We start from the raw sequence: 143,752 nt of genomic DNA, 5'->3' as shown, positions 1-143,752 counted from the left end.
CCATGTGATCTGTCATGCATTTTTAATTATATTCAGATGTTTAAAAACATTTTTATTATAGCTTAAATAGTCACAAAGGATATCATTTCTGATGTAAACAATAGACTTTCTATTTATTTTTAATTTTTGGAGAAATGGTCTCATTCTATCACTCACGTTGGAGTGCAGTGGTATGATCATAGCTCACTGTGGTCTTGACTTCCTGGGCTCAAGCAATTCTTCTGCCTTAGCTTCCCAAGTATCTAGGACTACAGGTGTGCGCCATCACACCTGGCTAATTTTTAATTTTTTTTTTTTTTTTTTTGTATAGTCAGGGCCTCACAATGTTGCCCAGGTTGGTCTCAAACTCCTGGCTTCAAGTGATCCTCCCACCTTGACCTCCCAAAGCACTAGAATTACAGGTACAATAGACTTTTAGTAAAACATTACATCACTTTCTAAAATATCTTCAGAAATTAAATACCATATCATTTGATATCCATAATTGTTCTTGGAGAAAAGGTATACAGGCAAGCTCTTTTTGACAATTGGGAATTTCATACCACTTCTTTTCTTCCTTTACATTGTATTCCCATTTTGGTATCTGCACAGATTTTTTTCACATTGTGAGATATTTTTCACTTTTGAAAAGAAATACAATATGATACTTCTGCCAAATGCAAGTTCTCAAGCAGATCAACTCTAGGAAGGAGGACTACTAATGCTGAGGATCTGGACTGTCCGTACCCACATACCCTTAGAAAGTCTTGCTCCACCTCTGGGACATACACACTCAAATGTAAAGACTGCTGCTTCATTCTGTGTTGCTCTTTCTGCTTTTCAACCACATTTTGTCTCATTAATTCACAATTATTACTTTACCTGTCTTCGTATCCCCTGGACAATGCAAGTGTGCAAAATTTTGTTTCTCTCTCTATCTCTAGCACAAAGCAGACATTTCATACTGGTTTGCTGATCCAAGGAGCTAATTAGTGTTCTGTCCTGTTCTTTTATTTCTTATTGTAGTTTCTTTCTTTTTCTCTCTTTTTCTTCCCTCCCTCCCTCCTTTCCTCCCTTACTCCCTCCCTCCTTTCCTCCTTTCTTTCTTTCTTTCTTCTTTCTTTCTTTCTTTCTTTCTTTCTTTCTTTCTTTCTTTCTTTCTCTTTCTTTCTCTCTATCTCTCTCCCTCCCCTCCCCTCCCTTCCTCCCTCCTTCCCTCCCTCCCTTCTTTCCTTCCTTCCTTCCTTCCTCTCTCTTCTCCCTTTCTCTCTTTCTTTTCTTTCTTTTTTTTTTCTTTCAAGATGGGGCCACACTTTGTTGCCCAGGCTGGTCTCGAACCCCTGGGCTCAAGTGATTCTCCCACCTCGGCCTCCCAAAGTGCTTGGATTGCAGGCATGAGCCACCGCACCCAGCCATAGTTTCTTTTTCAGACTGTGTTATTTTGAGCACTCCAGGTGAGGTCCATTTAACAGTAAACATAAGGGGAATTTTTAGCAGGTGGGTACAAAGAGTTCACTTCCTCACTTATAGAAGAGAAAGAAATAATATTAATAACATAGCCCAGGCCATGCCTTTGAAGCCTAGAAGCTCCAGCTGCCCAGGATGTGATCCTTGCTCCAAAAGAGCTAACCAGTTAGCACAGGGTGCATAGACATGGAAAACATATGCTAATAAAACGTTATGGGGCAGGAAAGGCAGGAGTAGCCATTGCCATTTTTATTGTAGAGCAGGGCCTGCTACAGAGTTGGGCAAGATTGCCATGAAATATTGTATTCATTAGACAAGAACGCCATGCTTTGGTCCCTTGTCATAGACATAGAAGAAGTGCATGTGTTATTAAGTATTTGAGGTGGAGAAAGAGCCCAACTACTTCTTGGGTGTGGCTAAAACTATCCTTTTCAAGAGGCAACAGATGGGACAGGGGCTTTGGAGTCTGACAGATTTGAGTTTGAGATCTACCCTTTACTAACTGTGGCAACTTGAGGTGCTGAATCTTTTGAGTTTTGGTTTCCTCATCTATAGAATGAGAATAATGTTATGTGCCTCAATGTGTTGAGTAAAGACATAATGTGATTATATGTGTAGAGTGCCTGACATCTGGCAGATATCCAATAAATATTAATTTTTTTCTTTTCTTCCTGTGTGGCTCATAATACTTTGCACATACTTTGATGTTATTTCTCACTAGTTTGATTTATTGTGAATTTCTTTTTCTCTCCCTTACTAGAGTCTTCAGAGGTCCCATTTAATCCATCTTTGTTTCACTGAACATGTCATAGTGCCTTCTCCATGAAGAGTGATCAGGAGTGTTAAATTCAATTAAATAGGTGAAGAACCTCTATCATAGATAGGAAAAAGAACATCTTTTTCCAGCCCTAAATCTTGATCTTGGCTTTGAAATTCTCTTTATTTAATGTTCTTTGGGCAATGCAATAGAAATAGACTCTGGTTAACTGGTTAACTTAAGCTAAAAAGGACTTATAGGAAGAGCTCTTCAACAGTCTTTAAAAAATTTTTTTTCAGATGGTGTCTCGATCTGTCACCCAGGCTGGAGTGCAGTGGTGTGATCTTGGCTCACTGCAACCTCAGCCTCCCAGGTTCAAGTGATTCTCCTGTCTCAGCCTCCACAGTAGCAGGGACTATAGGCATGCACCAGCACATCCAGCTAATTTTTTTTATTTTTAGTAGAGACAGGGTTTCGCCATGTTGGCCAGGCTGGTCTTGAACTCCTGGCCTCATGTGATTCACCCACCTTGGCCTCCCAAAGTGCTGGGATTACAGGTGTGAGCCACTGCGCCCGGCCTCAGCAGTCTTATAGGAGAACTCAACAAGCAGCCCTCGGGAGCACGGAAGCAGGGGAGCTCCAGCACCTGCAATGCGGGAGCCTTGCTCTAGGCGCCACCATCAGACCTGCAGCTCCAAATTTATCCATTACTGGGATTACCTCTAGAAGTTCAAATTCCCAGAAGAAAGCCCAACTTGTATCAGGTGCCCTTCTTATAGCTAGAGCACCAAGATTGCAGAGGGAAGCAATAGTTGCTCCACATCGCAGATCCTGGGACCCTTCTAGGCATGCCTCATTGCCAGCTTCTGGTCAAGCATGAGAACTTTAAGCTGCCGCCTATTTATACCATCTGTGTCAGGTGTTATCTCACATCTAATTCCCTCCCACCCAGCCATAAAATGAAAGCAAGTCAAGGGAAGCCTCAAGCAAAGAACAACTGGCCGGGTGTGGGGGCTCATGCCTGTAATGTCAGCACTTTGGGAGGCTGAGGCAGGTGGATCACTTGAGGTCAGAAGTTCGGGACCAGCCTGGCCTACATGGCAAAACCTTGTCTCTATTAAAAATACAAAAATTAACTGGGTGTGGTGGCACACACCTGTAATCCCAGCTACTCGGGAGGCTGAGGCAGAAGAATTGCTTGAACCCGGGACGCAGAGGTTGCAGTGAGCTGAGATTGTGCCACTGTATTCCAGCCTGGGTAACAGACGAGACTCTGTCTAAAAAAAAAAAAAAAAAAGAAAAGGCAAAAAGAAAAACTCACTGAAGAGCAAGTCCTAAAGCTAGCAAAAAGCCCCTCCCTCCTTCCCTCCCTTCCATCCTCCTTTCCATCCTCCGTACCTTCCATCCTACCACAAAGATCTCTTTGGTGTCTATTATGTAGCAGCCCCTAGGGACCACTAAGAAACACACCACATGATCCTTTCTCTAAAGGAAGTAACTTCCTAGCAGAGGTACACAGACACAGAAAAATAATTTGTTAAAATGTAATGAAATGAAAGTCGGGGGATGGAGTGTCCAGTTGAAGAAGACAGTATGATGCTGGGGAAAAAGCACAGATTAGATCATAACGAAGCTAGGATCCAATTCAGGAAGGCTGATGAAGTGTCATTACCATCCATGTGGGGATGGACATTTGTTTCCAGGTGTCTTCCCCCTGCCTTAAGCCACAACAAATGCCCAGGTAGTCCTTTAGCAATTATTCTAGGCTAGTCTTATTTATAGACAGATGTTCACTGTGCATTTGAAGAGTGTCAAACGGCCCCTTGCCCTAGCATCTTTTTCTTAACTCACTGCTCTGATACCTGAAGTTTCCAGACTGATTAGAATGATTGCCATGGGTAAGGCAGTATGTGTCCAGAAAGCCCCCTTAGAATGCTAAGAAGTAACATCCACAGTTACAAATATGTTATCAAGGACTAGCTCATCTATCATACAGGCTGGCTTTCAATTAGCTATGAGTTGGATCCACTGAGAACTAGTCTCAAGACAAGTACAATTTATTTGAAATGAGGGGCAAGACAACATTGAGGCTTGAAACACTGAGTACTTCACAAGAAAGGCTAGATCACAGAAGGAAAAATGTGAGGGCCAAGAGATGGAAGGGAGGGGCAGAGAAAGAAGGAGAGGCAGTGGCCTGGAGGGAGACAGACTCTTCTTATTTTTGATTTAAGAGAGGGTGGTGTCTTTGAAGTGTTCTAAGAAGTACTGAAAAGGCATTCTCTGGTCACAGAAATTTGGGCAAAGGTGGATTGAACAAAGTAAAATTTCTATTCTTAAAATTCTCAGATTCTTAATTATGCCAACATACCTGTAAATCTTAATAAAAACACCCATAATATCAATAATAATATTGATAATAACTATTACCTGTTAAAGACTTGCTTCTTTTCAAGTACTACACAGTTTGTGCTTTATATGTTATAGTTACTGAATTCTCACAACCTTACAAGTAAGTGCTATTGTTACAGATAATGTTTTACAGATTAAAAAAAAAAAAAACAAAGATTTAGAAGAGGTTAAGAAACTTGGATAACGGCACAGCCAATGAAGTTATGGCACTGAATTCTAGTTGGAATTTTTGCTCTGACTTCACCATTAAAATTCTTAACTACTAGAGTAGGGTCATGTATTTTAGGGAATAAAGTTCTAAAGCAGAGGTTGGCAAAGTTTTTTGGTAAAGGGCCAAACAGAAATAGTTTTGGCTTTGTAGGCCATATGGTATCTGTCCCAACTACTAACACTGTTGTTGTAGTGTGAAAGCAGCCATGGGTGATACATAGACAAAGTTGGTTGTGGCTATGTTCCCATAAAACTACACATACAAAAAAAAAAAAAAAAAAAAAAAAAAAAAAAAAGAATGGCCTGTTCTAAATACACTAAAAAGGCAAAAATAGTAGATAGTCAAAATGACCCTTCAAGTAACAGTAGTTGCTTACAAGAACTACCGTTAGCAATATAGCTGGGCCTATCAAAGCACAACAGCAAAAACTAATGTTTTTGTGTCTCTTTGAATTTCAGGGTTCTCTCTTTCTTTGATGAAGGAGAACAAGTTTGGTTTGAAATGAGAGAAGATAAATAGAGGATATATTAGCCTGTTCTTGTACTGCTATAAAGAAATACCTGAGACTGGGTAATCTATAAAGAAAAAAGGTTTAATTGGCTCACAATTCCACAGCCTCTACAGGAAGCATGGCTAGGGAGGCCTCAGGAAATTTACAATCATGGTGGAGGTGAAGGGGAAGCAGGCATGTCTTACATGGCTGGAGCAGGAGGAAGGTGGGGAGGAGGTGCCACACACTTTTAAACAACTAGATCTTGTGAGAACTCTCATGAGAACCGCACCAAAGTGGGGAATCCACCTCCATGATCCAGTCACCTCACAACAGGCCCCAACTCCAATATTGGGGATTATAATTTGACATAAAATTTGAGTGGGGATGCAAATCCAGACCATATAAAAGGACATAAAGTATTTCCCCACCACCTCCCTTTTTTCTTTTTTTTGCAGGGTAAGTATAGCTGAATTCTAGTAAAATAAAAATGTCCCCTGGTGGCCATTCCACTAAATATTCTTTCTCAAATGATTTAACTCCCTCCTGCTTTGGGGAGGGAGCAGAACATTTTATGAACTTAAAGAATCATGTAAAATTCTTGACAAAATGTTTGCCTGGGATTATTTCAACATCCCCTTCCTGACTGACAAGGAAAACTACCTTCAGAAAGTTAGAGCTGGAAGAAATACTTTGAGGCTGAAAAAGATGAATAGCTAGCTCTGGAAGTTACCTGCTAACCAGGTACTATGGAGGGGTAACTTGTCTGGATTGCGAATATGATTTCTTTGGACACATTTAACAGTGAAACTCTTGAGACCTAAAAGGAAAGAAAGTTTTATTTTGGTTCACTGTAGGAACATGACTTAGGTCTGATTTTGGGGAAACTGAGACTAGCCCAACAGAAAGTATGCATATTTGAAATACCCGAAGAAGTACTAAGAAGACCCCTTTGTGTGTCATAATATCTCCCAGTTGGAGGCTAGAAAGTCTCTAGTACAGATTTATTTTTTGTGATTAAAGCTGTGCTTTCTGAAACTATAATCCTTAGTTACAAGTGCCTTTGGAGGTACAAATGAGGGATGCAGGGTTGTATTATGACTGCGTACCAGGCTTGTGTGTGCTGCCTGGCTCCATCCAGCATCTACCACCTTCCTAACTTACCTGAGAACATCCAACTCTTTAAGACTAACTGACCTCTTAAAATGAGGATAATAATAATGCCTATTTCCTAAAAATGTGGTAAAGGTAAAAATATTGCATAAATATAGCCTTTTGCTCAGTGCCTAGTATGTGAGTGCTCAATAAACCTTAGATATTATGACAGCTATTAGTAAGTCTTTGTTAGCCACTATCACTAGAGTGCATTTAGTTAATCAGATTGATTTCCACAGTAATAGTTCCCTAAGAACATTGGACAGGCAAGAGAGAGAAATCTTTCTTGATCTGTGAGGGGGAACTGAAGATAGTATAATTGTGGATCGAGGAGAAGAGGAGGGCTTAGGCACGACATATACCTGGATTTCAAATCTGATTTTATTACTTGCAGTACTTGGGATATTAACTTGGGTATTTACATAATTCTCTTGGCCTCACTTTCTTTTTACATAAAAAAGTGGAGGCTGGGCATGGTGGCTCATGCGTGTAATCCCAGCACTTTGGGAGGCCGAGGTGGGTGGATCATTAGGTCAAGAGATTGAGACCATCCTGGCCAACATGGTGAAATGCTGTCTTTACTAAAAATACAAAAATTAGCCGGGTGTGGTGAAGGGCGCCTGTAGTCCCAGCTACTCAGAAGGCTGAGGTAGGAGAAGAGCTTGAACCCGGGAGGCAGATGTTGCAGTGAGCCTAGATTGCAACACTGTACTCCAGCCTGGTGACAGAGTGAGACTCCATCTAAAAAAAAAAAAAAAAAAAAGTAGAAAGCAATACCTGCCTGTTTTGTAAAGCAGTATCTGGAATAGGGTAAGGTGAGGATAAATGAGTACATGATAAGTAACAGCTACCGTAGGTGGGACTCCAACACTTTGGAGCTCTTTTTATTAATTGTTTATTTTTCCACATCAGCCTAACATATGTATGTTTTTATTAGGATCATGCTACATTTAAAAGTTATTGAGACTTAAAGAGGAAGGAAATTATGACACATGTTACAACATGGAAGAACGTTGAGGTCACTATGCTAAGTGAAATAAGCCAGTTGCAAAAGGACAAATACTGTATGATTCCACTTAGATGAGGTGCCCAGACTGGTCAGATTCACAGAGACACAATGTAGAATGGTGGTTGCCAGGAGCTAGGAGGAGGAGAACAGGAAATTATTGTTCAATGGGGATGGAGTTTCAGTTTTACAAGATGGAAGAAGGCCAGAGATGGAGAGTAGTGATGGTTGCACAACATTGACAATGTATTTGATCCCACTGAACTGTCCACTTAAAATGGTTAAGATAGTAAATGTTATGCTGTATGTATTTTATCACAAGGGAAAGATCACCTAGGGAGAATTGACACCTTCTTATGATTGAGTTTTCTATCCTTGATATTGAACAAATATCTTCATATTCATTCAGCTTTGTAATTGTATTCTTCAGGAGCACTTTTACATTTTCCTTATATACATTTGCACATTTCTTATTAAATTTTTTATCTGGGTATTTTCTGTTTTTAGAGGCCACTGTAAATATGAGCTTCTATCCCATATTTCTTCAGACTAGCAGTCATTTAAAATATAAAACATTAAGAAGCACCATGAAAAAAACCATATATTGCAATAAGTAACTTATAAGGTCAATTCAGGAAATGCAGAATGAATTAGCTTCAGAACCATTTCAGTAAACAAAATTCGTACAGACATTTGTTCCTACCATTAAGTTACTGTAATACATGCTACTTATGTAGTTTCTGAAATCTTAACCACAAAGAGAGATGGCTGTTATTAGAAATAATAAAACAGCAAAGCACAATTGGAGATACAGTTGGAAAGGATACAGTTTGTTCACATTTATAACTCCTTACTGTCTTCTAATGGGTGACCTTAGTCTCTGGAGGGCCCTCTGCTTTGCTGATGGTCTAGCTGTGAGAAATACAAATTAAGAGGATGTTGGGCTGAGTGGGAATAAATGGTTTGGGTAAGAAAGACAAGAGAGGCCTAGACTTCTAGGGAAAGATCCGGGACTGTGAAAGCCTGGAATGAACTGGGCTGGACATTGGAGGGTAAAGGAGTGAGAAGCAAGCCCTCTAGCTGGATGGAAAGTTTGGGAGTGGAAGAAAATGCTGCCCTGTGATACTTTAATTTGTGTGTTGAGAGCAGGGCCATGTCAACCTTTTCTCAGGAGAAATGGTCCTTACAGGTTGAGAAATCAATCCTTAAGAAAATTTGCACCTATTTTTTTTTAAAAAGCAATCCATAAACATTGTTATTTTTCCAGAATTGGGTTACTTTTCCCATCATGACTCCCCTCCTGACTGCATAGTGTTACAGTCAATTCCTATTTGTGAAATTTTGTGAGGAACCATTTTAGAAACATAGTTTCTCTTTCATTTCCAGCAATTGACTCTAATAAGCCTGATTCTTGTTGCATTTTGGATAAAGAGAAGGGCCTTGCTGAGGTCATTTGCATTTGCTATGGCCTCCACTCTTGCTCCTCCGGATGACCTCCACATTGCTGGCTTCTTGTTGGGTAAGTTCTCGGCTCTCAGGTCACCATGTCTTAGCTTCTTTCTGGGATACACCCATATCTAAAATTACTTCTATTTTTGTTTATTTCTTTATTGCGGCTTCTCTTCCTAAAAAGCTTTGGTGGAGAGATGAACATGGATCTTGTCCACTTTGTTAACTGCTAGATTCCTTGTGGTCAGAATAGTGCACATGATAAGCCCTTAATAAATATTTGTTGAATGAACAAATTAATAAGATACGGTCAAGCCTCTATATTTCTTTTGCTGTTTCTTAAGTTGCAATTTGTATTTACAGCATTGGCTGAAGTATAGGTTCAGTTTACATGGGTTCATCCTCATTGCAATAATTAAGAAATGTATGACAGTAATGAATTAAGAAAATGACTTTCGAGTTTCCTCTCTACTCATAGCTATTTAATATTAAATAACCTTGTGTTCTCACAGAATAATGATAATGATAAAAAATACATAAAAAATAGAGTAAAGCCAAAAACCTCAAACAGTTCCAGATGTTAAACATTTAGCAGCACAGAGAAAGAGAGGAAAAATTAGGGTGGAAAAGAAAGGAAAAATTAGGGTAGGAAAGAATGGGTGGGTTTGGTTTGTACCTGAGGGTAGTTTGGTTTTTTTGCTTGCTGTGAAGACCCTACTTTATATGATGTAGACTTTGATTTCTAGCAATATATTTGTTTTAGCCCAGTTATAAAATCTATTTTTAAAAGTAAACAACATCTGCAAAGTAGTAGATGGAAAACAGTTCAAAGCAGAAACATTTTTTGTTAATGAGTACAAAAATAGATACAAAGAATAGGAATCTAGTATTTGATAACACAACAGGGTGACTACAGTCTGCAATAATTCGTGTACATTTTAGAATAACTGAAGGAGTACAATTGGAATGTTCATAACACAAAGGAATGATGAATGGTTGAGGTGATGGATGCCCTGTAATTTACCAGGAGGTGATTATTATACATTGTCTGCCTGTATCAAAATATCTCATGTACCCCATAAACATATATACCTACTATGTACCCATAAAAATTAAAAATAAAAAAATTTTAAAAAGAAGGAAAGAAAAATACCTTGGTCAAAGATTTGGAGTTAAAAATACTAAATTTTAAAATAAAATTTTGTTAGGTTCGAAAATATTTGTCACCAAAGCAATAATATTAATGTAGCCCACATTTACTGCGTAAATTTTAAAAACTAAAAGATGAGCATAAAACAACTAGGCATTTAACTGAAGATTCTAGAGGAAAAAAAGCAAAAAACAATAGGAAGAAGAAATAAATAAAAATAAATGTGAAAATTAATGAATTTAAAAGCAAGTACACAAACTTGAAGGTAAAAGTTAATAAGTTTGAATACATCAAAATGAAAGATGTCTGTTAAGTAAAAGATTCTCAAAAAAGTTAAGGCATACACAATATATTAAGATATTTGCAATATTTATAACTAACAAGTAATATCTAGAAAATACAAGGAACTTCTCGGTGGCTCACGCCTGTAATCCAAGCACTTTGGGAGGCCGAGGCAGGCAGATCACGAGGTCAGGAGATCACGACCATCCTGGCTAACACGGTGAAACCCCGTCTCTACTAAAAACACAAAAAAATTAGCTGGGCCTGGTGGTCAGCGCCTGTAGTCCCAGCTACTTGGGAGGCTGAGGCAGGACAATGGCGTGAACCCGGGAGGCGGAGCTTGCAGTGAGCTGAGATCGCGCCACTGCACTCCAGCCTAAGCGAAAGAGCAAGACTCCGTCTCAAAAAAAAAAAAAAAAAGAAAAAAGAAAATACAAAGAACTTCTTCAAATGAACAACAATATCAACTATCACCACACCAAGTACCAAGTGAAACACTCTGGAAGAAAATGAGGAGCAGATTCCAAAAAGTAGGAAGCGGCATGGATAGCAAGCAAGCACATCAATAGATGGTCAACCACATAATAATCAGAGCGCTTCACAGGAAAGCGCAGGTTCTTAGACCTGGCCGGTAAGCTTTGATATGCAAATGAAGGCCATTAGAAACTGGGTCCACCCAAACATGGCGATTCCCGCCCTCTTCTTCTTGCCCTGGCCTCACACATGCCTGGCAACATGGCCACCCCCATGTATCTCCACGTGTGTAGAACAGCGTGGCACCCTGCATTGGCATATTAAAAGGCTAGGTGGGAGGTCCAGTTTTTTTCCACGGGCTATGTGAGTGACATGCCTGGTCAAACCAATCCCCTGAGCCCTATGCAAATCAGACACCACCTCCTCCAGCCACCTCATATAAGCAGCCACTTTTCCAAGGCACACAGGGTTTCCTCACTTGGCTTTGGAACTGCCCCTCCCTGGGTCTCTGTATGGGGGAGCTTCTTCCTTCTTTCTTGCCTATTAAACTCTCTGCTCCTTAAAACCACCACCAAAAACAAAAACAAAAACAAATAGTGCCTCAATGAAAATGGGAAACCATTTTATCCCCGTCATAGTAAATAATGAGAAAATCTGATATTACCATATGTTAGCAGGGTTTTGAAGAAAATTACAATCTTCTTGCACCGCAGGTGAAAAATGTAAAATGATACAGCCAATCTGGAGAGCAACCTGGGAATAATTGGAGAAATGGCACGTGTGTGCACACAACAAGCTGGCAGTAGTTCTTCCCAGTATAACCCATGGCTAGTGAGTAGAATTTTGGTTTTTAAGGGAAAATTGCTATCAAGTCCCCAAACAAGGGTGAACTTGGCAACAATCTTTACACGGGATTTGTTTTGTTATGCAGTCTAGGTAGTTGACACCCTTCCAGATGATGGGGCTTGGGAATTTGTGTCTGATTTCACCAGTCTCACATAGATGCTCAAGAGACCATGTTAGAGGATATTTACAGAAGAGATGTACATGGTAGCAGCTGTTTATTTGTAGGGCATGGATAACTAAAATATGGGGCAGGTATGCCACAGAATGCCACACAGCTGTTAGAAGAGATGGACTGGATGAGCATTGTGGTAGGCTGGATAACAGTGCTCCAAAAATGGCTACATCCACATGTCCACAACCTTTGCAGCTTCGATTAGGTTAGTGATCTTGAGATGGGGGTGGTGATCCTGGGTTCCTAGGGTGGGCCAATGTGATAACAAGGCTCCTTATCAGAGGGAGGCAGTAGGATCAACAGTCAGGAGTGGAAGATGTGATGAAGGAAGTAAAAGGTGGGAGTGAAGCAAGGAATCAGCCATGAGCCAAGGAATGCGGGTGGCCTCAGAACCTCCAGAAAGGACCAGTTCCACTGACACCTTGACTTTAGCCCAGTGAGACTGATTTTGGACTTCTGACCTCCAGAACTGTAAGAGAATAATTTATTTTTTTTGGTGGAGGCATAACTAAGAATCTCTATTGATGGACATTTACATTGTTTTCAATCTTACTCTTTTAAATAGATCACAAAATGTACATATGTCATTGTGTATGTGGTAGTTTATCTTTAGGATAAATTTCTAGAAGTGCCTGGTTAAAGCATATATAGTCTTACATTTTTGATAGATTATTGTAATTTTGCCACATTGCCCTCCAGAGGGTTTGTAACTGTTTACATTCCTGCCTGTTTTCCCACAGTCTTGACAAGACAGTCACCGAACTTCTGGATTTTTGCCCTTCTAATGAAAGAAAAGTAGTATTTCCATGTATTTTTAATTTGCATTCCTCTTGTAAGTCAACATTGATCATCTTTTCACATGTTTAAAAATCACTTGCAGTTATTTTAGTGTGAACAATCTGTTCATATTCTTTGCTCATTTTTATGCAGGGTTGATGGTCTTATTGATTTGTAGGAGCTCTTTATGTAAGAGATTAGCCCTTTATAATAGGAATTGTGAATTTTAGCAAAATATTCATGACTTCTACCCAGGTTATCATTTGTTTCTTTGCTTTGCCTACAGGGGTGTGTGTATGTGTGTGTGTTTGTGTGTGTGTGTGTTGGCATGGAGGATTTGTAGGTTTTTGTATAGTCACTGTAACAATCATTGTCATGGCTTCTGGATTTTAGGTAATAGACTTTCCCACTTGCAGGTTATAAAAGAAATGTGTTACGTTTTAGAGAATTTTTTTTGTTCTTTGAAGCCACTAAGTTTGTAATAAGTTATTATAGCAGCAATAGGAAACTAACATAAGCATACAACGTGCGTAGATGTTAAAATCAAGCAGTTGAGTAAAATAAATTTAAAAACATATTATATTTTTCCTAAGATACACACAGACCCAAGGACAGTAAGAAGTATATTCAGGAGAAGGGAATGGGAGTGAAGATGATGGTAGAGTGAAAAGACAAAATAATTAAAATAATTATACTGTCTCATCCAGAATAATTGTGATATGAGCCATAAAGAAGAGAGTATAATTAACACATCTCTGCATCTGAGATCTCCCATAACACTGCTTCTATCAAATTGAAAACAAAGAAACAAGGAAAACAATGGAATAGAATTGACATGAAAAACACAGAGCTGGTTCTATGGAAAAACTTAGGTAAACCCCTGGCTTCTGTGACCACAGAAGAAAGGGAAAGGGAACAAAGAAAGAAAGGGAAGAAAACACAGTAACATTATCATTTGTTGTAAAAAATCAGTTTGGCCACAGATATAGAAGATACTTAGAAATTAAATACTACTTACAACATTAAGCACATAAATTGAATATTTAGATGAAATAAATCTTTTTTTGGGGAGAATTGTAAATTACCAAAATTGAGCCAAGGAATAGCTTAAAAAGCCCCAATCTGGTGGAAAATCAAAGAGGAATTTAAAATGTTCTCCCAAATCGAATCCTCCAAAAGCCAGATCCAGATATTTCAAAAAAACCCAATTTCATCAATATCTTCAATAAATAGGTGAGTCCTTAATCTGTTCTGGAATGTAGAAAATGACAAAAACCATCTGTTCTACCCCTAATAGTAAGCCCAGGGAAGATTAGCAGTGTGATAAAGAGGAATTCCTATTTAAGAAGCAGGTGACCTGTTTTCTAAGCATGCACATTCCACTTGTAAACTGGATGCTCTTGAGCAGTTAACCTAATATCCCCCTGCCTTATATACTCTTCTGTCAAACAGGTGCTTAATAAATGCTGATGTCAGCTCTGCCCTGCATCTCCCAGCTGTTCTCTGATCTTCACTATTGGGTTTGCTGTTGCCTCCCCTCCCCCTTCGGAGTACATATAGACTGGGGCTATATGCAGTCAGAATTGGCTCAGACACTGGAATGGGATGAAGCCTATATCCATAGGCTACATCCGTAGGCTCCATAGGCTGGGATAGAGCTGATATCCATCCATAGGCTACATCCCAGTCTAGTGTTTGAGCCAATTCTGACTGCATATAGCCCCAGTCTACTCTTTCCCATCTCTTCAATCCAAGACAGACTTTATCTTTGTGAATTTCATAGATTCTGGATGAAGAGGAAGCAGGGCTGACCACTGAACACCAACACTGTTCCCTAGCAATCAAAGCTTCCTGCATCCTACACTGTTCACCTTATCCCCCAAATAGCTTCATTTTCATGTCAAGGATTCTTTCTTCCTGCCAATCTGTCCATTTTTAGTCCAGGGTTTCCTGACTTGGTGACTATGGACACTAGAAGGTTGCAGGTATCAGTAGCAAGGGATTTGAGAATGCTTTCTTATACCAAATGTTATCTGTAGATTGAATATCTCGTACACATAAGTGTTGCTGTTTTTCCAAATGAACTTCTATCAGTCTGAGTTCAAGCAAGAGACAGAAACCACATAGTAATGTAAAGCAAGAGAAGTTTAATATAAAAAATTATTCGACAGTGATAGAAGAATAACTATAACAATGTAAAGAGAACTTTCAAGGGTATCCGAGGATTGAGGGAGAGTACCCAAGGAAAGACAACTCGGAAAGACGGTTCTCTCCTTAAGGCTGGGGTCAGGCCTTGTTGGAGAAGGTGTGTTTGCAGTCCACTAGATGTCAGAGAAGCCTGCTGTTTTCCAGGACCAGGAGCTGGTCCATAGCTGCTGGGCAAATAGGATGCAATTTCTTGGAGCACAGGCAAACTGAGGCTGTGGCTAAGTGCACAGTCAGGCCACTGCTGGGGACGTGAGGCCTGGAGCACACAGTGCCTGTGTTGCAGGGCTGTGAGAAGGTGGCCACAGGCTCAGAATCAGGCCAAATAGTCAGTGAGGGATGTGCCTCTGGGCAGGTGGTAGGGCAGGGCACAGCGGGATGGTCTTATACATAGTACCACTGATGGATAATGCAGCTGGAGCAAGAAGAAGAAAAGTAGCACACCAAAATCAGGAAGAGAAACTCGCTTTCTTCTGCAATGCTGCTCCAGTGGCATCTGCTGACAAAGCTTAGCATTGTGCTCACTGTAAAGGAGAAATGCTTAAAGGGTCCATTGCATATTTGTAGAGCAGCTGCTGAAGAAATCTGGAACAAAGAGGTAATAAATTGAAAACTGGCATAGCACTGGTAGAATTAGTGAAATATAAATTCATGTTAAATCTCTGCTGATTCCTAGTTGATTTTTATCGTTATATATTTTTAATGAACAGATTTTTATTGTTATATATTTCTCAATTAACAGATATAAAGAAGATGACAATTAGCGTGTGGGGAGTCCCCAAGACATTTTGATGTTAAACGTGGGTCCTTCTTCTTGACAAGGTGGGAATATGCTGCTCTAGCAAGATTGCAATGATGAATCCCAGGTGATGCCCACCTGTTGGCTTGAATCTAAAATAGCCTCTTCCTGTCCAGCTGTCGGGTTTCTGTAACTTGTACTATTAACTCTAGTGTGAATCATTTGCATAAATTATGGTTGCAATTCTTGAGCTCCTGGTGTATCACTTCTGGACCTTCTGAGTCCCAGGATGCAATCAGCCCTGCAAATACCCGACCTTTTCTCTAACTACCTGTTCATTGTCTCAAAAAGCGGTCTGGCCGTTTGTCCTTCTCACAAGCTAGGACAGTTGATTGAATGAACGAGTGAATGAATGAATGCCTGTCCCCCTCCTCCATGGTTTTGAGAATTATTATTAAAAATGCATATAAAGCCTATGTGGAAATGTACCAAGCAGCATAAATCATCATAATTGCTATTACTGATAATAGCCACACTTTTAAACAAGGCTTTATTTGCCTTTCAGTAGATCTCATTTGCAAATGGTGGTTTTTTTTTTTCTTTTTTAAATAAGTGGTTTCTACTTATAACCAAGCTCAATGGTAACTAAGCAATTCAAGAATTCTGTGGCATATGCATTATCAACAAAACTCTGTTTTTAGACTCTACTCACTTGCAAACCCATGTCTAAACATTGCAGCTATAGCAACATGCAGGCCCAGGTGCTAAATCACCTGGTTGGGAAGACAGAAACCATCTCACATTGCATCTAAGAACTCTGACCTGAATGACATTTTCCAGGAAGTAGGTGAGAGTAGGGGAGAGGAAAGAAGAAGGGAGAATTAAGAGCAAAAGTTAGTTTCATTTAAACTGAAACAAGTAGGTCAGCTGACATTGTGCTAAGTGAGTCCGCTCACTTTTCAGGTTAAAGTTTTTCCTTAAACTCAGATTTTTTGGTAAAAGAAAAAAGAACAAGACAACTCCAGGATACAAATTGTGAAACTTGTAATGATGATGTGATACCTTAATTTGGTTAAAATGCATGACAATATAAGTCAGGACAACCTTTGGCTGACACAAATGAGGAGTTATGCTCAAGTGCACAAAAGCTTTCCCATGAGCCACTTGTTTTTGGTTTTAATAAGGCTTCATCTCTTTAAGTGGATTACCAGTAAATTCTTCTGATAGTTAATACTAGAAAACAAATGGGAAGCTTGAGGTTTTTCCCCACAAGATGGCTATTTCTAATATCAAGATTGTCACAGCTATTTGGGGGATGGCAGCACAAAGGCAAGAGAAAGCGTCAAAAAGTGTTTTGGGGTCGGGAAGTAACATGAAGAAACTCGTGCTTAAAGAAGAATATGTTTGCAGACTGGTGATGTACACAGCTAGGCAGCCTAATAAACCGATGTAGTAATTCAAGTATAAAAGCCCTCAGAAGTTAACTAGTCAAGCCCCTTTCTAGTACAAAGGAGGAAACTGAGCCCCAGAGATTAGAGAGGAACTTGCCTAAAATCTCTTACCTGGTTGTTGGCAGAGCTATGTCTAGTGACCAGACTAAAAAGTTTTGGCTGCTATTCTTTTCACCAAATGTCACTGAACTTTAGAGGTGACATGACATTCTCATTTTTAATATTTTATATTTTGAGGTGATCTAAGAGTTGCAGATCCCAGGGGATTATTTTTCCTTTAGGATCTTAGTTATAAATGTTCTTTTCTCTAACTGCAACCTCCTTATAGGTTTCCTCTCTCTTCCCTCCAAATCTACTCCAGTTTCTTTTCTTTTTCTTTCCTTTTTTTTTTTTTTTTGTTTGAGATGAAGTTGCCCAGGCTAGAGTGCAGAGATCTCAGTTCACTGCAACCTCTGCCTCCTGGGTTCAAGCAATTCTCGTGCCTCAGCCTCCTGAGTAGCTGGGAATACAGGTGTACATCACCACTCCCAGCTAATTTCTGTATTTTTAGTAGAGACGGGGTTTCGCCATGTTGGCCAGGCTGGTCAACCTGGGCACTTGAACTCCTGGCCTCAACTGATCCACGTGCCTTGGCCTCCAAAAGTGCTAAGATTACAGGCATGAGCCACCATACCCAGTCTACCCCAGTTGTTTTCAAACCAATCATAGCATAACAGTTTTGTAACATTAGACATATTTCTTAACTATTTTGTGTCTCAGTTTCCACTATAATATAGAGAAAACAATACCACCTACCTCATAGGGTTGTTATAAAGAACAAATTAGTTAACATATATATAATACTTAGCATCTGGCATATCAATGCTCTATAAATTTTAGCTATTTTTAGAGACAAATATAAGAGAAAGAGTTTTTGTGATACTTTGTTTATTTGTCCTATTCTGAAAAGTTCATGACACCTGAACCTGATCCTACATGAGCTGGTAAAGATTTGCTTGAAGGTGTTGAAGTTAATTCCATTCTTAAGGACTGCATAGTGAGCCTCCAAAATGCACATGGGGTGTTGCAGGGGAAGGTCTAGGATGGGAAAGATGGAAGGAAATGTCAGCTGGGGGGTTGGATGAATAAGAAGGTGAGAAATTAGAGAGAGGGAAAGGCCTATTTGAGGAGCAAAGAGCAGCAACTCTTTCGGTCCCAGAGAGAGAGAGAGAGAGAGAGAGAGAGTGTGTGTGTGTGTGTGTGTGTGTGTGTGTGTGTGTGTGTTCCAGGTATGGTATTATGATCACAACTGAGATATTATATTCATCTAATGCTCAAATCTCCAACCGCTCACCTCTCATCTGAGTAAAAGTTCTGTATGTCCGATAGTCTGTGAGGCATCTTCCCAGGAATATCCAGCTATTCACTCAGCACAACATGAGTTCATTTTTTTTAGAGTCACCTCTGTTCAAAAACCCTATTTATGCCATCAGTAACACCTTCCCTCCAATCATTCAGGCTTAAGATCTGTATTTATTTGCAACTCTTTACTCTTAAAATTTAAGCTGTAATGTATGCTAGGTAAGTGATCATGAGTAGGCTATTTATATTTATGATCTTTGTTTACTTATTTGTAAATTGTAGTTAATTTTAACTACCATATAATAGTTGTTGAAAAGAATAATACTACTACTACAGTAGTAGTATTTTTCTTTTCAAAAACCAGTATAAGGTAGTGGAAATTAACTACTAAAAACTATTACTATAGTATTAGTAGTAATGTGGTAGAATAGTATTAATATTAGTAAGACTAAGTACATAGTATTAGAAATACAATACTACTAATAATAATGTAATAATAATAATGGCTAACATTTATTAAGTTCTATTTTCTCATTTAATCCTCATAACCACTCTATAAGGCAGGTTGTATTTTTATCCTTAGGTCATAGAATAAGAAAATGAGGGTTATGGAGGCTCATTCATATGTTAAGTAAATGTTTACTGAGTGTCTAGTCTGTGCCAGGAACTCCTCTAGAAGCTTGAGATTCAACAGTACTGAAGATAAGGTCCTCACTCTTATAAAACTTACAACCTAGTGGGGAAAACCAAGTCAACAAATGAAATGATTACAAACTGTGAAGAATCCTGTGAAGTAAACAATAAAGTCTTGTGAGAGGGAGTAACAGGTGGCTTGGTCTGCTTTAGGTAGATTAATTCATGAAGGCATCTGGAGCAAGGTTACCTATAAGCTGAGACGTAGGGATGAGGAGGATTCAATCCTGAAAAGGCCTGAGGGGAGAGTGCCAAGGCCTCTGAGCAGGAAGGAGCTGGCATACTTGAGAGACTTAAAGACAAGCAGGGGCTAAAGAAAAGTAGGGGCAGGGACCTTGGGGAGGATGCGGATGGGGAGGAGGGGCATGGCCTAGAACATGGAGGTCCCCATGCACCATGGCCACCAGTTTGGAGTTTTATTCTCATGCCATGGCAAAGCTGAATACAGTGAAAGCTGAGCAGTGAGTGACTGATCTAAATTAAAATTTTAAATATCCCTTTGGCTTTATTGTGGTGAAAGGCTTATAAGGGTGTATGAGATAAACCTGGGATACTAAATAAGGCCCCTATTGCAGTAGTCGAAGCAGGAGATGACGGAGCTTGGACCAAAGGAGCAAGTGGAGATGGATACAAGGGGGTAGGTGGGGCCTATGTTTTAGCTGAGAGCTGTAGAGGAAAGCAAGGAGAAGGGAGGAGCCAGAAAGATGTTTCTAGCATAAGCAACTGGGTGAATGGCAGTGCCAATAACAGAGTTAAGAGGACCAGAGTAGTAGAAACAGGTGTTGAGAAAGAGAAATGGGACATGCAATCAAGAGTTCTATTTTGGCCATGTAAAAAAAAGATGATCCAAATCAAAAGGTCAATTAGACAGCTGAATACTTGAATCTTGATGAGGAATCTGGCTAGAGGTAAAAATATGGGATTATCTGCATATACACAGTGTTTAGAACCATTGGCCTGCAGGAGAAAATATACATAGAGAAGAGAAGGTGCCTCCGTTCTGAGCCCTGTGGAGCCCAGACGTTTCTGAGACAGGCGGAAGAGAAGAATCCAGGGACGTGAGAAGGGAAGCTTGTCCCACAGCACCCAGTTAGTAAGGAACTGAGCTGTGACTGCCGATGCAACGTTTGTGAGGAGTCCTACAGAGTGCGCTGCCCCCTGCAACCTCAATTACTGCAACAGTCCCTTCCACCTCAAGCTCCACAGTCTGACTTTCAAGGCCAGCTTTGACTCCTCCCTCCTTCTCCAACCTACTTCTGACACCGCAAATATTCCTAAACACCCTACAACTTACAAAGCTCTAGATGCCTGTAGGATGCACTTTTATGTAACAGTAACCATCGCAATGATAACATTTGTTCATCCAACACATATTGAGTGCTTGCTGTGTGTCAGGCCCCCTTCAAGCCTCCAAGGAGACTCCAGAGAACAAAGTCTCTGCTCTTGTGGGTTGACACTGGGGAGGAGGCTTCTCTAGTCTGTTTTTTTTTTTCATAGATCCCTTATTGGTCACACTCATTTCCACCTCTACAAATGTTCCCTCCTTCCTTCTCAGCCTCTTTCCTCCCCTCCACTTATCCAAATCCTCCATTTTCCATAGAAGCCAGCCAGGCTGAAAATAGCATGTTATGTTCCTACATGTGATCACTGGTATATCTAAACATAAACACTACCTTATCACCTCTACTCCCTCCCACAGGGATACACACCTACCTACCGAGAGACCTCCAAACAGAGACATCAACACAGAAACCTCCGCAGAGATAACCAGATCTCCATATGCAAACCCATGTAAAAAGAAACCTAGAGAAACAGATGCCCAGATGAAGAGGGGTATGAGTATAACCTTTTGTGAGTAAAACCAGAGTGAATTTAGGGGGAAATGGGTGCTGTAGAGAAAATGAACAGGGCTAGAGGAGATAGAGGAGAGGGTAAATAAATGGTCAACAAAGCAACTTTCAGACACAATGCTAAGTCTGGATAGCCCCTAAAGGGCTTTTGGTGGTATTCTGAGCTCCCATGCCTAGCTCATTACCTGCTGACAAGATGAAAAGGCAGGGATAGCCATGTTCAGAACTTCTCTCAGGAGCCCAACTTCAGGGAAAGGCTCTTGCAAGGAAGGTCAGTGCATCTCCATCCAGCACAGGCTATATTAGGGAAATTTCACTGGGTGTTAACCTATTTAACACTAAAGCCTTCTCAACCATGTAGATTAGTCTAATGCTCTCTGATGGGGTTACGTGGGTAATTCTCTCCTCCGCTTACCTATAGCTGACAAACAACTTCCATTAGCACAAGTGACCTGGTCAAATAGTGAATTGTGATTTAGTACATGCGAAGGCTCATCTATATGAAACAGTGGGACACTGATTAGTTTCCTTCTATTCCAGCAGGTGGAGCTACTGCCTGGAAGGACTCAATGTGCTTCAGTGGCTGATGCCCACTCCTTAAAAAACAAAACAAAACCCAAAACAACAAGTGGTATAGAGAGAAACAAGAATTACCAAAAGGGAAAATTACTTGGTCTAGAATTATTTTGTGATTGTCCAAATACCTGCACCAGCGTCTGACCAATAACGCATACTCCGTATAGTGAATGAATACATGTGACATAATCTGATGACCAGACTGTAGCTTGAGTTTAGAATAGTAATTCTGTCTGCCTTTTTCTGTTTTGTTTTTCTCTCCTGTCCCTTTGATCTTTGTATATTCCTGTCTTTGGACACCCACCTCCATCAAAATGTCATAGAAAAATTCTGTGAAACTTGACTGCAGGGTCAAAGTGATGTCAAAGGGAGGTTTGGGGAGAGGCATGTGATGAAAATAGCCCAGCTGAGGTTCCCATCTGTTTCCCATGCCGTATAGCACTATGCCCTAGGCAGTGTTTCTTGAAGTGTTTCCCCAGCGTCTGCATCAGTATCAGCTGGGTTGTTTGTCAAAAATTCCAATTCCCAGGCCACACCCCAAAGAATCTGATTCAGTGCTTCTGGGCTGGGGCACTCTTAAGTAGTTCTGCAAAACACAGCTTGAGAATCTCACTTGTAGATTAAGGAGAGTGAACAATCTTTTATCCTTAATCCTAAAATCTAAAGAGTACTGAAAACTGAAAACCGCTGGGTTTTCATAGCTCATTTTGGTGGCAAAATCTGATCCATGAAGTGACATCACACTATAAATGATCCTTATTTATTGCACATAATGTGGACATTCATACACTTTGCTGCAGAAATATTAGTGTGTTTGATTAGAAGTAGCTCTCCCTGACCCTACTGGGAATGTTAAGGGATGTAGGGTATGTACATTGTGCTGAACTGTCTTTCTAAAATCCAAAGAATTCTTTTTTTTTTTGAGACGGAGTCTCGCTCTGTCACCCAGGCTGGAGTGCAGTGGTGCGATCTCGGTTCACTGCAACCTCCGCCCCACTGGATTCAAGCGATTCTCCTGCCTCAGCCCCCTGAGTAGCTGGGACTACAGGCACATGCCACCACACCTGGCTAATTTTTTGTAATTTTTTTGTGGAGACGGGGTTTCACCATGTTAGCCAGGATAGTCTCAATCTCCTGACCTCATGATCTGCCCGCCTCGGCCTCCCAAAGTGCTGGGATTACAGGTGTGAGCCACTGCGCTTGGCCCAAAGAATTCTTGAATTCAGAAACACACTTGGCTTTAGGGGGTTCAGGTAAAGGGCACCTGTACTAAATCCTCATGTGCAGTCTATAGGTGGTATTTGGGTCCGATTTAAAAAAAAAAGCCTAATAAAAGGAATGTTAGTTTGGGAGCCAGAAGACTTCATCCTTCTGGCTTCAATTCTCTACCCTGAGAAGGAGATGGCATTTAAAGTCTTCTGTCTCTAAAATTTTGATTTCCACACCTTCTTGCTTTCTTAAGAAATGTTCAGACATTACTGCCATAAAGATGAGATTGTTGTGTATTGTTATTTGTATTAAAAATTTAGAAAGGTGAAAATCTTTTTCTTTCTCATAGGTTTCCAGACAGATTCTTGGCTGACGTTTCTGTCAGTGGTGTGAAAGGACATTTACCCAGATTCTATAGATATTTTGGTTATGCACTCAACAAACCTACAATGAAACTACCAGAATACAAAAGCAATTGTGAACTCCAGAGAGTGCTAGAAAACATTATGGAAGAGGGTATAGTTTATGTTAATTATAGAGGACTAAAGAGATGTAGAATAGGAGAGCTGAAAAAGCCTCCACTTCCAGTGGCTCTTAGAGTGTAATTAGTCCAAGGGACAGCAAGCTGCCTTCTAGCAGAATCGTTGTGATCCCAAAGCCCACATGACTGGGGCCTCTCTCTGGTCCTTTATACAGTAATTAATATTTAAAAGATCTCGCTAAAGCCCTGTCAAGTCCTGAAGCAAGATTTTGAAAAATAAAAAAACTCATAAAACACAAAATAGAACAAAACAATGAGCTCTGAGTTTGCTTTGTTGAAAGCAATGGGTTGAATTGTGTCTCCCCATAATATGTATTTTGAAGTCCTAACCTCTAGTACCTTAGGGTGTGACCTTATTTGGAGATGCAGACATTACAGAAGTAATCAAGTTAAAGTGAGGTCATTGGGATGGGCCCTAATCTGATACAACTGGTAATTTGGACACAGACACATTCAGGCAGAACACCATGTGAACATAAAGATGGTCAGGTACAAGCCAAAGGGGAGAGGCCTGGAACAGATCCTTCCTTCACAGGCCTCAGAAGGAACCAACCCTGCCAACATCTTGATCTTGGACTTCTGGCCTCCAGACCTGTGAGACAACAAATTTGTGATCTTTTGTTATGACAATCCTAGCAAAATACACTGTGACACCCAGTTTCTAATCTGATGACAAACGGAGGCATCTACAATCTCTGAGGGTGTGTGCATTTGGGCACTCATTTCACCACTGACTTCATTTATGTCCTATTCTTTGTTTTCCATTTGTTTCATTTTTCTAATTTTATCTTCCATTTTTAAAAAAGTTTACTGTACTAGACGTAACTTTTTAAGCTGCCTGAAATTCTTCTTAGGTTTACAAATGATATAAACTGGTAAATAAAGATGATCAGACCTTAAGCACATATAGCACACATGGCTGGGATGAAACAACTAAGTAGCAAAATATTAATTTATAAAACAAATTAAACAGCAAAAAAAGAAAATAGTAAAATCCAACTCTCCTGGACCATTGGAGGAGGAACTGCAAGGGATGATGAAGATTTCATAGAGCAAATGATTTCTACACTCTGGGAAAGAATTCTTCAGGCAGTACACCACTTTAAAATGGTGCTTGACTCACCAAAACATCAGAGCCGTCTTCAACTTTTCACAACGCAGAGCAGAGAAAGAGGAAGATCACTTGTAGATGGAGTGTGGCAGGAATTTTGTGAAGTGTATAAAGAAGTTAGCAAGTGTATAAAGAAGATAGCCATTTACTAAGCATCTGCTATGTAGCAGGCACTCTGCTAGACATTTGTTATGGAATGAATCATTTAATCCTTGTAATAAACTTGCAAGGATATATTTTAGCCCACCCCCTACCTAAAACCAATAAATATGTGGCTCAGAAAAGTAAATTAACTGGTCTAAGAGCAAGTAATTAGTAAAAAGTTGAGCTGGGATTTGATATAAAGAAAAATCTGATCTAAACTTGATAATATTTCTGCTTCCCCAAATTGCCTCCTTAAAGTTTACACATTGTTTGGTCTCTTCAATACACATCAAAATTATCAATACCTATAGAAATGTCAATGAAAAGTCTTCCTTTAAATTAGAATATTTAGAAACTTTAGGCCCAGAGACTAAAAAGTATGTGAAATTAGTATAAAAGTATGTAAAATGTTTGTAAAGAAATGATGATAACTTCGTAGACCAATGTGGCATGTAAAACATGTGGGCCACAGAGGGAGATTAAGAAAAAAATATATGCAATCATAATAATAAAAGTGGAGTTACTCCAGACTATGCTTTTTGCCAATTCTTTGGTGAGAAGGGATTGGTAGTTAATTATAGAACCACTTTCTATATTAATTCTAGATATTGTATTCTAATCCTTAGAAAGTAGGCTGTGGAAGAACTAATAATTGCCCTCAAGGACCCATTCTCTTCTTCTCATAAGAGAATCTATGGTTGCCCAACTAAAGCTTCTATTTCGCAGCACTCATTGCAGATAGTTATAGCTATGGACTCAGTTCTGGCCAGTGGACTCTGAATAAAGGTACTATGTACACTGTTGGCTGTGCTCTTAAAGCTAAGGGATGTGCCATCTCATCCCCTGTGCTCTCTTTGTTGGCTGGGAAGCTGGCAGGATGATAGGAGTTAAGCCAGCCATTATGGACTTTCAGATGGAAACCAGCTGTTGAGGATGAGAGAGCGACAAAAAGAAGACCGTCAAGATTGTGGGGCTAATTTACCAGCCTGAATTGCCAACCTGTGTTTTTGTATTACAGGCAAATAAAGTATGTGTTTTTAAAGTCGCTGTTATTTTGAGTCTCATTGTAACTGCAGCCAAACCAATATTCTAATGAATAAACTATATTCTAACTAATAATTAAACAGAACACTCCATTCCCCACCCAAATCTCCTGAATATGAATGTATGCAAGAATTCTCCATGTAGAACTATATCGTTTATTTTGGTATTCATATTATGGTACATTTTCTCCTAACAACTTGTTAGGACTTGTCATTTCCTTGCTTTCTGAACTCTCTTCATTGAAAAGTCTCCCAAAGGATTCTGGCTTCTCATGTTGTCTTAGGAGTGTCTTTACTGGGTCCAGAAACCTTGGGTCATTTCTTTTAAGTGCAGGATAGGTACAACTGGGAAAGTAAAGACACTATAGGATGATCTAATATTTATTAGTGATTTTGTTTATGCCCAAACACTCCAAAAAGTGTCTGGAAATTTCTGCCATAATCTGATTTATAAGAACCCTTTGAAACCTGGGCAGCATGTTGGATCAGGAGTTCTCAGACTTGTCTGAGGTTTTTAGATCCAGTACATGGGCAGCTTCCTGAAGAGGGGTACAGGGGGAAGCATGTGTGTGGAGGAGGTGTTATAACCAGAATTCCCCTATAGTTGCCTTTTCTAAAAAAGGGTTTAGAGAAGATGTGGGAGGAGTCCCCCTAAACCACTAAAATGTCTCAGTTGTAAAACTGATGACTCTCTGGTGAGCACACAAAGCCAACAGCTTCAAGTTCTATAGTCCATTTTGATGAAGACAGAAAAAGTTAAAGGGCATTTACCCAATTTTTGTGGATGATTGAACAGGCTATTGCACTACGCAAAACTAGGAAATACTAAGCAAATACCAGAAAACTTATTACAGAGTTTGAATCAGAGTTAGTTTCAGGTAGCATCAGGAATTGCACGTAGCCTCTTGAATTCTTTGTCTTCACTTTACATATCCCATAGCAGAACACAAGGGGTCAGCCTCATATAATGGATGCTAGAGTTTAGGGGGCAAGGTGGGATGGAGGAAGCAAGGAGACCACCTGGGGATGTTAGCTATATCCTGTCTTATAAGAAATGCTATAGGGGGCTGGGTGTGGTGGCTCACGCCTATAATCCCAGCACTTTGGGAGGCTGAGGCAGGCAGATCACGAGGTCAGGAGATTGAGACCAACCTGGCTAACACAGTCATCTCTACTAAAAATACAAAAAAAAATTAGCTGGACATGGTGGCGGGCACCTGTAGTCCCAGCTACCCGGGAGGCTGAGGCAGGAGAATGGCATGAACCTGGGAGGCAGAGTTTGCTCCACTGCACTCCAGCCTGGGTGACAGAGTGAGACTCTGTCTCAAAAAAAAAAAAAAAAAGAAAAAGAAAAAGAAAAAGAAATGCTATAGGGAGTTCTTCAAGTTGAAACAAACAAAAAAAAGCTAACAACGTCAAAACATAAGAAAGTATAAAACTCACTGTAAAATAAGAATGTAGTCAAATTCAGGATACTCTGATATTGTAATGTAGGTGCATAAATAACTTTTAACTCCAATGTAAAAGTTAAAAGACAAAAGTATTAAAAATAACTATAGCTATAATAATTTGTTAATATACATGATATACAATAGAGGTAAATTGTGACATCAGTAATGTAAAATATGGAGGAGGAAAGTTAAAGTGTAGAGTTTTTCTAAATTTGACTACTTACTTTTCTAGTGAGCTTTATACTTTCATATGTTTTCATGTTGTTATTTAGCATCTTTTCATTTCAACTTGCAGAACTCCCTTTAGAATTTCTTGTAAAGCAGGTCCAGTGGCAATGAACACCCACATGCAGCTGAAGTTGAGTTGTTTCCTGCTTAAAGTAGGCTGTTATAACTACAAGATACTTTATGTAAGCCTCATGGTAAGCATCCCCCCAGAAAGCTGTAATAGATACACAAAAGATAAAGAGAAAGGAAGCAAACTACCACCAAAAATCATTACATTATAAAAGAGGACAACAATAGAGGAAGAATGGAACAAAGGAACTACAAAACAGTGAGAAAACAATTAAAGTGGCTGTAATAAGTTCTTGCCTATCAATAATATACTTTAAATGTAAATGGGTCAAATTCTCAAATGTAAAGTCATAAAGTGGCTGATGGATTAAAAAAAAAAGACCTCACTATATGCTGCATACGAGAGACTCACTTTAGCTTTAAAAACACATGCAGGCTGAAAGTAAGGAGATGGGAAAAAAATATTGCATGAAAATGGTAACCAAAAAAAGAGCAGGAGTGTCTATACTTACATGAGATACAATATACTTTAAGTCAAAAACCGTCACAAGCGTCAAAGAAGGTTACTATATAATAATAAAGAGACAGATTCATCAAGAGGATATAGCAATTGTACATATATATGCACCCAACATTGGAGCACCTAAATATTCATATATTAAGCAAGTACTAAAAGAACTGAAAGGAAAAATAGACAACAATAAAATAATAGTATGGGACTTCAGTACCTGACTTTCAACTATGGATAGATCATCCAGACAGAAAATCAAAAAGAAAACAGCAGACTTGAAGAATGTTATAGGCCAAATAGACCTAATATACATGTACAGAACATTCCACCCAACAGCGGTAGAATACACGTTCAAGTGCACATAGAACAGTCTCTAGGATAAATTATATGTTAGGCCAGAAAACAAATCTAAGAAAATTAAAATCTTATCAGATATATTTTCTAACTACAATAGTATGAAACTAGAACTCAATTATAGGAAGAAAATTGGAAAATCCACAAATATATGAAAATTGAACAGCATACTCCTGAGCAACAAATGGGTCCAAGAAAATATTTTTTAAAATCTTGAGACAAATGAAAATGGAAACACAACATACCAACAGAAACAGAAAGAGCTGAAGAGAGAAGTTTATAGTAATAAATGCCTACATAAAGGAAGAAACATATCTCAAATAATCTAAACTTACACTTCAAGGAACTAGAAAAAGGAGAACAAACTAAGTCCAAAGTCAGCAGAAAGAAGAAAATAATAAAGACTAGAGCAGAAGTAAGTGAAATAGAGGCTAGAAAACCAAGAGAAAAATTCAAAGATACTTAGAGTTGGTTTTTGGAAATAATAAACAAAATTGAGAAACTAGTTGAATTAATTGAAAAGAGAAAGAAAATTCAAGTAAATTAAATTTTACATAAAAAGGAGATAGATATTACAATGATATCACAGAAATACAAAGAATCATAAGAGATTACTATTAATAATTATATGCCAACAATTGGATAATCTAGAAAAAATGGATATATTCCCAGAAACATACAATTTACCAATACTAAATTATGAGTAAATAGAAAAGCTGTACAGACAAAAAACAAGTAAGGAGATTGAATCTGTATTTGAAAACCTTTTAGTGAAGAAAAATCCAGGACCTGATGTCTTCACTGGTGAATTCTACCAAAGAATTCTTCTTAAAGAAGAATTAATGCCAATCCTTCTCAAACTCCTCCAAAAAATTAAAGAGGAGGGAACACATCTAACTAACTTTACCAAGTCAGCATTACCCTGATACTAAAGCTGGAAAAAGACATCACAAGAAAAAAATTATAAGCCAGGATGAACAATGATGTAAAAATCCTCAATAAGATACTAGCAAGCCATATTCAACAGCATATTAAAAGATCATACACCATGATCAAGTGTGATTTATTCCAAAGATACAAGGATGGCTCAACATACACAAATCAATATATGCGATACACCACATTAACAGATTGAATAATAAAAATAGCATTTTTATAATAAAAATAATATAGTCATCTCTATAGATGCAAAAAACCCACATTTGACCAAATTCAACATCCTTTCATGATTAAAACTCTTAACAATGTAGATATTGAACATAATAAATGCCATACATGACAAGTCCACAGATAACATCACACTCTTTGGTGAAAATTTGAAAGCTTTTCCTCTAAGATTAGGAATAAGATAAGGATACTTATTGTCAACACTTCTATTCAAGGTAGCATTAGAAGTCCTAGCCAGAGCTATTAGGCAAGAAAAAGAAATAGAAAACTTCAAATCATAAAGGAAAAAGTAAAATCACATGATCACATGATCTTATATATAGAAAACAGATCACATGATCTTATATATAGAAAATTTCAATGATTACACCAAAAAAAAAAATCCCAAAAACTGTTACAATAAATAAATTTGGTAAGGTTGTAGGACACAAAATCAACATACAAAAATCAGCATTTCTGCTACTAACAATGAACATCCAAAAAAATCTAGAAAACAATACCGTTTACAATAGCATAAAAATATTTAGAAATGAATTTAACCAAAGAGATAAAAGATTTGTATATTGAAAACTACAAAATGTCTATGAAAGAAATTGAAGAAAAAAATTGGAGATATCCTGTGTTCATGGATTGAAAGAATGAATATTGTTTAAATGTCCATACTACCCAAAGTGATCTATAGATTCAATGTAATCTCTATTAAAATTCCAATGATGTTTATCACAGAAATAGAAAAAAAATCCTAAATTTCATATGGAACCACAAAAGACCACAAATAGCCAAAACAGTCTTCAGCAAAAAGAACAAATCTAGAGGCATCACATTACCTCATTTCAAAATATACTACAAAGCTATTGTAATCAAAAGAGTATAGTATTGGCACAAAAACAGGCATATAGGTTCGTGGAACAGAATAGAGCCCAGAAACAAATCCACGCATTTATGGTCAATGATCTTCAACAAAGGTCCAAAAACACACAATAGGCAAATGACAGTCTCTTCAATAAATGGTGTTGGGAAAACTAGATGTCCACATGGAGAAGAATAAAATTAGGCATTTATCTCAAAATGGATTAAAGATTTACACATGAGAGCTGAAATTGTAAAACTACTAGAATAAAACACAGGAAAAAAGCTTCTTGACATTGGTGGGCTGGGCTATGATTATTTGAATATGACCCCAAAAGTATAGGCAACACAAGCAAAAACAGACAAATGCAATTGCACCAGACTAAAAAGCTTCTGCACAATGAAGAACATAATCAACAGAGAGAAGAGAAAACCCACAAAAATGGGAGAAAATATTTGCAAATAATTTATATGGTTTTGGGTTAATATCCAAAATACAAAATGAACTCAATCAACTCAATAACAAGAACACAAATAACCCAATTAAAACATAGGCAAAGGAACTTAATAGACATTTCTCAAAAGGAGACATACAAATGTCCAACATATGTAATAAAAAAAAGCTCAACATTACTAATCATCAGGGAAATGCAAACCAAAATCCCAAGGAAATCTCACCTTACACATGTTAAAATGACCATTATCATAAAGACAAAATATAACAAGTGTTGGCGAGGATGTGGAGAAGAACTCTGGTACACTGTTGATGGGAACATAAATCGTAAATTGGTATAGCCATTATGGAGGTTCCTAGAAAAATTAAATATAGAAGTATCATGTGATCCAGCAATCCCACTTCTGAGTACACCTCCAAAGGAAATGAAATCAGTATATTGAAGAGGTATTTGTTCTCCCATATTCATTGCATCATTATTCACAATAGCCAAGATATGGAATTAATGTAAGCGTTCATTGGTGAATGAATGGATAAAGAAAATGTGACACACACACACACACACACACACACACACACACACACACACAGAGGAATATTATTTAGCCCCTCAAACAAAGGGAATCCTGTTATTTGTGGTAACATGGATGAACCTGGAGGACATTATGCTGAAAGAAATAGGCCAGGCACAGAAAGACAAATACTGTATAATTTCATGTATTTATCTAAAAAAGTCAAACTCAGAGAGTAGAATGGTGGTTGCCAGGGGATGGTGGAAGGAGGAGGTATTGTTCAAAGGCTACAAAGTCTCTGGCAGGATGAATAAATTCTGGGGATCTACTATACAGCATGACAGCTATAGGTAATAATAATGTAATGTATACTTGACATTTGCTTAGAGAGTAGATCTTATACATGCTTGTCACATAGACACAAATAGTTAACTATGCAAGATGTTGGATATGTTAATTAGCTTGATAGTGATAGCCACTTCACAATGTATACATATATCAAAACATCATGTACACTGTAAACATATGCAATTTTTATTTGTCAATTGCACCTCAATAAAGCTGAGAAAAAAAGGACATTGGGAGGGAATTATTTTGTAAGGAGAGAAAAAAGCATAAATTTCATTTTTTTTGCCTAATATAAGAAGTCTGTTCATCAAATTGACAAAGTCTAAGGTCCTAGGACTGAATATTTGAATAATGTCATCACATAATATCTCTAAGTCCTAGGCAAATATTAGGTGAAAAAAATTAAACAGATAGGGCTCCTGCTTTTGACAGTAAGTTCTGACTAAACGGTCTTGTTTACTGTTTACAGATGACAGTGATCTAGTTTGAAGAAAGCTGTAATGCTATAAGCTATGAAGTTGATGTTTAGACTACAGTATTATTTTCAACATTCTTGCTACCCCACTCCCCCAACATTTCTGCTGTGGTTGTATTGAGTTAAGCTATAGTTCAGAAATATATGGGTTATGAACAGAGGTGGTGGCTTATGCTTGTAATCCCAGCTCTTTGGGAGGTCTAGGTGGGAGGATCACTTGAGGCCAGGAGTTTGAGACCAGCTTGGGCAATATAACGAGACCCCATCTCTATTTAAAAATAAAAATAAAAATAAAATTAAGAAAAGAAATAATGGCTTAAAAAATTTCCTCCAGAAGAAAAACAGGTTATGCAAGAAGAAGCCTGTTTTAATAGAAAGTAACTATAGGCACCTGAAGGCTACCTCTGCATGTGTTTATTTTTATTTTGTTGGCAGGGCATTACTGGAAGAAAAGTAGATATTCTATAACAAGTTTGAGTGAATAAGCTCCACATGTGGTCTCAAGCCAAAGTCCTATCATCACATCTGGCACGAGAAAAACACCACAGTTCTCTGAACCTTTTCCCCAGACCTCCTGAGGCTCTTTGCTCATTGGAACGAGGCAATGCTGAGGCAAGTTGGTTTCCAGACTGAGGTTGATACTCAGCCTTGCTGGCCAGCTCTCTTATTTGGCAGACCAAGGTCTTCTCATGCCTCAGGCTAAATAGCAAGGAAGTGCTCAAGGCCAGAATTATTTGAAATAAGAGGAAAGTTGGAGGTGCTGCCCAGTTCATGACTCAGTGAAACGAAACTCTGAAACACAGCAATCCAGAATTGAGAAGCCAAAATAGGAAGGCTTGAATGGAGCAGTAACCCAGCCAGGCCTTGACAGAGTATTTGGAAACAGGTGGCATAAAAGATTAAATATACCAGGACTGAACGGGATTAATTAAGAATGGCAGGGGCCAGCTGAGTCAGGAACACATGGGCAGATCTGGAATTAAGCTTGGTTAATAAAGATAGGTGAGCCCAAAGTGTTTCAGATTGTATAAATGATCCCTACTTTAAAATCTTGTACTGTAGCCCACATACAGATCACAGACACTAAAATCACAGAGAAATATTTGCGAGAAGCCTCTCTCGACCCTGCTGACTTGTATTCTATGAATTGTCAGCACTGACCTGGGGCAAGAATAAACTACAGGTAGATAGATGTCTGTCTGCTTTTGTAAGACAGGAGGAGATAGATATGATCTTAACATTTTTATTAGAACAAAAAGAATAAATACATTTTAAGGCCTAACCTGTTCAACTTAATACTCTAATATCATTTTCTTACTTTAACATTTTTGTTTATTGAAAATCTAAATAATTTAGTTAAGTAATAGAAATCCTCCATAGAAGGCAGGGGGCCTGGCTCTGTCACAGAATCAACATGGAATCCCAGTCACCAGAGTTAGCTTTTATGAACTTCTGGTTTACCTTCTGAGAAACGGTTTTGTTTTTGAGGATCAAATATGATAATATTTATAAAAGTACTTGGAAAACTATAAATTGTTATATAAATGGAATATATTATTTTATGAAATCATTATTCTTTGCTCACAGAATCATGGCTTGATTACCCTGGGGACCAATTGGGTTTTTTGTTTTACTAAAACCAAAGAAAAAGAAAAATAAACTTTGTTACTTATCACTGACTTATAAAGAATTCTGCTATAAGTCAAATTATTTAAACCTAGCCTAGCAATTATCTTTCTTTTTCCTTGTTCCTGAAAGGTAGGATTTTGTACACAACTTGCTACTAAGTACAGCTGCAATTTGATTAGGAGCCTTAACCCTTGAAAATAGTCCTTTACTGCAAAAAAGCATCATAAAGAAACACCTTTTATGTCTTCTGAATAATAAAAGGGAAAATTCATATTCTTACATTTCTTTGAACAGAAACATGTCTAAATGCTTCAAGTCACATGTTTAAAAGACAGTGGAACAAAGTATTTAGACTACATCTGATAGACAAAGTATTGGCAATTTATAAAACAGCCCCTCAAGATAAACAAAAGACAATCCAAAATAAAAGTGGCCAAATGACATAAACAGGCAATTCCTAGAAGTGAACATGCAAATGATTAATAAACATATGAAATTTAAAAAACAATGAGGTACATTTGCACCCAACAAATAGTGCACAATGAAAAAGACTGATAATATGTAATACTAATAAGAATATGGGAAAATAAGCAGGCTCATATATTGGTAGTTGGGAGTACAAATTATTGCAATCTTTTTGGAAAGACTCTGTGGGCCACAGTAATTCTAAATATTAGTGCCAGAAAGGATGGTGACTACCATCTTCATTCACTTATTCATGAAACAAATATTTACTGCACGCCTACTTTGTGCCAGGGATACAGACTTACATCTGTAAAATAAATCTCTGCTCCTGTGGAGTTCACATTTATTGCGGGACAGACAGACAATAGCCATAATAAATAAGTACAGTGCATAGAGTATAAGGAAGTGATACGTACGATGGAAAAAACACAGCAGGCCAGGGAAAACCTGTAATATTGATATGAGTGTGTGGGCAGCAACTTCAGATAGGGAGTCTGTATAGGTCTGGACTGAGAAAGTGAAATCTGAGCTAAGACTTGAAGGAAATAGGGAGTAGCTATGAGGATGCACAGGCGAATAAGGTTCCAGGCAGAGGAAACAGCCGGTATAAACATAAATAAGTAAAAATAACAAAGTGATTGAATACAAATATAAAGATGTAAGTGAAAGAAGAGTGGATGGAGACTGCTCCTTTCCCTTCCAAGGTTAACAGTTTCCTTTCTGCATATTTTCTTCATTTATTTATTCAGTTAATGGGATCTGTGTCTGTAACATCTAGGAGGGTGTGTTGATCTGTCAATTATCAAAAAGATAGTCTTACTTTTGGTCAATCAGGCACGGTCACAGAGTCCAGAGACTTTTGGCAAGCTACTTCCTTTTTTTTCCCATGAAATCGGTCATCAATCCATACAGAGTCCACCTGCAATAAGAGTAGCTTGAGTGGAATCACTGAATCTCCTCCTTATCTGGTCCCCTCTCTTGTCTCCTTGGAGCTTTTTTCTACTCATCTGCCTACCCTCAGAATCTTCTGGCAGCTTCAGAGCCTAAAGATTTTGCCAACTCCTTTAAGTCCTTCATATTGTTCAGTGAAGAACCCTTATGAGGGCAACAGACTTATCTCTTGTTAGTGTGAACTTCTGTTATAGCATTCAATTGTGGCATTAATTTTGCTAACAAAAATGCTATTACATTATTCTGTCCAATCAGAGACGTCTATAATCATATAGTGGTAATAATTACATCTGACAACATTACGATAGATTTTTCTGTATTCCTTTACCATCTCTTCTGACCATTTCTCATACTTCACAAGTTTTCTAAATTTCTTTTGAGGTATAACGTACTTTTTAGTATAGAGTTTGTTGGATTTTAAAATAAACATGCCCTATTTACCTCCCAGATTAACACTGCCAGCACCCCAGAAGCCTCTCTCTCATGCCTCCTTTCAGTCAATAACCACCCTAAGGTAGCCAATATTCTAATTTGGATCACCATATGTTAATTTTTGACTGGTCTTTAGACTTTATATAAATGGAATCGTTTTGTAAGTACTCTTTGTATAACATTATGTTTGTGAAATATATCACTTTTGTAGATAGCCATAGTTTGGCCGGGCATGGTGGCTCATACCTGTAATCCCAGCACTTTCGGAGGCCGAGGAGGGCGAATCATGAGGTCAGGAGTTCAAGACCAGCCTGGCCAACATGGTGAAACCCAATCTCTACTAAAAATGCAAAAAATTAGATGGGTGTAGTGGCGGGTGCCTGTAATCCCAGCTACTCAGGAGGCTGAGGCAGGAGAATCACTTGAACCCAGGAGGTGGAGGTGGCAGTGAGCCAAGATTGTGCCACTGCACTCCAGCCCGGGCGACAGAGTGAGACTCCATCTCAAAAAAAAAAAAAAAAAAATGCTGGGCATGGTGGCTCACGCCTATAATCACAGCACTTTGGGATCGCTTGAACTGAGGAGATGGAGGTTGCAGTGAGCTGAGATTGCGCCACTGCACTCCAGCCTGGGCAACAAGAGCGAAACTCCATCTCAAAAAAAAAAAAAAAGCAATAGTTTGTTCTTTGTCATCATTGTATAGTATTCCATTGTATAACTATACCAAGATTTATTTGTTCTACTGTTGACAGACATTTGGGTGGGTTTCAGTTTTTGGCAATTGTGTGTAAAACTGTTATAAACATTCTTTAACATACTGCTTTGTGAATATATGCATTTATCCTCCCAGGCAGAGAGAGTGGCACATTTCTACTGTAAAAGGTCAAAGAGTAAATCCTTTAGGATCTACGGGTCATATGGTTTCTGTCTGTCGCAATTATGCCATTGCAGTGCCAAAGTAGCTCTAGAGAAGACATAAACAAATGGATGTAGCTGTGTTTCAATAAAGTGCTATTTACAAAGACCAGATTTGACCTGTACACCATAGTTTGTTGAACCTTGCTCTGCTCTTAGGTATATACCAAGGATTGATAATGCTGTGTGTTGGGTAATGCTGTGTGTTATATACCAAGGAATGGTAATGCTGTGTGTTAGGATGTTCATTATGTTTTACCAGTTTTCTAAAGTGGTTGTGTCAATTTACACTCCCACCAGCAATGAATGAAAATTTCATATATTCACCAACATTTCCCAAATATTTTTAAATTCCTGAAAACATTGTATTTTCTGTCATTTGTAAATCAGTGCCATTATTGCTATAGTAGTAAAATATTATTTTTTTCTTCTCTAAGGAGTCATTATGTCAATGACCTATCATTAATGCCTCTTATTCTTGCAAAGGAATATTGAGGACCCCTACATTGTGCTTTTCTCTCCCTTTAATTTGATGTAGACAAAGAGCACTTTATTGGCAGTTGGGAGACCTAAGCTTAACCATGCTATGACTTTAGTATAGGCACTTCTGTGTCTCATTTTCTTTTTTTTCTTTTTTTCTTTTTGAGATGGAGTCACAGTCTGTCGCCAGGCTGGAGCGCAGTGGTGCAATCTTGGGTCACTGCAACCTCTGCGTCCCAAGTTCAAGCAATTCTCTTGTCTCAGCCTCCCGAGTAGCTGGGACTACAGGCATGTGCCACCATGCCCAGCTAATTTTTGTATTTTTGATAGAGATGGGGTTTCACCATGTTGGCCAGGATGATCTCGATCTCTTGACCTCTTGATCTGCCTGCCTTGGCCTCCCAAAGTGCTGAGATTACAGGTGTGATCATTTTCTTAATCTGTGAAATGGGGCTAATAACATCTGCTCTGGCTATTACTCTGGGTTTTTATAATAACAAATGAAACAAAAGATGGATCAAATTAAATGACAGAAAACTAATTACACTACACCATAACAGTGTGCTAGACATACTGTTATGAAACAGTATGTTTAACATGATCCCAACTGGAGGAGTGGGGTAGGAGAGGGGCAGGGGGTGGTGGTGATGAATATTTAAAGGCATAGAAAAAAATGCTAGAAGAATATTTCCCAAAATATTGAGGTGCAATTTTGGGGAGATGATCTAGAGCAATAATTTTTTTTTCTTAATGTTCTGCAAATTTCCCCAAAATTTCTCACGTAAACGTGAATTACCTATATAATCAGAAAAAAAGTGAATGTTTAGAAGTACACTGTAGATTGAGAGGCTGCACCTTCTCCCCCTCGCTGGGTGGCCTCACTTGCACTCTGTTGCTTGATCCTTGGCTGAACAAATCAACAACACAAACTAACAACAACACAAATACATAGACTATGACAAAGTAAGGAATTATCATGATGGGCATTAATAAGCAGCGGGAGGCCTCTGTCTTTGGTTTTGTAAAATGTGATTTTGAGTATTCTGTCAGCACTTAGGGGCTTTTGAAATATTATATTGTGTCAGGGCTTAGCAGTGGAAATAAGCCAAGAAAAGGTGCCTCAAAATTGCCTGAAAGCAGATGACAGAAGCAGTTTGCTTTGCTGGGGATCCTCAGCCTCTGTCACTTTGGGGCTGCACAGTGGAGGGAGGTGGCAGGAGCATTGCTGTGGGTGGCAGAGGCCTGTCTTAATGCCAGTTTCTGCAGTGAATGCTGCAAACATCAAGAATGCAGAAGTGGCCCAGGCAGGCTCATTGGCACTCTAAACAAAGCCCGACCCAAATTGAATGTGGAAATGAACTTTGAGGAAGAGTGTAAGGATGTGGACAAGTTTGGCTTTCTTTATAAAGTGACCGCTATCTTTCCTATATTTAAAATTTACAGAAAGAAACTGCTACATTTTTCCTTCAGGCCATGGTAAAGGTTAGAAGTATGAAGTATGAAGTATATTTTCCAAAATGCAAACCTTTCTTGTTTTTCAAAGCAAATACAAGCTGTTTTATGAAGAAGTGCTGGCAAAAGTCCAGAAACTAGCACAGAACTGAAATCAAGGTTGAAAAGAAACGATTCAAAGGAAAACATCTATTTAAGTGGGAACCACACCAACACGTGGGATTTGGCTCCCACCGGAGGCAGCCCGCAGACACCAGGTGTCACGTTTAACTGATAGTGCTTGTTGCTGACCCTGTGGGTGGCAGGAAGGAAGAGGAGTGACTGTGGCATTCGGCAGAGGATGAGCTTTGTCCTATCACTGGCACAGAAGCTGAATTCTTAGATGGCTCGACCACGGGGTTGTGTGGTGAAAAGGGGGATTTCCACTTTCAAAAATAGTATGACTTCAGTTAGGCTTGAAATTGCCTTTTTGGGAAGTTTATTATATTTAGAAACCCCCATTCTCCCCACCCCCCAGTGGCTTTTAAAGTCCATCTGCAGCATGGCACAAGTCTTCAAAAGTTTATTGACTTAATTTACCCCGGGGTTTGGAATCAAGATGTTTTCTTAAAATGTCTGAAACAACCATTGCATTGACAAAAATACATTTTAATTAAAATGCTGAAAGTAGTAAAATGGCAAGGGACCTTTTTTCCTCTTCAGAGTTCTCTCTACTTTTCAAATTGCCTATTTTGTGGTTTTCACAAAGGGTATTGATATCCCAACTCTGGGCAGTGTGCTCTGCTTGCTAGCTTCTGGGAGCCACTGCCTGGAGTCAGGCAGCCACAGGAATCTCCATGTCACCTAGGATGTCAATTACACAAACTGCAAAAGTAGAATCAACTAAAAAAATTCAATAATGAGCATTTTTGTTTAAAAAGTAAACATCAATGTATTGCATTTAGAAGAAAAAAAATCCTTGTAAAATGTAGTAGTCCCGTAAGGAAAGATGAGTTTTCAAAGATGAGCTTTTCATGGAGGCTAAGATGACAGCCCGCTTCCAGTTCAGCAGGAGCCCCTTGGTATGTTTGGCCACCCAGCACAGTGCAATGTGAGAAGGCAGGCAGATTATGTATCGTGGATTTAATTTTGGATTTAGGGAGGCACATGGTCTGCCCAATTCAGTTTCCATTTTTTTCTGTCCTCCCTGAAAACAACTTTCTGTGCAACTTCAATGTGCTGTTCCTCTCAATAACTCCAGCCTGTGGCTAATTTGGACCAGGACAAGGAGAAAAGCTCTTTCTTGCTATGAGTTGCTAAAGGATTCATAGAAGCTAATTCTTCGCCTCCATTTGAAAAGTGGAAGGAAGGTAAAGAATTCCTACTGATCTCCTGTTTCCTACCTTGGAGCAGTGATGTCAAACTCTGTAATCAGTGGTAGTAGCTTTGCATCACATTACTTCAAAATATCTCCTTTACCTGATCACCATTAACTTGAAATCGCTGATTTTTTGGGTGCAATCTCTGCCCCAAGTTTCCACAGAATGTTTTATAACAAATCTTTTGGGTTTTTTTCTTCCCAACTTATTAATCATTTGCCAGCATAAGCAGTAACATGACCAGCAGACAGTCTTTTTGGGTAAACCTCTGACTACCTTTCTCTGTTGGTGGAATTTAGGAACCATGTGTAGCAATGCAACAACTGAGCCTGCCAATCTCTAATGAGAGCTTGGGACATTTCAGGCTACTCTTTGGCCTTAAATTCCTCTCCTCTCATGGAAACTTTCCTTTCATCTATCCTATCCTTTTCCAAGGCACATTCCAAGATGTTGACCAACTGATCTATTAATGAGCTTCTGGGAGTAAGTGAAAGGGAATTTAGGTGCTTATAAATGAAGTCTTACAAGCCCAACCCCTTTGTTGACTCAGAGGGCTGTAACTACAGCTGGCACGGGGGAGGGGAACTGGTCCTGGCAGGTCAGGATAAAGAGGTGTTTTGAATAATACCCCTTCCCCTAAAAGGTGGGCTTGGTTTAGTGATGGTGATCCACCCCACACACTGTACTTGGAAGCCAACCAGCAGTCTAAAGTTTGGAGGTAATTTTCTCTCCGAAGCTGGGCCCCATCCCCCTTTTCCCTCCAGCTTTACCACTTTATTCTGAGTCAGGTCCAGTTTTGTTTATGTTTTTCAGAGGGCCACCTACAAATATCAGCAAAACCCCTAGCACAAAAGAAGAGATCAATGCCTGTGTCTGGGGGTTAGGGAGGAAGTGGGCTCGAAGGGGAGGAAATTGGAGCAATTTTGGGAACAAAGCACACAGCCGGAGGCCTGAGAGGAAAACTTCGGGTGGGCAGGACACTTTGGGGGTCCCAGTCCTGTATGGAGAGGAGCTGGAGTCTGGTGGAAAGGGAGGGGAAAGGCAGAGTGGCAGAGCAGGTGATCCTGCCGCGTCATCAACAGGGAAGGCTGGCAAATCGTATCACCTTTCCAGGACTCCGTTTCCTATTCGGCAAATTGAGGGAATTAATTGCTTTGGATCAATGCTTTCTCTCTGAGGTTCCTTCATCTAGCTTTGCATTTCAGCAAGATGAATTTCAGTGGAGCTTCTAATCCAACAGAAAGCTCTTAAAGAGAAACGTCGACAGGTCCTGGAAAGTGAATACTGACGGGATTCGTGAATGGCGAGAAGAAAGAAAAGACTGAGGACTGAAACTGTGAGGAGCAATACAGAGGGGTGGGTGAGGGTGGCTCTGCTGTGCACTAGCTGTGCCACCTATGGCTGTGATAGCATCGCTCTGAAGCTTTCTCAGCTATAAAACATAAAACCGGGATAATACCAGGACCTGTTGAATTGGTACCTGTGCACATTGTGAGGTTAGCTGACAATGAATGTGAAGATCTTAGCTCAGAGCCTGGCACATTGGCGAGAAATGTTGGCTGCTGCCGTTACGCACATGAGGATGAAGTCACGGGTAAAGGAAGGAGAAGAGCACATTGAAGGCTTTTGAGGGTGCTGTGGCTTAGGGAAACTCCCACTGGAGGTACGTGATCCACAGAGAAAATGAAGCAGTCTGGTAAATCAGAAAAGACCCTGATGAAGGAAACCTATCAGAAATAGATATCCCAGGCCAGTGCTATGCCAGGTTACATTGCAGCCTGGAGCAAAAAGAAAACTCAATAATATTGACCTCAGGTTTATTTAAAATTATCATATTTTGCTCATCATGGATTTTTTTTGCATTAGTGTCTATTTTTAAAAGACACATTAAAATACTAGTTATCTTGGTTACTGAGTTTTTGGCCATCTCCTTAAATACTGTGCTCAAAAGCAAGTGCTTCACTAACCTTATCCTAGTCCTGGCCTTGTCTAAAACAAGGCTGAAGACTTGATCAGTCATCGAAGTTGATTCTATAACAAAACGATAGTAATTTGGTATAGAAGACCCAGAGCCATCTAAATGATTACAACAGCAAGGACAGAAGGAAATATGTCTTTTTTTCTACTGACAATGGAAGAAAAGTCTGAAAATACGAAATACCCCATCCTAGCACCCACTGCCATAAAAAAAAAATCTGGGCCTCTCAGACCCAGATTCTAGGAAAATTACTACAGCATCATTAACATAGTTTTGCTCCAGAATGCCAGGCATGAGAAAACTCCAAGGAAGCTTTCTAACTTAGGGAAGGAACATGAAATGCTTTACAGGATTTGAGTAGGAGGGGGTAGGTCAAAGTTCAGCTAGCTCCAAAGCTAGGTGGTCCAGGAAGGTTCTCTGAAGAAGGAAGAGCTGTTCTTACACAGTAGCAGCTATTGGGCAATTTGGATTTTATCATGATGAATGAAGAGAAACAGAGGCTACAGTCTTGTGCAAAAGAAGGTGTGGAGAAATAGTTGCAAAGGATAGAAAAGGCAAAGGCCATTGTGGATGATGCACAACCCTTCAGGGCCCCCCTCAGATCTGTCCTGGGCGTTCACAGGCGGGAGTGTTCTAGCAGATGTCCAGCAGGAAAATCAACATTTTCAAGGAACTTCTGATTATTACCTTACAGCTGGTGGAGGGAAAGGATAGATGACAGTATCTTGGAAAGTTCTTGTTTCCCTTAGGCTCTTATCTGATTTCAAGAGAGACAAAAGCACCATTCACAGCTAAAATTATAGGCAACATAAGCTGCAAACCCACGCAACAATGCTCACTTCCAGGCTCTATGCTAGACCTGGGGCTGCTCACAAGGGCCCTGCCCAAATAGCTGATGCAGCAAACTCCAGGACACCTAAGTGACCAGAACACAATGGGAACAGTGCTTTGCTATCTATATCACTTCACAGAGCATGGAAAGGGTTTTATTGTGAAGAGATTTTACATGTATTACCTAGTTTTGATTTGCACTATGGCACTGTGATTACAGCGACAACTTTTAGCCATTGAGTGGTTAAGTGGCTTGCCCAGTGTCACTCAGCTGGTTCAGAAGAAGGCTGAGGACTGAGTTTTTTAATTCCCGTACTCCAGTTATTTCTAGGAGGCCACATAGTGGAAAAATTTGCAGCTAATGTACCCCTCTGACCCTGTAAGACCTCTCCTTCTTTCCAAAGTCATCATGGTGCTTTTGTTCCCTGACCTCCCCGAAACAGGCTGGGAAAAGGGCAATAACCTGAACCCATCAGCCAGTCTTCATGAGCCAGAGTCCACCAAGCTTCCTTTCACCCCTTCCTTCTTACCTTCATCCCAGGGAAATATCAGCATCTAAGTGACCCCACCACCAGCCACCAAGTAAATTTCTGACTGGGCTCTGTGGTCTAATCCTGGTTCTTTCTCTACTGGAAGGGAAATACAGCAGAGGAAAATCCCCAGTGTGTCCCAGACAGTATTCAAATGTATTCATTAAGTGATAAAATATTGGTTCAGAGCCAGGGACATCATCATCATTATCATTGTCATTATCAATAAGTGCTGGAATTAGAAGGAAAATAGAAGACTCTCTGTCTTCAGGGAATTTCTTGTAAACAGGGGCATCATAGGGAGATTTTTAAACAGGCAATCTCTACACTCTTTGATTGCTGAGGGGCAAAACCGAGTCAAGGTGCAATGGGAACAGAGAGGAAAAGGGGCCATGATCTCCCTAGGGGTCTAATGAATAAATCCCCTGGATGCAGACCCCTTGTGAGGTTGAGGCCACGTGTACGTACATGTGTGGAACATTCTGAAGGAGGTTCATTATATATAAATGAATCTAACTTAATCTTTTAGAATTCTGCTTGGGGCTACAGGGTCACCCACATTTCTATGGCCAGGATTGACCAAAGAATTAAGTAGTTGAATAGGACATTCAGTGACAATTTTGACTTTATCGTGTCCCTGGGGCATGGTGCTCTGATCTGCTTTATAATCAGAGTAAAATGCAAACACAATTTGTTGAATGCCTACGCTGTGTCAGCTAGTCTGGGCACTCAGGTAATTTCTGTGAACAAAACAGAAAAACGAGGCTTATATTCTAGTGGTGTAAGTTGGAGATCATCTCAAATGACCTATGTTTCCCTTGAGCAGTGGTTCCCAAGCTGCCCATCAGAATCACTGGGGGACCTTTCAAAAAATTCCAAAACCTGGCCAACCCAGGCCAAATTCAGAATCTCATGGGTGGCTTATAATTTTTTTAAGTTCCCCAGGTGATTCTCATGTGCAAGGTGGGTTGAAAACCACTGCCCTCGAAATTCTGGTGGACTTCCCTAAGGAGGCATGTCTTCCCCGTCCCACTTCCCACCACCCTTCGAGAGTCATTTATATAAATCACAGATGAGGAAACCCAGACCTAAAGGCTCAGAGTGACATGTCCAAAAAAAAGGGGCACATCGAGAGGGTCACCAGGCCAGAACTTGAACCTAGGTCTTCTGATTTTAAGCCTAGTGTGTTTTTCATCACGTTGAAAGAGTTAAGAAAACTGAATATTGTTATTGCCTATAGCAAAAATCGGAGGGGTCTCCCAGGGAAGAGAGGAGATTGTCTGCAAGCCTCCTGGTCACTTCCTGTCATTCATTAAAAACTTTAGCACCTGGACCAGTCTTCATTCTTCTTAGAAATGTGAATATTCAGGGGCATATTCAACATAGAGCCCATTGAATGGGCTCTTTCCTGGGACCCCCTCATTGCCAATACATGTTTTCTACACTCTACCTCAGCCATCCACTCCAGCTGCCACCCGCTGGACATCACTGCTACTGCTACTTCAAATAAGAACTTCTCCAATGAGAAAGTGCACAGGCTTGAGGTCCCTCGCTGAAACCGTTCTCCAATCTCAGCAGCCTTGGTCAGACCACCAATGTACTCACTCGCTTTTTTTCTTTTTCAGCACCTCCCTCTTTCATTTCCCTTCATGTCTGGTTTGCATCCCTTGGGCCATCATTTTCATCATTATGGGGCAAGTACCATATTTGTAACTCCCATGCCCACTTCTCTAAACACTCTTTCCCTCGAACACCAGCCCACACACCTGCTGTTATTAATGTCTGAAGCCCTCTTCCCATACCATTTTGTCTAATTCCTAATCATCCTTTAAGTTTCAGTTTAATTACTTCGACAGGTCCTCCCTGACCCTTCAGTCTAAAGGAGGGACCCCCGTGTTACACCACTCCTTCTCAATTCTTATCTTAAGTTGTATTTCTACATGTATTTTGGTGTTTTGTTTAACATCTCTTTCCCTAGCAGGCATGGGCTTGGGGTTCTCTGTTTTGATTACTGCTATATCCCCAGTGATTGACACACTTCTGGCACGTAACAGCTACTTTATAAGTACATAAATGAATGAATGAATTAATTAATTAATTTATTCACTCAAAGTCACCCAGGGTTATTTAGTGGCAGAGCCACAACTTACCCATTTGACTACAGTTTGACCTTTGAGATGATTTTTACAATTAAATTTTGCAGTTGAGCCCCCTCAGATGCTCACTTGCATAGGCCCTGTTGACTGGACTCTGCCAGAGGTAGAGTTTGCCCAGTAATGAATCCTAGAACCCCATGTGTTCTACATGATAGCATCAAGAAATTGTCCATGGGGATGAGATATGAACCCAAGAGGCCAGAATGCATTGCAGCGGAGCTGAGAGTTACACGTTTTAAGAAGCTATGCCTCTGGCTCTGCTGTCAGCCCTAGATGGCACCTTTAATTCTTTCCTAGTCTAGGTCAAAGATGCCTTGCTTAATATGTCATTTCTCTAATTCAGTAGTAAGTGGGTCCTCTACAATGCGATTTTAAACTTTTCTTCACATAAAATGTTTGTTTACATAGAAGGACCTTTTAATTCCTGAATGTCCTCAACTGCTCTTGAAAAGCTCACCTTCAGACTGGGCCCCCCAGCTTTTATATGAGTCATTATGAAAACTTTTTTCCCTATAGGTTATTTGAGATCCCTCAGAAATCTCAAACATGTGTTACTTCTTTGAATATTTATTTAGGTTCTGAAGGAGAAGGCTGAGCTAGGGACCTGGAGAATGAAATAAGGTATTAGTATCTACTGCCTTAATTGGTTAATTGATTAAGCACAAATGGGAGGCTGACTGTGCTCAGAGTTTTATAGAGAGTAACAAGATGAATGAGTTGGAAAGTTTGGGACAATTGACCATCCAAAAAGAACTAGAGAAGAAAGGTCCCGTTTGTTGTCTGCGTGGTGTCCCACCAAGGGCAGCACATGACATGCGCTTCTGTCACTCACAGGTGTCCAAATAGAACACACGGTTGGGTGGCCTTCTGTAACTACTGCTTTCAAGTAGCCTCTGTAACCTTGGCTTCCAACCTCACACTGATTTTTATGCTTGAGCCCCTACCCCTAGAGATCTGATGAAGAGGAACTGGAGAAGTTGAATGTCTGTAGCATCGAAAAGCTCCCCAGGTGAATCTGATGCTCTGCCAGCATTGGGTATTTGCCACCTTCATAGACATCTCTGAGCAGGAGGCCTTTGGTGATTTAGGTTACTGATGGTATGTATTTTTTTAGTGTCAGAGTCATCTAGGCACTGCACTTTAGAGAGTCCAGTGTTTCACAAACACTCAAAAAAACAGAACTCTATTGATGAACACATGGTTGCCTTTGTTGCTTGGAATTTGCTGCCCAGTGCGGGCCTGGTATATAACCCATAAACCTAGACATCCATTCAACAAGCAATGCTCTTCAAGCCCCACGGAAGCTCTGCAGTGTTAGGGGTGGGCCTGCATGACAGCACAGAAATCCAGGTCTTTTCTGAGGATAAGTCCCACTAAGCTTATCTTTTTCACCCTTAGCCTATCCTTATTTTTCTGCCTCCCAAACCAGCTAGACTATCTTTTAGCTCTGCTAAGATGTTTTGATAAAAAAAGGAATGATCCACTGGAAGTTCATTCTCAGAAGGTCTGTTTCCTTTTGATAAAGAACCCAGGGAGAAACGAACTGGTGAAAGCTGTAACCTTGCTGGGGCTGTTAGTCTTTATTGAACCATGAATTCCCCTGGACGGAGGCCTAAGCAGAAATCCCTCATTCTTTACATAAATAAACAAATAAATAAAATATTTTGGCTGGTACCTAACAAAAACACACACAGGCAAATCAAGTTTAGCACATATCCTGGAAACTCCCAGCTTTCAAACTTCAATAAGATAGTCGCAGGGTATCCAGCCCAATTAAGACATATACACAAAATCCCCTTTTCGCTTAAAAAATAACAAATAACAGGGTCTTTTTCTTTATTCTAGACCCTTTGGTTGCGGTTTAGTGGCTAAGACTGAGATTAGTGAAGAAAAATATTACTAATCTGAAAACTTTTTTCTTGGGAGGAAAATGCCATGAAGTATCAAAATGTTCTAAGCAATTATTCAAACAACACAACACAAAACAACCAGGCTAAAAATGATCTTCCTGCAAAGGGATTTGTCATGCTTGGCTCCTGTGCTTATTTCAAAAGGAATGAGGGAAAATAGATGGGCATCATACCCCCACTCTGGCCATATGGTTTTAGTTTTATTTGGATCAGTTTGAACAGAAACTTTGAAAAGCAGAGACAGGCAAACAGACAGAAAGAAAGAAAGAAAGAAAGAAAGAAAGAAAGAAAGAAAGAAGAAAGAGAAAAAGAAAAAGGAAGAAAGAAAGAAAATAAAAGAAAATGAAGAAAAGAAAAGGACAGAAAAGCAGCGATTGATCGGATTTCTGGCTTTCAAATAATGCCAAACCAGGATATATGCCCAGCCTATTTTGGTCTCAAGGCCCAAGGCCAAAATCACATAATGAAGAATCCCAGCAGACATAACTTATTTCTAGTGGCATACATTTCCCATTTTGAGTTTAGAAACTCTGGTCTAATGTGACAGAGGTACATATTTTAAGATCTTTGGGGCCCTTTTGCTTTTCTTCAAAAGCACATAATGCAGTAATTCTCATGGTGGGGGTGGTTTTGCTCCCCCTAGGTGCATTTTACAATGTCTGGAGACTTTTTTGGTTGTCACAGAATGGAGATGGGAGTGGGTGGGGATGGGGAGTGGGCATTTTCTAGTCTGGAGAAATCAGAGATATTGCTAAACATCCTACAATGCTCAGGACAACTCCCCCAACCAAAAAATATCTGGCCCAAAATGTCAATAATGCCAAGAATGAGAAACCCTGACATAATGGGCCCCCTTAGCTGACTACAGAAGTTACTGTATGATGGACACACTCCCTGGGAAGACAGAGATTAAATAATTACAGCTATTATTCATTGAGGGTTACTTGTGTACCAGATGCTTCATGCACATTAACATTTTAAATTAATAGACTTTAATTTTTAGTGCAGTTTCAGGTTTACAGAAAAATTGCATAGCAAGTTCTCATATGACTCCTCATCCACCCCTCAGTTTTTCTATCACTGACATCTTGCATTACTGTGGTATATATACTACAATAGATGAACCAATACTGATATATTATTATTAACTAAAGTCCGTAGTTTACATTAGAGTTCACTGTTTGTGTTGTAAATTCTATGGGTTGTGACAAATTTATAATGTCATGTCTCCACCATTATAGTATCATAAAAAGTAGTTTCTTGTCCCTAAAATCCTTTGAGCTTCTCATATTCTTCCCTCCCTTCCTCCCCCCAAATCCTTGGCAACTACTAATCTTTTTACTGTCTCCATAGTTTTGCCTTTTCCAGAATGTCATTTAGTTGGAATCATATAGCATGTAGTCTTTTCAAATTGGCTTCTTTCACTTAGCAGTATGCACTTGAGCTTCTTCCAAGTCTTTGTGACTTGGTAGTTCATTTAGTCTTAGCATTAAATAATATTTCATTATATGGATATACCACATTTTGTTTATCCATTCACTATTGAAGGACATTTTGGGTGCCTCAAAATTTTGGCAATTATGATGAATACAACTTCTATAAACATTTGTGTGCAGGGTTTGTGTGGAAATAAAATTTCAGCTTATTTGGGTAAGTATCAAGAAGCGCAATTGCTAGATTGTATGGTAAGAGTATGTTTAGTTTTCTAAGAAACTGCACACTCTCTTCCAAAGAAGCCTTGCCATTTTGCATTCTCATCAGCAATGAATGAGGGTTCTGTTGCTCCACATCATTGCCAGCATTTGGTATTGTCAGTGTTCTGTACTTTGGCCATGCTAACAGGTGTGTAGTGGTATCTCAGTGTGGTTTTAATTTGCAATTCCTTGATGACATAAGATACTGAGCATCTTTTTATATGTTTCTTTGTCATCTGTGTATCTTCTTTGGTGAGGTGTCCAGACATTTTGCCCATTAAAAAATTTGTATTGTTTATTTTCTTACTGTAGTTTTAAGAATTCTTTGTATATTTTGCACACCAGTCCTTTATCAGATATGTGTTTTGCAAAGATTTTCTCTCAATCTGTGGATTTTCTTTTCCTGTTCTTAATAGTATCTTTCACAGAGCAGGAGTTTTTAATTTTTATAACATCTAACTTATCAATGTTTTCTTTTAAAGGTCATGCTATTGGTGTTGTGTCTAAAAATTGCCAGTTTGAAGGTCCGTTAGATTTTGTCTTATGTTTTCTTCTAGGAGTTTTATAGTTTTGTGTTTCACATTTATGTCGATGATCCATTTTGAGTTAATTTTTGTGAAAAGTCTAAGATCTGTGTCTACATTGATTTCTTGACTGTTCCTTGTGTACCAGAACATTTTATGTATATATATATATTTTTTTGAGACAGAGTCTCGCTGTGTTGCCAAGACTGGAATGCAGCGGTGTGATCTTGGCTCACTGCAACCTTCACCTCCTGGGTTCAAAGGATTCTCCTGCCTCTGCCTCCTAAGTAGCTGGGATTACAGGTGTATGCCACCATGCCTGGCTAATTTTTGTTTTTTTAGTAGAGACAGGGTTTCGCTATGTTGGCCAGCCTGGGCTTGAACTCCTGACCTCAAGTCACTTTGGCCTCCCAAAGTGCTGGGATTACAGGCATGAACCATTGCACCCAGCCGATGTACATTATTTTTAATCCTCATACTTGTTTTCAAGATTGGTACTTTCATCATTTGAAACTTGAGGAAGTAGAGGCTTAGAGGATTAAATATCATACCTGATTTAATTATGTACTAAGTGACAGAAGTGAGATTGAAATTAGGTGTGTCTTGAGTCTGACTCCCAAAACCATAATTTTTCTACAACACTATGCACTCTTTCAAATGAAAACAAAGATGCTTTTTAGAATGGATTTGTAAAGTCTAATCTTTCACTCTAAAAATCCATATCCATTTCTGGGCAAAATTTATTTTGAAATTAAATAGCTATTTTAAGGGATACTAGAATATTGAGACCCACACTGTATAACAGAAATACAGGGCTTGATTTATCCAATAAGCTACAATGTATGCAGTTAAGTAATTCAAGAAGAGACCACAAACACTAGTGTGGACCCTCAAAATGTTGTGAATGAGATGCTGTTTCAATAACAAAGATGCATTAAAGTATGTTACCTAACAAGTACCTGGAGGTAGGGAATCCAGTCCAGCAACATCATCAGAGACACTTGCTCTCTCTCACGTTTAGTTCTATAATTCTTAGTGGGCTACCCTTCTGTCCTCATGCTTGTTGGTTCATGATGGAAAAAAATGGTTGGTCCATTCATCACAGCTATACTCTACACAGAAAGAAGGGGAAGAGAGTGGCACCTGCCTCCTTCTATTTATTTTATCTGGAAAGAGACAGAGACCCTCTGATACGGTTGGCTGTGTCTCCACCCAAATCTCATCTTGAATTGTAGTTCCCATAATCCCCACACGTCGTGGGAAGGACCCAGTGGGAGGTGATTGAATCATGGGGCAATTACCCTCATGCTGTTCTTGTGATAGTGAGTGAATTCTCACAAGATTTGATGATTTTATAAGGGATTTTTCCCCCTTTTGCTCAGCACTCCTCCTTTCTGCCACCATGTGAAGAAGGACATGTTTGCTCCCCTTCCACCGTGATTATAAGTTTCCTGAGGCCCCTCCAGCCATGCTGAACTGTGAGTCAATTAAACCTCTTTCCTTTATAAATTACCCAGTCTCAGGTATGACTTTGTTAGCAGTGTGAAAATGGACTAATACACCCTCTCACAAACTTTCCTTTACATATCATTGTGTTACACGGCTGCTTTTAGGTGTTCTAGACTCTGTAATAGAGGCTGGCAAGAAACTAGGGGGCTGAAAAAAGGTATTGAATATATCCACTTAAAAATATCTGTGACTGGGCATGATGGCTTGTGCCTGTAATCCAATCACTTTGGGAGGCTGAGGTGTGTGGATCACTTGAGGCCAGGAGTTCGAGACCAGCCTGGCCAACGTGGTGAAACCCTGTGTCTACTAAAAGACACGAAAATTGGCCAGACATGATGGCACATGCCTGCAATCCCAGCTACACAGGAGGCTGAGGCATGAGAATCCCCTGAACCTTGGAAGCGGAGGTTGTAGTGAGGCGAGATCATGCCACTGCACTCCAGCCTGTGTGACAGAGTGAGACTCTGTCTCAAAAAAAAAAAAAAAAAAAATTGCCTTGGGAACCTCTTATCATAAAAGAGTCCTTTTCTTTCATCCTATCTCTTGCCCAACCTGTTACTGTGTATAAAGGGACCCCCAGCACAATGACTGCTTAAACTTCCCCTCCAATTCTGGCTTCTCTAATCATTAAGTACAGTTTTCTCAGACTATATATATTTACTTAGAGAACCACTGGAACTGCCCACAGAACCTCAGTAAAGAAGATAGATTGGTGAAATGGGAACTGCTACTTTAGAGAAAGAGGCCCTCCATTGGCTGTCTCAAATCCTGGCATCGTCACTTAGAAGTCACTCAGTTCAATGAATTCATAAGCACCACATTAGTGCCAGGGAACACATCAAAAACAAAGAAGAGGAATATATACTAAGGGAAAAAGGATCCAATTGTTACATTAAATCTCAAATTTCCTTTTCTCTGTGGTCATCTTCAATACCCAGTAGAGTACACATTCAGATGAATTTCGGAAGTCCTACCCAGAGTAATCAGAGAAGAGAAAGAAAAGAAAAGACATCCAGATAAAAAAGAGGAAGTTAAATTATCTCTCTTCACTGACAATATGATTCAATACCTTGAAAACCCTAAAGATTCTGCCAAAGGACTTTTAGACGTGATAAATGACTTCAGCAAAGTCTCAGGATACAAAATCAACATACAAAAATCAGTAGCATTTCTATATGACAATAATGTTCAAACTGAGAATCAAATCAAGAATGCAGTCCCATTTAAAATACACACACACACACACACACACACACAGAGCTACGAATACATCTAACCAAGGAGGTGAAACATCTCTATGAGGAGAACTGCTGAAAGATTCCATCACTGCTGAAAGAAATCATAGATGACACAAACAAATAAAAAAGCATTCCATGCTCATGGTTTGTAAGATTCAATATTGTTAAGATAAAGTAATCTACATATTCAATGTTATTTCCATCAAATTACCAACATCATTTTTCACAGAATCAGAAAAACCTATTCCTAAATTCATATGTAACCAAAAAAGAGCCTGAAAAGCCAGGGTAATCCTAAGCAAAAAGAACAAAGCTGGAGGCATCAGATTACCCAACTTTAAACTATACTACAAGGCCACAGTAACCAAAACAGCATGGTACTGGTACAAAAATAGACCTATAGACCAATGGAATAGAACAGAGACTCTTGAAATAAAGCTGCACAGCTAAAGAATACCCAATCCAATAAATGGTGCTTGGACAATTGGCTAACCATATGCAGAAGAATGAAAATGGACCCCTACCTCACACTATATACAGAAATTAACTCAAGATGGATTAAAGACTTAAATGTGAGACCTCACACTATAAAAATCCTAGAAGAAAACTTAGGTAATACTCTTCCAGACATTGGCCTAGGCAAAGGATTTATGATGAAGACCCCAGTACAACACAATAAAAAAATAGACAAATGGGACTTAATTAAACTAAAGAATTTCTGCACAGCAAAAGAAACTATGAACAGAGTAAACAATCTACAGAATGAGATAAAATATTTGCACACTATGCATCCAATAAAGAGCTAATATCCAGAATCTAAGGAACACAAATAAATCAACAAGAAAAAAACAAATAACCCCATTAAAAAGTGGGCAAAAGACATGAACAGACACTTCTCAAATGAAGAAATACAAGCGACCAAGAAACATGAAAAAATGCTCAACATCACTTATAATTAGAAAGATGCAAATCAAAATCACATGAGATGCCATCTCATACCAGTGAGAACGGCTATTATTAAGAAGTCAAAAAATAACAGATGTTGGTGAGGTTGCAGAGATAAAGGAATGCTTATGCAACGTTGTTTGGAAGGCAAATTAGTTCAGCCCTCATGGAAGGCAGTTTGGAGATTTCTCAAAGAACCAAAAATAGAATTACCATTTGACCCAACAATCCCATTACTAGCTATATACCCAAAGGAAAATAAATTGTTCTACCAAAGAGACAACTGCACTTGTATGTTTATCACAGCACTATTCACAACATCAAAGACATGGAATTAACACATATGTTTATCAAAAGTGGACTGGATGAAGAAAATGTGGTACATATACGTCATGGAATACTACATAGCCACAACAAAAGAATGAAATCATGTCCTTTGCAGCAACATGGATGCAGCTAGGGGCCATTATCCTAGGCGAATTAATGCAGAAACACAAAATCAAATACCACATGTTCTCACTTATAAGTGAGAGTTAAACATTGGGTACACATGGGCGCAAAGATGGGAACAACAGACACTGGAGACTCCAAAAGCAGGGAGATTGGAAGGTGGCAAGGGTTTAAAAATTACCCATTGCATACTATTTTGGCTACTTGGGTGACACGGTCATTAAAAGCCCAAATCTCAGCATCACACAATATATCCATGTAACAAACCTGCACATGTACCAGCTTAATCTAAAATTTAAAAACAAAAAACTAAGGTATTTCATCATCTGACCTGATGTATACACATATCTTTTTATGTTCTCACAGGTTGTTAGTACTAACAGCATGCGGACCATTATATGAGTTCAGCACTAAGACTACAAGTGACCTTATACTGAACCAAGAATGTCTTTCTAGGTCAAGATTGGTCTATGCCAGAGGCATTTAAAATCCAGTGCAAGACAACTGCTTGGATATATCAGTGTAAGTGTGAGCACGTTAGTGGGGGCACAATACTGTGAAGCAGAATGATTTTTTGTAAGTACAGAACACAATACATTCCTTTTCTCAGGAAGCCTACCTTTTAACTGGGGAGATCACTCACTCACGCTGACAAGTTGAAGGGGGCATTGGGAATATAAATGCTAAAGAGATGCACAGAGGGGTGATCATAAACTTGGATGGGATTAATCAAGTCTTTTAGCAAGAGGTAAAATTTTCAATTATATTGATAAATGCAAGACTGCTTTTGGATGTAGTTCAACTTGATTTCAAAGAGCTTAATTAAGAGAGTTAAACATGATGGAGGATATAGTAGACAGACAAAAAAGGAAGCAATCGTGCCTGTCGGATAAATTCATCAGTACACCCTCAGGGCCTGCCCAGGAAGAATCCCTAAACAGGAAATGAATTAAAATGAAAAGCATGGCCACCAGAGAAGAAGAGCTCAAGGGGCAGGATGGAGATAATTTGGCCCCGGGATTCTGTTGTTTCCCTAACACATTCCCTGACTGTCCTTCTGCCAATGGACCTGCTTTGTAGCATGAAGGTGTTTCCCCAGCACGAACGAATTGTGAAGATGCCAAAAAGGAACGAAGCTTTAGCCATCAATCTTCACTTTCATTCATTTCCTAAATCTGCTTGTTTTTCTGCTTGGCTTGAAGGGAGAAGGGTTTTTTTTCTGAAGAACAGCCTGGTGACAGACTGTGGCTGTCTGAAGCGTAGAGGGGGACTCGCACTGCAGATGGCACCTGGTCTGAGTGTTTCAGCTGCAGCCAGCTGAAAGTTGTATGGCCAGACGGGGCATTTCACATCCTTTAACTTCATTTCGGTTCAATCAGCATTGTCCAGTGCCTACACAGAGGTCGCCCTCTAATGTGGAGGCTGTGCTGGGCATTGGGGATTAAGAGGTGAATGCGGCATGCTTGCACTGTGGGGTTCACAGTGGAGTCTCTAACAGAAGTGTCTGAACAATGGAGGTAGGAGATCAGGGGAACACAGTGAGGGGCTCACAGCCCCCCATGAAGGTCATGGGAGACTTGTGAGTGGGCAATAAGCATTGAGTGCCGGTAAAGAGCACTTTTTAAGAATGAAAACAACTAAGCCTTTGTTTACTTATAGGAAAATAAAATGGGAATAGAAAATATCCTGTTGCTAAAAGGACGATTGGCCGGGTGTGATAGCTCACATTTGTAATCCTAGCACTTTCGGAGGCTGAGATGGGAGGATTGCTTAAGGCCAGCAGTTCAAGACCAGCCTAGGCAACATAGTGAGATCCTGTCAACAAAATACATAAGTAAAAATTAGCTGGGTGTGGTGACGCATGCCTGTAGTCCCAGCTACTTGAGTGTGAGACAGGAGGATCCCCTGAGCCCAGAAGTTTGAGGCTGTAGTGAGTGATTATATATCTACTGTACTCCAGCCTGGGTGACAGAGCAAGACTTTGTCTCTAACAAAACAAAAGAATAAGATGATTGGGTTGGGGGGAGACTTTGAAAAAGTTATAGAATTTGTAGCTACATAGTTCAACTGGTGAAAGCAATGAATAATCCCCAAACGATTCATTTATAGGTGCCGCAACAACAGCTACGGCTACATTATACTTGAAACTAGAAGTTTTAAAGTGGTAGATGCTAAGGCAGAAACAAGGAACCTAGAAACCCTGTAAGCTAAGTAATACCTCTGGAAAAACATAGTATGATATTGTAAGAAAAAATAATATAAATATGTATGAATGTGTTGGCCTTATTTTAGAAGGTAGAAATTCCCTGGGTTTGTGTTTCTATAAATGGATTATACTTTGGAAATTGTGCTTGAAGTCATAAAGGGAAGAGGAGCACAGAAGAGCACAGAAAGGGACCTCAGCCAAAACTGGGACAAGAGTTTGCAAGTCACTGTGGTTTGGCTTCCCCCAAGCCATCCTCAGTCCCTTCCTCCTTTCCCTCCTCCCAGGAGGCAAGCAGAACAGTCATGCAATCTCTTTCCCACCCTCCCCTGGAGCTGAGGATGGCCATTTCGCCCATTTCTGCTAAATGAGGCATTAAGTAGATTTGCAGGAGGACATTTGGGAAAGTTATTTTGCTTTCTGATTAAAAGGACAGAACCTTTCCCTTGCCCTTGATTCCAGCTTGAGATGCTGAATTGAGGACAAAATCTTACAACCATGAGGCAAAATCACAAGGACAAAAAACAACACTTAGAGGTTAGCAGCCCTCTAAAGGACCCTGGAAGGGACTACCTCCAGACTTCTTGTGAACATTACCACTGAAAACATGAATTTTTCTGTATATGCCAATAAAAGCATTCTTAATTCATATAGAAGGATTAAGAAAAATGCCAACTGGTAGAAGCAGGATTTTCTGATCTCAACCCTGGCCCTAATCATACACCTTCCCCTTCACCATTTCAGTTAAGGTAGATGGATGTTCTACAACAGATACATAAAATATACGTGAATGTTTTATAAAAGCAGATAAATAACTGATGCTTATTTTCTATTTATGTATGCACAGCTTTTATTGAAGAAGAAAAGAATTGAGGAAGGAACTGAATTGTAGATAAATAGATCACTGAGGAGAGTTATAGCATGTCTGCCTATGATGTCTTCAGTAGTTGCCGTCTTGTTGAGAGTTGGGATTGAATTACCCGATCTTTTGAGATCCACTTGCACTGTCAGAGTAGGAGCATCTGAGCAAATGGGAAGGCTGTATTCTTGATTTCCTACATTTTGCTTCATTTTTCTGCTGGAGGTGAGCCCCGGATATTGGTGTTCCGTGTGCCTCTTCTTCCTCTTCTGTCTGCCTTCCTCTGTTTTGACCTCTTTCTATCCCATCAATTTCTCACTCAACAAGTGCCTAACTGGCATCCCTACCTGCCCCTCACAGGGCTCCTCTCTGCCATGGCACTGCTCTTCCTCCTCGTGTGCCTGCCTGTTCCCTTGCCTGGCTTCTCTCACACTTTCTCTCCTTTCCCTCCTTTTTGTCCTTTTCATTTTGTTGTGTTGTCCCTCCCTCTCCTCTCCCCCTCTACTCCTTCCCTCTTTTCTTTAAAGGGAAAGGACAGGTAATAAACCATGAACTTATACCTTCTATTGAAAATACTCATGATTTGTTAAGCAGATTACTGAGCAGAATTGGAGATACCAAAGATGGTGATAAAATGATGAAATTCTCACATCCTCTACTTTTCATAAACTGACACGATTTAACCTTCTTCTACTTTAAAACCACAAAAGGAGAGAGATTTTCTTTTACTCCTGCTTCATGGGTCTCCTCTCTTGTGCTCAGTTCCTGTCTTTATCCAGCCTCATTTTTCTTTGGAGAGCTCATTGTGATCATCTAGAGTGGTAGACCATGGAATCCACATTAAGACACCCATCCACGATCAGAGGTGATGTCTTAGGCAAATTAAATCTGAATCTCAGGGACAAGGCTCAGACATGGATTTTTTTTTAAATTCCCTAAGTGAATAAATTTGTGGCCAGAGGTGAGAACCAATATTCTACAACATGCATTCTCAATATAATGCTGCCTGTTACAATTGTGTAAGTTAAAGTTGGGCCAAGGGTATAAGGAAACCCCACGTTGATTTGAGAATGAAGCAGAAAAAAAACCTCCATGAGGGTATCAGGACTTCCCAAAAGGGTAAGAGGGGGCTGAGATGACAATGTGTAGGCGCTGCCCACGTTCAGGGGTATGCCCGAAGCTAAAATTATTTCCAAAAACCCCTACGTGACCACGGACAGCTCTGAGCCTGTCATGCTTATATTTAGAAACAAAGCAATACATACATGAAGGAATTCTATCAGACATAGTAAAATTAAAAGAAATAGCTTATCTCCACCCTATAAAGAAAGGAAAATAAAGCATTATGCACTAGTCATCTTGTTGAGAAGTACCCAGAAAATAAATAAACTTAAAAAAACAAAACAAAACAAACTCAGGAGGAGCTAGCACTGCAATTTCTAGGGTGGGTAATTTTGCAAAGTTTTCCTAGGTAGTTTTAGTGAAACTTTTAGGAAGTTTTTGGTTCCATTTAATGATTCAAGTTTAGAGTGCTGGGGTGTGTGTGTGTGTGTGTGTGTGTGTGTGTGTGTGAGAGAGAGAGAGAGAGACAGAGAGAAAGAGAGAAAATGATTACAGAATGGATCAGATACACACTTGGTGGGAGTATATATTGGAACAAAATCTCTGGAAGATAATTTGGCAATGCTATTTAAAAAATGTAAAATTTTGCATTCTAATTCCAGAAACTTATTCTGAGGGAATCATCATAGGATGATAGAAAGTCATAACTATTTATAATAGCAAAATATTGAATGCAGCACATATGCAATAAAACTAATTAATTATAATACATACAATGAAATATACAATGCATTCATCAAAAATAATGTGGCAGAAGAATTTTCAGTAATGTCAAAGAAATGGTTACATATATCGTTTGTGAAAAATATTAGGTTGCATAACTGCATGTACAATATGACCTGTTTGTGTTAAAAATATGTATTTATTATTTTAAAAAGCCTAAATGAGTATAATATCAAAACATTTACAGTAGTTATTCACCAGAAAGCAAAATCTTTGAAAATAGGAAATAAGTAGTGCATTTAGATCACATGGTAAGTAATTTAAAACTATGTTATTGAATTCTAATTAATTGTGTGATGGGATTATGGGCATTTTGATTTTCTTATGTCTATTCTCTAAGTTTTCTGAACAAATAAATATTACTTAAATGAGAAAACAGATCAAAATTTATATATATTGACAGAGAAATGAAATAAATATATAAAATAAAATTGATTTTTAAGTGGTAAAATAACAATAATGAACACTGTTTGGGTCTTTAATGTATCTTTCAACACACACACACACACACACACACACATCTTGACAGTCACCCATCAGATGATATAATTGTGTTTATGAAGAACCCAAAAGAATCCATAGATATTAAAACACAAATATTTATATAAAAGTCAATTGCATTTTTATATAACAGCAAACAAGTTAAAAAAAGAAACCAGCCTATAATCTCAGCTACTTGGGAGGCTGAGGCAGAAGGATGGCTTGAGTTCAGAGGTTTGACCTGATCAATATGGCGAGACCCTATCTCTTTAAAAAAAAAAAGGAAAGAAAAAGAAACCAAAAAATATATTTTTTAAAGGCAGCAGTCACAAAAGCAAACAAGTTAGAAAAGGAAACCAAATTGAAAAAAAAAAGACAATAGTCACAAAAGCAGTTAAAAACATAAGATACATAGAAAAACCTTTTTCAAGAGAGGAGCAAGAATGTTATGGAGAAGATTGTAATATTTTAACTATAGAGCCCACGTGGTCTGGTTTCAGACTGTGGCTCCCCTGAATTCATGGAAAAAATAAAATCAGATTCCTGCCTATTCTTACCATATCCCTAAATCAATTTCAGAGACATTAAACATTTAAATATGTAAACCAAAACAAAACATTTCAGATGAATAACACCTCTGGAAATAAAAAGATTTCTTAAATAAGGTTTTTACTCATAAAGGAAAAAAATTAAAATTTGACAATGTTTAAACTTAAGACTTTCTCTGAGAAGTCAGCTGAAAATTTGGAGAAGATATTTGCAACATGTATGCCAACAAAAAGAGTAATAAAAATATATAAAGGCAGCCCACAAATTAGTAAGAAAATGAGCAGCAAACAGAACAGTAGAAAAACGATGGGAAAATTTTTTTTCAAAATATAAAAAAAGTAATTGACACGGTTATGTAAGACTGAACTTCACACACCCTTCAATCTGCATTTTATTCCTGGATATATACCCAAAAGAAATTTTAGCATGTGTGTACCAGGAGACTTGGACAAGAATATCTATTTGATTTGTAACAGCAAAAACCTGAAGCGACACAGATCCAGGCAAATGAGATAATAGGTAAATAAGTGTGGTATAGTCATACAGTTGACTACTGTATAGCAGTGAAGATTAAGAACTATACACTATAGTCATCAACGTAGGTGGTACTGAATTAAAAGAGCAAGTTACAAAAGAATAATTATATAAAGTTCAAAGCCAAGCAAAATCAAATAGTACAGTGTTTAGGGATAAATGCCTATGTGGTAAAACTAAAAAGAAAAATGAAGAAATAATAAACCCAGTTTTTTTCTCAAGAAGCCTACTTTCTAACTGGGGAGGTGGCTCACTCACATGCACTAAACCATGTCTCTGGATTGGGGAAGATGAATAGATTGGGAGAAAGGTACACAAGGCTTCAAAGGTGTTGCTAATGTCTGATTTCTTAAGCTCAGTGGTGGGTATGCAAGTATCCATTTTATTATTATTCTTAGGCCTTATACTTAGGTTATAAATATGCTTTTTGTATTATTTATTTACAGTTTTTCGTTACTGAACAGAAACATTCAAAATGAGGGAAAACTTTATTAGAACCAGTTTGAGCAGTCTACACATTTCTCTTAGAGACACCATAGGATGGGTTTTTGAGATAGAGAGTTAGGATTTTTAAACATGACTGTGCACATTTCTGAGACCCAGTTTTCTTGTTTGTCAAATGGGGATAATACTTAACACATAATGTATTGTTAGGATGAAATTTGATCATATATATTTTTATAAACCCTAGCTTATGGACTGTCATATATTAAGTATGTAATATATACAGGTCATTGTTATTATTATTAAAATATAATATTACAGTAGTGAAGAGTTCTTTAAAAATAAACAGAAATAGAAATTACAGTTGGTCTTTTGAAATGAAACATACTGAGGTTATATTAAATGAATGCTGCATTATTTATAATATTGCTCTCGAATGTGAGGAGTATGTATGTGAGGAGTATGTTTTATTCGAAGGACTAAAAATAACTGCTGTACATCATCTAAACTTTCTCACATTTTGCATGGGACATTTACACATAATGTGTATTTTGTCCATCACATCAGGCTTGATTACTAACAATTACTACGGGTCTTCAGAGAACCGGCATTGAAGATCATTCCTATTAATGTTCACCTCCCATCAAAAGAAGATTAAGGAGAAAAGTAAGATAAAGTTCAAAGAGGAGATTTAAGGTGACAGGTCTGAGCAGACATGGCCAAGAAGTGACACTTCAAATTACCCAAGGACCTAGAGACAGGCAGAGACCTTTGAAGGTCAGGGTTTTATATGGGCTCACCATCTGGATGACTTCATTTAATGAAATTGTATCAAAGCGAGCGGGTTTTACAACCCCAGAGAGGTGGGCTTGGGGTAGCTTCCACTGAAAAGTCAAATTACTTCACAGAAAAACAAAACAAAACCAAAGGTTATGTTGCTAAAACTTTTGAACCAAAAGGAGAAGACAGAATTTCCTCCAATCACAAGGAACCAAGAAAAATATCACATTTCCTGGCTGCCCACTCAATTTACCACCCCCCGCCCAGTCCCCTTTAGTAACAGAGAAAGAAATCACAGTAGTGAATTAATAAAGCAGTGAGCCAGACTTTCCTTCCTCGTGTGATTCAGCCCCGCAGTTGGGGTGGCGGGGGGGCGGGTAGGGAGCGAGTTCTTTAACACTGAGCGCTCTGGACTGGCTTTCAATATTAGACATCCGGAGTTTTTGAAAATTAACACTGGAACAAAAGTGACTATCATACTCCATGTCCCCTTCACCCGCCCTCAGTCACAACTTTATTTTAAGGTTTCTTTGAGGCTGATTAAAAAAAAAAAAAAAAAACAACCTAATGGGAAACACTATCTAGAAATGGAGAAATCAAACCAATACTAAAGCATGTTGTAGCAATTGCCACCACCTATGATTGATTTTATTATAGGAAAAATGTGTTTTACCATAAATGACACTCCTTAAACTCGGTAACCAGCCTCCTTCCTCTCTCTTTCCAGCATATCTAGTTAATCATACATGACTGCAGCAAGGTGATGCAATAGTTTCAATGTAACTGCCTTATCTAGGCATGCAATGAGAAGACCTGTGTGGTTGAGGAGATGCAGACACTCACAGCGTGGCCCCTTGGGCATAAGAATAGTGGTGAGAGTTTTTCCACTGAGTCTTGCAGGGGTATTTGTGGCACCTGTACCTTCTGGAAGGTGCCCCCAAAACCCGGAGATCAGATAGGACTCCAGGGCACTGTGCTGACTTTCTTGCCCTGTGCTTACATTTCTGAGACAAGGATCTAAGAATAAATTCAATTTCCAGTCCCCTCACTTGCTTTGTGAGTTTTCAAAACCCGAAAAGGCCTACCTAAAACAGCATGCACATCCAGAGGTACTCCTGTTAACCGCTAGTGGCATTGACGACTATGAGATGCCCCATTGGCAAGGAGATGCCCCCTCGTTTTTGAGTCCCCCACTGACATTCTCAGGATGATGTCTGTTGGAGACACACTTCTAGCAGGTAAAATTCACACTAACAGGCAGGGTGAACTCTTCCAGACCACCAGAGAAAAAGCAACACTTCATGCTAAAACTTGGACAATACAAGTGTAAAAATACTACCTGGGGCCAGGTGCGGTGGCTCATGCCAACAATTTGGGAGGCCGAGGCGGGCCAATTTCTTGAACTCAGGAGTTCAAGACCAGCCTGGGCTACATGGTGAAAATATCGATAGATAGATAGATGATAGATAGATAGATAAAAAAAAATTTTAAAGCCAACTACCGGGGGTGGTTGTCTCTCCCAGCTGAGAATGAAGGAATCCTCCAAGCACAACTCTCTGTGGAATTCACCATTATCATTCTCTAGCACATGATAGAGCATTCTAGAAAGTGCCCCAAAGCTGCTTTCTCACCCAGGAATAATGAGCCTCAGATGTGAGCTGGGGCTAAAAGGTACCTGGACAACTGCCCTCCTCTGAGGAGGAGAGGTTGGGCCTTGGTGCCCAGAGCAGTGGTGAGTAGTCATCTTATCTCCTTTTACTTCCTCTGTGAAGCCTCTGCACTGGATTTTGACATCACAGATCAATATGATCCTATCCACTATATGCAATTCACAGAAGAACTGTGTAAAATACTTGAATAGAGATTCTGACTTCTAGTTACAAGTTGTTCTCACTGTTAAAAAGGAAAATTGGCCTCGGTCGTTTCTTAACAATGCTACCATTTACTTCAAGAAGAAAATTGTGGGCTTTAACCTTTGCGCATTTGATTCTTCCGCACGGCCTTCCAAGGAACTAGGGTAAATGGACAAATAGTTCTTATAATTTAATACCGCTGTTTAAAAATAGATACTGTACTGAATTTTTTGCTAATTATATTAATAACTTCAAAGCCTTTTATGGAGGATGCTTGCTGGAAACAGAAGGTATTTTTATTTCACTGAAAAACGTGATGAGATTTGGGTTTAGGATTTTGGAGGGAGGACCTGGAGTGTAGTGTAGTTGTTCAACGCATTTGTCAATATGTTCTTTTAGGATATCATATTTGGTCTTGTTTAAGGAATTCTTTTCTATTCTCAAGTCAGAAAACTATTTACCCATATATATTCCTCTCATAAAGTTTTGTTTTTGACATATAAATTCCTTACTCTGTCTGTAATTGATTTTTAAGCAGACTAGGAGCTAGGAATCCAAATTCAATTTTATCTATATTTATAATCAGTTTTCCAACTGTACTTTTTAAAGATTCCTTCCTTTCTCTACTGCTCAACTATGTCACCCCCATCATGTGACAAATTTCCATGTATAAATGTGTCATATGAAGTGATAGTCTCACTGGTGAGCAAGGAAATCCAAGTCAAGACTGTTGAGATGTCATCTACACCCTGTTAACTGGCCTCTCCATTCTATTCCACTGAAAATTTGTCTGTTCTTATGCCAGTACGAAACTATTATTTATGATAAATTGTTCTTGTAGGATGAAGACAGCTAGCTCTTAGTGTATTATCTTTCTAAACACAGTTAGACTTGGTTTTCCAAGAGTTTGTTTCTTTTATGTTGAAAAAAAAAAACTTGATGGTTGATTTGGGCCTGTATATATACATCGATGGCCTAGTTTGGCTTGTAATTTTCCTTTCTTATTCCATTCTTGTCTAATTTTGATAGCGAGGTCATATTGAATTCATAGAATGAGCTGTGGAGTATTCCTTCTTTCTCTGTGAATTGTAGAGATACTATAAGAGATAGGTTTGCAGAAAATCTTTTAAAAAAGATTATAAAAGTAATGTAAACTTATTGTCAGGAATTGTAAAAACACCCGATATTACAAAGAACAAAACAGAAGTAATTTATAGGCATTACCATCCAGAAATTATTGTTAAATATATTTTGGTATATTTCCTTCTACAACTTTTTATCAGTCTCTGCAAGATATGTCCAATTTTCTCTTTATCTATATCTGTATACAAGTAATATGCACACAAAGAATTCTGACCATAGTAGCATATACTATTTACCAACTCTTTGATTACTTCATTAGAATTTCCCATGCCATTAAATATTCTTTAAAAACAGAAATTTTAGTACCTATTAAGCTGATTATTAAAACAAATCCAAATTAAACTCCCTTTGCCTCCCAAATAAAAATATTAATTTTTTAGGTGAATAGTTAATATTTAAAAACTCAGTGAATAATATATTAATATGTATTTTCACTTTCTGTTAAGCTTTGGGCACCCGCCACCTTCATTCTTAGCTCCATCCTGGTCCTGACGCAGCTAGCCTGACCAAGCCTTGAAGTACATCAGATGCTGTAACCCTACTCATAGGTACAATTTTGAATTTGTGCTGGATCCAAGGCCATTGCGTCTGGGGTGAGCTTCAACGTCTTTGAGCCCCTTGAGCTGTATCCTTTCTCTTCCTCCTGGCCTTCACTGAGCTTGCTCTGTCCATGTCACTAGGCAGCTTGCCCTGGTTAACACTGAAATCCCTATCTGGGCCTGGAGCCAGCTCATGAACTGCACTCAGGTTCTCTGGGGTCTTGACAACATGATATCTTATTGCCAGATATGTGTTCCTTTATTCTGTTTATCAGTAGGTCAAGTCAATAAAAATATATTGATTGCCTACTCCATGCCAAGCTACTATGTGGGGGATATTACTGTCTGGACTTTGATCTGCTGTTGAGATATCAATCCAAACAACTAGATCTCAGTCAACCCTGCCGAATGCCTGATTCCAAAATTCACCATTGGCTGGACAGTCTGTTTTGCCCCAGATTGGACCTCTTAGATACTGATACCGTGTCAAGCTTACTATATCCCTTTTGACACTATAACTTGAAAATCTAGCTATCCATCTCAGGTCCCAGTTCTACAGAAAGGTTAGTCCCCAGTAATTCTGGCTTCTTTTCCTGTCCTCATGTCTCCCTTGCCAAGATCCTGCAAACTTTCCAGGTAAGCCTTCTTGGGTTCTGACCTTTATAACATTTATGATTTACAAAAATATCTTTATATATATTTTCCCATTCTAGTTTTGAATCTTAAAATAACTCTTTGAGATAGGAGGGGAGGCTTATTAAATCTCTGTTTCACTAAAGAGGAAACTGTCTTTAAGAAGACTAATGACGTATTTATGTTTAATAAATGGCCTTTTTAGGATGTGAACTCAGACCTTATCTCTCATTTTAATGTTCTTTACCCTGGGGGGTGGGGTGGCTAACCTTCACTTTGAACAGACCTTATAATTCATTTCAGGAAGCAGTCAACTCTTTGGTATGAAGGATTGATGTGTTAGACCTCCTAGGACGACACTTTAACCCCCAAATAATTACTCAAAACACATAAATATTACATCCTATGTAGTTAGAAGGATAAAAGTCAGTAGATGTAAGGCCAAGCATGGTGGCTCATGCCTATAATCCCAGCACTTTGGGAGGCCAAGGCAGACAGATTACTTGAGGTCAGGAGTTTGAGACCACTCTGTACCCAAAATACAAAAAATTAGCTAGCCGTGGTGGCATATGCCTGTAATCCCAGCTACTTGGGAGGCTGAGACAGGAGAATTGCTTGAACCCAGGAGGCAGAGGTTACAGTGAGCTGAGATCATACCACCACACTCCAGCCTGGGCGACAGAGTGGGACTTTGTCTCAAAAAAAAAAAAAAAAAATCAGTAGATGTAAAGGACCTTTGAGCAATGTGAGAATATGTTTCTTAGCTAGGCATAGACCTATCAAAGGGAAAGCTCTGTATAGGATCTCTTTTTTAAAAGAATTTAATTGTTATATTGAAACATAATTGTATGCCTATATGTGATACGTGTGATATTTTGATACATGCGTACGATGTGTAGTGATCCAGTCAGAATAATTAAGATATCTGTGACCTCACATAGTTATCATTTCTTTGTGCTAGGAACATTTCAAATCTCTTCTAGTTTTTTGGAATACACATCCTATAGCCTTTCTGCAGACTGAAAGTCGGCTTGGCTACTTCAGGGTAGAGAAGTCACCCACCCCAATATACATAGTACATGGCAGTGTTAGTTGCCACCACCTTCAAGAGCCCTTCCCAGCTTCCCTTTCTCTGTTGAGGCTGAAAGCCTGGAAACAACATTGCCTGACCTGTGTTTCTAGCAGAGTTCTTGTTTAGGGCTCACCTCCAAGAAAAAATCACCAGAGATCTGGAAAGCAAAGGAGAAGGAGAAACCATTATCTTCTCATGACAGCTGTAGGTAGTGGATGTAGGCAGGAAGAAAATGTCATCAAATGTAATTCCTGAATTTTCATACTTTTGAAAATCATCAGCAATTTATCCTGAGCTTCTCTTGCCCAGCAAGAGAAGTTATCTTAGCATCACATTTCCTATAAAAAATCCTTTCCTGCTTAGAATTTCTAACATGGTATTGTTTTCCACCAGTCCAGTTTCAACTGATGATCATATTTTCCCCATGATTTTACCTTTTTTACATTTACTTTATTATTATTTTTTTTTTGAGACAGAGTCTGCCTGTGTCACCGAGGGTGGAGTGCAGTGGCACAATCTCAGTTCACTGCAGCCTCCGCCTCTTCGGTTCAAGAGATTCTGGTGCCTCAGCCTCCTGAGTAGCTGGAATTACAGGCCTGCACCACCACACCTGGCTAAGTTTTGTATTTTTAGTAGAGACTGGGTTTTACCATGTTCGTCAGGCTGGTCTCGAACTCCTAATTTCACGTGATCCTCCCACCTTGGCCTCCCAAAGTGCTAATATTACAGGCGTGAACCCCCTGCCCAGCTACATTTACTTTTGTTTCTCTGAATGGGAGCTCTTCAAGGGATGGATGTGTCCTATTTACTTTTGCATCTCCAATGCTTGCAATATATGAGGCACTCAATAAATGTTGTTAAAAGGGAACATAAAAAATAAATTTGGGTGGGAGGAGGGTGAGATATTTTGGAGCAAACGAAGAACCGAATATCCTGAGCAAGGGAAAAAAGGAAATCTTCAAAATGTCACTCTTTAATTCTAGAGTTGTTTTGTATGGGTCAACTAGCTATTAGCGTTTAAGGCACTACCTTGATGAAGAAATCCTATGCAAAAACCTCCTCTTTATAACAAAGCTGGACTTCTAAAAAAATCACAAAAATATTTGTACATCATGCAAATTCAGATTGACATGCTTCATTAATATTTGATTCAATGGTGACATGCCTTCTAATTGAGGTATATTAGTGGTGATCATCACAAGAGAAACTACTCATATTTAAACATTTTTTCAGCCCATGGTTGGAGGTATAGAGGGCAGACACTGGGCAAAACACAAATTCTGATCCCTAAAAAAATCTTACATCTCAAACATCATCTCAACATTTACTTTTAGAGAAAATCCATACTGTGTCAGATGTAGGGTTAAGCATTTGAGACACAGAAAAATCAAGTTCCTCTACTTTGAGAAATTCACATGTATGATAAACATTAATCAATAATTATAAAATCGTGACAGAAAGTACACAGGTTTCAAGGAAGTACCTAGGAAAAGCAGCTAAATTGTATTGGAGAGTGGGAGACCACGTGCCTCTTGAATTAAAGGACTCTAGAGTTGAGTCATGAAGGATGCATAGGGCTTGGCTAGGGAATAAAGGTGGTGCAGGTGGTGGGAATGGCAGAAGCAGGCTCTGGATTGAGGACTCAGGGCATTCCTGGATTCTCTGTGGGTATGAATGGAGGCAGAGAGCCATGGGCCACATATCACCAAAGGGCCTTGTGAGCCACATTAAGGAACCTGGACTTTGGAAATCTATTGAGGGCCATTAAAAACAAGTCCTATGGTCAGTGGAATTCTGCTCAGAGTTTAGAGACCTGGACTTCATTCAAGTCTTTGTCCCTGAAATCCTTCAGATCTAGGGTGTTCCATGGACCCCAGGAGGAGAACGTAATTACATGGATATTTAGAAAGATCCCACTGGCTGCACTTTGGCAAGTGGTTTGGAGGGCTTATGACTGAAAGTAAGAGTACTAGTTATGGAGCTTTTGGGGTGGACCAGGTGAGGAGTAATCTGATGCATGGGCAATGGTGTACTAGACAGATTTAAGAGGTTCCAAATGAACACTCTCTAACCTTCTTCTCTTTTTTTGGTTAATTAAAATTTTTTCATTAAAATTTTTTTCTGCACATTTCATTTCATTTTCATTTATATTAAATAATGAATAATCTTCTAACTTTTACTGATGGCTTGGAATATATGCATGCTATATTATTATAACATCATTAACAAATTTTCTGACAATCAGGTATTATCTTTCATTTACTTTTAGATTGGAAGAGACATTCGTGTGTTTTGTTCAGACATGAAATATCAAGCTGTTCTTTTCTTAAAAATACAAAATCCTACATAGATAACAAAAGAAGCATAAAGTTGGTTTAAGCAATATGTCTCTAAACTCAGTGGTTAAATAATTACAGTACATTTTTCACAGACCCACAAATGATTTTGCTGCCTCTGAGGACGTGTGTAGCTTGTGCTGGGCCAACGGGATTGAGCCTCTTGTGGAGCCAGAGGCCTCTGTGTCAACAATTTCCCCTCAACTCTTTGAAACTACTCCTGTTTAGTTTTTTTTTTTTCACTGCCAAAATAAATAAATAAACAAATAAATAAATAAAATGGGCCAGGCCTGGTGGCTCACGCCTGTAATCCCAGCACTTTGGGAGGCCGAGGTGGGCGGATCACCTGAGGTCGGGAGTTCGAGACCAGCCTGACCAACATGGAGAAACCCCGTCTCTACTGAAAATACAAAAATTAGCCGGGCGTGGTGGCACATGCCTGTAATCCCAGCTACTCAGGAGGCTGAGGCAGGAGAATTGCTTGAACCCAGGAGGCGGAGGTTGCAGTGAGCCGAGATCGCGCCACTGCATTCCAGCCTGGGTAACAAGAGTGAAACTCCGCCTCAAAAAAAAAAAAGACTGCTCCTTTTTAATACCTGTGATAACTGTTCTTACTTTAAAGTATCTACTTTAAGAGCCACAAACTTGTTGATGTCTTTAAACCCTCAAGAATGGATAAAACTACCACCAGACTTTTCAGTTTTCTAAACTTAAATTTAAGTCATTTAAAAAGTTATGTTTTCTAAAGATGATCATGAAAAGTGTTGAGTACTAACTACTTCCTATATTCTGACTCATTATTCTACTGGAAAATCTATAAAACTGGAATTCACAGAGAAGCATATTCGGTAAACTAGTTCAGTATTCAACCAATACGTTAATTAATTTCACCTTCATGAAACTGTTGGTGTGAAGGGGCATGGAACAGCCAGGACCTGGAGGATTTCACCAGCAAGTCTTTGAATGAAGTCCAGGTCCCCAAAACCAGAGCAGAAGTTTACTGAATCACAGGACTAGGAAGATGATAGAGCACTCATAAGTGCTGTTTTAAAGGCAGGGGATGAGTGGATAGGACAGTGCAAGAGAGATTTATTCTACTTCTTTCCTTAGTCATTTCATATTAGGAATCCAAGCTTTTTTTTTTTTTTTTTTTTTTTTTTTGAGACAGGGTCTCATTCTTGTTGCCCAGGCTGGAGTGCAGGGGCGTGATCATGACTCACTGCAACCTCTGCCTCCTGGGTTCAAGCTTTTTGCCTGCCTCAGCCTCCCTAGTAGCTGGGATTATAGGCGTCTGCCACCATGCCCAGCTTATTTTTGTATTTTTAGTAGAGTTGGGGTTTCACCATGTTGGCCAGGCTGGTCTCGAACTCCTGATCGCAAATGATCCGCCCGCCTTGGCCTTGGTGCTGGGATTACAGGAATGAGCCACCGCGCCCAGCCATCAAATTTCTTAATATTAGAAAATTCCTGCTTGTTTGCTGTGCTTCTTCAGGCTGTAAATCATATCTCCTCTTGTTTTGATTCCTGTGTAGTCTGACAGCAGCTGGATGTCCTTCTTACTATAATAAAGTATTCCAATAATAATTGAAACTCTACATGTCAAATCTTACTCCAACAAACTCTAAGGATTTCCCAGATTCCTGAGTTCTAACTCAAGGTTTTAGATAGTAACTGGAGGTAATACCTTGGAAATAGATTTTCCTCTGGGAGTTAAGTAATAAACCAGTTCAGATATGTATGAAGTCGCCAGAAGAGACAGACTATGGCTTAAAATTGAAAGTGTTGACCAGGATTAGAGGAAAGTAGGCCAATCAGAAGGTGGGGGTGGTGACACAAAGAACGGGCAGGGTTTCAAAGGCAGAGCCATTGGTGGGACTCATCAAGCCATGTATGCGGAGACAGTATCCTGAAGGACTATTGCTGAGTAAGGAGAGACGTAAGGAGAGAAGACTCACTCCATTGGGACATGGAGACGGATATATCCAAATATGAAGAAGGATGCTTCAATCACACAGACAGTCACTAGCTCCCCTCAATCTGACTCCAGGCTTATCAAGCACCCTGATAATAAGCATTGCTATGGAGTGTGCCTCTAAGGAGGGGTGTCACTGACTGGAGAGTACAGTGTTTGTACCTTTTTGGTAATTAGCGGATGTTATGAAAATAATCAATACCGGTAGCAGCATATCTCTGATCAATATCTGATCTGATCTGATATTGTCTCTGGGACACTGAGTTTTTATGGCACTTCTATACTAAAATGGATTCACAATGGTAATAAATACCACCTAGTGCATGTTCACATGACAAGCTGGTCACCTGCAGAAGAAGGTGCCTGCCCTCTTGTAATGCCCCAGGTATACATTGTAATTTTATTCGCTTTCCCTCAATTGCTCTTTGAAAGCAGCACTCTTTTGGCTACTAGCAATTCCAAACTCTGGCTGCATATTAGATTCACTGGTACTTAAAAAAATAAAATACCCGAGACAGCCATCACAAGCCAATTACAGCTAGGAATCTCTGTGCATTGGCATCACTTAAAAGACCTCTGGGTGATTCTACTATGTCCCCAGGGTTGAGAACCCTTAGCTGGGTTATCCATAAAAAGAGCATTATCTGATAGTGTGAGGGGAAAAGTTCCCTGATATATTTTTGAAAGCATTTAATGAGCATTTTACAGATGAGCAAACTGCGACTCAGAGATATGAGGCAACTTGCTGAAGGCTGAATAACTCATGGGTAATGGAGCTGGCATTTGAACCTAAATATTTCTTTTACAAAATGTCATGTTCTTTCCATGATGTCTGGGAGAATGCACGGCAGAAGGCACAAGCTCTACCATGTTCTGATGAAGGGAGAGAAGAGAGGATGGCAAAAAGGGCATAGGGAGTATACAATGGAGTTTTCCGGAGGCTCCATGACATGTCATGACGTCAGCATTCTGGAAGCTAATGGTGTGTTTACTTGTGAATTCTGGCTGTGACATTTTTCTCAGTTTTAATTTCTAAAATGGTAAATATAAACAAATAAAAACACATATAAACAAAAGCTCTCTGGGGTCTTGAATAATTGTTAAGGCTGTAAAGGAGTCCTAAGACCAGAAAGGTGTCCTTTTCTAGAGAGACTAGGAAGCCGTAATATGTATATGTATACATGTAGTGACAGAAGGCAAGAATGAATACTCAACTCGGTTTATTCTAAAAAGCATTGCATGTCATGTTGGAAATTGGACTCCAAATCCTTTTTTTGTTTGTTTTTTTGAGGCGGAGTCTCTGTCACCCAGGCTTGAGTGCAGTGGCGCCATCTTGGCTCACTGCAGCCTCTGCCTCTCAGGTTGAAGTGATTCTCCTGCCTCAGCCTCCTGAGTAGCTGGAATTACAGGCGCTCACCACCACCAAACCTGGCTAATTTTTGTATTTTTAGTAGAGACAGGGTTTTGTCATGGTGGCCAGGTTCGTTTTTGACTCTTGGCCTTAAGTGATCTGCGCACCTCAGCCTCCTGTGAACCACCACGCCCAGCCCCAAATCCTTTTGCTTTCATACCATCTTTAAAAACATTTTTTGAGCATAAATTTACAAAATATGAGTTATTTTAAATCAACTATAATGCACTATTATTTAAAACATTAAAAATCACAAAATAGAGGAATTTTAAAATGAGATACAGATGAAGTAGGTAATATTTTTAAAAAATCATTTTTATTAATAGTAAAAGTATATTTTGACCTCAATAAGAAGTGGTAAAAAATTAGTTAATATGCTTTATTGAAAAAAAAAACATGTCTATCACTTTGTGAGAAAGCCACTCCAAAATGATTCTAAGTTCATTTTATTGTAATCTTTGATGATAATGACTATCAGGGCTGAAAAAGACACCTCAAGAAAATGGAAAAAAAAAATAGAAGATATGTAGAAAAAAATCACTGGGTGTGCCTGCTAATTCATGGTGAATCACATTTCATTGTCAGTTATGAAGTATGAAGTTTTTGTTGAAACTCAGCTAGTAAATTCCTATCTTCTTTGATGTCAATTAGTTGGGAAGTTATAAAGATAAGTTGAAATTCTCAACAAATGGGTTCAAAATCTCTTGAAACCCTTCATTTGGGTAATTTTTAAGCTGACTAGAAAATTTAGTTTTCAAGTTTAAGTGTGCGGATAATCGAGTTTGTAGGTGGCACATCTGCATCATTCCTGAATGAATGAATGAGTGAAGGTGCCTCTGGGACCCCCCTCTGAGCTAAGTAAAGCATACAGTGACAGTGACCCATAGACACTGTCAACTCATATATCAAATACTAGCAACATGTGGTTTATATCATAATTTTTAAGATGAAAAAATAAACTCAGAGGTCTTCTATTTTGTTCCTGCATCTCCTGGTGGCATGCACCCTGCTTTGGGCTTTGGGAGCAACACAAAGCCCCCAGGAAGTCTTAATTAGAGGGAAAGCATGTCCAGGCCCATTATTCACAGGCATAGGTCACTAATAAAGATACAGCAAAAAGTGGGCTGGAAAAAGGGATGAAGGAGGTTCCAGCTCAAGCTAGAGCAGCAGAAGGGGAGGGGGAGGGGTGGATTTGAGAGACATTGTGGAGATACACTTAAAAGTTTGGATGTAAGGCCAGGCACGGTGGCTCATGCCTGTAATTCCAGCACTTTGGGAGGCCGAGGAGGGTGGATCACTTGAGGTCAGGAGTTCGAGACTAGCCTGACCAACATGGTGAAACCCTTTCTCTATTAAAAATACAAAATTAGCTGGACGTGGTGGCGCACGCCTGTAATCCCAGCTACTTGGGAGGCTGAGGCAGGAGAATTGTTTGAACCTGGGAGGCAGAAGTTGTAGTCAGCTGAGATGGTGCCATTGCACCCCAGCCTGGGAAAATGATAATGCCCTTTCCTCCCTGAGCATGGGAAGAAGAGGGTGGGGCATGAAATGTGATGAGTTCAGTTTCGGATGATGTGAGGTCCCCTTCGCTCCCACCGTGTGGTATATGGGAGGCTTCCTGCAGTGTTGGGAGTGAATATCTGGGCAAGCTGAAGCAAAGCCAGTTCCTTCCAAGCTTTATTTTTCAGCCTTCTAATCCTTAGGCTCTTTGTCTTTTTGGAAAGTTATTTATTTCTTTGAGACTCTGAAGAAAACCATGGGCTCTGGTTCAGAAGAAAGTGCATGTACACACCACAGCATAAATTTCTACCTGTACTTTATAGGACACTCAGCCCCAGAGATCTGTCCAAGTCCAGATGGGAGCCCTACTCTAACAGGCTCTTTCAGTGACCTCAAAACCTGCTCTGTTTCACTATGTGCCAATCTTCTGAGTCAGAGATAATTTGCTAATTATAAGTCACTTCCAATTTTAGAAATCCTCATGACTTATGGTCAAATGCTAATGTTCATCACGCTGATTGATGAATTGTAATTTCTAATGCCGGGTGTGAGATGGCGGAGAAAATGGAGACAAGAGGAGGTTCACTCTGAGACTTTGATTCCTCTGGGCCAGCATTCATATGGCTCAACCAGGATGGAATGCAGTGGGAAACACACAGCACCATCTGTGAATGATTCTTGCCTCACTGAACCAGAATCTAGTAAGAAGTACAAAAGAACAAGTTAAATGACACCACAAGAAAGCAACCAGCCAATCCAGAATGTGGGATACTCTATCTAACAGATGACCTCATTGCTCTAACAAATGAATGGCATGAAAAATTAAAAAAGAATATTCCAGAAAAAAAAAAGAGCCTTGGCTGGGCGTGTGGCTCATGCCTGTAATCCCAGCACTTTGGGAGGTTGAGGCAGGCAGATTGCCTGAGGTCAGAAATTTGAGACCAGCCTGGCCAACATGGTGAAACCCCATTTCTACTAAAAATACAAAAATTAGCCAGGCGTGTGGGCACATGCCTGTAGTCCCAGCTACTTGGGAGGTTGAGGCACAAGAATTGCTTGAACCCAGGTGGTGAAGAACTCAGAGAGCCAAGATTATGCTACTGCACTCCAGCCTGGGTGGTGGAGCAAGACTCTGTCTTGGTGGCTGGCAAGAAGCCGAATAGGAACAGCTCTGGTCTGCAGCTCTCAGTGAGATCAGCACAGAAGGTGGGTGATTTCTGCATTTCCAACTGAGGTAACCAGCTCATCTCACTGGGACTGGTTAGACAGTGGGTGCAGCCCATGGATGATGGGCCAAAGCAGGGTGGGGCATCACCTCACCCGGGAAGCTCAAGGGGTTGGAGAACTCCCTCCCCTAGCCAAGGGAAGCCGTGAAGGACTGTGCTGTGAGGAAGGGTGCACTCTGGCCCAGATACTACACTTTCCATGGTCTTTGCAACCCACAGACCAGGAGATTCCCTTGAGTGCCTATACCACCAGGGCCCTGGGCACAAAACTAGGTGGCCATTTAGGCAGACACTGAGCTAGCTGCAGGAGTTTTTGTTTGTTTGTTTGTTTGTTTGTTTTTTATACCCCAGTGGTGCCTGGAATGCCAGTGAGACAGAACCATTCACTCCCCTGGAATAGGGGGATGAAGCCAAGGAGCCAAGTGGTCTAGCTCAGCAGATTCCAACACCATGGAGCCCAGTAAGCTAAGATCCACCAGCTTGAATTTCTCACTTCCAGCCCAGCAGTCTGAAGTCAACCTAGGATGCTCGAGCTTGGTGGTGGGGAGGGGTGTCTGCCATTACTGAGGCTTGAGTAGGCAGATTTCCCCTCACAGTGTAAACAAAGCCGCCAGGAAGTTCAAACTGGATGGATCCTACCACAGCTCAGCAAAGCCACTATAGCCAGACTGCCTCTCCAGATTCCTCCTCTCTGGGCAAGACATCTCTGAAAGAAAGGCAGCAACCCCAGACAGGAGCTTATAGATAAAACTCCCATTTCCCTGGGACAGAACACCTGGGGGAAGGGGCAGCTATGGGCACAACTTCAGCAGACTTAAACGTTCCTGCCTGCAGGCTCTGAAGAGAGCAGTAGATCTCCCAGCACAGCACTCGAGCTCTGCTAAGGGACAGACTGCCTCCTCAAGTGGATCCCTGATTCCCATGCCTCCTACTGGGAGACACCTCCCAGCAGGGGTCAACAGACACCCCATACAGGAGAACTCTGGCTGGCATCTGGCGGGTGACCCTCTGGGGCAAAGCTTCCAGAGGAAGGAACAGGCAGCAATCTTTGCTGTTCTGCAGCCTTTGCTGGCGATACCCATAAAGCAAACAGGTTTGGGAGTGGACCTCCAGCAAACTCCAGCAGACCTGCAGCAGAGAGGCCTGACTGTTAGAAGGAAAACTAACAAACCGAAAGGAATAGCATCAATATCAACAAAAAGCACATCCACACCAAAACCCCATCCAAAGGTCACCAACATCAAAGAGGGAAGGTAGATAAATTCATGAAGATGAGGAAAAACCAGCACAAAAAGGCTGAAAATTCCAGAAACCAGAACACCTCTTCTCCTCCAAAGGATCACAACTCCTTGTTAGCAAGAGAACAAAACTGGATGGAGAATGAGTTTGACAAATTAACATAAGTAGGCTTCAGAAGGTGGGTAAAAAACTCCTCCAAGCTAAAGGAGCATGTTCTAACCTAATGCAAGGAAGCTAAGAACCTTGAAACAAGGTTAGAGGAGTTGCTAACTAGAATAACCAATTTAGAGAAGAACATAAATGATCTGATGGAGCTGAAAAACACAGCATGAGAACTTTGTGAAGCATACACAAGTGTCAATAGCCAAATCGATCAAGCAGAAGAAAGGATATCAGAGATTGAAGATTAACTTAATGAAATAAAGCATGAAGACAATATTAGAGAAAAAAGAATGAAAAGGAATGAACAAAGCCTCCAAGAAATATGGGACTATGTGAATAGACTAAACCAACGTTTGATTGGTGTACCTGAAAGTGACGGGGAGAATGGAACCAAGTTGGAAAACACTCTTCAGGATATTATCCAGGAGAATTTCCCCAACCTAGCAAGACAGGCCAACATTCAAATTTAGGAAATTCAGAGAACACCACAAAGATACTCCTTGAGAAGAGCAACCCCAAGACACATAATCATTAGATTCACCAAGGTTGAAATGAAGGAAAAAATGTTAAGGGAAGCCAGAGAGAAAGGTCAGGTAGCCCACAAAAGGAAGCCCATCAGACTAACAGTGGATCTCTCTGAAGAAACCCTATAAGCCAGAAGACAGTAGGGGCCAATATTCCACATTCTTAAAGAAAAAAATTTTCAACCCCGAATTTCATATCCAGCCAAACTAAGCTTCTTAAGCAAAGGAGAAATAAAATCCTTTACAGACAGGCAAATACTGAGAGATTTTGTCACCACCAAGCCTGCCTTACAAGAGCTCCTGAAGGAAGCACTAAATATGGAAAGGAAAAACCAGGACCAGCCACTGCAAAAACATACCAAATTGTGAAGACCATCGACACTACGAAGAAACTCTATCAACTAACAGGCAAAATAACCAGCTGGCATCATAATGACAGAATCAAATTCACACATAACGATATTAACCTTAAATGTAAACAGGCTAAATGTTCCAATTAAAAACCGGCAAATTGGATAAAGAGTCAAGACCCATCAGTGTGCTGTATTCAGGAGGCCCATTGCATGTGCAAAGGCACACATAGGCTCAAAATAAAGGGATGGAGGAAGATTTACCAAGCAAATGGAAAGCAAAAAAACAAAAAACAAAACAAAACAAAAAAAAAACCAAGGGTTGCAATCCTAGTCTCTGATAAAACAGACTTTAAACCAACAACGATCATAAAAGACAAAGAAGGGCATTACATAATGGTAAAGGGATTAATGCAACAAGAGTTTACTACCCTAAATATATATGTACCCAATACAGGAGCACCCAGATTCATAAAGCAAGTTCTTAGAGACCTACAAAGAGACTTAGACTCCTACACAATAATAGTGGGAGACTTTAACACCCCACTGTCAATATTAGACAGAACAATGAGACAGAAAATTAACAAGTATATTCAAAACCTGAACTCAGCTCTGGACCAAGTGGACCTAGCAGACATCTACAGAACTCTCCACCCCAAATCAACAGACTATACATTCTTCTCAGCACCACATTGTAGTTATTCTAAAATTGACCACATAATTGGAAGTAAAACACTCCTCAGCAAATGCAGAAGAACAGAAATCATAGCAAACAGTCTCTCAGACAACAATGCAATCAAATTAGAACTCAAGATTAAGAAACTCACTCAAAACCACACAACTACATGGAAACGGAACAACTTGCACCTGAATAACCACTGGATAAATAACAAAATTAAGGTAGAAATAAATAAGTTATTTGAAACCAGTGAGAACAAAGACACAATGTACCAGAATCTCTGGGACACAGCTAAAGCAGTGTTTAGAGGGAAATTTATAGCACTAAATGCTCACAGGAGAAAGCAGGAAAGATCTAAAATCAACACCCTAACATCACAATTAAAAGAGCTAGAGAAGCAAGAACAAACAAATTCAAAAGCTAGCAGAAGACAAGAAATAACTAAGATCAGAGCAGAACTGAAGGAGATAGAGACATGAAAAACCCTTCAAAAAATCAATAAATCCAGGAGCTTATTTTTTTTTTAAATATTAACAAAATAGATAGACTGCTAGCCAGACTAATAAAGAAAAAAAGAGAGAAGAATCAAATAGACACAATAAAACAGGATAAAGGGGATATCACCACTGGTCCCACAGAAATACAAACTACCATCAGAGAATACTATAAACACCTCTATGCAAATAAACTAGGAAATCTAGAAGAAATGGATAAATTCTTGGACACATACACCCACCCCAGACTAAACCAGGAAGAAGTGGAATCCCTGAATAGACCAATAACAAGTTCTAAAATTGAGGGAGTAATTAATAGCCTATCAACCAAAAAAAAGCCCAGGACCAGGAGGATTCACCACCGAATTCTACCAGAGGTACAAAGAGGAGCTGGTACCATTCCTTCTGAAACTATTCCAAACAATAGAAAAAGGGGACTCCTCCCTAACTTATTTTAAGGCCAGCATCATCCTGATACCAAAAGCTGGCAGAGACATAACCAAAAAAGAAAATTTCAGGCCAATATCCCTGATGAACAACAATGCAAAAACCCTCAATAAAATACTGGCAAACTGAATCCAGCAGCACATCAAAAAGCTTACCCACCACGATCAAGTTGGCTTCATCCCTAGGATGCAAGGCTGGTTCAACATATGCAAATCAATAAATGTAATCCATCACATAAACAGAACCAATGACAAAAACCACATGATTATCTCAACAGATGCAGAAAAGGCCTTCAACAAAATTCAACACCCCTTCATGCTAAAAACTCTCAACAAACTAGGTATTGATGGAACATATCTCAAAATAATAAGAGCTATTTATAACAAATCCATAGCTAATATACTGAATGGGCAAAAGCTGGAAGCATTTCCTTTGAAAATGAGCACAAGACACGGATGCCTTCTCTCACCACTCCTATTCAACATGGTGTTGGAAGTTCTGGCCAGGGCAATCAAGCAAGAGAAAGAAATAAAGAGTATTCGAATAGGAAGAGAAGAAGTCAAATTGTCTCTGTTTGCAGATGACATGATTGTATATTTAGAAAACCCCATCGTCTCAGCCCAAAATCTCCTTAAGCTGATAAGCAACTTCAGCAAAGTCTCAGGATACAAAATCAATGTGCAAAAATCACAAACATTCCTATACACCAATAATAGACAAACAGAGAGCCAAATCATAAGTGAACTCCTATTCACAATTGCTACAAAAAGAATAAAATACCTAGGAATACAACTTACAAGGGATGTGAAGGACCTCTTCAAGGAGAACTACAAACCACTGCTCAAGGAAATCAGAGAGGACACAAACAAATGGAAAAACATTTCATGCTCATGGATAAGAAGAATCAATATTGTGAAAATGGCCATACTGCCCAAAGTAATTTATAGATTCAATGCTGTCCCTATTAAGCTACCATTGACTTACTTCACAGAATTAGAAAAATTCTGAGCTTCTGCACAGCAAAAGAAACTATCATCAGAGTGAACAGGTAACCTACAGAATGGGAGAAAATTTTTGCAATCTACTCATCTGACAACGGGCTAATATCCAGAATCTACAAAGAACTTAAACAAATTTACAAGAAAAAAAAACCCCATCAAAAATTGGGTGAAGGATATGAACAGACATTTCTCAAAGGAAGACATTTATGCAGTCAACAAACATATGAGAAAAAACTCATCATCATTGGTCACTAGAGAAATGCAAATCAAAACCACAATGAGATACCATCTTATGGCAGTTACAATGGCGATCATTAAAAAGTCAGGAAATTCTGAGCATGGTGGTTCTACTTTAAATTTCATATGGAACCAAAAAAGAACGCATATAGCCAAGATAATCCTAAGCAAAAAGAGCAAAGCTGGAGGCATCATGCTACCTGACTTCAAACTATACTACAAGGCTACAGTAACCAAAACAGCATGGCACTGGTACCAAAACAGATATATAGACCAACGGAACAGAATAGAGGCCTCAGAAATAACACCACACATCTACAACCATGTGATCTTTGACAAACCTGACAAAAACAAGAAATGGGGAAAGGATTCCCTATTTAATAAATGGTGCTGGGAAAACTGGCTAGCCATATGCAGAAAACTGAAAGTGAACCCCTTCCTTACACCTTATACAAAAATTAACTCAAGATGGATTAAAGACTTAACTGTAAGACCTAAAACCATAAAAACCCTAGAAGAAAACGTAGGCAATACCATTGAGGACATAGGCATGGGCAAAGACTTCATGATTAAAACACCAAAAGCAATGGCAACAAAAGCCAAAATTGACATATGGAATCTAATTAAACTAAAGAGCTTCTGCACAGCAAAAGAAACTATCATCAGAGTGAACAGGCAACCTACAGAATGGGAGAAAATTTTTGCAATCTACTCATCTGACAATGGGCTAATATCCAGAATCTACGAAGAACTTAAACTAATTTACAAGAAAAAAAAAAAACATCAAAAAGTGGGTGAAGGATATGAACAGACATTTCTCAAAAGAAGACATTTATGCGGCCAAAAAACATATGAGAAAAAGTTCATCATCACTGGTCACTAGAGAAACGCAAATCAAAACCACAATGAGATACCATCTCATGCCAGTTACAATGGCGATCATTAAAAAGTCAGGAAATGCCGGGCATGGTGGTTCATGCCTGTAATCCCAGCACTTTGGGAGGTCCAGGCAGGTGGATCATAAAGTCAGGAGTTCGAAAGCAGCCTGGCCAATATGGTGAAACCCCGTCTCTACTAAAAATATAAAAATTAGCTAGGCATGGTGGCGGGTGCCTGTAGTGCCAGCTACTCAGGAGGCTGAAGCAGGAGAATCGCTTGGACCCCGGGAGATGGAGGTTGCAGTGAGCTGAGATCACACCACTGCACTCCAGCCTGGGTGACAGCAGAGTGAGACTCCATCTAAAAAAAAAAAAAAAAAAAGGAAACATCACAAGCTGGAGAGCATGTGGAGAAATAGGAATGCTTTTACACTGTTGGTGAGAGTGTAAATTAGTTCAATCATTGTAGAAGACAGTGTGGCAATTCCTCAAGGATCTAGAACCAGAAATACGACTTGACCCAGTAATCCCATTACTGGGTATATACCCAAAGGATTATAAATCATGCTACTATAAAGACACATGCACATGTATGATGTATGTTTATTGGGGCACTATTCACAATAGCAAAGACTTGGAACCAACCAAATGCCCATCAATGATAGACTGGATAAAGAAAATGTGGCACATATACACCATGGAATACTATGCAGCCATAAAAAAGGATGAGTTCATGTCCTTTGCAAAGCCATGGATGAAGCTGGAAACCATCATTCTCAGCAAACTAACACAGGAACAGAAAACCAGACACTGCATGTTCTCACTTATAAGTGGGAGTTGAACAATGAGAACACATGGACACAGGGAAGGGAACATCACACACTGGGGCCTGTCACGGGGTAGGGGGGCTAGGAGAGGCACAGCATTAGTAGAAATACCTAATGTAGATGATGGGTTGATGGGTGCAGCAAACCACTATGGCACATGTATACCTATGTAACAAACCTGAACGTTCTACACATGTATCCCAGAACTTAAAGTATAATAAAAAAAAATTTAAAAAAGACTCTGTCTCAAAAATAAATAAATAAATAAATAGAGCCTTATAACTCACTGTAGCCTTAAGCAGTTCTCCCACCTCAGCCTCCTGAGTAGCTGGAACTACAGGTGCCTATTCACTCTTACTGCTATATGATAATCCATTATATGAATATACCACAATATATTTCTCTTTTCTCCTGTTAATGAACATTTGGATCGTTTGTAGTTTGGAGCTATTATGAATACTGCTGAGATGAACATTTTAGTACCATATTTTGGTGAACATATGCATGCATTTCTGTTTTATGGGTGTATAGCTAGGAGTAGAGTGTATACCATTGAGTGTATACCTAGGATTGGAATTTTTGGATCATAAGGTAGGTATACGTCCTAATAAATATTGCTAAACATTAAAAAAAAAAGAAAAGATCCTTACTAAACGAAAGCAATAAGACTTTGTCTTGTATGGTGGATAAACTGAGAAATTAGAATACATACTTGGAATTTGGATATTAAAGAATAAAATAATTTAGCTGGCTCTGATAATGGTGGTTATGTTAAAAGGACATATTCTATTCAATTAGAGGTGCACACTGAAATATTTATGGGTATGAAGACACAATATCTGGGATTTGCTTTCAAGTAGTCCAGGAAAAACAAAAAAGAGGATGTGATAGATGAAACAAATTGGGCAGAACGTTGGTAATTATTGAAACTGGAGGATGGCTATAGAGTGGCTCTTTATAGTACTTGTCACTTTCTTATTAAAGTTTTCTACTTTTAAAAAGTTAAAAAAAAATTATAAATATATTTTTTAAAGTGTGATTCTAAAATCTGGCTGATCATCCAGATCACCCGAGGAGCTTAAAAAAGTAGATTCTGGGAGCTGCGCAGTCCTGCTGAATCAGTCGTCTGTGAGTCCATTTGTACTGGATGGGAGGTGGGGATGAAGGCTTGCGCATGGAGGAATGTGTTATTTTTTAATTTCCTGGTTCTGGCAGCCAGCACAGCCACGCTGCCTCCTCTGCTTTGTCTGACCCAGGAGATCTTACATCAGTCTTCCTTCCTGCCTGCCTACTTCTCTCTTTCCTGTCTTTCCCTCCTCCTCCCTCTTGTTTTCTCTTTCTTCACTTTATAAAAGTTTAGGGCAGGAAGCTTAAAAGGGCCACAGGGTCCTAGCATCCCTTTCCTCTTCCCATCAGAGGAAGAGTGTCTTCATTGTCAAGCGGGGGCTTGTGCTTGAGGACTGGGCCTGGACCTCATACAGTTATTATTTATGAAAAGCTGCCTTGCTACCATGGATGAGAGATGTGTGCATTGCTCAGGTGCACCTCAAAATAAAGCTGCTTAGGAAGCACAGTCTTAATATCCAAGCCTTTCTTTTTCTTTCAGCATTCATCAATTGAAAACATCACAATCTGTTCTTAAATAATTTATTTTTTAATGTTGACTCTTGTGAAAAGTTACATTTATTTAGAAAAACTTGAAGAAATCCAACAAAGAATAGGTGGCTTTCTATTAGGGACAATTAAATGTGCAAATTTCAAATACTTTTTATAATAAGTATAAATAATTACTTTTTTTCACATTAAGAATGGAAATAATGATCAACACAAAATATTAAGATATCAACTTTAAGAGAATTAGATGAAAACACTGAAGTTTATTTGGTATCTTTGGAAAGAAATTATAAAGATTCGTCTGGGAAAAACTTAGGGGGCTCTAAGGGGAAAGTGTGCCTAATAGTATGAGTAAAGGCTGTGTAGAGTTATGGATCACAAATATTTTCAGGCCATAAGTACAGACCCCCAAAATGGCAGCCTTTATCTCTGGGGAAAATGCATTTCCCCTCCTTTTTTTTTTTTCTTCTAGAGCAAATATGACAGCAACCACAAAGCACACAGAGAAACTGTAAGCCAGCAACAGAAAGAGATTTCCTCATACTCATGGTTACTGGCTTTTGCTGTCCCAATACCAGGGTACCATGGGATGCAGGGGACTTCCCAGCCCCCCCAGGACACAGTGTTAACAGAAAATAAAACCATCACAAAAGGCCACATCTTTCCCTGTGACCATTGCCAGTCTCATCCCTGCTCCTTCCCTATCTCATCTCCAAGGAGGTAGGACACTCAGAGGCATTAACAGAACACAGAGTATAGTTTTTTATTACATAGCTGGAGTTTCATAAGGAGAAGCACGAAACATCGATGAATATGTATGTATACCTTGGATGCAATTCCTTCTTTCCTGGGGAGGCAAGCAAAAGTGTATCAAAGAGGCCAATTTACTCCCTGTGGTCAGGAACTTGCCCACAGCCTGACTCAAAGCAAGGATGTTCTCTCAGGAGAACACTGTGGCATTTTCCCCAGAGCTGAAGAAATATCTTCACTTAAATAATCTTGAAGTTTGTAATAAAATAAATAAAGTGAATTACACAAAAAGGACTAGAGCTCCCTTTAAAAAGGCAGCTGGTTGAGTTTATGCAAGCAGTGTATACACAAGCTCATGCCCCAACAACAACCAGAAAACAGGTTATTATTATTTAGCCTTCCTATTGTACTTCTAGGGCAGCATTTCAATATAATTTAAAAAAATCCCTCATACATAATGTAAGGGTATATTATATATGTACACACTTTTACTCCTCAGTTCAAGCTAACTTCTTTAGAAGTAAAGACAGTAATAACCCAAAGAGTTACACGTCTTCCCAGTAAAATATTCTAATTTTTTAAAAGGTGCATATTATAAAGAGCAGCTTGTTTTTCTGTCAATGTGAACATGTTCAGTCTCAGCAGCCTCAGAATCACAGTCCATGGATGGTTCTGCATTTCTGCCGGGTCCTCAGGAAAGGAACCGGGCAGGTAGGGAAAAACCATGAACTACAAACACTCTCTGAATACGTCCATTTTCCCTGAGCTTCCTTGAGCTTCTTGCAGAGGGCCTCGCTGCCATGAGGATCTGGCTTCACATCTCTGAGAGATGCTGGGGGAGGGGAGGTGGAATGGCTCTGGCTTCTCCAACCCACGCGACTTGTGTGTCTTTTCCCTTTCTCAGCCAAGACGATGAAGCAGTCCTGATGCGCAGGGTGCAGGGGCCTCGGCCAGTCCCCGCACACCTTCCAAGTCCAAAGAAGTTCCTGGCCTCCTGCTTGGTAGGAGAGGAGGAACCTTGGGCTGAATCTGACATCATCCCTTGCCAGTTACAAGCTTTGCTTTCTAAGGCCACCTGGGAACACTCCCGGGTTACCAAACCTGAGCATCGTGGGCACCACGAAGAGCTTATCTTTCCTCTCCTGCTCAGACACCCTTAAGCCCACTGTTGCAGTGGCAGCTGAGGGGTTCAGAGGATAGCACCATGATGACTGACAGCTCGAGGCCCCACTTCTTGCAGGAGGTGACCCACCTGTTTCCGGTTAGCCATACATCTGCTTGAACTGAAAGCATTCGTTGCAGTAGCCGTTGCACTTGGCATTGCCAAAATGATCACAGGCGGGGGCCCGGCAACGCTGCTTGGGGGGGTCTTCGGGGGCAGGCTCACCCCGGTGGGCCCCAGGGCCCATCCTCTGGTTGGGATGCTGACACTCCATGCAGAGCTCCTCGCTGCGGCAGGCCAGGATGTTCTTGCAGGAGGCCCGGGCGCACTTGGGCCTTGAGGTGCTTTGTGTGGTTCGAGGCACATCTCTGCGCTGGCTCGATCTCTGAGTGGAAAGAACAGGCAGATCATTAAAAAGTCAGGAAACTATTGCTCACATTTCTTAGGGAGAGCACAATGAAATCTCATTGGAGAGTGTGGAGTCTACAAAGAGCTTTACCTGCCTGAGCAAGGGAACAGGAGAGCATTGCAGTCTATGAGCCAGAGCTCTCGAAGGATGTTTCTTTCCAGTCTCAAGGAAAGCTGACTTGGCCCCCAGGGAGGCTGAGGAAAACCGCCAAGCCTAAGTTGGCCTGCAAACTTTCCCTGGCTCTCTTCTGTTGGGACCAAAAACCACTGTTCTTACATAGCTTCCCTACCATTCTGTGAGCAACAGGCGACACACCTATCTGTCAAAGCTGGCTTTTCTGACGCGCCATTAGGTGGAGGCAGGCCCCTGGGAAGCTCTGTCTGTTCGCTCCTTATGATAAAGGATTATTTAAGAAGGGCTGCTTTTTAGATGTCTGTGCTTCTCTTACAAATCAAAGAAGCCTCTGATCACCATCTGGCTTTTTGGAGGCTTGAAGAAGTTTTATGCAATGGCTGTGTTTCTTTGTTTTTAAAATAAATTTGAAAGCATACTTGGAGCATGAAAATTGGAGGTAGCATTTCGGACCTGGGGAGCCACAGTGACATGGACATTCCCCTTCAGGTTCTGAATTAATCCTTTATCATGAGGAGACAGAACCTGGCAGAGAGGAAAGCCTGCTTGTCACTGTCGGTAGAAAACGCTCCAGCAAAAAGCATCGAACACACGGGAGGGAGGGAAAGCTCCTCCAAGTGTCTCACCAGTTGCTCTTCTGTCCTTTTGGCCTCATGAAATCTCTGATTCTGAGCTTCAATGAAACACTTCTGGCAGTATCCTTCAAACATGGTGCTTCCAAGGGTGCCGCATTCCCTCCCCAGGCACGGAATGGTGTTCTGGAACCTGGACGCTGTGGGACTGACTTTCCCTGAGGCAGCAGCAAAATCTACATGAGAATGGATGCTAGTTAGTACCACATAGGGGTCACCCCACCGATACAGAGATGCTGACAGTAGAGAAATAAATGGGTTCCAAATACAGATTAGGCCAGCCTTAAATGTATAGAAATATATATATGTATATGTTTAAGTCTATAAATTCAGCAAAAGAAATAACATCCCTATTATGGAAACATCTTTGGCTTTACCAATCTCTCATTTTGAACTTGAAGCACTGATTGCTCACAGGAACAGGCAAGGAGCAGGCATTACCTGATCACCCTTCTTTCCAATGAGAGATTTCCAAACCACATCTGTTTCCTTACAGTGTCAACAGAGACTTCCTTCTCTCCAGTTACTACTCTTCAGATTTTAAGATTGTTCTGTTATATCTAAGTTGCAAAATAAGTCTAGTTTAAACTTAGACTCTCTTAGATATGCCAGACCTGAATGGTCTAGTAAAAGCACATCCCATGAGCTCTGTCTACAGGGCACTCTGGTTTTTGGAATGTGATATTAGGAGCTGCTGTAATCACGCAGTGCCTTTTGCCTCCATGGGCGGCTGGCAGGGCCACCGTGACTGTCCCCTGCACAAGCTGGTAGAAAAGCACGGTAGGTCCTGACAGTTCTGCCTGACTGCCTACATGGGCTTTTTTTCTTAAAGGTCAGGAACAAAACCCCTTCTGGACAGCAGCCGCTGTGTTAGGAAGTCAACCACTTCACTCACGTTTGTTTTCTCTGTACTCGATGAAACACAGTGTGCAAAAGCCCTTGTTTTCTGGAGTCCCAAAATACACGCAGCCGGCTTTTCTGCACTTGCTCGTCCCCGTCCTGTCCCCAGGAGTCCGTGCAGCTTGAGACAGGCAGCCAGCAGGGGCGTCGTTTCCAGCTCTGTGGCAAGAATGCGGGGAGGGGCTCCGGACGAGCCGCGAGGGATCTGACTTGGAACGCTGGTGACAGGAAGGAGGGAGGCTGGTGCTGAGGCTGGAGGAGGCCTCTGCTGTAGTCCTTTTGAAGCAAGTACTGCAGATCCCATTAAATGTCCTGGTAACATCCTGGAGGCAGGCTTGGCACTTCCCGGGATCCAAGTGCCTTGTGTGGTCTGGGGCGTGGCTGGCGTGAAGTTGCCGGGCGTTGTGGCAACGTTCACAAAATCCGTTGTGCTGCACATTCAGTGTGAAGGGGCAGCCGGGGCTCCTGCACTTCATGGCAGTGGTCTCACTGAACAGAAAAGGGCTGGGTGCTGTCGGTGGGGCCGAATGAGGCCCCCCAGTGGACTCCTCAGGGTTCCACGCCAAGGGCTCATAGGCTTCTCCCCGAGAGGCCCCGAGCGCCATGCCAGGGAGCCCCTCAGGGCCCGGCTTGGAGTTCAGCTTTGGGAGTTTGTTTTGATTCTTTTGCCGCCTCTCTGAGCACTCATGGCATAAAGGCTGGGTGTTCACAGACATGAAGAAGGGGCAGTTGGGCGTTTCACATTTTACATCCATGAGAGAAAGCTGGGGCACGGAAGGTTCCATGGGATTCTGGGCGTGCCCCTCTCTCCTCCCCTGCTCGCTGTTTTCCTGCCATTTCTTGTACTCATGCTGAACAAGTTCAAAGTAATCATCTACCAGATTGATTTCTTTTGGTAAGTTAGCTTCATCCAACCTGAAGACCAAAAGGAAAAAATATGTATGAGAATACACAAAATCACACACAAGATTTTACATCATTAGCTCATAGAACAAAGTTTTAGAATGTGGATTATGGCAAGAATTGTAGAACCATTCACTGAAATGCAGGCCTGTGATGAAGAGCTCACACTTTTCACGCAACATGATCTGACACATTTCCCAACATGTTCGAGTCAAGAATGATGTCAGTTAGTTTGCTAAGACTTCCTTATTTTTAAAATCACAGTTTCATTTAATCAATCTTGGTCCATCCAAAAATTATAGATAGTTCTAAAACAAGGGCTAAGAAAAATCAGTTGACTTTCCAATTTCTCAGAGATCAAATTCTGAGTAAAATATTACTGAGGCCATTGGTTTGGGACTAGTCTACTTTATAGTACAAACTACTTTGGAACCTCAGGTTGGGTATTTTGCTGTTACTAACTTTAAACTTGTGTCTAGTCTCCACCAGCATTAGCAGCCATGAGTAACTAAGACGCAGACACACTCAAAGGCGCTTGTCTATTTACTGTTGACTCTGTAATTTGCTAATCTCCACATTGAGAGACAGATTCTCTTACGGCTTCCTTGTCATCTGTTGTGCGTTTCAAGTGCTCAGAAACAGGCATCTCTTTAACATAAAGCCAATGTTTAAAGACCGGATACCTGCACAATGGGTATTCTGGGGCTTTCCTCCCATTTCCATGTGGCAGAATCATGAGCTGCAACATAAACAATTCTACAGCTCCATCTATGTCTGATGTGCCTGTTCTTACCAAGAAGCCAAGAGAGAAAGGCTTTTGTTTCCAAGTGTTTTCACTAGTCTTTTTAATATGTACCAGAGTAATTAAAATACAAAAACAAGAAACAACAACTATCCTTGATGTAAATGCACTTTGAAAACCCATAATTCTGCAATTCTGACTTTTGGGATCCAGATATCCAGGAAAATCATTATGGATAAATGACATGTTTTGATTTGAAACCCAAGTTAGTACTGCCTTACATAATCCTCTCTAACCATGCACAAGACTCTGAATTTGTTTCCCATTGGCAGAAACTGGCCGCAAATCACTCTACTGTTGAGCTTCAGGGTGGCAGCAACTCAGGTGGCTGAGGTTAAAGACAGTTACAGATGACACAGGAGAGAGCTGAACATAAACTGCTTACTTTGCGGCATTGATGAGATGAGTTGTGCCATGGTCCCAGCCTTGGACGGGGATTTCTATCACCATTAAGTACTCTTTTAAGAGCTTCTCCTTCATCTCATTTTCAGGATCTGTCAAAAAGTGAACTTTTAAGTCTTCAAATCTTCCCCGGTCTCTGTTAACAAGTGGAACAGCTCGGATTTCTAAGGAAAAAAATAATACATAAGTAAAACAGTATTCTACTAAACAAGGCCATAGGTAAGTAGATCTCATTTTGAAAATGTATAAAAGATATAACTTACAGAATAGAAAAGTATTCTTAGCCACAGTTAAACCCAAATGGGAAAACAAAATGTGCTACAATCTAATATAAAAATGCACTGTTTCCAGGAAACTCACATAACATTAACCAGCCTGGAGGTGGTGGATCTTATTGGTTAAAGTCCCAGGCTTTAGAATCAGACTGACCTGAGTTTGAATCCTGGCTTTGTCACTATCAAGCTGTGTGGCATTAGGCAGGTTAGTTGACCTCTCTGAGCTTTAACTGTCTAATATGTAAAATAAGGCTACCAAGGCCTACATCTCACAAGAGTGCTAAAAGGATAAAAATGCAGTAAAATAATATTTCCAAAGCACAGTGCTTATTCCACATGAGGCTATTAAAATAACAGCTAACAGGCCAGGCATGGTGGCTCGTGCCTGTAAATTTGAGAGGCCAAAGCGAGAGACTGCTTGAGCCCAGGGGGTGGAGGCTGCAATGAGCCATGATTGTGCCACTGCACTCCAGCCTGGACAATGGAGGGAAACCCTGTCTCAAAAAGAAAAAAACTAACCTGACAGGCGTTTACTTGCTCCATACCAGGCACTGTATTAAGAGCACTGTGCGCCTTAATTTATCATGTATGAAAGTACTTTCCAAGTCATATTCAAAAAGATATGAGGGTATTATGATTACTGCTACTGCATTACTCTTACTAACCAAGCAAGTCACAGAACAATATATTTAAATAAAAATAATATACTTAAATAAGACTGTTTTAATAAGAAGCAAAAAGGAAAACCCTGATGTTTCAGTGTCTAGTTATAGATGTGAATTAATGCAGTTTTCTCACCAGGCCCACTGTCCTTCAGGGTCACCAAGGGTACAAAATGATGGCTGTCATAGCCGAGAACAATGGGGTATCTGTAGCATTCCTGGGCAGGCCAGTGGAGAGGCAAGTAAATTCCACCCACTTTCAAAGGGGCGAAATTGGAACCTGATTCCAAACTTCTTAGCATTTTGTCTGTTCAAAGAAAGAGAAAGGAAAATGAGGCCCTTAGGTGACTTTCATCAAATTCCATTGAACTCTGTTACCTGAACTTTGGCAGTGTGGTTTTCTCCAGGAGCCAAGGCATAAGGCTGAAAGCATTTAAGTACAGATCCGTGATCTGCAGGCATCTCACCTGAAATGACAATGATTGGCCTTCTGAGGATGTTGCAAAGGACAAATATGTGTATTTCTTCCAGTGAGTTGTACTGAAGTCCACTTCGGGCCATGGGTGTGTCTGTGGAAGCCATTTTGATAAGATTGTCCCATTCATCATTCCAGTTCTAAGGGGAGCGGGGTGAAAAAAAAGCTTGAATGTATCCTGTACTCCCTGTACTAAAAAGTCATTCTGACATCACTCTACAATTATTCATTTATATAACTCAGCTTATTTTTTCCCCTTTCATGAAACCATCATTCAAATGATCACCCTTTTTTCCCCATTTCGGTTTTCTTCCTTTACTTTTTTCCACTACAAGGCAAACTCAAAAGTTGGGGAGGACGGGGACAGCACCTGCTTTAAAAAAAAATCCCTGATGAGGTATCATATTGCAGCCCCTTATCCAAATGTTCACAAAAATTCCAAACTTGTGACTGAGGATGGTGAGGCACGTGTCTTAATCTTACTGGCTGGCTCAGCAAAGCTAAGGGCAATCAAACTGAAAAACAACAAAACACCAGTGGAAAAGGCCATGATCAAAAGACTCGCTGCTACAGGAACGGATCCACAGCTGGGAATCTGCTAACCAAAAGCAGGGCAAAAGCCTTGGGTGAGTCCCACTGGAGGTTTCTGGTGTTTTCCATTGAGTATGCTTCGCTTAGCCAAATTCATGTGACCTAGTCCATCAGATGCTACCAGAGGGCAGGGACTCGCCCAGGGGTACCCTATGCCCACCATGGAGCTCTGTTAGTAGATAATTAGGGGGAAAAACCTACCCGAGTATCATAGCAAAGCCCCGTTTCAACAAATTCCTGAGATTTGAGAGACTCCAGTTGCCAGCGGAATTTAAAGTTGCGTGTGTCTGTTTCCTTGAGCGTGCTGAACAGCGCCTTCCTCAGTACCAAGTCTGTGTCCTGAACGCCCCACATGTACTGAGAAGTGGCATGCATGAGGCAATTGCCGTCACCTGAGGACAGAAAGGAGGAGAAGAGAAGGAAAGTCAAGTTATCTGCATGTAAGACCCAGCAAAGGTTTTCAGAATAAACCAGCCCTACTGCTATTCTAGGGGACTGAATGGTTTAATTTGATGTAATTTCCTAGTCAAGGGCAAACTGATATTTCACAAGATGATGACAGCTTTAAGAAAAAAAGAGTTCTTTTTATTCTTCTTTTTAATGAATGACACCAACTGCAAAGGAGCCAGGGGACCTTGGTTCTAGCTTAAGTCTGCTCCTAACTAGTTTAGGTGACCTGGAGGAAATTCCTTAAGTTCACTGGGCATTTTTCCTCTTGTGAAATGAGGGCAGTAAGTGATGATCTCTAAAGCCCTATCCCTTCCTACCATCCCTTGATTTGCTGGTGAAGGCACTGGCATTGCTGCTCTCTAGTTCTAAGGAGGAGCACACAGGGCAACATGCACAAACCAGGAAGCAGGCATGGCTTGCTAGATAGGGATGGTCTGGCTATGACTCAATGGCAAATGACTTGACCATTCCACTTTAGCCTTTGGGCCCTGGGAGTTTCCTCTCCTGGTGTGGAAAGTCGTATTGACAACACGGAATTACCTATGGCCTGCTAGTCCGGCTCTCAAAAATGCCTTATGCAAACCTGCTTGTTAGTAACTGTAAAGTACAAAAGTTAAAAAGCACCTGGGTGTCTAAATTTGAAAATAATTCAGTGTTTAGGGCTAACATTTTGAGAAGAAAAACAAACAAAAAAACAGGTTTAATTGTATGCCATTAATCTGTGACCTTTCCAGTTTAAAACTCACAATTCAATGGGCTGCATTTTTTTCAACCCCCAAACGATAAATATTTTGGGGGAATGTTTAAAACAAAAAAAGTTAACTCCTTAATCTCCTTTGGCAAGTGCAAAATAATTTTTATAATGAAAAGTTACATTGTTTCTTACATTACTCTATAAGTAGGGCAATAGAGCTATTTGAAATTTTATCAAATTGTAATTACAGTCAAACTGTAAAGAAACCAAAAAACCCTCAAATATACTTCCACAGCCAGTATTCCTTCAATGTATACATTTAGAAAAACTAGCTAAGTATTCAAACAAATGAACAAAAAAGATCGCCCAAGCCTTGTGTCTTGGCAGACGTGTAGCAATGATTGCGTTCTGTTGAAATTTCCCCTTTGCAAAATCTAGAGCAAAGATAAGGCTTTTTTTCTTCTTGTGCTTACTTTCAGTTCTTTATTGAGATGCACCAGTATAAAATTCCCTAAGTAACATCTGGAATTCCCCAGTGCTAAGTTATTTGACTAGCAATTGAGCAACAGCTATTGTACTTTTTGTTCTGGTGTGTAGACATTTAAACTGCGAAGTGCACCCTGGACTTTCCAAGTGGGTGTGGTCAGGGTGAGCTGGAATAGGGCTACTCATTATACAAGTGAAATCGCTGCAGCCAATAGACGCTGGAATTTTTCACATGAAGTTTCAATTTTATGCCACCTACTCCCTTCCTCATTCACCGCAGTCTCATATCCTCAAATGCAAACTTGTGAATCACCCCCTCCCCAAACAGATATTGCCTTTGAAGAACCCTCCTATCAGGGGAAGGATTAATTTTTTTTTAAAAGGTGCTAATTAAAATCAAAGAAAAAGTCATTTGTTTTCCTCCCTCCCTAAATATCTTTTCTTCCTTTTTTAGAATCTTAAGGAGTTTTCTTGAAAGTGAAGAAACAAAAGGACTCTGAGTCTAAAAATGATTTCCCAGAAAATGTTACCAAAATGCACCTGCTTTTGTAGTTTTATTTGTAGTGTGGCTCCTTGTTGATTTAAATGACATGTTTACAAAATAAGTGTTTCCTATTTATATTCCTTTTTTTTTTCTAGTGGAAATAGAGCATTTCCTTTCTTAAGGAAATAAAGCTAAAAGTCAGTTAATTCTCTTAATAAGGTGTTCCTCTTTCTACCACATTTTTAATTCAGCAGAATCTTTGTTTCCAACTCCCCCAAAGTTGACTCCATCTCTTTTTGGTAACAAATGGGAGATGATTAAAACCACAAATTGTCAGGCACATAAACCCCGTGATGATGACTTCACATAATTACCTACCTCTAAGTATCACTTAATTTAATGCCAAGAACAATGCAGATAGTAGCTATCCCCAGTTTTCTTTCTATCTATGTTTCTAAGAATCAGTGTTTCATAAATCTAGGCAAGACGTTGGGGTAATGTACAAGAGCCCCCAGAATCAAAATTTAAAAACCCATGTCCACCAATCACTCTAAGTTACCCAAGTCAAAAAAAGCCAAAGTTAATGTACTTGGCTTTTGAATGAAGTTAATTAAGTTAGTGTTCTTATCGTAATCCTTGTCAACAAGGATTTTCTGCCCTTGGACATATTATTTCTATTAGGATGGTTTGGGACTGTCACAGATATAAGGACCTGAGATTCCTGCTCTTATGTAGACTATGAGCATTTAATTGAGCTTGTACAGTCAACTTCCTTATTGTCATAATTATGCACATCCATAGAGCAGAATTTTGTGCCTGCATGAAACAGTATGCTCTGACATTCCTGTTGATGCACATATTCTTACCCAAGGGAAATGATTAAAAAACAAAACAGTAAAGCTTGGAATAGGAAATAGCTACTAGTGGTAAAGGCCATTGGCAGAACAGCACAGACAGGAAGGAATTCAGTGACTAAGAACCCCTAAAAATAATGAAGGTGAAGTCTAAAATTCATGCTAAAAATCTCAGCTATCTGTCTATTTCACCTTGCAGGGCATAGGCAATAGAACCTAGGTCAGAGAGGAGGAGGAGACAAAAGAAGTTCTTCATGTCTTCAACAGCCATTCACTGGTTAACCCATAAAATGCTACCAATTCAAGAAGTGTAAGAACATCACAAGCATTTTCTAATGACAGTGGGAAACAAATGTACTACCAGTTTTCACACCATTCTTTCCTTTTGAACTTAAAGGCTTTTAACATTTCCATTACGGGCCAGAGAAGGGTATTTTACAGATGATTAGACATTTGCAAGAATTAGAAAGAAATCACCTAATGGAGGTATGGTGTTTACAAATGCATTCTCCAAGCCTCAATGTGCTCTGCAATATACACAATCAGAAAATATCCTTAATAAATAGATTCACAAAACAAGTCTGCTATTATCACATACCCCGAATAGAGATTCTATATAAAGGTCTCAATACTAAATCTCAAGATTGATTTGAGTTTGGGCTTGTCCTATTAAAGCTTCATGAATGGGGATCCAGCAGGCGGGAGCTATCACCCAGGCAAAAGAAACACAACAGAACAAGTCTTACCGTTCGTTTTCAGCGCCACAAGCTTCCGGACTTCTCGACACCAGTTGAGTTTCTTCTGGCTTTCCAGGGTGGCCTGGATGTTTCTGTCGATGAGGGCTTTGTGGATGATCTCCCGAAACTGAGGACAAAACTGGCAAGTTCTGAACATTTCCAGTGTGTATCGGTGCATGGTTTTAAAATGATGAATGATCCCATTAGTAGGTTTAAAAATGTCTTCTGGAGTTCTCTCCCGTATCTTCACAGCTTTCCGCATATTGCTCAAATACAAAGCCTGAGGAAGGACTTGTTCAGCCATTGTGCTCTCCAACACCTGAAAAGGAAAGGAAAAAAAAAAAGCCATTCTATTAGCCTGACTTTAATACGACTCCTCTATAGCTGCCTGCAGGAAACCCCAGTGTTTGATCTTGTCATTACCCTGATCTGTAGGCAAAAGATCTTAGCACCTCTACTCCCGGGATACTAGCTGGCCCCAGAGATTAACTCACACTGGACTGTTTTAAGTTACATCACTTTAAAAGATTAGCCTAAACAAGAGAAGGAAGGCAGAGAGTGGGTACTGAGGAGGAGGGGAATAACCCGTGTTTTCAGTAATGTTTGTCAGGGAGCCAACCCTGTCTGTCAGCAACAGGTACTGCTCCTCAAAACCAACTTAAGCTCCCGTTTCATTCTGAGGCCACCCTGAACAGCACTGGATTTGGGGAGTACTGGATGCCAGTTAAGGGCTCAAAGTAGCCCTGACAAGTCTGTAGCTCCTCCCCTCAGACCACCACCAAGCACTCCTGCTCTTGGGCAAACTCTTGAGTTATCACTCCCTCCCTATGCTGGAAGGACAGTAAAATACTTTATGAAAAATCTTGCAATTTTATGCTGTCACTTAGGCTGCTGGTTGGTGTTTCCTCTTTAGCCCCAAAGAGAAGTATTTATAAAGTGTTTAATCATGAAGTTTATTCTGATGTTTATAAAGAGTTAAAACCGAATGTTTTCTAATCAATAAAAAAGTCCATTTCCAGCAAGATGCTTTGCAATTTTAAGAGCAGTCAGCATTCCTTCAGAACCTCCGCACCGGACTTCATATCAGAATAAGAAACAGACTAACAATAGGCTAGGCATGGTGGCTCATGCCTTTAATCCTGGCACTTTGGGAGGTCGAGGGAGGAGGATCACTTAAGCTCAGGAGTTTGAGACTAGCCTGGGCAACACGGTGAGACCTAGGTCTCTACGAAAACAAAAAATGAAAAACCGCAAAATAATAATAGAACAATAAATTCTATACTTCTAAGAACAGATATTGGAGCTCAATCATTTTAACTCAACTGCCAATGAAATTTTATCATCACCCTCCAGGTACCAACACAGAGGCAAGTCTGCCTGGCTTTTCACCCTGAAATCTTTAAGCATAATCAACTAGTAGAAGGAATGAAAATCTAGAAGTAGACAAGGAAAGAAGTTTCCACCAGGAGGCCACTCTGGCAAATGAAGGAGGAAAGGTGGCAAAGACCAGCATCTACAACCCATGCCAACAGCGCAGGATGATGCAAATTAACATGATGTAGGATCTCTCCAGTGTGGAACACTGTAAAAAGCCAGCTGTGATTTACTAGCCCTTAGTAGGGTGTCTGGCCACACTTCCTAATTTCCAAGAAGATGAAGAAGTTTTCAGAGCACAAAGACATTCCCTAGGAAATTTCACAGTGATTGTTAATTCCATTCCTGCAACATCTTATTTGCCAGGGCAACTTTCCAGTTAATAAAAATGTTAAACCTATGGAAGAGGGAGGAGAAGAAACCTAGATTTTAGGGTAGCTACTTCTGTGTGGGTCTAGACTCTCAACACCATTGATAAGGTGTTGAGATAATTCTTGTGGCCCACTCAAAGGAGAGAGGTTGGACTAGATGACCCATGGTTTCTCCTGAGGAGTTTTCTGGTGATAGTTTTAGATTGGGATTCTTAATCTGATTGCTGGGAAAGGCATAGTGGGAGTCATTCTCTGGATCAGATGGTGCTCTCTTTTGATGTCAGACGTCCTCTACAGGTGGAATTGGGCAAAATCATAGCAGGATAAAAATAACACATATACCTTTCCTTTGTGGCACAGCAAAAGTCTCTTTCACAATATCATCTATCCGTCCGTCCGTCCGTCCGTCCATCCATCCATCCATCCATCCATCCATCCATCCATCCATCTATCCATCCATCCACCCATCCACCCAACAAGCACTACCTGACCACCTACTGAAGGCCAATCACCATGCTTGATGATGGGACTAAAAGTCAAAGATGACCTTATTCCCTTCCCTGAAATTACACTACCACCTTAGTCTGCAGCTAAGGCAATGGAGTTACAGGTACTGCTCAGATCCCACAGCCATTCAGGGGCAAAGTTTTGCCTAGGAGCCAGGTCTTTCAATACCTGCCCCTTGCAATCCCACAACACCAAACCTGTGGCTACAGTGCCTGCCACAATCAGATGGAAAGAGATGGGCAGTAGGAAGATTTTAAACAAATGAGGTGTTATCTCTTTTTGCTTGCCTGACTCTTTTATTTTTCTCTTCTGAATCTAAAGATTTTTCACCAAAGATCTAAAATAGTGAGAGCTGTAAACCATAGGCAAGACATGCAAATGTCAATATCGGATACGCCAGTGTGATCTCATTGGTAGGGTTAGCCTTGCACAGCCTGTAAAACTGCCTCCTTAGAAATCAAAACCCACTGCCCAGATTTCCAGGTCTTGGACCACTCTACGCTTAAGATTAAAGAACAAATGTTTCAGATACGTTATAAGTGGCAAACAATGCAATATTACCCTTAACTTTTTTTTTTTTAACATTTGTTACCTCACTGTCTTATTTAAAGGTAGTTTCTCAACTTTTGTCACTAGGATTCCACAGAACTTCTCCGTTACTCAAACTCTTCTCCCCCTTGTTTTATTTTTCCACTCTGGGCAGACATTTTTGTCTGCATTGTGGAAATTGATGAATTATTTATCAACAAATACCTCATCCAAATTTGGGGATGTGCCTCTCCAAAAAATCAAAAATAGTACAAAGAATTGAAAAAAAAATCAAAGCAGCACCTTAAACAATGAGAATGAAGCATTCATTGGCTGCTCAATAATCTGGTACATTAAGGTTGCGGTCCAGAAGTCCCTTTAATTAACAATGGTTCTGCCAAAATGCTACCCTGAGACACTTGACCAGACTGGCTTTCCAAGGCAAGAAGATCTGAGGCGAGGAGAACCGAAAACAAAGCGGGCTCAAAAAGAGTTAAGCTCCTTCCTTACTTAATGCCACTGCTTTTCTGAGAGGCCAGGTGGCAGGATGTGGGACGACTCCAGCTGACAAAGACAGTCTAACCGTGGGGTAGGGGCTGGAGCAGGGGCCAGCGACCCACGTCTACATGCATACTTCTCTTACACTGCTGCTACTGGAAAAGCTGAACCCCGCGCCAGGACCCCAGCCCCCTGCAAGGACCCGTGAGCGTCTGGGAAGCTGTCTCTGGGACTGAAGCCCCCCACCTCCGCCGGGCTGGCGGCCACTGCGGTACCCTACGCCCCGTCGGGCTGGTCCTGCACAATTTGGGAAAAAGCCGCAGCGCTTCTGCAAGGTCTACGTGGCCATGAGCATGCAACGCTTGGCTCCAAAAAAGACACGAAAGGAGCAAAGCGCCAACGACCACCCGATCGGAGGGCCCGAGGGGCGCCTCTTCACCAGTCAGCTGCAGCTTAAGTTCCGTGCATTATCTGAAAGGAACAGCTGGCTGGAGGTATCCAGGGCTGTCACTCCAACCTCTGCAGCAGTGACCTCAACTCCCAGCACTTCAAAACCCAGACAGAAACGTCCAACAAACTCCCAGTCCAGGAGCGCTGCAAAACCAACGCCAGGTAGACGGTGCCAGCCCGGGGGTCGCTGCCCAACATGCACCCGCAGCCCTTGACTGCGGTGAGCCCGAGGCAGACGGCACGGGGAGGCGCGGCGGTTACCTCTCCGGGAGGCGCGGCGGTTACCTCTCCGGGAGGCGCGGCGGTTACCTCTCCGGGCCCCGCGATCCTTTCGCAAAGTCCCAAGTCCTGGTCAAGGCAGGAGCGCGCCGCAGGCGGGGGTCGGGGCAGGGACCGGGCGGAGGCGACGCTCCATGGACGCCTGGGGTCGGGCTCGCTCGCTGGCAGGGTCGGCTGGGGGTGTGATCTCTCTTGGCGGCCGCTCTCACCGCTCCGCCCCCGCGGGCTCCAAGCTCGCTTGGCCCGCCACGAAGACTGCAGACTGCGCAGTCTGCTTTGCCCCGTTTCAGTTGTATGCGGGTTGTAGGCCCGGGGATTTCCACGGGACTTTCCAAAGTCACGTGACTCTCTGGGTCGGGCTGCGAAGTGCGTCCAGCCGGCCGCCAGAGGGCGCAGGGGGCGAGGGGCGCGCGCGGCCTCCGCCCGACCGGGCCTGCGGGCCCCGCCCCGCCCCCTTTCCCTGCCCCGCCCCGCTGCCCCGCCCCGCCCGGTCCCTGCAGGCGCCCGGAGAAACTCCCTCGCCCCGCCCCGGGGTGTCCCCGCGTGAGTCACCTGGGCATTTCGGAAGCTGGGGTCACGTCACATCCATGTGGAAATCGCGGTGATGGGAACTGGAAATGAAATAGGTTCTTTTTCGCAGTTGTTTTTCTGCAGAAAATCATCAACTGTGGAGAAGAAGAAGGGAAATAAGAAAGAAAGAAAACCCTAAAAACCACCCTGGCGCCCGGGCCCGCAGGCCTCGGGCCGGCTCTGAAAAGTTTGGGCTGTGCACGTGATGAGCGCGTAGGCGGGAGCCCCAGACAGGACCCGGGCGGGCATTTCGAGAAAAAGCAGCGGTGACAGCCTTTGGTCCCCATCTCCATTGTTCCTGCCAGCTCTGGACCCCAGGCTGCATGAGACGTAGGTCCCAGGGGACACCCGACCCCGTGGCCCCAGTCTTAGGTAAACTTAGGAATCAGAACAACACTCACCCCTATGCCGCGCTTGCTCCATTTCCCCTTGTCTATTTCTGCTCACCAAGCATCCAGCTGACATTGCATTCAAAGCAGCATTTCAGCTTAGAAATCGCTTCTAGTCCATCACGGTGCTTGCCATGTGTCTCCAAGGCTTTATTAGGTGTGTTTTTAGTTGTCCTGATAATCAGTTCACCCCAGGGTGCTGATGGCTGATAATACTGGCGCTTCCCTCCCTACCCCCATGCGTTGCACAGGGAGGGTGAGTCATGTGGAGATGGATGCAGCCCCCTGGGCAGTGGGGGTGCAGGTGCTGTGCAGGGAGGAGTCTTAGGGCGTTTTTACTGTCTTACTGCCCTCTAAGCACGGGACCCTTTGGATCATTTACTAGATTGGCTAAACTAGAACCGGATGGAAATATTCTGTACTATGGTCCCCTTAATTACATTTAAGAATACTTGTCAGGCCATATATCACAGGTTTTTAATTAGAAAAGTATCCTCCTCTCGCCAGTAAGGACTTGCAGAGATGGGGGTGGGGGCTGGATGGAGGGTGGCACTTTTTTGGCAAAAAGAAGTTTGGAGCAGAGTGTCACTAGTGGCCTCTCTGAAGACTGGTCCTCGTCTTTTAAAACCGATGGCTGGAATTTCTTCCAGTTCCAAACCTCTTGTTATTTGTCCTCTCTTCTTGTTCACAAATGTGCTATCAACATTCAAACAATGGATAGTCAGCTATCCATTGTAAATGGACCTTGCTGGAGTCCAGGGCTAGCAGAAATGACAGGGTCTAAAATGACATTTATCAAGTACTTGCTATATGCTTATATATGCTTTTTATATGAAGGTTAAGAAGCTTGAGGCATTTGCCCAGTTTCCACAACCAAAAGGGGCAGAGTCGCCAGTGGCATTAAGCCTGTGTTACTCCAAAGCCCATAATGACCAGTCTTACTAGACCATTCCTCTCAGGAAAGATCCTGTGAGACAGGTACTCTTTTGGTGTCCTGTCTCCCAGCCTCTCAAAACAGCCAAACACGGACCTTAGACAGAATGCGGCTTCAGAGGTAGAAGGGTCTTGGTTTCACCTTCAGGAAACCTCCTGGGTTTCAGTTGAGCTGGCAGAAGAAGATCATGTATCTGAAAGACCCTGCATGGAATGTTAATCCTCACACCACTCTCCTGCTGGTGCTCCTTTGTAAACAGAGTTGGCCTGTTTCCTCTCATCTCTGGCTCCATGACTTCAATCCTCCTGCAGCTTCCACTGCCCCTATCTGGCTCATGTCTTGCTGTCTGGTGTCATGAACTGGGAGTGCAGTAAAGAGGAGTGACAAGCCTGAGGGGCCACGTTCATACCTGCCACTGCCAACTGTCCTGATGTAACTGCTTTGTCATCTTGCCTGCCAGGATTTGTGACAAGGTAATAGCAGTCAGATGCAGGAGTGGTCTATAGCCCTGGATTATGTTCGAACTCCACTTTCCATGATTCTACTGCTGGGCTTGTGAATTGCCACTCCCACCACCAGGCGGTCTTTACTGTCCTTTCCACCTTCTAAATCAGCGCTGTGTTGGGCTGTACCCTTGCCTTTTCCCCTTCTATTATGTAACACATGGACAAGACCAATGACAATTTTCTTGGTGAATCAGAAGGAAAGAAAAGAAGAGAAGGAGAGAGTATAGATGGAATGCCTTCTTATGAAAAAAAGGAGAAATACAATTTGGGGAGATTTGTTGAATAAGTTGAAACCAAAGAGATATAGAATGCTGAAAAGCCTTGAAGGAGATTTAATTTGAGCTATAGGCCTTGTCAAGATGGACAGAACTCTTTAAAGAAGAGAATATTTATTAACATTTAGTAGACACTTAGGAGAAAAAATATGTCTCCTTATTAGATGAAAAAGGAATTCTGATTATGTGAAATATTTTTGGAGAGTTCCTAAGTTACGTGCCATTTTGACACCAATGCTGGGGTTTATGGGTCATGAACTATGTAAAATGAGCACACATGACCTCTTGGAATTAAACGGTTCCCGTGAGACTGTGCTTGCAGCCTGTATCCCTGTACCATGCAGTAAAAAAGATGTGCTTGCCCAGATGGGGGGAGCAGGAAGAACCTGATGAAAGAGAGCACCACGTGTGACAAGTGAGAGGAGACCCTGCTGAGCTCAAACATATTTCATGAGCCTTTCTTAATCAAGAATCAGCAACAGTTGATTGGTTGTTGATTCTTTTTTTTTTTTTTGAGACGTCGTCTTGCTCTGTCGCCCAGGCTGGAGTGCAGTGGCGCGATCTCAGCTCACTGCAAGCTCCGCCTCCCGGGTTCACGCCATTCTCCTGCCTCAGCCTCCCGAGTAGCTGGGACTACAGGCGCCCGCCACTACGCCCGGCTAATTTTTTGTATTTTTAGTAGAGACGGGGTTTCGCCGTGTTAGCCAGGATGGTCTCGATTCTCCTGACCTCGTGATCCACCCGCCTTGGCCTCCCAAAGTGCTGGGATTACAGGCGTGAGCCACCGCGCCTGGCCCCTGGTTGTTGATTGTTAATTAGCATGCGTCTGCAGTCCCAGCTACTCGGGAGGCTGAGAGGGAAGGGTCCTTTGAGTCCGGGAGTTTGAGTCTATCCTGGGCAACATAGTAAGACCCATGTTTCTAAAAATTAAAAAAATAAAAAAGAAGAAATTATGTATTTTTAATAATCAGTGACACTCTCTTTCTGAGACTGTACAGAATTCCAGGGCATGGCAGTCATGGGCCAAACTAAAACTGGACCTTTTGTGTCTTTTGTACAATTGCCCCCTCCCCTTTTCCCTGCACTGTGCTCTATTGGAAAGGCAGATTCATAGAAAACATATTGGGAAGCAGCCTTAGGTAACTATGGCAGCTTAGTTATTGTAGGGTAGCTTTGAATCATGTTTCAGATTTTCAAATTCTGCCTCAAACATTACTAAAGGGTAACGTTTGCACATTCAAGGCCACTACAAGGGCTAGTTCTGAGAATAAAGAGAAGCTTTCTGTGGATTATAACCGTGAGAACTGGGATAATGATGTCATAAATTTCATCATCCTATGAATGCCAAATTCTACTGAATGTTGCTTCTTATCTAGGGACCTCAGATCCTTTACATGTGTTATCTGGACTGAATGGAGAAACCCAAGACCCACCATGGTGGAGGGACAACTGAAGTCCTTAGTGACCCAGTGAGTCATAGTACCAGGATCAAAGACCCTCCACTGGGAAGGAGGCAGTTGGTGTAATGACAAGTACAGTTCCTTCTGTTGCACTTTGCCTGAAAGCGTGCGATGCTGACATCTCAAACTTGTCAGAAAATCCACTATCCCTGTGAATTCTGTTTTATTTCCTGTCAACACTTGGCTGAAACACTTGGGAAAGTAATTTTATTTTACATCATAAATATAAATATTCAATTCTTAGTTTCATTTATGTTTCTGTGAAGGCTGCTATTAATGACCAAATAGGATGTTAGAAAGCCCAGAAATGGGTGTTATTAGGAACGAGCTAGAAAGCAGTGTTGGTTTTAGCAGTAAGCCCGGTGTTTCTGAGATAAATTAGTTCCTGTTACTTGGAATAGTGCAAGCCATTGTGAAAATTTGCCTTGACATTCCCCTTTCTCATTTGTCCCTCAATCCCTTCAGTCTAGTTTGGGGTCTCTATAATCCTGCTCCTTTGGCTGCCAGCCATCTCCATAAAAAAAGAATTTGAAAGGCTTCCATTCTTTCAGAGACCTGTTTCCCGGGACTGGCTGGTAAGATAAATCATGCTCATTTTTCAAACAGATTGTGATGTGTTACTGTGTTATATTTCTTGATAAAATGTTCTTACAGAACTTCCTAGAGCTTAATGGTGGAAATTCCAAGCACTTTAGCAGGCTGGAGAAAGAGCTGTGGTATTTCTATGATTCTGAGAGTCCATGTTTGTAAGACACACTATGGATTTAATAACAAGATTGGGAGGGGAACAACCTTATTGTAGGAAATGTACACACGTTTCTTCCTTTACTCACTTAGCCTATGTTTATTGATGTGATGACATTTCTCTTTCTTCTTCACTGTCACCATTCATGTTTGATTCGAAGGCTTCTTGGAGTTTTATGATTCCTCTGAGCTGATTTTGATCCTTGACAATTGTGTACTGCAGTGCTCAGATAGGCTGTTTGCAGTAATCTGCCTCTTCTGGCCTTTTTAGTAATTTAGAATTGACTATAACATTACATATTCCTTTAAACTTCTCTTGAAGGTCTGCTGGAAATAGAGATAGTCCTTTAAGATGCTCTTTTCATTTTTTTTTTTTATCATACTTTAAGTTCTAGGGTAAATGTGCACAACGTGCAGGTTTGTTACATATGTATACCTGTGCCATGTTGGTGTGCTGCAACCATTAAAAAGAAAAAAAAAAAGATGCTCTGTTTAATAACAGCTTTGGAAAGGAATTTGGCTCCCTATAAGCCTTTCATCATGAGAGTGGGCCTATTTTTCCATGATGCATTTAAACAGCTTTATCTCTATATGGGGACCAAACGGGCCATTGCTTTACCAGAAACAATGGACTTTAGTTCTGCGTTTTTCTCTGTTAGCTTTAGTCTAGCATCATAATGTATCTTTTGAAAGATATTTTGTTTAAGAGATAGAAATCCAAATTTAAGTTAAATGGAACTTCTTGTTCAGCTAGCCATGTAAATGAGTCAACAGGGTGTCTCCATGTTCCCTTATTCTGCTGAGCTCAGGCCAGCTTGCCCCAGGGCCCCTGCACTTACTGTTTTCTCTACAGGGACTGCCCTTGCAACTGCTCAGCACTCAGCTTTCTGCTTACATGTTATTTAATCAGAGAAACCTCCCTGACTTACCCCACTTCCTGATCTTTCTGTCTTGCTTTCTTTGTAACATTTATCACAATTGAAAATTCTTTATTTATCAGTTCAATTGTTTATCATCTACCTTTCCCTACTAGAATGAGACTCTTTGAGAGTCTATCATTGATGCTTGCCTATCATTGTACTCTGTACTCCCTGTGCCCAGAAATGTACGTGATACAAAACAGGCACTCAGTGAACAACAGTTTGTTAGATGAATGAAAGGATTGGGAGGAAGAATGAAAAGATACCTTTCCTTTAGACATTTCTAAGCTTGCAAATGCACAGGCAATGAGAACCACCTCTCTTCACTCCCTGGCATTTGAGGCTTTTTACGTAAAAATTTAAACTAATGATTATATTAGAAATTTTTAAATGTTTAAAAAAAGTATGTTGTAAAATTGAGGAAATATAGTATTTTGAGAGTCCAAACACGTTCATGCAGTTGATTGAGCCTAAGTGTTGGGTTAATCCTAGTAAGTGATTGATCTTTTTAGGTAGGTAAGGGAATAAACAGAAGATCAGAAAAGAAGAGGTACTACTATTACATTTTAAGTTTCCAAATATACTACTAAGTGTCTCTAGTAAAACTTAACTCATTGAAGAAGAAAATAGTCTGACTCTAAAAAAAGAGTGTGTGTTCCTGAGAAAGACTAAACCAGTTATTTTCTCCTTTCATGTTTGAATGAATAACCATCAGCAAGGGAGAGATGCACTGACCTTCTGCCAGGTATGTTTAGTATGGATGTTTCTATGCTGTTGACAAACAAAAAAAAAAAAAAAAAGAAAAAAGAAAAAAAAGCCAATCTCTGTAAAATATTTAAAGACATTTATTCTGAGCCAAATGTGAGGACCATGACCCATGACATAGCCTCAGGAGGTCCTGAGAACATGTATCCAAACACAGTGGTTGGGTTACAGCTTGATTTTACACAGTTTAGGGGGACAGAATTTATAGGCAGACATCAATCAGTGTATGTAACGTATATGTTCATTTGGTCCAGAAAGGTAGGACAACTTCAAGGAGGGTGTTGGGCTTACAGCTGATAGTTGAATTCAAAGGTGTTCTGATTGGCAGTTGGTTGAAACAGTTAAGTTTCTTTCTAAGGAGTTAAGACAGAAATGCTTAGGGTTAAGATAAGGAGGGTTGTGGAGGCCAAGGTTCTTGTTATGAAGATGAAGCCTTCTGGTAGCAGCCTTCAGAAAGAGTAATAGGTGGTAAATATCTCCTATCAGACCTTAAACGGTGCCAGACTCAGTTGAATATCTCCTGGATCAGGAAAAGACCTGGAAAGGAGAGAGAATTATCTACGGAATGGAGAGTTTCCTCACAACAGACAGCTTTGCCAGGTCATTTCAAAATGTATCAAATAAATATATTTTGAAGTAAAATACTTGGATTTCTTTCAGGGCCTCCTGTCACATTGCTATCTTATTGCTACAAAAAGTCTGTTTTGTCAGTCTTAAGATCTCTGTTTTAATGTTAATGCTGGTCAGTTGTGCCTGAATTCCAAAGAGAGGAGAGTATAATGAAGCATGTCCGACCCTCCCTTCCCATCATGGCCTGAACTAGTATTTTAGGTTTCTTTGAAATCCCCTCGGCTGAGAGTTGGGGGTCCATTCAGTGGTTCGGGGGCTTAGAATTTTATTTTTGTTTAGAATATTTATTATTCTTTTGTTTACAGCAAGTTGGCTGTTTTCCCATATTAATGTCTGGAAGTTTTAAAATGTTTTTTCATGCACTTTAATTTTTAAAAATTTATTTGTAAATGAACTTACATGCAAAAGTGTTCATCTTTTGTTTTATATTAATGGGAAAAATGTTTTAATTTTTCTTAACTGGTTCTGTTCTCATAAAATCCCTAGAATTTAGCCTTGTTGATTTCTAGTTTTTATTAGAGAGCATTTAGGCATTCAGGAGAAAAAGTTGGAATTGCCATATTTTTAGTATATGCTTTCCAGGGAGTAGGAGAGGGTTGGGGAGGGGTTCCTGAATTTTTCATATTTGAAATAAATCTACCAAATCTATCTTGAGACATGTTCAGCTCTCTGCAGAAAACAACTAGAGAAGCATTATACTTCATCTCTACAATGAAATGTAATTTTCTCTTGAAATAAGTTACTTTTATGATACCTTAAGAAGTACCTCTGGGAACACTCAACTTGTTACAATTCAGGTGTGAAATAAACCTGTAAGAAATGCCTTGATTCTTGAGGCTTTCATGGTTGGTTCTTAGGTTCTCTGGTTGAACCAAACAGTCATTGTTTGGTTGGTTCTCAATGGTGTCAAACATCCTAACTTGAGCAAGTATGGGATTTGAGATTTTTGCAAAAGATTTTTTATGTAAGAACTTAATTCATATATACATCTCTGGCTTTGAACTTCGAGAAAATTATTATACTTCTTGGGTGGCTGAAAAATTCTTGGCCTTAGGCATTTTAGCAATAATTGTTCAGAACTGCACAGCCTGCTATGTCTTATTCCCTTGCTACAGCTGTTTACTTTGTGATAACTGAACGAACAATGCGGAACTCTGGATGCTGCTATTTTCAAAGTGTCTTTCTAGTGCTAAATTGGATAATTTAAATAAAAAATTCACAACAGAACATTAATAACCTTCTAAACTAATGATCATTTACTCTAAGCCTTAAAGCTTCTGTTTGTCTGAGCTGATACCTGTTTTTTTTAATTTTCAAATTCTTAAAAGTTTTATTATTTTTTTAGAGACAAGGTCTCACTCTGTCACCCAGGCTGGAGTATGGTGGTGTGATCATGGCACACTGTGGCCTTCACCGACCCTTCTGCTTCAGCCTCCTGAGTAGCTGGGACTACAGGCTTGCGCCACCACACTCAGCTAATTTATAATTTATTATAGAGTTGGGGTCTTGCTTTGTTGCCCAAGCTGGTCTTGAGCTCCTGGCCTCAAGTAATCCTCTTTCCTCGGCCTCCTGAAGTGCTGGAATTATAGGTGTGAGTCAATGTGCCTGGCCAATACCTATTTTTTTTTTTAAATGTCTTTAAGGTACAAATTCTTATATAAATCATTTTGAGAAACTTTAGAAAAAACAGTGGAACTTTCAGCTGAACCAAGAGATTAAGAGATTATTTTTTTCCCTTCTTAAATTGGCCTCATTTTGTTCATTTATAAAATGAAGGATCTGGATGCATTGATCCCTAAGTCATTCCAACTCCACTATTTTATCTTTCTATGATTCCATCAAGAAAATTGTATATGATTTGATATTACAGTGGATAACATTTTATATGGGAATCTGAGTATAGGGTCTGAATCATACTGCTGGGTTCAAAGCTTGTTCTGCCACTTACTAAACAACCTTGGGCAAGTTACTTGCTTCTCTGCTTTGGTTTTGAATTTGAAAAATTGGAGATAATAATAGGACTTAGGGTTATTAGGAGGATTAAATAAGTTAATACATGCAATATGCTTAGAACAGTGAGTGGCATATAGTAAGCACTCAATAAATGTTAGTTGTTATTTGCTCACTTTACTGACAGGAGAAGTCTTTTTATTGTAAGGTTTGCTTGGAATTAACAAAACTAAAAGCTACAACAAGGTATTTTATGGTTGTTTTCCATATCTTGGGGTAAAGGGTATTTTGCAAGGGAGTTCAAGAATTCCTTTACACATTTACTTATTTTTACAGGTATAGAACTATTGAATGGTACAGTTTGAGATCTTCGAAACCATCAGGACTGATCATTTTCTGGCTACTTTCTACATAGGAATCCTAGAGTTCCTTGGAGAGGATATGAAGGTTATTCTCAGGCCATGCAGATGGGCAAGAAAGGATGTGCGTCCATGGTTCCTCTTCAAATCCAACCAAAACAGCCTTGCTTCCGTTGGCTTTATATAATACTGCAACTCTTGATAATCTGATTTAACACAAATTTCCTCATTGAGTTTCTCCTCATGAAGAAACGGCCTCAGTGAGGTAAATCGGAATGCACAGGAGCACATAGCAGGTTAGTGCAGACCAGAAATCAAACCCAGGCTTTCTGACTGCTCAATAGACCACAATCTACCATGCTACCATGGAAACTTTAAAACAGATGAAAGTAAAAACAAACAAACAACAACTTAAAAAAACAAAAACAAAAACAAAAGCAAAACCCAGAGCCTCTCTAGGAAATACCAACGTGCTTTTGCCAAGTGGGGTTTCTCTCACTTCATAAGAGCAGTAAACACTAAACCAAGGGAATGTGAATTTAGAGGTTAGAAAAGATAACCAGAGATTTGGCCGTGCGTGGGGCTCATGCCTGTAATCCCAGCACTTTGGGAGGCTGAGGCTGGTGGGTTGCCTGAGGTCAGGAGTTTGAGACCAGCCTGGCCAACATAGTGAAACCCTGTCTCTACTAAAAATACAAAAATTAGCTGGGTGTGGTGGCGTGCACCTGTAATCCCAGCTACTAGGGAGGCTGAGGCAGGAGAATCGCTTGAACTGGAGAGGTGGAGGTTGCAGTGAGCCGAGATGGTGCCATTGCACTCCAGCCCGGGCAAGAAGATTGAAATTCCATCTCAAAAAAAAAAAAAAAAGAAGAAGAAGAAGAAAAGATGCCAGAGATTTGGCGGGGTGCCGGGCTCATGCCTGTAATCCCAGCACTTTGGGAGGCCAAATGGACAGATCACTTAAAGTTAGGAGTTCCAGAAAAGATGCCAGAGGTTGGGCCTTTACATTGTTTTGTAAATTCGTCAAACCTTAATCTTATTTAACTTCCCCACCTATACAAAAATTAATGCAGTAATTGCTTTTTAAGGAAGCATTCCAAAGGCCAAATAATTCATATATGTCAAGTACCCTGGGATTCAGGAAAGAAAAATTCTCTATAGCTCTAAAGCAAGGATTATAATTTGAGGTTTCCTGACAGTTTTTTTTAAGAAAAGAAATACCAACCTTTCTTTTCTGGGCCAAATGCCAAGGTAGGTAATAACCCCTTGCCCATTTTCTTTCCCCAAGCTGTTTTAACTAGATAAGAGCTCTGCCTTCATTTCCTTTTGTGAACTGACTTGGGATGTTGCCACATGCCCTTCAACTACTGTCAATGCTCTAGTTTGCTGAGTGCTTTCCCCTTCAGAATGGAAAAGGTTTTGGCATAAATATCTAGCTTTCTTCAAGGTACAAAATGCTTTCCAAGGAGCAGAGGACAGAGGGAACAAACTTTCATGTTTCCCAATTGTATTAGTCTGTTCTCATGCTGCTAATAAAGACATACCCAAGACTGTGTAATTTATAAAGGAAAAAGGTTTTACTGACTCACAGTTCCACATGGCTGGGGAGGCCTCACAATCATGGTGGAAGATGAAGGAAGAGCAAAGGGATGTCTTCCATGGCCAGCAAAAAGAGAATGAAAGCCAAGGGAAGGAGAAAACACCTTATAAAATCATCAGATCTCATGAGACTTATTCACTACCATGACAACGGTATGGGTGAACTGCCCCCATGATTCAGTTATCTCCCACCGGGTCCCTCCCACAAAATGTGGGAATTATGGGAGCTACAATTCAAGATGAGATTTGGGTGGGGACAGAGCCAAACCATAGCACCAATACTAGATCCCTCAGCTTCAAGGTGGCTCCAGTGATCCTAAGAGGATCAAGGAAGCCCTACCTCCCTGCTTGTCCTGGATGTCTCTGACACATGTTAAGGGAAAAGCATTAATAAAGTGCTCAAGAAACAATTGTTCAATAGGTCAGTCTTATAGTCAATACCTCATCCCATGCTCTGTCCCCTACTCTTTGAAAAACTGCCCAAAGAAACAATGGATCCACGGAGTCACAAAAACAGGGCATCCAGTGACCCTCCCCATCTTACCAGCAATGTGACTTTCCCACAGTATAACGACAGCAGTGCCCAGAGCCCAATACAAGCAGGGCTCTACACTGAGACAGAGCTGAGTTCTAGTAGCAACTACCCTCCTTATAGCAGTGTTATTTTAGGCAAGTTTCTCAGCTTCTGGAAGGTTCTTTTCTCAGGCTTACATACTTTTTACCCGAAAAGATCTTGGAGTCGTCCATATCAGCACAAGCAATCTACATTATTAGTTTTTTTAATGGCTGCACAGCATTCCATGATATGGCTGTACCATTACTTAACTATCGATGAACATTTAGGCAGTTTCCAGTCTCTTTCTGCAGGAGCCAATGCTGCAATGTGGTGGGTCATAACTTTTTCTTTTTTTCAAATGTGGTCTCACTATTTCTTCCAGGCTGGAGTGTAGTGGTATGATCACAGCTCACTGCAGCCTCGAACTCCTGGACTCAAACAATCCTCCTGTCTCAGCCTCCAGAGCAACTGGGAGTACAGGTGTGTGCCACCATGCCTGACTAAGTTTTTAAATTTTTTGTAGAGATGGGGTCTTGCTATATTGACCAGGCTGGTCTTGAACTTCTGGCCTCAAGAAATCCTCCCACCTGGGCCTCCCAGAGTGCTGGGATTACAGGAATGCACCACTGTGCCCAGCCCTAAATAACTATTTTTATTTCCCTTTCTGTAACCGCTCATCTTTTGTGCATTTTTCCTTGGGTATTGGCCTTCTTATCAAAGTTTAAGAACTGTTTATATATAGGGATTAACCCTTAGTCTGTTGTATGAATTGCAAATATACATGTATTTTTATTTGTATATGCAAAGTTTGTCTTTTATCTTTGTATATGGGATAGTTTTCCAAACACAGTTTTATTTTATTTTATTTTTCATCTTGCATGTCTTTCCAAAGTACCAAGCAGAGTTTTTTTAAAAGTTGTTTTATGGCTTCTGGGTTTTTTAAGTCATATTTAGAAAGATCTTTCCCACTCTGAAATTAAAAAAATAAATAAATAAAATCTCCCAATTAAAAAAAATTTGTGACTTTGTTTTTCATATTTAAATATTTATTCCATCTGGAATTTATTTTATTTTAAGCTGTAAAGTAGAGACCTCATTTTATTGTATTTCTCCATATGGCCACCCAGTTGTTACAATACCATTTACTAAATAATACATCAATTGCCACTGAATTTAGCATACCAACTGAATTTAGCATGTACTAAATTTTCATGTGTGTTTTGTTTGTTTGTTTGTTTTTGAGACAGAGTCTCGCTCTGTCACCCAGGCTGGTGTGCAGTGGTGCGATCTGGGCTGACTGCAACCTCTGCCTCTCAAGTTCAAGCGATTCTCTTGCCTCGGCCTCCCAAGTACTGGTACTACAGGTGCCTGCCACCACACCTGGCTAATTTTTGTATTTTTAGTAGAGACAGGGTTTTGCCTTGTTGCCAGGTTGATCTTGGACTCCTGACCTCAAGTGATCCTCCTGCCTCAGCCTCCCAAAGTGTTGGGATTACAGGCGTGAGCCACTGCGCCCAACCCTTCTGTGTGTATTTTGATGTATTGGACTTTCTAGTCTGTTCCATTAATTTCTTGTCTGTTCTTAGGCAAAGAAAGCATTGTTTAAATCGGAATTTTGTAACATGCTTTACTGTCTAATAGAGTATCTTCTAACTTTTTTCTATGATTTTCCTCGCTAATGTTACTTGTTTATTTTTTCATATGAACTTCAGTATCCATTAATCTAGTCTTCCCCCGACTCCCAACAAAATTAATTACTATTTTGTGAGGGGTAGTGCATTAAACTTATGAATTAATTTAGGATGACTTAACATATTTATGATATTGGACCTTTTTACTGAAGATTATGATATGCCTATTTAACTTTTTGTGCTCCTCAGTAGTATTTTGAAGTTTCTAAGTATAGATGTCATAGAGTGTTTAAATGTGAAGAGGGTATAATAATGGTACTTCCTGCAAAGAGTTATTGTAAAGATTAAATGAAGATAATAGTCAGTGCCTGGTCATAACACACACTTAAAAAATTAAAGCATGACAAATGCACACTTATCGCCATATCCTGGACTATGTGTGACTAATCTAATAAGATAAATCGGTCTTTCAATAATCTCAAATTTCCATGGTTGTGACTCACACTTGGCTCTACCCTTGAAATAGGAACTCTTTTTCTACTTATGTCGCACTCACTATGTCCTGCTCACCTCTGTGAAAAGTGAATTGAGACAACCAGAAGTCCCACTAGGGGTATCTGTGGCCATCTTTGGACAGGAGATATTCAGGGTATGGCTGCCGTGCCGATCAAGGGAAGTATCAGGACCCAGAAAGAGGTGATTGCATAAAAGTCACATTTCACATCTCTCTTGACAACTCTGGACAGGAGGAAGAAAATATTAAAAATACATTACAGCTTTCAAAGCTACTTTATTTTTGTTTTGAAGGTAGAGGATCTCCCTCCATAGGATAACAGGGGGGTTGATAAGATTGCTCAGATGTCGATCACATGTAGAGTCTGGATTTATTGTCTCCCGACACTCAGCACCCCATATCCATATATGTAATACACCTTATGGCACGCTCACTGTATACTAAGTATGAGCTAACTGTTTTATTCGCTTTATCATATTTAATTTTCTGAAGTAAGTATCATTATCCCATGTTACAGACAGAATAACTGAGTGTTAATGTCACAGCTCTAGAAACTGGTAAAACTGCATCTGGAAATTTGCTTGTCTTCAAAGTCTGTGCTATTAACACAGTGCTTAATTTAGCTGATTTTAAAGAAGCTAAATAAAACCAACTGTAAAATAAATTGAAATATGATTTGACTGCATGTCAGAGCATGCTCCTTCATCTGGAACAGAAGCATTGTCATGCTAGGTATTATTAGTGTATACCTTGTTTTCGCTAGTAAAATTGCACCTTGACTGAGGGCTGTAGTTCCTGGTCTATCTTGAAAATCAGTCTGAATAATATCCTAGGAAATCTAACTATCTTTTCAGCTGCATTTGCAGGAGGATAAGGTTTTCATTTTTATGTGACAGAAAATGCTATCACATCAATATCCAAGGAGTACTCTGTTAAATTGTCTTAATTTTTTAATGCCTTCATTTGGCAGAAAACTTATTTATGTCACACTTCCATTTGGCCTTTCCCAGGTAACCTATTCAACCTCTGAGAAATACATCAGCAAGTAGGAAAAATGGCCTAGCAAATTACTTATTCCCCAAGGGAAAAGCATGTGGCCAATGAATCAGGGGAAACTGATTGCCCAGGGAAGGGAACACTCAAGGCGTTTCAATATGAGTCACCAAACATAAGGACTACCCCATGATCAAAAAAGGTGAATGAACAAAGCCAGGATTCCTTTTAGAGTTTCCATCGATGCAATCAGCATGGGATTGTTCCCACACAGGCTGGTGAGGCCTGTCGTGTAAAGAATGAGGGTTTGTCACTAAAGTACCCAAAGGGATGCTCTGTCAGAGAAGAGGCTCCAAGTAGGCATGGAGGGCCTAGGGCCTGGGAAGCAGCACTGGGTGGGTGGGAAAGGTATTTGGAAGATCAGCATCACATTGATGGTCCAATTGGGGAAAAGGCCTGGAGTCCGGGAGCAGAAGTATGTGGAGACACGCATAGTTACAGAGCTGGCAGGAGATGTTGGCTGGACTAGATGTCAGAGGACCTCATTCCTACAAGAACTGGGAGAGCAAATCTGGGACTTATTCTTGGAGGAAGTGGAATATTTAGGGTTTTAGGAAGGCAGATACTTGGACAAAAAAACTGACTCACTGGGGTGTAAGGGGAAGGCTTGTTTCTAGAAACTATATGTCTGTTTTGCTTATTGCTATATTGTTTCCAAGAGGAGGCCCTCTGCTTGGCACATGGGAGGTAATTAAGTGTTTGTTGAGTGAATAAATGAGGCATAAGGCAGACACCCAGTTTCAGAATGTAGGGCACGTGGTGAAAGCAGGTCTCTGAGTGGGGTTGACTTGATGCCGACTCACCTGAGCAATGACTAAGGACATGGTTATTGCAGAGCCTCGGGTGGGGCTGAAGCTGCAGGTGGCATGTGCAGTGTCTGGGTGCAGGGCATATGTGGGAGAAATTAGGAGGATGAGGAGTAGGCAGGAAGCTCCTTACTCATTCTATGACAGCTTTACACATTATTGATCTTCACTTTTGATCAAATATAATGAAAATGTTTCCTGACTTTCCATGGAACTTCTTACTAAGGAAGTCACATGTCCCAAATGCCCAGGATTCACAATCTTATGAGCTACCATTTAGTTTCCATTTATTTGCTTGCTATGTGGCTGGTACTGTGATGAGTTCAGTATAGTCAATATCTCTATTCCTCCCCGTAATCCTTAGAGGTACTACTTTGCTTATAAAGTCCCAGCTGCTGCTGCTGCTGGTGGTATCTGCACCACATGTGGAGAAGCAAGAATCTACAGCAGGGTTGGCCAGATAGTAAATATTTCCAGCTTTGTGGGCCATATGGTCTCTGTCACATCTCTTCATCTCTGCCACTGAAGTTCGAAGGCAGCCATAGATAATACATGGATAAATGAGTGTGGCTGTGTTCCAAGAGAACTTTATTTATGGACACTGAAAATTGAGTTTCATATAATTTTCATATGGCACAAAGTATTTTTTAATTTTTTTCAACCATTGAATATGTAAAAAAATTAGTTAATGGGCCATAGTTCCCTGACCCCCAGTCTAGAAAATTCAGTGGCCTTGATCCCAAAGTGTTGAAGAGCATCCCAAAGAGGATAGCCCAGGTTCTGAGATTTTGTGAAACCACCACCAACCAAAACAGGTGGCAGGCAGGTGACTAACATGAGGGAGCACCTCATCTAGAGCGTGGGGCCAGATTTGCCTGTGACAGCCTTTGTCACTTCCAGCAGGGTGACACAACAAAGTTTTTAATGTCTTAGTACCTTAATTTCCTCATGTCCAAAGTGAGGCTAAAAACAGGGTGATTGTGACAAGAAAAAGAAATTAGTTAATGCAGGGAAAGCGTTTGTGATACCTGACAGAGATGAATTACAAGGTTAGACTTACAATCTTAGCATCACTGACTGAAGCAGGCTGTGAGGACAAGAGTCCCTCAGAACCTGACTGGACCTCAGAGCCAACCCACTCAAAGATGACCTGAGAGAGAATTTGCTGATCGCTACACTGCAGTTGTCAACAGTCATACAATTTTGAGGACAATTCTTTGAGGAATTCAGAATGAAGTTCAGTTCTATAAAGGGCAGGTAAGGTCAGTGCAGAGTTCTTATGAAGATGCCTTTATAGGGCAGGCAGCAGAAACCCTCAGGAGAACTGTTGGCAAGGCACAAGGACACGGTTGGTATTAAAGTAATCAGAGCAATGAATATAGCTGACAGTTATATAGCATTTATTAATATCCTCTGCTTGGCAATGGTCTAGTGTTTTCTAAGCAGAAAATATGTAGGTTTAGTTTACCCCCATGATCACTTTGTAAAGTAAGCACTATTATTAAACCCATTTAATAGATAAGGCAACTGAGACTGAGAGGGTAAATAATATGCCCAAAGCCATGCTTTCTTTAAGTGGCAGCACAATCTGGCTGCTGCATCCTTGTTCTTAGTCTCCAGGCTGACAGTCTTTACCCCAGGCTCTCTAGGTCCTCGGATAAAATTAGCTTGGCCAGACTTGGGGACGGTGGGATCAGGGATTTCCTTCCAGGGAGCAAATGGGGCTCTGGGGATTTGCAATACTTTTATGTCACTAGGTTATGACGGGTAGCAAATATGATTCATGTGCAAATGGAAATAACAGTTTTTGCCTTTGTATTTCACATTTACTAACCTCTCTAGCCAGAGTCCTGGTCTAGTCACACAGCATACTGTACAAGTTCAGACTGTATCCTGCATTTTGATGTAGATTCATTTTCAGAAGCGGGTAGGGGTGGCACACATATTTTTGTCTCTTTTCTGTGTGGGTGATGACCCTGGCCTCATATGTGGACTGTGCACAGACAATATGAAACAGAAAGGTGCCCGTTATGGATCAGAAGGAAATGCCACTTGAACCAGGGCTCCTGAAATTAGTGCCTCTGATTACTTGGATCCTATGAGTCTATAGAAAACTTTGGGTGATTCCCCACATCATGACTGTTGTTTTTTCCCATCAGTAATCTAAAAAGAGTTTTAGACTTTTTTTTTCTGTTTTATCTAGCAATTAAACAGATCTTCTAAAACTGGATTTGGGAAAGGAATTTTTAATAAGGGTATTCCCAACTGCATATACCTCAGAGGATTTGCACTGGAAAATTGGTCTCACTCTATGCCCATATTTGGGAGCTTCCTCATTTGTGAGATCAGATTTCCTGGATATTCCAGAATTGCCTCCACCACGTTTTTTTTTTTATTTTGTTTTTTTTTTTACTTGCAAAAGGGACACGGAACCTTGAAATGTTATGTTACCTTTTCTCAAAGGATAAAGAATGATATATGAACTGCCTATCTTTGTATACAAACTGTGTTCATAAGCTTTGACCACCATCCAGTGTTATTTCTCTTGGTTAAGCAAAATAATCTCACATTCTCTAAATTTTCCAAGGACTTTTTTTCAGCTGATTAGTGACTATGAGCCTGTACATTATTTCCTAAGGAGTTATAGATATGTCTTGGATTCTAGCCCTGCACATAATTAATATTTTTATGAATATAATGATAGTGAGCCCTTAACCACACACACGTAACTAACTGTCATTTGTTACGTAGATTTCCTTTCTGTTTTCTTTTTTATGGATTTAATACATAGAGGTTTTTTTTTTTTTAAATGAAAACTGTTTTCGTTTTATAAGAAATATGCCTTCAGCGATTCAAAGACAGAGCTTGCCTAATTTCTATGGGATATACAGCCAAGAAAATCACTGGAAATAGTTGTTTAAATAAGAGTCACACACAAAAAAGTCCTGAATTGCCTTAAACATACTTTGTAATAATGTCTTCATATGTTATGAGAGTCACTGCAGTCAGTTAGAAAAATACACAGAATACCAGGAATTCCTATCCCTAGTCCAGCCTCACTTGTAAATATCATATGACCTCAAATAACTGACTTGGGAGAGATCCTTATGGCAGTAAATGTATTCTAGAAAGGGATTGTTTATAATTCATCCCAAACATATCCCATTAACTATATACTCGCAGGAGACTAGGGGAAAAAACAAGAAAAGCAATGCTAAAATATATTTTCCAAAATATGTTAAATTTCAGCCGGGCCTGGTGGCTTACGTCTGTAATCCCAGCATTTGGGGAGGCCAAGGCGGTGGATCACATGAGGTCAGGAGTTTCAGACCATCCTGTCTCGAATTCCTGACTCATGGCAAAACCCCATCTCTACTAAAAAATATAAAAATTAGCCAGGCACGGTGGTGGGTGCCTGTAATCCCAGCTACTGGGGAGGCTGAAGCAGGAGAATTGCTTGAACCCAGGAGGTGGAGGTTGCAGTGAGCTGAGATCGCGCCACTGCACTCCAGCCTGGGAGACAGAGTGAGACTCTGTCTCAAAAAAAAAATTAATTAAAATAAAATAAATAAATAGAAACAAAATATATTGAATTTGAAAAGAAATTCTTAAGGTAAAATGATTTCTCAAGGTGTTTGGACATTCAGTAAACAGATAACCTGACCAGCATCATAGTCTGGGGGAAGACAAGGGTGATCTACATTATTTTAGGTTCCCCTTGGTTTGATGAGGAATTTATTATCTATTATGAGACGTGTATAACTCCCAAGAATCTATACTGAACAATCCAGGACAGTATACATTGAGAACTATGTTGTGGTTCTCTGGGGCTATAGGAATTCAAAGGAGCCTAAAACAACTAGGCAAGAAACGGCCAGAGGCTGAAGCTCCAGGGAGGAACTGAGAGTTGAGGTCGGTCTTAAGTGACAGGGACAATGCCCAGTGTGTTCTGGAGAAAGGTGAGGGCCTTCCAAGAAAGGGAGGCACTGTGGGCCAAGTCATGGAGGTGGGAAAATGAGCCCGATAGGTTAATGGAAGCATGAAAGAACTAGCCTTCCATGAGCAGAAGTGAGCCGGGGCCCAGACACATTCTAAAGGCCACTGCAAGTCTGTGGGGGGACTTCAGTTGCAGCAGGGAAGGGAAATGGAGTCTCTGAAAATTTTAAGCATGAGTCCTGTGATAAAAATGGTGTTTAAAGAAGATTGATCTGGCAGCGAGGTACTCCGGGAGAGACTGAGAGATTGTCCTTTGGGTAGCAGCAGCCTATATATTTATATGCTGTAGAGTCTTAATTTGAGAGATTAGCTGTTTCACCATCCAGTGAACCATTTACCTTCACATTCACTTACACATTTAATCTAACATTTTAAATGTATTTCTGGAATATTAGTTCAATATTTTATATCAAAATACCGCATACATTGCATTGTGCCACTTCCAATCCTCACAGACCAAGGGTAGGTAAAAATGCATCAGTGGGTCCTCTATTAGGGACTGAGTTGTATTAATAGACAAGGCAGGTAGGGTGTCTGCCCTCAAAAAGCTTATCCACTGAGATTGGCCATAAGCAAATCATTACACCATACTGAGTTACAATTGTGGTAAATGCTAAGAAGTACTAGGTAATAGGGGGAAGTTTGACAGAGGGTTCTAACACAGACTTAAGGCCCGACGATTTGGGGAAAGTCTTCTTGGGGAAGTGATATTCAAAATGAGATCTGATTGGAGTGGAAGAAGGTAGAGCAGAAGCTGAAGGGTGTTAGAAATTCTGAGAAGAGGAAATTGCACTTGTGAGGGCCCTGGGGTGAAACAAAGTCCAGGGCATTCAAGGAACTGAAAGAAGGCCCACTGGGCTGGAGTGGGGAGGCTGGACCAGGGCCGCAGGAAGAGAGGCTGGCGGGAGGCAGATGGCACCCGGCCTCATAGACCGCAGGAAGGGCTTTCAGGATATATCTCCATCTTCCTCAGAGGGTGCCCTCCACCCTCCCCTGCCATGAGTCACAGTGACTTCCTCATCCATGCTTACTGTCCTCTCTGATCAAATTCTCAAATCTAACTTCAGACACTACCCGAGCCACATTAGTGCAAGTAGCCCCCTTGGAGCACAGCCACATCTTAGAACTCAAGGTCAACTGAAAGCACTCTACCTCTGGCATCCTACATGTTGCGATTCTCTATCCTGACCATAGCCACTTATCCCTACGTCTCCCACTGAACTTCTGTTTGACCTCAGAAACACCTTCTGTTCCCTTCACTGTCCCGGAACTCTTTACTAGGCTTTCCTCTGGCTCCTCATCTATCCTGGCACAGAGCTCAAGCTCAGTGACATTGAGCTGCACCGTCACTGGTGCCTGATAGTTCTCTTTCTGCTTGACCTTCTACCACTCTCACATTCCCGCACTTTGCTCTAGAGGAAAGATGAACCTGTTTTCTCTGCTTCACTCCTAAGCTCTGCTGGGAAGCTTAGGTCACCTCCTGGTGATGTTACTACTGATTCATGCGGCTAACTTCAACTTGACCCTCGTACCATTTGATAACCACTTATGATTGATTGTTTATTTCATTCCTCTTAACCACTTTTACATTTCAAACTTTATCATCCTAACTCCCAACTAGGTTCCCCCTCTACATTTGTTTTCTATCTTAGGGATGGGCACTCCATCCTTGATTTCCCCATGCCACGAACCCGGGAGTCTTCTGGACTCCTCCTTCCTCACCCTTACATTCAGACGGAAGCCAAATCTCATTAATTGTATCAATTAAGCCCCTCTCTTTTCAGTTTCCTTTTCTCTATCCAATAGTTGTTTCCCAAACTCAAACTGTCATTGCTTTTCTTGCTTCTCATCAGGAATTCTTCCAATTCTTCCTCCACATGGCCTCAGATGTGAAATCTTTGATTTAAACTCATCAATGACTTCCATTCCTGTAGGAGGAAAGTCCAGCCTCCTTATACAGAAAACAGGACCTCTGTAGCCTGGCCGTCACTCACCTCTCCAATTTTTTTGCCCAGGCATGCCACCTCCTTCTCCTACCCCAATTCTCCCCTTGAACCTTACACACTAGCGGTTCAAACTTGCCCTCCCTCTAACCCACTATGCTACTGGCTGCCTCTGGACATGGTGCTCCCTCTGGCCAGAGTGTTCCCACCCAGGTTACTCTTTACATACTTGAAATATTTGCGATTCAGTACACAAGTTACAAGAAGCCTCCTCTGAACCGCCTTCCCTCCCTCCTCCATAGGTTGTCCTGATCACTCCTTCCTCTGTGCTCCACTCCACCCAGTGGATATTTCTATTAGAGCACTTATTATACTTAGTTGTAATAATTTGTTTTCAAATCTCTCTCCTTTAAAGCCATTATGCACTCCTTGAAAACGGGTTTCTGTGTTATTCGACTTTGCACGCTTGGTGCCCAGCACAGCTCCTGGCCTGCAGCAGCCACTCGAAGATGTCACCAGACCAAAGGACAATCTCTGGCTTGGTGAATGATCTCATGGTCTACCTTACTGAGATGAACTCCTCTGAAGGGGTGGGTTGCCCCTCCACACCTGTGGGTGTTTCTCGTTAGGTGGAACGAGAGACTTGGAAAAGAAAAAGACACAAAGTATAGATAAAGAAATAAGGGGACCCAGGGAACCAGCGTTCAGCATATGGAGGATCCCGCCAGCCTCTGAGTTCCCTTAGTATTTATTGATCATTCATGGGTGTTTCTCCGAGGGGGGGATGTGTCAGGGTCACAAGACAATAGTGGGGAGAGGGTCAGCAGACAAACATGTGAACAAAGGTCTTTGCATCATAGACAAGGTAAAGAATCAAGTGCTGTGCTTTTAGGTATGCATACACATAAACATCTCAATGCTTTACAAAGCGGTATTGCTGCCCGCATGTCCCACCTCCAGGCCTAAGGCAGTTTTGTCTCAACTGCAAAGAGGGATTCTTTCCTCTTCTACTAATCCTCCTCAGCACAGACCCTTTACGGGTGTCGGGCTGGGGGACGGTCAGGTCTTTCCCTTCCCACGAGGCCATATTTCAGACTATCACATGGGGTGAAACCTTGGACAATAACTGGCTTTCCTAGGCAGAGGTCCCTGTGGCCTTCCGCAGTGTTTGTGTCCCTGGGTACTTGAGATTAGGGAGTGGTGATGACTCTTAAGGAGCATGCTGTCTTCAAGCATCTGTTTAACAAAGGACATCTTGCACAACCCTTAATCCATTTAACCCTGAGTTTGACACAGCACATGTTTCAGAGAGCACGGAGTTGGGGGTAAGGTCATAGATTAACAGCATCCCAAGGCAGAAGAATTTGTCTTAGTACAGAACAAAATGGAGTCTCCTATGTCTACTTCTTTCTACACAGACACAGTAACAATCTGATCTCTCTTGCTTTTCCCCACACTCCTCCTCTTTCTTCAATCTCATTTCAAGGAAGAAGTGTCCCTGAACCTCTCCAAGGTCCACTACAGCCCCCGTGGCCAGGATCCAACAGGCTCCCATTTCTCCTGTGCTTTGCTCCATAAGTATTGCTCCTGTCTTCCACTTTTTGTTTCTTCTTCTACTTTCTTGCCTACAAATAGGTTCTTTCTTTCCTATTAAGATAAAAGAAATCTCGTTTCCTAACTTTTCCTTGATCATCCTGTCTACAGAAGTTTCCCCCTCCACCTTTATCCCTGTGCCTGCTTGCTCATTTACGTAATTACTTTCTTAATTATAGTTATCACAAAACAATTGCTTAATTTTCTGTTAACTCATTTTTTGTCCCCACTAGAATGTAAGTTCCATGAGGGCTGGCACCTATCCCCAATGTCTAGCAAATTGCCTTGTGCAGAGATGTTATTTATTTAATTTACCTGTTGGATAAATAAATGCATGAGTGAATAAGTGAATGAATAAATAAGTCTATCTATCTTCTCTTCAAACTCCCTTGAAATCTGCACTTCCAATGCTCTTTCCAACCCATTCTGGCTTCTAGCTCACTGCTCCACTGAAATTGTTCTTTCAATGTTTCCCAGTGACTCCTTTGTTACCAAACCCAGTGGCCTTGCCATTTCTGTGGTGTTTGATAAACCTTCCTTGAAATTTTCTCTGTTACTGGTTTCTGAGACAATACAGTGACATGGTTCTTCTCTCACACTTCTGGCCATTCCTCGGTCACTTTCACTGACTCCTCTTCTTCCACTCAATTTCTTAATTGTTTTCTGGGAGCTAGTCTATTCTAACACTATGCAACCCACTTATCTCACCCATCCCAGATATTTCAACTGTGATCTCCAAGTGAATGAACTGCAAACCCACACCTCTACCATCAGCCTCTTTCTGAGCTCCATGTTGGCCTAGTGTATATTTCCAAATGAGGATCCTGCCAGTAACCCCAAACTCACCACAACTCCAAAACAAATCTACAAACTTCCCTCTTCCTGGGTTCCATATTTCAGCCAATGACAGCATCCCTCCTCCCACTTACATAGACTTACATCCTGGCTCTGATCATCTCTCTGGCACTTCCCACTCATCAGTCACCAAGTCCTGTCAATGATTGTACTGCAAGACCTCTGACTTTAATCTCCATCCTTTCTTTTCCATTGGAATTCAGCCTTCATATAATCTCTAAAGCAACCTTCTTGAGATACCAATTCTGAACACCCCAAGCCTCTGTTCAAAAAACTGTGATTGCACAGAAAACTTTTCGAAGAATTAATAAGAATGCACAATTTGAATTTTGTACCATAATCGTGACTTAGTATTATAATTTTATAAAAGTCTAATTTGAAAATACCTTTTATTGCCTGCCAAATTTATAAACTTCTCCACTGAACCATTTTTCCATCCACAATATGATGATCCCAACCTAACTTTCCACCATTATTTTTCACTTACTCCATGCTCTAGCCAAATGCATTATTCATTATATATGCTCACTTTTTTTTTTTTTTGATTCATGGTTAAACTAGTATAGGAGGAAATAGGTAGAATAAAAAATTGTCTTTTAATGTAGTTATCGTAAAGCTTTGGTCTTCAGTGAAGTTTATTTGCACATATGTAGCTCAGAAAATTGAGCTCATAAGGAACCTCACAGAGTCCATTTCACCCTCCACCACCTCCACCAGAACAGGCATGGATATGACTGAGAGACCCACATACAGTTCACATCACAGGACTCTGTGCAGACAATCCTCAGTACCAGCCTGGAGCTGGGTAGACTTGCTGGGTGGTTAGACCCAGAAGAGAGACAACAATCACTGCAATTCAGTTCACAGGAAGCCACATCCACAGAAAAAGGGGAGAGTGCTACATCAAGGGAACACCCCATGGGACAAAAAAATCTGAACAACAGCCTTCAGCCCTAGACCTTCCCTCTGACAGAGCGTACCCAAATGAGAAGGAACCAGAAAACCAACCCTGGTAATATGACAAAACAAGGCTTGTCAACACCCCCCATAAATCACACTAGTTCACCAGCAATGGATCCAAACCAAGAAGAAATCCCTGATTTACCTGAAAAAGAACCCAGGAGGTTAGTTATTAAGCGAGTCAGGAAGAGACCAGAGAAAGGCAAAGCCCAGTGCAAGGAAATCCAAAAAATGGTACAAGAAGTTGAAGGGAGAGATATTCAAGGAAACAGATAGCTTAAATAAAAAACAATCAAAACTTCAGGAAACTTTGGACACACTTTTAGAAATGCAAAATGCTCTGGAAAGTCTCAGTAATAGAATTGAACAAGTGGAAAACAGAATTTCAAAGCTTGAAGACAAGGTTTTCAAATTAACCCAACCCAACAAAGAGAAAGAAAAAAGAATAAGAAAATATGAACAAAGCCTCTAAGAGGTCTGGCATTATGTTAAACGACCAAATCTAAGAATAATCAGTGTTCCTGAGGAAGAAGACAATGCTAAAAGCTTGGAAAACATATTTGGGGGAATAATTGAGGAAAACTTCCCCAGCCTTGCTGGAGATCTAGACCTGCAAATACAGGAAGCACAAAGAACACCTGAGAAATCCATCACAAAAAGATCTTCACCTAGGCACATTGTCATCAGGTTATCCAAAGTTAAGACGAAGGAAAGAATCTTAGGAGCTATGAGACAGAAGCACTAGGTAACCTATACAAGAAAACCTACCAGATTAATAGCAGATTTCTCAGCGAAACTCTACAAGCTAGAAGGGATTGGGACCCTATCTTCAGCCTCCTCAAACAAAACAATTATCAGCCAAGAATTTTGTATCCAGTGAAACTAAGCATTATATATGAAGGAAAGATACAGTCTTTTTCAGACAAACAAATTCTTAGAGAATTCACTATTACCAAGCCACCACTACAAGAACTGCTAAAAGGAGCTCTAAATATGGAAACAAATCCTGGAAACACATCAAAACAGAACCACTTTAAAGTATAAATCACATGGAACCTATACAACAAAAATACAAGTTAAAAAGCAAAACCAAAAAACAGCAAAGTACACAGGCAACAAAGAGCATGATGAATGCAATGGTACCTCACATTTCAATACTAATATTGAATGTAAGTGGCCTAAATGCTCCACTTAAAAGATACAGAACTGCAGAATGGATGAGAACTCACCAACCAACTATCTGCTGCCTTCAGGAGACTCACCTAACACATAAGTACTCACATAAACTTAAAGTAAAGGGGTAGGAAAAGGCATTTCATGCAAAAGCGAGCAGGGGTAGCTATTCTTAGACAAAAAAAAACTTTAAAGTGACAATGTTTAAAAGAGACAAAGAGGGGCATTATAAAATGGTAAAAGGCATTGTCCAACAGGAAAACATCACAATCCTAAACATATATGCACCTAACACTGGAGATCCCAAATTTATAAAACAATTACTAATAGACCTAAGAAATGAGATAGACAGCAACACAATAACACTGGGAACTTCAATACTCTACTGACAGCACTAGACAGCTCATTAAGACAGAAAGTCAACAAAGAAACAGTGGATTTAAACTATACCTTGGAACAAATGGACTTAGCAGATGTATACAGAACACTTCATCCAACAACCACAGAATACACATTGTATTCAGCAGTGCATGGAATTTTCTCCAAGACAGACCATATGACAGGCCATAAAAGGAGCTCAATAAATTTAAGAAAATTCAAATTATATCAAACACTCTCTCAGACCACAGTGGAATAAGACTAGAAGTCAACTCCAAAAGGAACCTTCAAAACCATGCAAATACATTGAAATTAAATAACCTGCTCCTGAATGAACATTGGGTCAAAAATGAAATCAAGATGGAAATTAAAAAATTCCTTGATCTGAATGACAATAATGACAAAACCTATCAAAACCTCTGGGATACAGCTAAGGCGGTGTTAAGAGGAATGTTCATAGCCATAAACACCTACATCAAAGAGTCTGAAAGAGCACAAACAGACAACCTAAGATCACACCTCAAGGAACTACAGAAACAAGAACAAACCACATCCAAACCCAGTAGAAAAAAGGAAGTAATCAAGATCAGAGCAAAACTAAATGAAATAGAAACAAGCAAACAAAAATATATAAAAGATAACTGAAACAAAAAGCTGTCTCTTTGAAAAGATACATAATATTGATAGACCATTAGCAAGATTAACAAAGAAAAGAAGAGAGACAATCCAAATAACCTCACTAAGAAATGAAACAGGAGATACTACAACTGACACCACTGAAATACAAAAGATCATTCAAGGCTACTAGGAACACCTTTATGCACGTAAGCTAGAAAACCTAGAAGAGATGGATAAATTCCTGGGAAAATACAATCCCTTAGCTTAAGTCAGGAAGCATTAGATATCCTGAACAGACCAATAATAAGCAGCCAGATTGAAATGGTAATTAAAAAATCACCAACAATAAAAAGTCCATGACCAGACAGATTCATAGCAGAATTCTACCAAACATTCAAAGAATTGGTACCAATCCTTTTGAAACGATTCCACAAGATAAAGAAGGAACTCTTCCCAGTTAATTCTATGAACTTGTGTCACCCTAATACCAAAACCAGGAAAGGACACAAACAAAAAAGAAAAATACAGACTGATATCCTTGATGAACATAGATGCTAACAGATGTTAAAATAGATGCTAAAATAGAAATAAATGCTAAAATCCTTAACAAAATACCAGCTAACAGAATCCAACAACATATCAAAAAGATAATCCACCATGATCAAGGGGGTTTCATACCAAGGATGCAGGGATGGTTTAACATACACAGGTCAATAAATGTGATACACCACATAAACAGAATTAAAAACAAAAATCACATGATCATCTCAGTAGGTGCAGAGAAAGCATTCAACAAAATCCAGCCTCCCTTTATGATTAAAACCCTCAACAAAATCGGCATACACGGGACATATCTTAATATAATAAAAGCCATCTATGACAAACCCACAGCCAACATAATATTGAATGGGGAAAAGTTGAAAACATCCCCCGTGAGATCTGGAACAAGACAAGGATGCTCACTCTCACTACTCCTCTTCAAAATAGTACTGGAAATCCTAGCCAGAACAATCAGGCAAGAGAAAGAAATAAAGGGAATCCAAATGGTAAAGAGGAAGTCAAACTCTCTCTGTTTGCTGATGATATGATTGTTTGCCTTGAAAACCCTAAGGACTCCTCCAGAAAGCTCCTAGAACTGATAAAATAATTCACCAAAGTTTCCGGATACAAGATTAATGTACACATATCAGTAGCTCTTCTATACACCAACAGCTACCAAGTGGAGAATCAAATAAAAAACCCCTTTTACAATAACTGCCTAAAAAAATTACTCGTGAATATATCTAACAAAGGAGTCGAAAGACCTCTACAAGGAAAACTACAAAACACTGCTGAAAGAAATCATAGACGACATCAACAAATGGAAACACATCCCATGCTCACGGATGTGTAGAATCAATATTGGGAAAATGACCATACCGCCAAAATCATTCTACAAATTCAATGCAATCCCCATCAAAATACCACCATCATTCTTCACAGTTAGAAAAAAGAGTTCTAAAATTCGTATGGAACCAAAAAAAAGCCTGCATAGCCAAACAAGACTAAGCAAAAAGAACAAACCTGAAGGCATCACACTACCTGATTTCAAACTATACTATAAGGCCACAGTCACCAAAACAGTGTGGTACCGGTATAAAAATAGGCACATAGACCAATGGAATGGAATAGAGAACCCAGAAGTAAACCCAAATACTTACAACCAACTGATCTTTGACGAAGCAAACAAAAACATAAAGTGGGGAAAGGACACCCTTTGCAACAAATAGTGCTGGGATAATTGGCTATGTGGCCACATGTAGGAGAATGAAACTGGATCCTCATTTCTCAACTTACACAAAAATCAACTTGAGATGGATTAAGAACTTAAACCTAAGACCTGAAACTATAAAAATTCTAGAAGATAACATTAGAAAAACCCTTCTAGACATTGGCTTAGGCACGGGTTTCATGACCAAGAACCCAAAAGCAAATACAATAAAAACAAAGATAAATAGCTGGGACCTAATTAAAGTAAAGAGCCTTTGCACTACAAAAGGAACAATCAGCAGAATAAACAGACAACCCGCAGAGTGGGAGAAAATCTTCACAATCTATACCTCTGACAAAGGACTAATATCCAGAAACCACAACAAAGTCAAACAAATCTGCAAGAGAAAACCAAACAAGCCTATCAAAAAGTGGGCTAAGGACATGAACAGACAATTCTCAAAAGAAGATATACAAATGGCCCAGAAACATATGAAAACATGCTCAACATCACTAATGATCAGGGAAATGCAAATCAAAACCACAACGTGATATCACCTTACTCCTGCAAGAATGGCCATAATCAAAAAATCAAAAAACAGTAGGTGTTGGCGTGGATGCAGTGATCAAGGAACACTTCTACACTGCTGGTGGGAATGTAAACTAGTATAGCCATTATGGAAAACAGTGTGGAAATTCCTTATGAATAAATTTAAGTTCGTAAATAAAACTTAAGAAGTAAAAGTAGAACTACCATTTGATCCAGCAATCCCACTACTGGGTCTCTACCCAGAGGAAAATAAGTCATTATTCAAAAAAGATACTTGCACACACATGTTTATGGCCGCACAATTCACAGTTGCAAAATTGTGGAACCAACCCAAACGCCCATCAGTCAATGAGTGGATAAAGAAACTGTGGTATATATATATACAATGGAATACTACTCAGCCATAAAAAGGAATGAATTAACAGCATTTGCAGTGACCTGGGTGAGATTAGAGACTATTATTCCAAGTAAAGTAACTCAAGAATGGAAAACCAAACATTGTATGTTCTCACTGATATGTGGGAGCTAAGCTATGAAGATGCAAAGACATAAGAATGATACAATGGACTTTGGGGACTTGAGGGGAACAGTGGGAGACAGGCGAGGGATAAAATATGGTGCAGTGTTTACTGCTTGGGTAATGGGTGCACCAAAATCTCACAAATCACACTAAAGAACTTACTCATGTAACCAAATATCCACTGTACCCCAATAACTTATGGGAAAATAAAATAAGATAATAAAAAATAAAGTGTACCAGAGGTCATCTGCTTCTGGTTTTTAAAAAAATTGAGCTCAAAATACATATCTATAGATGTACCCTGAATTGGAAACATTAATTTACAACTATTCCATAGCACGACTTGAGTTTCTTAAGATAGACTTAACTCACTGAAATGAGGCCTCGATGTAAGCTGTTCTTCAGATGTCTGGAAACAACCACAGCAATGATGATTTGTGTCTAGCCAATTTGCTATTAGGGTTCCTGTTTCCCAACATCCATAGATTCCAGGGTCCAGGGCCCAGGTCCAACGTATGGAGGACTTCTGGCAGTCAGTCACCTTACTTTTTCCTGTTCTGGGTGTTGAATTCCCATGCAAACAGAGCAGGCAACCATCTGCAGTGTGAACCTGATCACTTGCTTTTCTTTTTCTCTTCCCACTCTGCTGTATACATGCTGTACATTTTCAGGATGCTGATTTCCCAGTCAGCCAGAGGACGACCTAGATCCATATGTGCTCATCTTTCCCCCATTCCAGAGACAATCTTCCTCTCCAAATTAGAAAATGAGCTGTGCATGCTACTCTCTGCCACTAGCTCTGAAGTTCAGAGGCCCACATCCCCTAACTAGAATTCTATCAAAGGGAAACAGAACTGCCCATCCACTAGCATCTGGTTGACATCCTTCCTTTACCTAGCCATGGCTATCTACTAATTCGTACCTCAAGGAAGAACATCTGGAATACAAAAAAAAATCTTTTCAAATCATTTTATTGTTTTCCTTCTTATTAGAGAAATTCATTAGAAACCCAATATATTTTTCTGATTACAATACAATTACTCTCTCACTGTACAACTACAATAGTATAGCAATAGAGTGTTGTGTATTAAATAGGCTTAGGTTTGGGGAAACCTAACAACCTTTAATAATTTTATTTTTATAGGAAGCTATATTTTGGTTTTCAAATAGCCAAATGTATGCAAGCTTTTGAAACATAATTACAGATATTATGATTTAAACTTTCTAACACACATGTATATATACACATACTTATGGACAAAGTTTGAATGGAAACATGGAAAAAGGAAAACTGTCAATGTGCAAAGTGGTGAAAAAATGTTCCCTTAATAATGTTATTATATTAATTTATGCAATTAAAAATTACCTTAGCAAGAGATAACTGTGAAAAAATTGTCATCTCCTTCATCTCCTCCCTAAAGGTCGCCCTTCTCCATAATCAGGATATGCTTTTCTATGTTCTCATAACATCTTATATACAAATCTTAATATAATAGTTACTTTGGAGCATAATGTATAGTTATTTGCTTATGTGTCTATTTTTCCAATTAACTGTAATTTATTTACGGACGGGGATTATCTCTTGTTAGTGTCTGTACACTATACTAGTTCAATTACACAGCGGCATGCGGTAGGTATTTAGCAAATTGTTGAATGAATGAAAAATGAATGAGTAGGTATATTTCTTCATGTGGTATAGTGGAAGTAACACATTCATATACTCAGCCGGTTAGGATACAAATACATGAATATCATCTACAAAACTTGAAAACTTTGATCAAAGCAGAAAATAACGTTTTTTGAAGTAGAAATGTGCAAATAATTTCTAAGTACATCTGGAGGAAGTGTGAACAAGAGATTTGGGGTTTTGTTCCTTTGGTATATTCCCTGACTTTAGGCCTCAGATGTTTTCACTTCCTCAAGTTTTTGTTTTTGTTCTTTTTTTCTTTTTCAGCTTTTCCTGATAAAACTATTTCCTTTCTCCAAGGTTTTAAAGGTTTTGACCTGAACATGTATTACCCGAACCATGAGGACTCTGATGGAAGAGTTATCAATGATGACGACTTGGGTGGAAATGGTCTAGAGATTCAGGCAGATATGGCTGCATCACCATCCTATAAGGGAAGAGATAAGACTCCTAGAGGGAAAAAATGTAGGGTAATAGGGTTTGGGACTGAAGAAAGGACCACTGAAAATGTCCATGGTAAAAAGATCTTAATTAAGCAAATGAAATATTATGAACAGAGCAACGTGAATCAGTTAGTTCAGTATTTCCTAAACCTGCTTGATAACAAGGATCACCAGGAGGTGATTACTTGTTAACAATACAGATTTCCACTCTTCTTTCAGATCAGAATTGTCAGCACAGAGGCCTGGAAATCAGTACATTTAACACATAGTTTCTGGTGATTCGTATAAGCAAGCAAGTTTAGAAAATTTAAATTCATTCATTTTAATTTCTTGATGTCCAATTTAGAAGGTAAAGTCCGCAAATCCTCACACCCATATACCTACATCTACATCTGTGCCTATAGAGCCTGCCTTCCTTCCTTCCTTCCTTCCTTCCTTCCTTCCTTCCTTCCTTCCTTCCTTCCCTCCCTCCTGCCTCCCTTCCTTCCCTCCCTCCCTCCCTCCCTCCCTCTCTTCCGGCATATTCACTAAATGTGAATGTCTGTGATGCGAATAAGATTGCTCATCATTGTGGAGGGAGTTAAAGGAACTACAAAATGCAATCCCAAACTCTACAGGCTACTACTTGATGCAGTTTACAAATTTGCAGACTTTTATTGCTGATTTGAGTGTTTTACCTAACTGCATAATCAGGTATGGTGTATGTGTGTGTGTGTGTGTGTGTGTGTGTGTGTTGTTTTGTTTGCTTGCTTTTTAAACCCTGCTGTAGTTTGGATATGGTTTGTTTGTCCCTATCAAATCTCATGTCGAAATTTGATTCCCAAAGTGGTAGTGTTGAGATGTGGGGCCTGGTGGGAGGAGCTTATGTCATGGGGTAGACCCATTGTGAATGGCTTGGTTCTTGTATTAGTCTCTTCTTATGCTGCTAATAAAGATATACCCAAGGCCGGGTGCAGTGGCTCATGCCTGTAATCCCAACAGTTTGGAATGCCAAGGCGGGCGGATCACCTGAGGTCGGGAGTTTGAGACCAGCTTGACCAACATGGAGAAACCCAATCTCTACTAAAAATACAAAAAATTAGCCAAGTATGGTGGCACATGCCTGTAATCCTAGCTACTCTGGAGGCCAAGGCAGGAGAATTGCTTGAACCTGGGAGGTGGGGGTTGAGGTGAACAGAGATCGTGCCATTGCACTCCAGCCTGGACAACAAGAGTGAGACTCCATCTCAAAAAAAAAAAAAAAAAAAAAAAAAAAAAAAAAAAAAAAGACATACCTGAGACTGGGTAATTTCTAAAGGGAAGAAGTTTAATTGGCTCACAGTTCCACATGGCTGGAGAGGCCTCAGAATCCCGGCAGAAGGTAAATGAGGAACAAAGTCAGGTCTTACATGGTGGCAGGCAAGAGGGCATGTGCAGAGGAACTTCTCTTTATAAAACTATCAGATCTCATGAGACTTATTCACTATCACGAGAACAGCACGGGGAAGACCCACCCCCATGATTCAGTTGCCCCCCACCGGTCCCTTCTATGACGTGAGAATTATGGGAGCTACAATGCAAGATGAAATTTGGATAGGGACACAGTCAAACCATATCAGTTCTGTTTTCAAGGAATTGAGTGAACTCTTGCTCTCCTGAGACTGGATTGGTTCTGCGGGGAATGGATTAGTTCCTGAGGGCAGGGTTGTTATAAAGCCAGGACACCCCTTGGGTTTTGACCCTCTTTGCACGTGTCTACTTGCCCTTTAGTCTTTTCCACCATATTTTGATGCAGCACACAAGCCCTCACCAGAAGCTAAGCAGATGCCGGCACCTTGCTTCTTGTACAGCCTGCAGAACATGAGCTAAATAAATCTCTTTTAAAAAATAAATTACCCAGTCTTAGATATGCCTTTATAGTAACACAAAACATACTAAGTCAAATAGCAATTGAATAATGTTGGATAATCAAGCTGAATCATTAAATCTCTTTAAAAAGTCCCCAATTCTTTTCCACTTGGGAATTTTGAATCTGGAAAGTTTGAGTATTTTATATATGATCATGCCTTTTCTAAAAAAACTGTTTCTGCAAACTCCAACACTATTTTCACTCTGTGCATTCAGTGTGCTAAGGGAGCATCTTGGAAATCTTTTGCTTGAATTAGCTATAACTTTAGCCTCTGCCGATATTCTGACCAGCAGCCTTTTCATTTTTCAGCCCTTTTTTGATCCAATCAGTCTCTTACTTTTTGAAATTTAAGTTTCTGGGTTGCAAATAAGTAATTTGTATTTTCCAGGATGTTCACATTGTACTTGTAGCATCATTAATAAATGAATACATGCCTCTCCTTGCAATAGATTAAGAGAAAATAAATACAACACTACAAATGGAAGCCTGTAGTAAGGAAGTCTATTGAACTTGAATTGTGTGAGGTCTTCATGTGCCCCTGGATCCTCCCTCATTTATTTATTCTGAGGACAGAGCTAAGCACTAGCAGGTAGTAATACTTAACAACTCTGATTAGTATTCAAAGGTTTGTGAATTTAGTATGAACTCCTCCACTGAATAGTAAGCTTCTTCAAGGGAAAGACCTGGCCTTACTCACTCCCCAATACTTGTCAACAGAGGGTGGCCCATAGTAGGTACACATAAATGTTTGTTGGACTTCAATTTGATTAAGAGATTCCTAGGAATAATTGTTTTCTCTGGGTATGAGCCAAAAATTGAGGTAATTGGTCCTTAGGTGAGTTATAATTTATTCTCTCTTTCCGCCCTTCCAATACATTGGTGAAAAGCAATAATAACAAGTCTTTGGTTAGCAAGTTTTTCATAGAATTAATCCAGTTTACCTCTTGTAAAACTTTTGTCTCTCTCCATGCATCTTTTCCTAATATAGTAAATAATGCATTTCAGAGAGCGTTTTCTTGACTTGGTTTTACTATTAGTTAATTCTTTTAAAATGTCCCATTTTCACTATCAGAAGTTGCTCATTTCTTGTTGGGAGCTGTGGTTTATTGAGGAGGGGGAGTTCCTTTACAGCTAGTAATACTTTGGAATCCCCAGGGATGGTCCATGACAAAAGAGATTAGAATTCTGAAGCAACACCCTTCAAACCACAAGTAGTCCGTCTATCATCTGAGTCACAGTCATCAACCAGGTCAGACTGAACATAAAAACGGGGGAGAAAAGGAAGAAATCCTCCTAAAAGCACATTGTACCTGGTAAAAAATTATTGTCATGCTTTAGAATTTTGAGAATCAACCCACTGAAACATTTTATACTTAAAATTCCAAAGAGATTGCCATATCAAGTCCCTACCATAAACTTTCCTGCATTATATTAAGTATTTTTGGGTTTATTTATTTTGTTGAACACCTATTCTTTAAGTTGGTTTATAACTTCCTTGGTGGGTATTTTTTTTTCTGAAGAAATGTTTCTAACATCTCAAGATTCATATTACTTAAGGTACTTTTTATAGGTATCTACATTCTAATGAAATACAAAGAATAGAATTTATCTGAAAAAAACATAAGCCATCAAATCGTTTTGTCAGAGCTGATCTATATGGGTGATAGGTCTGAATATGCTTATAGATCACAGCTATGCACCTTAATCATTGAAGGGGTCCTGGAAGGGGAATTTATGTTATCACAGAGAGCAATAAAAGCCAGGGGACAATCAAATGAAAATCCTTTTCCTTTCATAAATAACTTAATAATTAGCATTTATGAGAATAACTGAGTAATTCTGGCTATTAACCAAACCTTTTTTTATCGTGTTTTATGGCCCAGGCTTGGCTGACAAGTTGCCTAACCATGAGTGTATATATATATTTTTTTTTTCTGCTGTCACTACCACCTGTTTTAGACTTTGCTTTCATTTTTTTTTTTTTTTGGTGTTATCTTTTGCTCTCACAGGCAAAAAAATGCTTAATTTGTAGGAAATACAATTTCTTGCAAATAAAAAATAAAATTCAGGTTCATGAGCCCTGAATTTATATGCCAACTTTAGAGCTTTTTAGCAGTGGGATTTGGGCTACTTACTTAACAGACTCCCTCCCTCTGCTCCCCCTCCTCACAAAGTCATCCTTACATCTAAAATGCAGGTAATTAGACTGACCACCTAGAGTTGTAATGGGCAGATGTGAAAACATAATGCTAAGTTTCCAGCATCATGGTAAATGAACAAATGGTAATGTCCTCCAGTAGAAAGTCAATATGGCCTACAAGAAAGGGCAGGGGGAAGGGGCTCCCAAGACCCACATTGAAGTCCTGGCTCTAGCACTTACTAGCTGCCCAGGTTGGGAATTCTCCTAAACCTTCTCTGCATCTCAGTTTCTTCATTTGTAAAATGGGCAGAATATTCCTTAATCTACCTCTCTAAGTGGCTTAAAGGAAATAACTTTGTGAAACTGCCTTATAAAAATGATGAGATATTAAAATATTAATAATATGATGACAAAGTTTTTGGAGTTAATTTTTTCCCTCTGGGGAACAGTATTTTTTCAATGATAGTTCAATGGTTCCCTTTTGCTGAAGGTAGTGGCATTTCTCTTTTTTTTTTTTTTTCTGAATGACTCAGTTGGCACTTGTTATGAGCTATCTTGTAGGTTTTCTTTTCTTTTTTTTTTTTTTGGCACCTCAACTCTGTTTTAATCTTTTCAAGAGTAAAGACTCAATTTTAAACCTTGTGGGCTGCATGCTGAGATCTCTTAGGTGGGGCTGAAGGGGAAATCCTCCCTGGGGCACCATACTTAGTGTGAGAAGGGCCAGGGTTGTGGAGTGGAGCAGAGATGGCCTTCAGAGAGAAGAGGAAAGAAAAACAGGAACTTTGATGACATGGAGAAATTCTGAGATGCAGGGGAATATTGAGGGGCTTCCATGGACTTGCCTTGATCTTAGTAAGAAAGAAGGCCAATAAGATGAGGGAAAGAGAGTGGAAGGGAGTTGGGATCTTAGGGGCTGTATATCAAAGTGTCATGTTAACAGGATAACTAGCATATAGCTGACACTAAAAAAGTTTCGTAACTTTGAGATGAGTAGAAAATATTATTTTGTTATTTCATTATTCATGTCATATAATATTAGCATAGATAATAACATATATAATAATAGTAACAGCATGTATTAGGTACTTATGTCATATGTTTTGAACTTTACGCCTATCCTTTGATTTAATACTGAGAACAGCCTTACTAAGTAGATGCTATGATTATCTTTATTTTAAAGATGTGAAAACTGAAACTTTGGAAGGAAGTTCTGAAACACTATTGTGGGGCATAGAGTATCAAGTTTAGTAAGGAAAAGAAAAATGATTATAAGAGAGAATCGAGGGTCCAACTGAAGATGGATGGCATGAGTTTAAGACAAAACTCTCAGCACAATTCCATGTTTACCTCAGCCATGTTCTGCAACTTGGAGCAGTTGGTTGAGCTGACTGAGACTTCGAATACAATGGTTAGGAAAACAGTAACCTCTTTGCGTTCCACGTTGGACTTAATGACTATGAGTCATGTCATATATAGGAGGCAAGTTTTTCAGTGGAGATAGGAACAACTGAAATATGTTCTTCAGCCTAGTGGAGACAAGTAATTGTCATTGGCTGGTGAGTGTTTCAGATACTTCAAAGCATGGGTTGTGCTTCACCCCACCCTCTCTAGCTAAACTCCTTGGCTAATGGCCTGCATGATCTTAACTTCATTCCGGAAATACTGGTTAAGAGGATTTGGGACAGGCCATTTGGAGGCTGGTGAACCTGACAACTTACACAACCTACATTTGCAAAGCCCAGTTATTTTCTGACTAATGGGTCAGAAAGAGGGGGCAGAAGAGGAGAGAGAAATCTTCACCAAACAAACAGCCAGGCCATCTGGGTGGAGTTGCTTAAGGCAGTCACAAAAAAATGATCACATCATTTACCTCTCATTTAACAAGGGCAGAGCAGGGATACTAGCTGTGAGACACTTCTGCTCCGGGAAAGGTAGGAGCATTTGTACAATCTTTCCAGTATAGGGGAAGGGGGACATGGGAGTAGAAGTTGGATTGTTGAGTCACGAAGCAAATAGGTGTCTTTTTATTCTAATTAACTTGAGAAAGAAAGAATTTGGTATTATATCAACCCAGCACTTAAACTTTTTACCTTCATTGTATAAAAACTGTTTGTGAAAATTGTGCCACTATGACTTACTTTTTGATACGGATAATGGAGCATTCTCTAAAGGGAGCAGATGGAATGATGAGGAGGTTCAGAGTAGTGTCAATCATCAGGAAAGAGGGTGGCCCTGTTGGCCTGGGGGTGAGGGGAGAGGCTCTGACAAAGGTGCTCAGTCCCCAGCCAGGCTGCATGTGGTTCTTGTCTACCTGGGTCCACCTGAAAAGACACTACCAGATTGATTTGGGGTGTATCCTGGGCAGTGAGACTTTTGAAAGTGCATTGGTTGATTCTAATGCACAATCCAGTTGAGAACCACTGTTGAGGGAGCAGGGTGCCTGAATCATGAAATAAAAAGAGGCTTTTTATGGGAAAGGCTCTCTATCTCTCTTCTTTAACACCAGGAAAGGAGCTGTATTAGTGATAGGAAGTGATGGGGAAGCCAATGGGGGCTCAAAAGAAAGAAAGCTTTGATGCTTGGTACTGAAATGGAAGTGGCGTGGTAAGTGGAGGAGCCCCTGATGCTGGAAATGATCAAGGAGAAGGTGGACAACCATTGACTGGGAAGGCTGAACTAGCCCAGTGATGGCTAGATAGTGTCAGGAGGACCAGAAGCAACCTCAAGTCCCTTCCCCTTCACTCAGGGCAGCTCAGTTTTCTCTCTTTTTCTGTATTGGTTTGGGTTTCCCCATAAAGATTTCCTTTGAAGAAAGAGTCTGCTCAAAAAAACTTTTAAAACCACATAACTAGTTGACCTTTATGGCTATTACCAATCTGAAGTTCTGTAGCATTAAATCTTCTTTGATGTTTTCTAAGAAACCAGGCTACTGATTGATCCATTCTTCCAAAGGCCAAGGGGGAAAGGAAGGAGAGCTTACAAGGGTGGAAAGCATGAGTAGAAGAGGGGAGACTTCTCTTAGCTGAGGGCCAGGGCAGGAGCCCTTAACCCTGTCTAGGCTTGGAACCACCTGGGAACTTTTCAGTAAGACACCCTCCCAAAGCAGTGATATCAGTCTCTGGGGATGGTGCCTGGGCGTGGGTATTCATGAAATGCAGCAGAGTTGAGAACCACTGGCTTAATAGATGGGCACTGAGGAGAACTCTTTTTATACATTGAGGCCAAACATGTTAGACAACCACGAACACGGCAGTTCTTAAACTTCAGCTGCATCAGAATCACCTAGGCTTGTTCAGACAGATCACTGGGCTCCACCCCCAGAGTTTCTGATTTAGTAGGCCTGTGATAAAGCCAAGAATTTGCATTTTTAACAAGTTCCAGGTGATGCTGACACTGCTGATCTGGGGGACCACACTTTGAGAACCACTGCTTTAACAATAGGAATTTACTTTTGACCTTAAAAACAACTCCCTAACATTGGCAAGCGATTGATAGTGTGCACCCTTGATGATATGATATAATGAGAATGGCACTTTGCCTCTGTGGTCTCCCTCCCATTAAATGCATTAACTCAGTCTAATCATGAGTAAAACATCAGACAAAACCCAATGGAAGGACATTCTACAACATACCTGACCAGTAATCCTCAAAACTATCAAGGTCAGCAAAGCCAAGGAAAGTCTAAGAAACTGCCACAGCTAAGAGGAGCCTAAGGAGACATGACTACTAAATACAATGTGGTATCCTGCATGGAATCCTGGAATAGAAAAAGCACATTAGGGGCAGGGCACGGTGACTCACACCTGTAATCCCAGCACTTTAGGAGGCTGAGGCAAGCAGATCACTTGAGGTAAGGAGTTTGAAACCAGCCTGGCCAAGATGGTGAAACCCCATCTCTGCTAAAAATACGAAAATTAGCTGGGTGTATTGGCGGGCGCCTGTGATCCCAGCTACTTGGGAGGCTGAGGCAGAAGAATCACTTAAACCCAGGAGGTGGAGGCTGCAGTGAGCCGAGATCGTGCCACTGCACTCCAGCCTGGGCAACAGAGTGAGACTCCATCTCAAAAAAGAAAAAGGAAAAAAGACATTAGGGAAAAGCTGAGGAAATAATGTATCAATACTGATTCATTGGTCATGACAAAGGTACCATATTAATGTAATATGTTAACAATAGGGGAAACTCAGTATTAGGTAGGGAGCGCTCTGTACCATTACTGCACTAATTACATTACTGCACTAATTACATTAATTCTGTAATTTTAAAACCATTCTAAGATAAGCAGTTTATTTGAAAAAAAAAAAAAAAAAAAAAAAAAAAAAAGAACTTCCTGACTGCTGAAATACAGACCGTTCCTGATTGTGGTTATGGAGGAGGTGTCTTCAAAAGCATCAAGGAAAAAATATCAAATAATTGTATTTGTTTGACTGAAGACTTATCTGGATACAGGAGGTGAGTTACATAACATACCTTTATCTCTTTTTCTATGTGCTTGTGTGACTCAGATGATTGTGTGACTTTGAAATAATTTTTAAGGGCTATACTTTATATATACATATAGCATATAGATATTATACATAATACAAATATAATATACATATGTATATCAGCATACTTACAGCTGGTATGAAAGATAAGGTAGCTAGCTGATGCCTCTCAGTTTATTAGGATGCAGCCATGCAGTGGGAATACAATTTTAATTAGAAAAGGTACCTGCTGTAATGACTTAATATTCTTGGTAGAAATTTTCAACCTTTTGATTAGGCCTATCTGGAAACCATCACAATGGTGGTCTTTCTTTCTCTCTCTTCTTTTGTTTTGCAGTTCCAAGAGAACCTGCTTCAGGTGGTCTAAATGAAATAGAGTCCAAGTCCCATGCTTACGTAATATTTAGCTGCTGGTTTATAGTTATGGATGACCTTATTTCATTGGCTTCAAGAGTGCATTTCATAAAATTCCTCACTTATTGATTCAGGTTTTTTTGTTTTGTTTTGTTTTGTTTTGTTTTGTTTTTGAGACGAAGTCTTGCTCTGTCGCCCAGGCTGGGGTGCAGTGGCACAATCTCGGCTCACTGCAAGCTCCGCCTCCCGGGTTCACGCCATTCTCCTGCCTCAGCCTCCCGAGTAGCTGGGACTACAGGCACCTGCCACCATGCGGGGCTAATTTTTTGTATTTTTAGTAGAGACCGGGTTTCACCATGTTAGCCAGGATGGTCTCAATCTCCTGTCCTTGTGATCCGCCCGCCTTGGGCTCCCAAAGTGCTGGGATTACAGGCATGAGCCACCGTGCCTGGCCTGATTCAAGTTTGAATATATCCGTGGAGCACTGTGTGCTCACGGCAGATGAGGGTAGAGGTGAGAAGACCCAACAACTCTTTGGATATCCACGTGTTAACCAGCCAGGCATTTACATTGTTTCCCTAACTTGGCTTCAGTTCCCCTCAGCCTTTTGAGTGTTGGTCGCTGATCGTGGTTATGGAGGAGGTGTCTTCAAAAGCATCAAGGAAAAAATATCAAATATTTTGATATTTGATATCAAATATCAAAATTTGCCATGGTGCCCAGCATGGTTCAAGATCATAAGTGTCAAGCACATCAGGTAAGGAAGATAATAATAATTCAAGGGCAAATGAATTGCCCCATGGACAGTGAATTACAGTATGCTACAATGGATTTGTTTGGACCATTTATCTTTTCTTTTGAATTGACTTAACTGTACATTTGTAGGAGATAAGCAGGAAATCAGAAGCACTCCTAGGGATTGGCACTGGTCTAAATGACAGCCCTAAGGAGGAGCTTAGATACCAGATTCATCCTCCATCCAGGCAGAAGCTCCCCAGGGATAAAACTGCAAGGTTAAATGTGAAACTCAAAATTTGAAGCAAAAGCCTCTCCTCTTCTGCACTTCTTTTCTTCCTAAGTTGAGCAGTAATACTAGAAACAGAGTCAATTGAACCTGAATAGCTCCTCTGGGGTACCAGGCATCATTCTAAGGAACTCGTTTCATCCTCACAGAGGCACAGATGGGGTATGTAACTTGCCAAAGCTCACACTGCTTGGAGTAGAGTCAGGATTCTAATCTGGCTTGTCTGGCTCCAGAGCCCACGTTCTAAACCATTAGGCTCATTCTGCCTCTCTTGGAGAAGACACAAGAAGTCCCAGTCTTGGCTAGCCTGGCTAGTTCCAGAGACCTCCATAGCTAAACAAGGTGTAGAAATAGAATGTCCCGTCACTTAGCTATACTTCTATCCTTCCCACCTTCTACACAACTACCATTACCATTGCCACCAGCAACTGGTAAATATTGATGGAGCTTCTTTTCTTTGCCAGGCACCATAGATACAAAAACTAAAAAAAAAAAAAAAGAGACTGTAATCTTGACCTCAGGAACTACAGAGGAGATAGACATCCAAGCAAATATGCCAACAAAATCCCAAGTGGGGTCTAGTAAGGGCCAAAAAAAAAAAAAAAAAAAAAAAAAAAAAAGAGCTGGTGTAGCCAGATGGGCAGGGACTCACCTTGCTTCAGGGACAAATTTGCAGTGGTGATGAATTCCTTTCATTCTTAGCTTTCCTCCTATTACTTCCCTGATTTATTTTACTTACAAATGACACGTCTAAATGGCAGAGACCTGAAGTTCTCTTGATGGGGTGCTGAGATGTTCAGAAGGGAGGTATCCTGTTTAACCAACAGATCATTTATAGATAAAGAGAGGCTCTAACTTAGCATACAGTTCATCTATTTCCTTCCCCCAAGAAAGAAGGGATATTTACATCTCCTCTATTCCTTCTTCCAGGGCAAGAATCTTCTGTTCCATATGCAACATCTTCTGGCAGCCTTGTCCTTTTTCTGTCCTTGACGACTACAATAACAAACAGCTGTTGCCGAGGCATTGCTGTTGACGTGTTACCTTTGAAACCTCCCTCCTGTTATGGAATAAGCCTCTTCCAGATCATGGCTCATTATCATCTAGTCTGACAAGCAGCCTTGTTGCCACGGAGACCCAAAGGGATCAGGCGTGGCATTTGCCTGCATCATCACCCCCTCCAGGGGAACTATAAGGACTCTTCTGTGCGTCATGCGTGGCTGTCCTGGGACTGGCTGCCACCAGACTTTTCCTGCGGGTAAAACCTAAACAAATGATCAGCTGCAGATAATATCAAGACCTCTGTTTGATATGTTAATAGTGACAGCCAGATTTCCACAATTAACAACGAGGTGGGAAGAAAACACTGTAGTCACCAGACTTGGGAGGAGAGGGTTTGTATTCACATAAACACAACCTCACGTCACTGCTTGCCACCACAAAGGGCTCTGTTCACTGTTTTGTTCTCAAAGATCATCCTTGCGCTCATCCTCTGATCTTGAATTTCTACATAACTTTCTCAGTTTATATGCCCTGTGGCAAGTGCAGCAAGCACTGTTTCCTGTTTCTAAACTTGTAGAAAATCATCCATACATCTTACAGTTGTCAGTTTTAACCAGATAACAGTGGCACTTTGTTGCTGCTTTTTTATCTTTAGCTTAGGTTAACAGGACCCTGGAAGTAAAGTTGTTGATTTATTCAATAGAGTATTCTCAATTAATTTGGCTAGATTTCTACATGATTCAAAATCTAAAAAAGTAGAAATGCATGCTTACATGTCTAAGGCCTGAAAAATTGGTAGTGACATCCCAAAATAAATGAAGGTTTTAAAACAATAAATGATCTCTTTTTTTTTTTTTGCTTCTGTGCTTGGGGAGAAGCAATGAAGGAAACAACAATGTTGCTTTAAGGAGTGAGGACCCCAAAAATAAGAATATATAATTATGACAGATAGGGCATAGGGCGTTGTTCAGAATTGATGGGGCTGGTGCACACACAAACATTTTAATAGTTCTAATACTTTGTGTACACTCTTGCGATGAAGTGATGACTTCATTAATTGATTGAATAATATTTATGCAATGCTACTATGTGCTAGCTATAGAACTAAGCTTAGTCTCTTAAGATCTTAACATTCTGAAACTATTAAAATGTATAATCACCATTTGTAAAAGTAAATATACTAATCTAATAATTTGGAATGTACATTACAGTAAAAAAAAAGCAGGGGAACATCCTGTAAAATGTCACTCAGAGATAACCACCACTTACAGAGTGAAGTATATTCCTGCTTTTTGCGGATAGTGTGTGCGTATATATGTTTAAGCAAAGCTAACAATATACTATTTTTATAATTGGCATTTACTTTTTCTTTTGCTTAACTTTATATCATAACCTCTTTCCCACATCATTACAAACTCTTCATAAATAATCTTACAAATGGTTATGTAATATTTATCTTATTTGTAACACATACTATCTTCTTTTTTTCATCAACACACTGCATGGATAACAGATTTATTTTTTAAGTCAAAAATCTTTCTTGGCTACACTAACCAATGTTTTTGGTTTTTGTTTTGTTTTGTTTTGTTTTGAGACAGAGTCTCACTCTGTCTCCCAGGCTGGAGTGCAGTGGTGTGACCTCGGCTCACTGCAACCTCCGCCTCCTGGGTTGAAGCGATTCTTCTGCCTCAGCCTCGCAAGTA

General features: G+C 40.2%; 1 protein-coding gene and 3 long non-coding RNA genes across 15 annotated transcripts, besides 16 other annotated features; 2 read left to right on the top strand and 2 right to left on the bottom strand.

Annotated features, from left to right (window-relative positions):
* Positions 10,689–11,190: an enhancer, noted in NCBI's record as "NANOG hESC enhancer chr6:138276502-138277003 (GRCh37/hg19 assembly coordinates)". NCBI's record gives its function as "activates a minimal SCP1, AML or CMV promoter by ChIP-STARR-seq in primed H9 embryonic stem cells {active_cell/tissue: H9 hESC(primed)}" and the evidence as "EXISTENCE:reporter gene assay evidence [ECO:0000049][PMID:30033119]".
* On the bottom strand, positions 14,752–21,207 carry LINC02865 (long intergenic non-protein coding RNA 2865). The gene is made up of 2 exons (NR_174953.1): positions 21,089–21,207; positions 14,752–15,414 (listed from the first exon to the last, which is right to left on the bottom strand). It is a non-coding gene; the product is annotated as a long intergenic non-protein coding RNA 2865 (long non-coding RNA).
* SIMALR (suppressor of inflammatory macrophage apoptosis lncRNA) lies at positions 20,755–23,480 on the top strand. The gene is made up of 2 exons (NR_149097.1): positions 20,755–20,886; positions 23,038–23,480. It is a non-coding gene; the product is annotated as a suppressor of inflammatory macrophage apoptosis lncRNA (long non-coding RNA).
* Positions 32,551–32,600: a silencer, noted in NCBI's record as "silent region_17592". NCBI's record gives its function as "represses an Ori minimal core promoter by ATAC-STARR-seq in GM12878 lymphoblastoid cells {active_cell/tissue: GM12878}" and the evidence as "EXISTENCE:reporter gene assay evidence [ECO:0000049][PMID:35858748]".
* Positions 38,591–38,830: an enhancer, noted in NCBI's record as "active region_25157". NCBI's record gives its function as "activates an Ori minimal core promoter by ATAC-STARR-seq in GM12878 lymphoblastoid cells {active_cell/tissue: GM12878}" and the evidence as "EXISTENCE:reporter gene assay evidence [ECO:0000049][PMID:35858748]".
* Positions 39,676–40,875: an enhancer, noted in NCBI's record as "P300/CBP strongly-dependent group 1 enhancer chr6:138246817-138248016 (GRCh37/hg19 assembly coordinates)". NCBI's record gives its function as "activates an origin of replication core promoter dependent on BRD2, BRD4, P300/CBP, MED14 and CDK7 cofactors, with strong dependence on P300/CBP, by STARR-seq in HCT116 cells {active_cell/tissue: HCT116}" and the evidence as "EXISTENCE:reporter gene assay evidence [ECO:0000049][PMID:35650434]".
* Positions 61,126–61,215: an enhancer, noted in NCBI's record as "active region_25156". NCBI's record gives its function as "activates an Ori minimal core promoter by ATAC-STARR-seq in GM12878 lymphoblastoid cells {active_cell/tissue: GM12878}" and the evidence as "EXISTENCE:reporter gene assay evidence [ECO:0000049][PMID:35858748]".
* Positions 61,396–61,445: an enhancer, noted in NCBI's record as "active region_25155". NCBI's record gives its function as "activates an Ori minimal core promoter by ATAC-STARR-seq in GM12878 lymphoblastoid cells {active_cell/tissue: GM12878}" and the evidence as "EXISTENCE:reporter gene assay evidence [ECO:0000049][PMID:35858748]".
* TNFAIP3 (TNF alpha induced protein 3) lies at positions 83,243–100,206 on the bottom strand. 12 transcript variants are annotated; one of them, XM_011536095.2, is made up of 10 exons: positions 100,002–100,206; positions 99,583–99,695; positions 95,033–95,342; positions 91,520–91,710; positions 90,720–90,867; positions 90,389–90,559; positions 89,299–89,479; positions 87,204–88,123; positions 86,303–86,484; positions 83,243–85,520 (listed from the first exon to the last, which is right to left on the bottom strand). In XM_011536095.2, exons 3-10 carry the CDS (start codon positions 95,325–95,327, stop codon positions 85,236–85,238), a joined length of 2,373 nt encoding a protein of 790 aa, XP_011534397.1. In that variant the 5' UTR covers positions 95,328–95,342; positions 99,583–99,695; positions 100,002–100,206; the 3' UTR covers positions 83,243–85,235. The 12 variants fall into 12 exon arrangements, with proteins under 12 accessions (XP_011534397.1, XP_047275239.1, XP_024302301.1 ...); XM_047419283.1 differs by having other exon boundaries at positions 99,583–100,206; XM_024446533.2 differs by lacking the exons at positions 99,583–99,695; positions 100,002–100,206 and adding an exon at positions 98,314–99,296.
* Positions 86,995–87,577: an enhancer, noted in NCBI's record as "H3K4me1 hESC enhancer chr6:138200115-138200697 (GRCh37/hg19 assembly coordinates)". NCBI's record gives its function as "activates a minimal SCP1, AML or CMV promoter by ChIP-STARR-seq in primed H9 embryonic stem cells {active_cell/tissue: H9 hESC(primed)}" and the evidence as "EXISTENCE:reporter gene assay evidence [ECO:0000049][PMID:30033119]".
* Positions 90,197–91,396: an enhancer, noted in NCBI's record as "MED14-independent group 3 enhancer chr6:138196296-138197495 (GRCh37/hg19 assembly coordinates)". NCBI's record gives its function as "activates an origin of replication core promoter dependent on BRD2, BRD4, P300/CBP and CDK7 cofactors, and independent of MED14, by STARR-seq in HCT116 cells {active_cell/tissue: HCT116}" and the evidence as "EXISTENCE:reporter gene assay evidence [ECO:0000049][PMID:35650434]".
* Positions 95,432–95,551: an enhancer, noted in NCBI's record as "active region_25154". NCBI's record gives its function as "activates an Ori minimal core promoter by ATAC-STARR-seq in GM12878 lymphoblastoid cells {active_cell/tissue: GM12878}" and the evidence as "EXISTENCE:reporter gene assay evidence [ECO:0000049][PMID:35858748]".
* WAKMAR2 (wound and keratinocyte migration associated lncRNA 2) lies at positions 98,322–142,886 on the top strand. Its single transcript, NR_049793.1, has 4 exons — positions 98,322–98,913; positions 99,671–99,972; positions 101,235–101,396; positions 141,978–142,886. It is a non-coding gene; the product is annotated as a wound and keratinocyte migration associated lncRNA 2 (long non-coding RNA).
* Positions 98,750–98,849: a silencer, noted in NCBI's record as "silent region_17591". NCBI's record gives its function as "represses an Ori minimal core promoter by ATAC-STARR-seq in GM12878 lymphoblastoid cells {active_cell/tissue: GM12878}" and the evidence as "EXISTENCE:reporter gene assay evidence [ECO:0000049][PMID:35858748]".
* Positions 98,990–99,159: a silencer, noted in NCBI's record as "silent region_17590". NCBI's record gives its function as "represses an Ori minimal core promoter by ATAC-STARR-seq in GM12878 lymphoblastoid cells {active_cell/tissue: GM12878}" and the evidence as "EXISTENCE:reporter gene assay evidence [ECO:0000049][PMID:35858748]".
* Positions 99,400–99,539: a silencer, noted in NCBI's record as "silent region_17589". NCBI's record gives its function as "represses an Ori minimal core promoter by ATAC-STARR-seq in GM12878 lymphoblastoid cells {active_cell/tissue: GM12878}" and the evidence as "EXISTENCE:reporter gene assay evidence [ECO:0000049][PMID:35858748]".
* Positions 99,620–99,759: an enhancer, noted in NCBI's record as "active region_25153". NCBI's record gives its function as "activates an Ori minimal core promoter by ATAC-STARR-seq in GM12878 lymphoblastoid cells {active_cell/tissue: GM12878}" and the evidence as "EXISTENCE:reporter gene assay evidence [ECO:0000049][PMID:35858748]".
* Positions 116,573–116,652: an enhancer, noted in NCBI's record as "active region_25152". NCBI's record gives its function as "activates an Ori minimal core promoter by ATAC-STARR-seq in GM12878 lymphoblastoid cells {active_cell/tissue: GM12878}" and the evidence as "EXISTENCE:reporter gene assay evidence [ECO:0000049][PMID:35858748]".
* Positions 138,354–138,403: an enhancer, noted in NCBI's record as "active region_25151". NCBI's record gives its function as "activates an Ori minimal core promoter by ATAC-STARR-seq in GM12878 lymphoblastoid cells {active_cell/tissue: GM12878}" and the evidence as "EXISTENCE:reporter gene assay evidence [ECO:0000049][PMID:35858748]".
* Positions 138,424–138,553: an enhancer, noted in NCBI's record as "active region_25150". NCBI's record gives its function as "activates an Ori minimal core promoter by ATAC-STARR-seq in GM12878 lymphoblastoid cells {active_cell/tissue: GM12878}" and the evidence as "EXISTENCE:reporter gene assay evidence [ECO:0000049][PMID:35858748]".
* Positions 142,887–143,752: the final 866 nt, after the last annotated feature.

This window comes from Homo sapiens, chromosome 6 (genome assembly GCF_000001405.40).
Source record: "Homo sapiens chromosome 6, GRCh38.p14 Primary Assembly".
Lineage (NCBI taxonomy): Eukaryota > Metazoa > Chordata > Mammalia > Primates > Hominidae > Homo > Homo sapiens.
The sequence above is the reverse complement of the archived record's forward strand: the minus strand, read 5'-3'. Positions and strand labels throughout refer to the sequence as shown.

Bases quoted from the DNA above. Each gene is read 5' to 3' on its own strand.
- TNFAIP3 (XM_047419282.1), bottom strand. From the start codon at position 95,372: ATGGCTTTTTTTTTTTCCTTTCCTTTTCAGGTGTTGGAGAGCACAATG. The intron at 90,868-91,519 runs GTAGGTTTTTCC...CGCTCCCCTTAG, and splicing joins GGCTTTGCTATGATACTCGG to AACTGGAATGATGAATGGGA. The intron at 85,521-86,302 runs GTGAGACACTTG...CTTTCCACTCAG, and splicing joins AAAGGACAGAAGAGCAACTG to AGATCGAGCCAGCGCAGAGA.